Source organism: Copidosoma floridanum, unplaced genomic scaffold (assembly GCF_036245765.1).
Source record: "Copidosoma floridanum isolate Cflo_tuat_1 unplaced genomic scaffold, Cflo_Japanese_pri ptg000021l, whole genome shotgun sequence".
In the NCBI taxonomy this organism is placed as follows: domain Eukaryota; kingdom Metazoa; phylum Arthropoda; class Insecta; order Hymenoptera; family Encyrtidae; genus Copidosoma; species Copidosoma floridanum.
The window spans coordinates 21107852-21252030 of NW_028321898.1; the positions used below are offsets into that span (position 1 = coordinate 21107852).

Consider the following 144179-nt stretch of genomic DNA (forward strand, 5'->3'; position numbering starts at 1 on the left):
CAAAAAACATTCGGTTTTTGTCCCCCATTTTTATAAAAATCAGTGAGAATTTTGAGTGAGCATATTAAAAATTCAAGAGGTAAGGTACAGCTTGTATAATCTATAGATTACTATTATGATCCTAACAACGCCGGCAGCGCCAATAGTTGATGTAAAAATTTACATAATTAAGGTGGCAGTTTTTCTCAGTCTTGACACGAGACTAGTCTATGCTTTATATGCTTCGCCCGCCTTATCCCCACCCCGACCGTTTTACCAAAAAATTACCAAAAAAATATTGCATGAATGGCAGATCGATGCAAACAGCCAATATTGATTCGACGGGTTTTTATAATACGACGTAACCTCAAAATATTTAAAAATACGCCATATCTTCAAAAGGAAGCAAGATAGACCAAAAATAATGATTTATACAAGTGTCTCAAAGGAGCAAAAAACATTACGGCGCACAAAAAGAGAGGCGTCAAGTTATGTAGTAACATTACCTTAATGATTTTCCGGGGTCACGTATGCACGTAACTTATAAATATCAAAAAAATAAGCCACATCTTAAAGAGAAGCAAGATAGACCAAAAATAACGATTTTTACGAATTATCTAAAGGGAAACGACATATTGCAGTGCACAATATCCGCCCAAAAACGTCATTAAGTAACAAAAAATATTCCTAAAAAACGTCTTTGGGTGAACATTACATGTGCTTGGTAGAGAAACCTTGTCAAATTTTTCTTGAGAAATTGTATCTGCTAAGAAAATTAAAGCTGCTTAAATGTAATACACAAGTGGTGAAAAAAGTTCCTGCAGGTTATAACTATAGTAGGTATGTATATATATACATGTAGCTGCTAATGATCAATAAAGATATATGTGCACTGGCTTGCCTTAAGACGTAAGTCTAGGGTGCACGTTGACAGAATCGATTTGAATGGTTTTCTAAGCCCACCGAGAGTACCACAGGTAAGTGAGGTAAGTTGAACTTGGGTGGGTTGCTGGTATGTCATATTTTTTGTTTTTATAAAATGTTCTTATTGTTTTGTAAATAAAATTTACAAAAACAAAAAATATGACACAATACATAAAATGTACTTATTGTTTTGTAAATAAAATTTACAAAAACAAAAAATATGACACACCAGCAACCCACACCCAAGTTCAACTTACCTCACTTACCTGTGGTACGCTCGGTGGACTTAGAAAATCATTCAAACCGATTCTGTCAACGTGCACCCTAGACTTACGTCTTAGTTTTCATTACAGTTTTATTAAAAGCCAATTCGTTGCCTTATTTGCGTTTTTCCAAATCCTCTCTTTTGTGTATCTCAACTTATGAAGGGTAAAAATCTAGTGCATGATAAAGTCATTAACTTTTATGTTAACAGGTTAATGTATTCCTAAACAAATTTTGAAACACTTTTTAAAATATGTATTATATTATTATCAATGTTTTTTATTTGCGCTTCTTTTATCACGGGAGTCCACAATATGTTGGAAAAAAAGTTGGTTGAAAAAATAATTTTATATAGTAGTTCTACCTCAAATACCGTCCACAACAAAAATTTAAAGCGATTCCACTACAAAGTTTTTGGGTCAAAAGATTTACGTTATTTTGTATAAGTCAATTTTAGTCAAGTCTGCTTCTGGTACGTGCAGCTAAGCTGTCTGCATATTTAAAGTGTTCCAACTCAGATTAAATGAACAGGATTAAGCCTTATGCATTAAAAAAAAATTTCGTTCCATTGAGTGCCTCCGTTGAAATGTTATAGCTGTTAGAGGAACAATAAAAATCGCTAAAATGAGATTTCGTAGATTTTTGTCAATAATTCATATTTTTTTTTTTTAATCCTCATAACTTTTAATTGGTGGGACCAAATTCAACAAATTTTTTTTTTTAATTAATACAGCTTTTTTTTAGCAGTTATTTGAGTCAATTGTGGACCACCTAAAACAGTCACCTTCGCTACTAGTGTTGGAAGTAGAATGGATATTCATCGATGTATCTCTCGAAAAAAGTCTAATTGGACCAAACACCGAGACATGAGTTTCATGTTTTATCCCCACATACTGGAAAAAAAAGTTTTGTGAAGTTTCGATGCAGGAAAGCTAGAAAAAGAGACACTTTTACCATTGAGGGGTATGGAAGTGACATTTTGAGCTTTGGAGTATTATTGCAATTCGTAGACTTAATATAAACGATTTTTCGCTTACCAAACATCTATAGTCAATAAATAGTACAAAAATAGTAGTTTTCCTACGAGTTTGAAAAGTCTTTGTTTGCTAACCGAGAGATTTGCGGCCCGAGCCGAAGATGAAGGACGTAACGAGGTTCGTAAAGGATACTTTTCGAACGAGTATCGGAAAGCTGCTTTTTTGCCCAAGGAAGCACCAGCCTCCCAAAACCACCCGAGGGCGTAAAAATAATTTTACTTACCTGCATGCATGAATAACAGTGTGGTGGGTCTAGGAAGAAGGGGGGAGGAAATTTTCATGCCCACGAAAATTGAAAATTAAAATATGTATCAATTAATAGTACATTACTTCACTTGAGTGCAAAGTCTCACTTTGCGCCCGTTAAATACTTTGGGCCCATGGGCAGAAAAGTACTTAGCACCCTAGGGCCCAAAGTAGTCGAAGGGCGTAAAGTTCGCACAAAGGTTCCAAGGCTTGCGCTCGAGTGGCGTATACTTAATGTTTTTCTTCTTAAGGGTACAAAGTGAGATTTAATTACAGCATGTTAAACTTGAAGTATAGTATATGATACTCATACGTATATAATTTTCTTTGTGTATTTTAATTAAGAAAAACTGAAAGTAGTGATTGATGCATACTAGTGGTCAAAGTTAACGGAAATGAGTGCCAGTCGATCACACTATTGTGTGATACGAGTTTGATCACACGGTACGAGTTACTGGTGCCAACATCGAGTACGAGTCTATCACATGAGTACGGAAAAACCTCCGCACGGGTTACGTACAAAATTTTGTCGTAATACGTGCGATAAAAATTGGTATACATTTTGAAGTAACTAATTTAAAAAATGCGTTGAAGGCTTGTACCCTTTGTATTATTCATATATACATACAATGTATACTTCGTAAATAATGAGTGTAATGAACGTTTTTCTATCATTTAAAGTTGCATGTATTCAAATTGAGGTGGTAAATGCATGATTCGCAACAAAGGTTGTGTAGGGTCCAGGGGCAGCAGCAGTTGGTGGGGGACTAGGGGGCGAAGCCCACCAACTACAAAACAAATGAAGTGATCGTTCCAAAAAAAAAAAATCATTTTTATTTTTTAAAAACTATCATCAAAATAAAAAATTATTTTTTTGCAAATTCATGAGACAGTATAAAGTATATGATTTTATACAATCATCATTTTGAATAACTAAAACTGTTATATTTCACTTGAGTGATGCATCAAATCTGCTAGTTGAACTGTCGCATTACATTACATTACAAGTACACTGATTTAAATTTACCATAGTTTAAAAAGTAAAAAACAGAGTCTACGAGTTATTTTTATTAGATTTCACATTTTTGTGTGTGTATACATGATTCACTAGTTATTGCTTGTTTAAAATTGTTGTAGTTAAAAAAAAAAAAATAAAAATTCGGTCTATCATAAATCCTTTGTCACACTCGTAAAATTAATATTCTTCGCACACATTTCATAAAATCAATGTGGAAATGGTATGTACATTACGTGACTAGAATACAAAGTACAAACATGAGCGCCCGAAGATGCCCGAATCACGTACAATGTTTTTCGAAATCCGAGGGCGCAAAGTGCAATTTTGCGCGCGTGGGCACACTTTGCGACCAGTGAATTTTTTTGAGCCCTAGAAAAGCATTATAAAAAAATTCGATTTTCCTTACAAAAATATGGAAAACACCTGTTAGTTACACAGTGCTAGGAAAAAAGCTATTGACACTAATTTTATTTATTTTACTTTTTCTTCATCGCAAAAAAATAATTTAATAATAAAAATAATGTCTGTGCTTACAAAATTGTGATCACTTTGCGTTCGGAGGCCAGAAAAGTACTTTGCGCTTTTCGGCCCCAAAGTAATTCCTAGGGCGCAAAGCGGCAGTTGCACTTTAGGCCCATGGTAAGAAAAAGTACTTTGGGCCCTCACATTGCACTCGATAGAGAGAAAAGAGATTGAGATTTTTTACAGCATTGACTTGTGCGTTTGTCTTGTTATGATGTGGGACTAGAAAAGTAACCACTAAAAGGTGTTACGAAATGCAACAGTGTGATTTTCAAAGCGATTCTGGCTACAACCGACATTTCAGTTTAAATGATGGGTCATTTGGTATTTGATGAAAACTATTGCTTGTAAATTAAAAATTATTAATATAAATCATGGCATAAATGTAACGTACGACTTCCATCAATTGACAATGTAGTTTAGCATTTTCAACATAACTTCATGTGATTAGAATATTCAGTTTAAGTTTCATGTAGTGACATACATGTAGCCCTGGACACGAAGTGGGCCACTTACGGCAGAATCACCCACATTTATATTATTTTTCAAAATAAAATTTTTCATTTGAAACCAATTATGCATCCAACATATTCCTTTTTTTGTACACGTAATAAAAAACGGCAGTTGAATATACAATGGCAATTTTATAATATGTCTACAATTTTTATCAGATAAGTTTTTTAATAAAAAGTTTTTAAATATATTTTTGAATCATTGTTTTTTAAAACTTACACAAAGAAATAACGTAATTAATCCAACTTTGCTAAAAATAAAGCTGGAAGAATAACTTTATTAGAAAAAAAACGTTTAAATCATTATGCAGCATCAAACTGTTATCTTAAATTATTTTTAATGAAACCGTAATATCCTAAAATATAAACACAGCATGTCATATACGAATATCAAATAATGTTGTTATAATTAATATGGTTACTGTCACTTTTTTGTTTTCTTTTCAGAGCGTGTAAGTTACTCTACAATGCGTAATTTTAACATTAATTTGAATAAATATTTTAGTTTTGCATCTTGATAAACCAATTCTTTAGTTTTGCATTTTGATAAACCAATTTGTATAATCGTATAATAGTTTTATATTGATAAACTAAGAGATATATTAGGCATTTACGGATCACATATTGTGCTCACTATTCGATATTTTATCAATCTTACTAGTGCGTTTTTAATGCGAAAACAACAATAAAAATAACCAAATAAAACTTAGAAATAACAATATTAGATTTTTTTTGGATGACCTAGAAAAAAAAATTTTTTTAAATAAAGCCTTCGATTTTTTAAGCCATATTACAGTATATTGTATTAGAATATTTATAAAAATAATAATAAAATAACGTATTTAAGGTAAAATTTACATCGATGGGAGAAAACTTTTTGAATTTTGCGGCTTTAATTCCGCGTTTCTTTCTCCCCCACTTGGTCCGGTCCGTATTCCGATTCCAGTCTATCAAAGTCAGCTGATCAATTTCTTTACTGTCTGCTCTGCTGCTGGTGGTCGTCGTGCTACTGGTCGTGCCCCCGAAAATGTCGGGAAAGGATAAACTTCCGATTTTCCCCTCTCGGGGGTGAGTATCAACAAATTTAACTTCCCCAAATTTACGTAATTTTCTTCTAAATATTGCGACACCATAGTAGAATATTAATTTTCCATCCTGCGTGTTAACATTGGTTTGCTTTGTAAATATGGGTGTAACCCCTACTACCTAAAAAATTGCGTATAATTCAACTTCGTCCCGTGACTTTGATTTTTCAAGCTTGTACACTGTGTACGAGACTGTTTTTATTTCACTTGGTTACTTAAGATGACAGAATTATGCTTTGTACAACATATTTCTGTCCTATTTTGGTGATTGTTTGTATCCTTGAAGCTTGTAGCTTAATTCCCAACGTAGTAAATATTTACTAGGCGCATCACGTCAAATTACAATTTTTGTTTGCAGAGCTCAAATGTTGATGAAATCTCGGTTAGCTGGAGCACAAAAGGGACATGGCCTTCTCAAGAAGAAAGCTGATGCTCTGCAAATGCGTTTCAGAATGATCTTGGGAAAGATTATTGAGGTATATCGATATGTTTACTTACTTAGTACATAATTTTTGTACTAATATAGGATATGGTGATTATATAGTTAGTTATTAAAATAAAGGGTATGTTATTTCATATGTAATTTTTTTCAGACAAAAACTCTTATGGGAGAAGTAATGAAAGAAGCAGCTTTTTCCTTGGCAGAAGCTAAATTTACTACTGGCGACTTTAACCAAGTGGTACTCCAAAATGTAACCAAGGCACAAATCAAGATTCGTTCAAAGAAAGACAATGTAGCTGGTGTCAACCTGCCTGTGTTTGAATCATATCAGGATGGTACGGATACATATGAGCTGGCTGGTTTGGCTAGAGGTGGACAGCAGCTAACTAAACTGAAAAAGAATTATCAGAAAGCTGTGACACTTTTGGTCGAATTGGCCTCACTGCAAACTAGTTTTGTCACTTTGGATGAAGTTATTAAAATCACAAATCGTCGTGTTAATGCTATTGAGCACGTTATCATTCCGAGAATCGAAAGAACCCTGGCTTATATTATTTCTGAGCTTGACGAGCTTGAGCGAGAAGAGTTTTACCGTTTGAAGAAGATTCAGGATAAGAAAAAATTGACCAAAGCCAAGGTATGTTGATTTAAGTTGAAATTTACTTGTTTCCCGTAAAAAAGGGCTGTTTTTCTAAAAATCAACTACTATTTGCAGAAAGAAGCTCAAAAAGCAGCAATGATAGCAGCAGGAAATGATGAGATCAGAGAAGTAGCTAATATGCTCGATGAAGGTGATGATGATATACTATTTTAAACGTTAAATAAAATAATATAGATTGTTCGAAATGCAAAAAAACATTTCCATATAAAATAAATCAAGTTTAAATTTATGTACAATATTTGACACAATGAGTCTCTGATACAGGTTATGCAAGGCTCCCAGCTAATCTCAATCACAGACTCATTGTTTATTTCAATTTCTAACAATCAGTATATTTAATAATTTTTTCTTAATAAATATTGTACACATATTATTGTTATTATTTTACTTTATGTATGCAGTATATAATTTTTAATGAATGTCACGAGAACGAATTGTAACGTAAATAATCATGAATTTTGTAAATTTATTATTGTTGTTATTATTAAACAAAAAGCAAAAAAATAAGATACGTTGAGATAATACCTATTTTTCTCTTTCACAAACTCTATTAATGTAATGATATGTATGTCTAAGTATTATAAGATTGGCGCAAAAAGTTATTAGAAAATATTTTAAGATTTGATTGCTAAATGTATTAAAATTATCTGTAAAGTAAACAAAATTACATTTGATATCGTTCGTTTTATTTCCACATCAATATAGCAAATAATTGCCGTTACCTTAATACTTGAAAACCAGCTCTTACAATATAAAAAATATAAATACTTTTAGTAATAAATTTTTTCCTTATTTTTGGCTTCATACTATTGGCAAATTAAAAAATTACATTTCTGCAACAAAACAGCGTGCTATGAATACAATAGATGTAGGTAATTCTGCCGTGAGTGATTCGCTTCGTGTCCAGGGTTCATGGTATTACATGAAACTTAAACTGGATATTCTAATCACATGACGTTATATTAAAAGTGTTGAAAGAAAATATAGTCAAAATGTCACTTCCGTAGTTCTACATCCTATCCTCATCTCAATATCGCGCCTAAAAAATAAGCTAAGCTTTTCTGCCATGTCCTTGTACACTTATATTGTCAATGTATAGACGGCGTATGTAATAGTTATGCCATGATAATATTAATTTTTTAATCTACAAGCAATAATTTTCATCAAATCAATAAATACCAAATGACCCATCATTTAAACTGAAATGTCGGTTATAGCCAAAATCGCTTTGAAAATCACACTGTTGCATTTCGTAACACATTTTAGTGGTCACTTTTCTAGTCTCACACCATAACAAGACAAACGCACAAGTCAATGCTGTAAAAAATCTCAATCTCTTTAAATGATACGTTAATTTAATTTTCAATTTTCGAGGGTACAAAAATTTTGGTCACTTCACTTTCATAAGGATTTTTCAAGGCATGAGCCACTTAAGACAGAATATCCTATATATAGTACATGAGATATTTCACGAAAAAAAATATTTTTTAAAAGAATGAATTTGGAAGATTTCGTTATTATTTTTTCAGGTGCATATTCTATGGTTATGAATCTGTTTATATTAAAAAAAAACCCATGGGAATGCAGGGGCAGCGAAGCGGCTGTATGGTGTTGGGGAAAAGGGGTTGTCACCACCTAAGCGCAAGTCGGGTGATAAATTCCCCACTCATAATTTCTTAATTATAACTTAATTCAGTTACTTAAAATTAAAGTATTACAAAAAAGTGAAAACATTTTTAGTCAAATTAATGAACTGATAGAAATTTTGAAAACTGTAACGGCCGGTCGGCTATTGCATGATCGTTTTTGCAGCCAGTTTGAGCTTTTATTTTAAGGTGATCTTGAAAATAAAAGGTGCCAGGTATAATTTTTCTACGGCACGTTCTTATTTGTTCAACGAAAAAATTTTATAATTGTTTATGTTTTCTGCCTTAAATACAAATAAAAATACTTACAGCTTACTAAGTATATTTTTAGCCCTCTAATTTAGATCAAGAGGATGAATCACAACAACAACTGAACAACATATCATGTCAACCGCCAGAGAGCACCAGGGCAAGTTGCTACTCTAGTAGGAGTCTCTAGTAGAGATTTTGAATTCGGTTTGTTTACATCGTTTCATAACATAACCATTTGTGACTTGTAAACAGCTCATTAATAATGCCAAAAAAGTGCAGCGTTCCACAATGTAAAAATATCGTGAAATTTAAATTTCCAAAAAATGTTTGTACCCGTTTGAAGTGGTTAACGGCAATAGGAAGAGAAGCTTTTGTTCCTAAAACAAAAGACGGCATTTGTATAAATCATTTTTCCCCCGAAAGTATCATTACAGAAAGTTACAGAGGTTTGTCACATTCATGAAAAAAAGTCACTTATTTTTACTAGTTTTTGTGTTATGATTCTTAATGATTTTGACAGTATAACATTCCTTCATCCGTCGATGAATGATTAAGATTTTTTTTATTTACAGGAGGATACAAGTTGACACACATTCAGTTGAAACGGGGTACTGTTCCAACAATAATTGATCTGAAATCATCAACAAAAGACAGTGGTGGATGTGATATATCTGACAAGAGCGTTATTTATAATGATACACATTTACAAGACAAAAGTTGTACCAAAGATGTTGTTTTTCCAGCGTTACTTGATGATCGTGAATGTAGAGATAATACTAACGCTACTACAACAGATGTAAAAGTGTATAAAAAAGAAATTGATGAAAACAGTACTTATGAAATTTTTGAAGAAAATGACTACAAAACCAGTAATGATCAGATTCAGGACGAAGAAAACTTTATTGTGAAAGTGAATAAGCCCAGGTACGACATAGATGACTTCAAAGATCCTAGTACTTCCAAATCATTTTTGCATTTTTTTGGTCTGGAAAATCATGAAAAATTTATGAACGTGTTTAACTCTCTGCAACCAGCTTTGTTTAATCTGAAGCTTGAACCACATTTAGTACATGGACTGAGTGAACGTAACCAGCTGTTTTTAGTGCTTTGGAAGTTGAGACTGTACGCAGCTGACATTGAATTGGCAAATCACTTCAATATAAGTGAACAATCTGTACAAAAAATATTTATATCATGGATTTTATTCATGTCAAAAACATGGAGAATGATTGATACCTGGCCTAGCCAACAGATGATTGATTTTTACATGCCAGAAACTTTCAAAAAAAATGTTCCTAAAGTGAGAGTAACCTTAGATGCAACAGAAATTAAAACTGAGGCACCTAGTCAGCCAATTCATGAACAGTCATCGTTGATTACCTATAAAAATGCAAATACCTTTAAGATAATAGGAGGTACGACTCCGGGGGGAATGATTTCTCATTCTTCTTCAGCCTGCAGTGGATCAACTGATGACCAACAGACTGTAGACAGAATGAGAATTATTGATAAATTTAAAAAAAAAGATGAAATTTTACCTAATAAGAGGATAGTGGTACGGGACATTTTCGCTCCTTATGGTGTCAAAATTTTAACTCCTATACCTTTGGTCTCAGTACCACATGAAAAAGTGGTAATGGACTGTAAACTCTCAAGACCTAGAGTGTGTGTTGAACGAGTTATTGGATTGTTAAAGACTTTTACGATTCTTTCGAAAAAACTGAATATACATCATCAACAAATTGCATCTGAAATAGTTGGAGTGTGTGTAGTGTTGACTAATTTTAAAGAAAGTATTATGTAAATTGTTCTATTTTTAGCATATAAAATTTATGTGGTTTTTTATATGTTCATTAACAAATTTTTACAATTTATTAGTAAGTGTGATTATTTAAACGTATTTCATACCTAATTAATTTCCACTACGCAAATTTAATGTCGTTACTTATTGATAATAATCATGCATTATCATTTGAATTGTTTAAAGTACTAAGATACATTAAAAACTTTTTATCTGGTCAACACAGCAAAATACTCTGCTCTTCTTAAGTACAACTCTTAAACAAAAATAGGTTTTTAAGATTCATTCTTAAAGGATTAATATTAAATCAACGTTTAAAATATAAACCTTATTCTCTTAGGTACCAAGCACAGTACTCTTTAACACACAAAATACTCGTCTATAATTTTTGATAAAGACATTTTTCTGAAATTGCTTTCTTCATGTAATTTTCTTTTAAAAAATCCAATTTTTCTAGCATTTTTGAAATAAATAATTTATTTCTATATCAATAGGAATTCTGTGCAGTGCCTTTAAAAAGTAAAAACAATGAAGTCACAGTATTTTTTTTTATCCCTGTACTTGATAGTAGCGCTTCACAATAGCAAAACAAACCAATATTAAAGAAAATATCGTATTGTTCTTGAAAAAACAAATCTTGTTTTGTTATTAAGTCAGAGATCTTGTATTGGTTTGTATTGTCTTAAAATATTAATCTCACAATACGCAGCTCATTTATTTACTAAGAACACTTTTGTTAATACAACTGCTGTATTTAATTTCGCTTCTTATTTGTAATGAATTTGTAATGAAACGCTTGCTTTGTTTACGTTTTATAATATCTGTGGACTTACACGAAATAAGAAAAAGACTCTGGCATATGGGTCGTTTCCCAAAAACTGCGATATTCCATGAAGCCTACGTTTAAAAAAACTATTTGTAAACGGTGCAAACCAATTTCCCTTAATAACGTTTTCAACATGAAGTCAAAAAAATTTTTTTTTGCGTGGTCGTAATATTGAATGAACAGGCAAAAAAGTCATTACCGTAATACTAAGAATTAAAAAATATCATTTTTAGCAGCTTATGGTGCCTAGGTGTTGATTTTTCAATTTTTTTACTCTACTATCTGAGCATGATCTATGCAAGTGGGCTATGATAAGTAATTTAAACAACTTTTTTTTAATTTTTCATGATCACAGAATACTGCCCTTTCCGTGATATCTGCATTATTTACAGAGATGTAGTGATTTAAAGTTTTGAATATATTTACCTCTAATATTTCAATTTCAGGGAATATCCATTGGTTATTTTAGGCTCTGGATGATATAACAGAGCTAGTCTTGAGGATTTTGAACTCTTATAAAGGGATAAAGTCAAAACGCCAACCGGAGGGCATCAGAGAAGGTACTGTCGGATCGTAGGTATTCCCAATTAATAAAAAGGGAAGAACACCTAAATCATGAATGATTTAAATCTGTATCTGTCCTAAGAATAAAGAAAACTTGCTCCGTTAATGTGCAATCTCAAGCTATACTTATATAAATATTCTGTGATCATTAAAATTTATGAATAATTTTGCCGTAATTACTGATTAACGCCCACTCAAATCAATAAAATATCACTCAGAGTCTAATATCCTGAATACTAGCTTATTATACTCATGTCTGAAAGTTTTTCATTGTTTTAATTCGTGTATATTTAAACACATATAAAAATAATCTTTTCCAAATAAAAAAATCTTTTATTTTTCATTTGTTATACACAATCATTTAAAAGTTCAAATTAAGACATTAGTAGTTCAATAATTTTTACATGAATAAGTAAAAAAGGTTCCACTGAAATATTTATCACTAGAGCACAGTTTAACTACCCCATACATGATGGTCTGTATATCAAACATTTGAATTTTTTTAAATCTACGTTTTTTGTCTTTGATACATTTGTTCTAAAATTGGAACTTAAAATTGTGCTGTGGTAAAATAATTTTCTGGTCAATTTAAAACAATTGCCATTATTTGAAGCTCTGTAATGACGTCTTAGAGATAAACGCACAGTGCAAAAATTGCATCTTTTTTTTTTAACTTATAGCTTTAGAATTAAAGTTTTTGCTTTGAAATATCATTTTAAAAAGCTGTATGCTATTAAATGATTTTTTAGCTTCTTCAAAACAAATTTTTATATTTTAAAGGTCCGCAAAACATTTTTTTAGTCATGTCTATGAAGCTGTTCTACAAATACTGATTTTTTTTTGCACACAAACACATAAGATACAACTAAGATAACAATGAACAAATCGATTAGTTGGATTTCCATTGACAAACAAAATTTACAATTCTTTATTAAATATGGAAACTTGATTGCACGTAATGCGTAATTCTCGGACGTAACTCATTTTGAAATGACAATTTGTTTCAATCTTCACACATCCATTTAGCCATGGTTACATTTTTTGCTTTGATGAAAATAAAAGATACTTTCATCTAGTAGTCCAGCTTAAAAAATTAAACAATAAAATCATAATTATTTAAAAAATCGTACATTAAATGACAATGTGTAACTAAAAGATCTTTTCAACTTAATTTGACGAATCTTTTTCAAAAATTTCATAGCACTGATCAATGATTATGTTAGATAACTACATTATAATATAAAACCAGTTATTTAAAAGCGTATTTTGAGGAATCTATAAAAATTTCAATTTAGAAAAGTGTTTCCAGTATAATAAAAATCGTGAATGAAATTTTGTTTCGTGAGTAAAATTAAAAATCGGTCACTTTAACAAGTAAAAATTAGCACTAAAAAGAAGGTATTGACCTTAATGAATCCAATAAAATAAAATTAAAAGTAGAAATAAAACTTTATTTTATCTAAAACTTGATGCTGCTTTTGTAGTGCTTGATCTTAAAATTCAATATATTGGGTCTAAAAATAAGGATTGTTTGTAATACTTTGTTGCACTAAGCAGTGTGTAATGCATACACATAAACTATAACTACGCTGACATTTTAAAAATCAAAATGATGAACTAAGTGCATTGGTTGAGCTTGTCTTTGCTTCTTATTTTTCAAGTAGCATTGATCTTATAAACTATAGATTTTTGAAGCAACTATAATCGACTGTAATTTTAATAAATTAGAATGTACATAAACGTTAAAAATGGTTTGTCGATTCTAGGAACTTTTCTGAAGGTTTTTTTTTTTTTGAATGTTGTGAATCTACAACACTAAAACTTGTTTACATGTTCTCCAAATTTTAAGAGGTAGTAATAGATCCGTCATATTGTCAAGCTCTTGAATGGATCCTTTTACTTATTCAGTAAGATTCAAACCTTATTATTTACTTATCTTACTGTCTAATTGTTTAATTTTGCATCAAATCATTGATTTCAATGTCTATATTTTCAAACGTAGGCTTGAAAAGTTTATACTAATTTCCAGGAAAACGTAAGTGAGCTAAGCAAGCTCAGTAAGGCAAGGATCTGCTCCAAAAGTTGTATCGTTTGTTTGTTGAGATTGGGTTATTGGTAACTGATATTTTCGTTCAGCTATCTTATGTTAGTGACACCATCATGAATTTTTCTGCATTAGAGTGAACATCATTTTTTGCACTTTTTGTTTATTTATTGAATGTATGAGGAACAAAACCATAAATTGAATAAAATTGTTTATCTAATGATAACTTTCTCGTACATATCTTTAAAATTATTCGTACAAAAACGCAATTTGAAGCAAGCCGGGCCACCTAAGGTGAGTTACTGGATTGGATTAAATGTGTAGAAACATATAGTAATTATTATTATTATTATTTTTTTTTTATTATTTAGGCGTTTATGTCAAGAGAAATGCTAGTTTCAACACCCATAATCATTTCTTTAAAAAAAATTTGTACAATATTTCTTTTCTAACTGAGCGAATGAAAAATTTTTTTATCAAACGCGGAAAACTTTATCTTTTTTTAATAAGTTTTAACTTGCTCGTATAGTCCGGAAAATTTACTATTATTTTATTTATTTACCGACCCCCATAAGTTCTTGTGCATTTCGGTTGGTCCATAGTAACTCTACTTATCTGGAGGCGATATAAAAGAGAAAAAAAGTCGAAGAAGCAACAATTATGAGAAAAATAAAAAAAATTACAATAACTGACTTAATCTCACATAGTAATATGCGTCAACTTGATAAAGAGACAGAGGTGTAAGACATCGAAAAAATATGCATATACTGCAAGATTAAGTATCTTTTTATCATTAGAAAGCTTCTAAATATATACAAAATTTAATAAATCTCTTATTAGGATATGTAAAAACTGTTATAATTATTTTTATGGTTCTTGTTAAAGGGCATTAAAAATTGTATTGATTATCTTAATATTTGAGGTATTTAGGTTAGGTTTGAGGTATGTTGTTGAATACGCAAAACTCCTTAACGTACTTTAAAACAAATAGAATCAAACGTCAACTTGATTTAATTGTACTCTTCTGAGGTTGGCTTATCAATGTTGTTCATGAATCTACATACTTCTACATGGGGATGATCCTTCAAGGGATGGCTAAAGAAATCTAGGGCTTTTGTTAACCTCCAAAAATCGTGCGTAATACTATTTGTCGACATACCCTCGTCGAATATTTGTTTTGAAGTAGGAAGGAGGGCAGACATGAAGCACTTTCAGCGGGGGTATACAGAAAAATGTTCTACCATATTTATATGAGTCTGTAAGGGTCAGTTACTAGAGAAATTTGGCCAAATCCTTTATCAGAAAAGGAGTCACTCCCAATTAATATTACTCCATAGTCAATTACCTACTATGAACCTAAATCAACGGAAGATACAGCTTTCGAAGCATACCCCTGACTTTTACAAAGTTGTAAAATGAGGAAAAGTCATAGTAATAATAATAGTAAAGTATTAAAAAAAAAAAAAAAAAAAAAATGATTATAATAATAAGGATTACTGTCGTAAAATGATGAAAACGGAACCGATTTTTATTTTACATAGATGTCGGTGACCAGAAATTCATTTCTCTTAGTTCGGAAGGTTGTGCCTGCAGTATTTGACTGGTAGTACTGTCGATGCTGCCCGATTTATCATCTTTGCTAATGTAAGTGAGATTCTGAGAGGATATTGATTTCTTGCGGCTGAGAGCACGTGGCGGGATCTGTTCAGGTGTTGTCAATTCGTCCTCCTCTTCGATCTTTGTAACGACGAGCTCGCGTGATTGTCCAAGTATGCTGCCCAGCAACCAGCCGTTCTTTTGACGTTCGCCATCCGGCACAAATGCGCCCGTGAAAAATCGGTTGCCGTAGCCTCGACGCCGTGCTTTTGGTGAGCTGTCGGGTGTTATGTTTGGCGAGGTCAGTGGAGTCGCGGGCAGCGATTTGCTTACCTTCCTGGTTTGTTCCTTTTCCTAAAAATACAAAACAAATTTTTTTGTTTTTCAGGACAATATTAGTGAAATAAATTTAAGTATATTTTGTGTAGGAGAAGGTGAGCGCATGGGTGTCTACAGCACAACCTAAACTTTAACTTTTATTAATTGCATGGACATGATCAACAGGTAATATGACAGAAAAAGGGAGATTTAGTTAGTGGAAGACTTAATTTTAAAAAAAAGTAAAATGGGAAAAGAATTTTATAAGCAGAATTAACTTTTCCTTCCATTAGCAATTTTAATTGTAAAATCGTAAGCAAGCAAAAACAGAGGTTAATCTCATGATGTTGCCAACTCTTTTATACACAACAAATACGAACTGCTTAATCAAAATAGTAACTTCCATGAAACTAACTGCTTTACATGTCCCGCTATTTTGAGAGCGAAGAAGCTTAATCAGCGTACGTTAACAATAGTATCGCTTAAATGAAATTTTATATCCACCCCCTAAGCACTTCGTGGGCTAACCCCCAGAGTTATATTAAACGTTTATTTTTCTAAATTTCTCAAGTATCGAGGCTAATTAATATAAGTTTTAACTTTTTTTTAAACAAAATTTTTTTATTTTTACTTTAATCTACAATACAAACCATTTTTTTTACAGCTCAAATTTACATACTTTTAAGTTTCCCCACTACAAACAAACACGTCGTTAGCCTAGACCTATATAATCACGTGATCACTCATCATTAGAGCGGGTAAGACAACGATATCATATTTATGTTGTCTCCCTTGAACTCGTCATAAAATATCACGTGGCTTACCAGAAAATGATAAATTAAAGAGTTAGTATGCCTTTATACCTACATCATCAATATATTTTACAATAATATCTATCAAAAAGAGTTTTTGTTTACTAATAACCATTTTACTGAACTAATGAATTATTCAGTTGATTTCATTTGACTCACAGGGCTCATTTATTATTGATGTATTGCAAGAACAAAATTACAAACTTTTTTAATTCTCCAGATATGCTTATTTATGATGCATATTACCTTATCTCAGGTTTTAGTAGAATCGGAAAAGGAACATTAAATATTTAAAAAAAAGCCAGCTCCTTAACTAACGTTGCACCATTTATTATTTAATACTTAACAGTTAATATTTAATATTTCAACATTTCAACTTGGCCTCAATATTATATACTATTCTTAGTTACTAATTATGTTTACACATTGTACATTTTTTTAAGTTGCTCGTTGTTTACTATCTTTTATAATTTCAATTTAGTTTTCTATTCTATAATTATGTTACTACACTATTTAATTTGTTATGAGCTGCACTCGGCAACACACTTTGTTAATTCATTTTAATTGGGCCCAAGGCACGTTAATTCTATAAATAAATAAATAAATAAAATATGCCTCAATATAGGGGTATGACTATATTCTTCGTGTTAAAAAATCTAGATACAAATGCAAAATATTCCAAAAACTGTATGGCTGAGCTTTTTGGAATTAGGTAGATAGTTTTACAATGTGTTATGCTCAAATGTAATGGAACATCTTCACTTTTGGGAGCTAAGGTGGCTTGGGTGTTTGGTGCCGTACCAAGCGAAGGGCCCTTCAAGGTTCTATGGATTATGAAAAATATTCTTTGTTCATCGTCATGATAATTGAATATTTAAATTACATATTCAAATTCCAGAGTTTTTTTGGCCTCAAAAGTTATAAAATATCGATAAAAAAAATAAAAACTCATCATTTTCATTCGTGCATGCGCAGAAGATGATACATCACTTTTCTCTTAATTTTAAAAGTGGTTTACATATAATTTCCACAATTTTAAAAGATATCTTATAAAAAAAAGGTACAAATACTATTTTTATTTGTAAAGGTTTGTCATTTACTTTTAGAGTAATAGTTGTTTTAGTAATTAATCGCATAATACTGCGTGTTAAATTGGTGGAATTTCAGTAGTGAATTTCTGAAAAATGAAGTGATCGACTCTAGTATTTTTTTATCGCAAATTAATTAGGCACACTTTATTTACATAAGTTCATAATTTTAGAAATTTTTATAATTCCAGTAAAAACCCGCAAGCCACCATAACTATGAATTTTTATGTATTTCCCAATCACACCTTTTTATAAAAATTTTCACGTAATTTATATCAATTTATGGAAGGAAATGTGCTATCTTAAGATAAATTCGAACATATTAACAAGAATGCATGAATAAAATTTAAAAGAACTCTAAGAGGATGGGGCGTAAATAGTGTGATCGAATTAGCTGAAATTTCGGTAATTTTTCATGAAATTTAGACTAGCGCGAAAAAAATATGCTGCAAAGAATTCAATAATGCCAATCGGTTGTAATAAAATCGAACAAAAAATATTTTCCGCTAAGGCTTAAAAAAAAAAAAAATGTCAAAAATGGTAAAACGCGGTTTTTAGCGTCGGAAACGAGCAATAAGTTATTTTACTTTAACCAAAATTTCTAGTGTTATTTATAATTCGAAATTTCACTTGTTACTTTCTACTAGTTACAGATGGCGGTGGGTATCCACAGGGCTTACAAAGGGTCAATGGCGATATGTATATATTACGAAAGCCAATAAACATATTTAAATACCTAGAGACATAGGGTTAGGAATAGTGTGGTCGATGCGGGAGCTTCTTCTGATTGGCTCTGCCATATTTGGGACAAGCAAGTACACAATCTTAATCAACCAATCACTGACTCGTAATCTCACGTCTGTGAGCTTCATAAGTTTGAATGATATACATCGACATGAGTAGTGTAAGTAATGAACATAGATATACAGTTTCTAAAAAAAGTCCTGAACATGGGGGCCCATCTGCCACACTATTCCTTGACCCTTTGTAACAGGGCTACTCTCATAGCCACATTTCAAATGTAACAATTTGTATAGGGATAAGACAATCATTGCCATAGATAGATGGCTATAGTATGAGAACCACGTGATGGCTCTGTGGGTTAGCATGTTGCTTCAGATTTTTATAAAATAATAATAACCCAATAACTCAACGTTTCTCCTACTGTTCAACCTCATCGATATAGTTTCTCGCGAGTTACTGTACTGCGTGGCTAAATACACTATGGGTGTCAAAATAGCCATTTCTAAGCCAATGTGATCATGAACATAAAAAAAGTTTCCTCTACTATAGCATATACGACGACAGAACAACCTCGAACGTATAAAATATAACCAGAATATCAAAAATTATTTATAAAACTTTGAACAGAAATATTATTAGAACAGTATTTTTGTTTATAAAAATGGAAGCGTAATCGCTTTCAACGATAACAATGTGTATTTTATCATGTGGGCTTTTTACCTGAACATATGATTCGATGGAACTCTGCTGTTGCTGCTGTGCGATGTCAGATGAAAAGGATGAGTTGTTAGCAATATTAGACTTGCCAAACATTATCTGACTAGCCACAGTAACGATGGAACGGCCGGTAGCTTCTGATGTTTTGTCATTATTGAACTCATTAATCGGCTTATTGATTTTTGTATTATTCGCAATTACAAACTTTGGTTCGTTAACTGAAAATAAATCAATAAAAATTTATTTATAAAATATACTACTTTTAATAAAATGAAAATGACTATCACATAAAAAAATCATAATTTTGATAGTTGATTATTTACTTTTGGTAGCTGTTCCATAAGATGACAAAGATTGCTGGAAAGAGGGCTGCTTGTTAAGCAGGTCGTTTGAGTTGCTGCTGCTGCTGGTATCAGTTATAACAGAGGAAGCAGTGTCACGCTTGCCCGCTAAAAATTCGCTAATAGACCGGAAACCCTCTTTGTTGATGTCTGCTGAGGAGCTTGAGGCCGGTTTTGGATAGCGTATCAGAAAGAAGGTATCATCCGCTGGTGGACTGAACGCACTGTCAGAGTAATCAAACCTAAAACATAAAACAAGTATTATAATTAGTTTTATTTCATCACGTAAGATACATGGGTCATGAACTTTTTTTTAAATAGATTTTGATGAAAATGAAGTATGTTGCAATTTATGAAGTGATACCCGTTCCGCATAATTCTAGACCATTCTTAAGTCTCGTATACGACTTTGAACTTAAAAAAAATCGATTTAGAACTTAAACATATTTTGTATACAAAATACAATTATTTAATTTTAAAGTCGGTTTTTTTTAAAAGGTTATGCATGGGCTCTCAGATTTTGTTGGAAAAAATTAAGTTTTTTATAAAAAACTAATACGATATAGCTAAATGTTTCTAAAATATTTTATCAAAATTTTAAAAAGATCTCGTGTTTAGTAGTCAAGATATTTGTAATTAAAAAGAAAATAAAAGCATATAATGCACCTGTAATTTTTCTTGTACCTAGAGACCTGATAGTTTGCAGTGAAAAGTGCCAATTTAAATAAAGCCAAGTAGATATGCAGTAAATAGAAAAATAGTATTACATTTCAAATGAGAAAATTATTTTTATTCATTTAGTTTTTTTAATTCAGAGAAGTAGAAGGTTACAACATGAATTAATTATTAGCATGGATATATATATATACATGTTCGTGAACGTGCCCATGTGTGTAAAGCAGTGTAGTCAACTCTTTCTAGTCAAAATCAGGCAAGAATTCTCGCATGTAAACAAATGGCTTAGGTACATGCGCATAGCTGCTTGTGATTGGCTGAACGAAACAGCAGGAGGGGATCGTCGTTCTTTTTCTAGCCTGCCAATGTGCCAAGTATGCCAATCACAAGCAGCTATATGCATGTATATAATATATGCTCTAAGTCTTTTGTTTAGATGTAAGAATTTTGACTCGCTAGGAGCGAGTATACATTACTTGCTCACAGAGGAGAAACCACGTTGAATCGTTTAGAAATGACTATGTTTGGAAAAAAAATAATAATAAATTTAATTTGTCAAGATCTATACTATGAAAAAGATTTATACAATACAAAAGGGAATTATTGTTTGCGTTAAAAATTTTATTTTAATGAAGTCAAACTTCTGTAAGCACGCCTACCACTTTCTAATTTGATGTAGGAGTGGATGAAAAACGGCTGTTGCGGAGATATAAATGCGTCATGCTGTAATGGAAGATTTTTCTTAAACTCCTATCCTACAGTGTAGAGGAGCGGGTCACAGCACAGAAAGAAACATTGAAATAATCTCGACCAATGTGAGCCTGAATAAAAAGTTGACACAGCACGCTGTGTCATGCATGGCCGCTCTATATAGTAGAATGACACTAGCGCGATTAGCCAGGCAAGAGCTGTATTGGCAATATAATTCACATAAATCTATAGATTTTCCGATGTTTACTTTACATCAAAACAACACAAGTGAAATGGCTTAATTTCCATGCATCCATCATTTGCACACAGTACACTGCACTTGGTCTTCTTTCCATCTCGTCGACTTTCACTATTTTGTATAGGCAAGCTAACGTTATCAATTCTTTGCTGTATGTCGTACAACTCTCTTTTATAGATAAATTAGGTCTTTTTCGTAAGTTTTTTTTTTTTTTTTTTTTTTCTTCTTCTTTAGTTTGCACGCGTTATTTATCTCAACTAATGGGACAATAGGAGCTAGAGTATAATGTTACACGATACAGTAATGCTCTTAGAAGATCGTTCTTTTTATTCAGCTAATGGAATACTATCTACGGTTAGTACTACGAAATTGTGTAATTTGAATTAGCGGTGTTAAGTGACAAGTAGCGCCGCCCTGATGGATTGAAAACTGAACCAATTCTACTACGAAGTATATAGTTTTTTTATTTTTCTTTATTATAGTGCCTTACATCCGGCTCTTACAAAGGGCACTACTGAGGGCACTTAGCACTTGTGAGAAGGAAGGGACGAGGGATGGGAAGCCTCCCATTACTGGGAGGGGGGTAGGGGAAAATTAGGAAATTATGCTGCGAGGAGGTTGCCTAAACCCTCCTCAAGGAGCATCGCGTGGTGAAAAAGCACATGTGAAAATACACAGAGGTACTTGCCCGAAAAAGTCGCACTGCCCGGGAATCGAACCACAGTCTCCCGCGTGCCAATCTACGACCTAGCCGACTGAGCCACCGCGCGCTCACTAAATGTATAGTTCAAACTGTAGACGCACGAATGGAGTCAAAACATGAATTAAGTATTTCATAAGTTTATTCAATTTATTCAATTACGTAGGTGAAGGATCCCGTAAATTCGTTGAAGGACAAAATGTAGCAAATGCAAAACATCTTTTATTTCACCATAAAATTACAAACGTCGTAAAAAAAAGTGGTCTGTTTATGTTTGAAATCGAATAACTGGTTTGGAAAACGATATGAGCTGGAGATTAAAATAAGCTCTATAAGCTTTGAGAAAGAAGTTAATAATTATATTATTGTAGCTGTTCTTGCCCAACTGGTTCTGGAGGAAGCTGTAAGCATATTGTAGGTGTTTTAGTACATTTTTAAGGTATATAGGTTATAAAATGTGAACAATATCTGACTCTGAAGGACCTTAATTTTTACATAAGAAATATCATACATTATAATCAAATTACTTCAAAAGTGGTTGTCTTTTCTGAAATGTTTCCTTTGCCAACCAATGTTGAAGTAGTGACTTTTTTGGTTATGTTATAAGCCTTGATCTAATTATCTTCGAATATACTATTATTATTCGGTATAGTATGAAAAAATTTCATTTAAACTTAAACTATTATCACAGCTAGACACACTACAAGGAAAGCGCTGGGGCTTTTGCTTATTCATTTTAAGACGAAAAAAATTGGTGCTTTTGTTTACTACTGTTCGTCACCAATACCATTTGAACTACATACTTAGTAGAATTGGTTCAACTTCCAACCAGCAGAGGACGGCACTACTTGTCGCTTAACACCGCGATAGACTGGCATACGTAAAAAAATACAAAGCCAATAAACTAACTTAAACTTAAAACCGCGAATAGACTGGACGCGTCTGCAGTATTTATACCACCTTACAGATATACGCAGTAAAATTTTTTTTTGTAAATTTACCAGCGATCTGTAAAAATTCACTATATGAAACCGTGTACAATTACCACTGATTAAGTAACATTACAAAAATTTAGTAAATTTTGCAAAATTTTAATAATTTTACTACATTTATTATTGGAAATAAATGTGACCCATATTAAGTGTAGTTAATTTACATGTGACGTTGTAATACATTTTACAAGCGACGTAGTAATTTAAAATACCTTGCAATAGTAAGCTTACGTTTAGTGTTATAAAAGAACTAGCGTACTTAGTAGTCGTGACTCGTGAGTTCCATAATCGCGCATTCCACTATTCCACACGAGAATAAAGCAGAGAGTGAAAGACGTCGTCGAAGGCAAATACACCATAGTTCATTTCTTATTTTCCAGTGTAAAACTTCTTTCAATGGTTCACTAGTGAGTTCACTATAAGCCAAATCTATGTTTAAAGTCAATTATTAATTTTATGGGGGCGCTAAGTAATTTTCTTTTTGTACTATCAGATATGGGTTTTAATGAACTGGTGTTTTTCAAAATGAGGTTATGGATGTTTCATAAAGCTAAATGAACTTTTGACAATGAATGAACATTGATAATAAATAAAACCGATATCTGATTATTGAATTGATTCAATACTAATGGATTTACGCTGTGTCTATTCGCACCAAATCCACGTAATTACGTGGATATGAGGTTAGGATTTTCGACTTTATCAAGCACTTTGAGAACTGAAGTTCAGGCACGTACATTGAAGTTGACACACGTATTTACGTGGATTTAAATAAAAAAAGAATTAATATACGTAAGACTGCGGATACGTTGTTACGTACGTCCTTTACAAAAACGCACACACCTACAACATACGCGTAAGCTTATAGTTACGTTGACGTATAATTGTGTATATATATACACGCATGCTGGTTCAAGTTCAAAGTTCCGTAAAACCTTACTTACACGTAAACTTACAGATACGTATCCTTAAGGCCACGTATGCCTACAGATAAGCCAAGGGACACGTATACTTATACATACGTATCCTTAGAGACACATATGCCTACAGATAAGCCAAGGGATGCGTTAGCTTATGGAAACGTATCCTTAGAGACACGAATGCCTACAGATAAGCCAAGGGACACGTGTACTTACAGATATGTATGTTTATAGTTACGTTATTTTGTTGTCACGTGCTTCTGCATTTTAGATTTGAAAAATTGATTTTTCATGGAATAATGATGCATTGTTTGGGAGTAAGTGTAACAAGAACTTAGTGGAGATTATGTTATTACTTTATTCACTTTGCTGACATTTTTTTGTTTTTTTGGTTTGTATGTGTTGGCACAACGTTTCTTGAACGAAACGCGACAGTCAAGGGCTCCTCTGACTTTTCCAATTATTTTAGGAGCTTTAGGAGTTGTAACATTTTTTAAATTAATATTCTGGTCATCTTCTAATCGATGTTCTAGATGTAAGTCTTTGAATGATTCTTTGAGTAATGTAGTTGTTGTAGTATTTTTGAAAGCAGTATCATTAGAACCAGCAGTTATTTGTATGTTTTGATTATCTTTTAGTAAGTTGATAAGTTTATCCAACATGTTAACGTTTTTTCTATACCTATTATCATTCTGAACAGATATTAAATCAATTATTTCATCGGTTTTCAATTTTATTTCTCTTCTTTTATCATTTATACTCAATTTTTTTGGTAATTTTAGTTTTTGAATATTGTTCTTGTATGAACTGCTTAGAAGTTCATTAGTTACGATATAGGTATAATCTTTTTCGTTGTTAACAGATTCTGTATCCCACCATCGCTGGTGACACAAGAGCTTCTCATAAAGTGGTTCATTGAAAAGTTTACACGCCAAAAATATATGACGATAAGACAACTCCATACTCCAATGATCCATACATTGGCACATAAGTATAAGGCGTTGCGATATTGACAGTATTTTTTATATTAAAATAACATTCTCTATGATTATAATCAATCTTGAAAAAAGATACGTATTCCAACTTGATTGACTGATCCTCAACTTTTAAAAATGCATAATTAGTAAGCAATTTTTTATACTTTAATTTTATTTCGTCTAATTTTGTTCCATTTAAGGAATTTACGTCCTCTTTTAATTTTCTTTGTATGTCCGAATAAGTAGCTTCATTTAAACGATGTTTGCTCCATTCAAAGAAATCGATGATGAATTGACAAAGTGAATTGCATTTATTTAGAAAACCTTTTAGTTTACTATTTAAACATCCAATTCTATTGTTTGTCAAGTTTCCTAAATTGGATTTGAATATACTGTACTTTGTCCATTCTTTTTTAATCAGTGCCCAATTTTTATCAAAATAATTTAAAATAACAAATGGCGATTTTTGTTTTAGTTCATTATAATAATATAAATATTCAGTTTCACTGTTACTTTTTACTAATTTTTCAATAATCCTTAACGCTTATTCACTTTCCTGAATAGTTATTTTCATTTTGTTAGTGCAGATTTACCTAGAGAACGTTCGTAAAGTGTGAAACTGACATATAAATAAATCAGCATTTACGAAGGTCTTTTTTATTACATTTCGTTCGGTAAGATCTTTGTCAGTCATAAAGTTTTTTGACAAGATTCTAAATTCGATTTGTAAAAGGACTGGATAAACCACTTCATAACGGGTTTTGTTTCATTGCGGAGAATACCGACAATTTGTGTACGTCCATTGTTATCCTCGATCGCTATTAACATTAAAGTATACTTTTTCTTAAAGATCTTGTATGAATAGGTGTTGCTCCACGGTCTTCCTCCTCAACATATAAATAACAATGTTAACATGGCAGTATATTTATTTATGCACTCGATAGCAGCCATAAACCTGGAATCTTATATTCCTGCAAGTACTTCATCAGATTATTTAAACATGGGTACACTTTAAAAATATTTAAAACTCTGGGGTTGTAACAACTGGGCCAAACACGTCAACCGATCTGTTCAGCTCAAAAATTGGAAAGTTAAAAATAAAACACGATGCTTGCACAGAATCGGTCCGATTCGTGTGTGTGTATGTATGGAAGCCACATGAATACATGATGGCATTGATGGCTCTGTGATGTCTTAAATTGATTTTAATGATTCGCCGCTATTCAATTTAAATTTAAAGTTATTTTAAAATTGCACTACATTTTTTGTAATCATCACCTTTATATTATAAATTTTCATCAAGTAAACACCAATTAAATTGATTACCTGTACTAAAATAAAACGTACTATTACATATACGTTTGTACAGCACAAGAGTCTCGGGGCACTCAGAGTTGTTAGACCGAACATACCTAAATATTGCCGGCAGTACCGACGCTTCCGACTTCCGGCAGTTCCGACACTATTATAATTTGCGAGAAACACAGATCACGTCTTTTTTTTGCGATCGATGCTTTATACGTGCTCTTCTTATTCAGTGCTCTACAACTCACAACATTCGCCACACACGTGCTGATAACCTTATAAGGTACATTATTATACATATTAACGTCTAATAAAAAGTTTTTCTTATAAATCTGATAAGGTAATTACTTAAGTTTTTTGTTATAACTTTTTTGTTGTAGCTTCTGTTCAAAATGGCAAGTGCTACAGAGGCTATGTTTTATGAAGGCTAAAGTTTTAAGGAACGTGAAGATTTCTTGAAAGCCTTAGACAATTACCAAGAAGCAACTCAGCATCAGTTGTCGAGATTTGATTCTCGAATTAATGGTGGAGAAAATTCTGAGTTTCCTTATAAATACGAAGTGTATCAATGTCGCAAATCTGGAAAGTTTATCAGCAAAGGAAATGGCCAGAAAACAAAACTGTGAGTACTAGAATAAGGTATTTTTGTCAAACATACATTATGTGCCTAACCAATAGTCATTTTTGGCTTCCACTTTTCATAATACCATGTAATATGTGACACATGCTCCATTTTCCCTTCCTTGATAAATAATATTACACTCGGTGTTGGAAAGTACATACTCCTAGAAAAGTTCTTGAAACTATTTCAGTCAAGTATCAAAAGTTAGTTACTAATTAAATTGTTTTTCTTACCCGTGTATAAGGTAAAGGTACCTATTTTGAGCCACCGGCCATATTATGGGCCACCTATACGTTAATCGTCAAAAATAAAGGATTTAAGTCACTTTTATTGTCTTGAAAATCAGTGGACCTGAAAATTCAAGTCTCACACTTTAAAATGACTTATTTACTAGTATATTTTTGAAAAGTTTTTTATCATAAAAAAAAGATGAATCTCGTATCTATAAAGTTGGGGCATATAACAGGCGTTGTGGGACAGTAAGTGCATCATAGGCTCTCGACCACGTTCATTAAACTGCAATTTATTAAATAACAAGAAATTTGTAGGTAATGTTATGATAACGTTGCAAGTAGCTTGAAGCTTGTAGATTCACGTGATAATCTTAGTTTTTCAAAAATTAAAAATCAAATTTTTTGAATAAAATAGTGGCCTAACTTATGGACGATATCATTTCTTTTTGTATATATAACGGGCCGGTACTAGCAAGGTGGCCCACACATTTTCACGGTCCATCAAAGCATGTCCATATTATGGGCCATGGATAATAAGCAACTTTATCATTGTTTTAAGCAATTCACCAATAGTATTTTTGTTTTTTAATATTTTGTACACATTTATGAAGCTGAAGAAGACATTTACATACCTCAGAACACGAATAACTTGTCAAAATCAAGAAATAAGTTAACCTAAAACGACGATAAAATTGAATCTTTGTTTACTTTCAGTATACTTATATACCAATGCTGACGGGCCAATGTGGTGGTCCATAATATGGACTCATGTAAAATCCTATAAAATATATATTATGTGCCACAAGAATACATAAAAACTTTAAGCCAAGTAAAGTAATCCTGTTGGGTGAAAATAAATTGAAATATATCTTACTTAAAAGCATTTGTTAATTTAAATATCACAAGGAATAAAAAATAAGTGTGATTTATTTGTGTGTAATAACTTTTAAAAGTGGCCCATAATGTGGACAAAGATTATGGGCCAGAGTGACATAAATAAATTAGAGGCCCATAATACATACAAAAAGAATGTCGACATTTTCTGAATTTCAATCTTTTCAACACTCTTTTTCACAATTATTACTATTGGTACACATTTGATAAGTCTAGCGCTTCAAGAAGGTATCGGAAGTATTAAAAGAAAACGTATTATTATTTTACAATGACCATGATTCCAAAAAGGTAGTGAGTAAGTGGCTCATAATAGGTAACTTTACTTTACTATTGACTGTTTTTATTACGTAATTCTTTAATACTATCAAATACTCTTTAATTTTAATTGGTCCAATAAGGGAAATTTCAGACTTTCGTTTACTGGGTTAGAATGAGGTTTCTGAGAATACTGCATGGTATACATAGAAAGAGACAGGGTCCGTAAAAAAAAGTTACCCGACTACAAGTGTAGTCGCTTCCAAAACAAAGTACAAAGCTGCATATCAGGTATTCATCAAATGGATGATAAAAAAGGCACCAATTCGTTTTCTGAAACAGTACTTCTGGCTTATTTCAATGATTTAAGCAAATCTTATGCACCTCCCTCTTTATGGTCGAAATTTTCAATGCTCCGACCAATAATTCATGCAGAAAAAGATGTTGACATAAGCAAATATCACAAGCTAAAAAGTTTTATAAAGAAATTAAACACTGGATATAAATCCAAAAAAGCACGAATGAGTTGAAGAAGTTCCTGTTTCAAGCTCCAGACAAAGATTTTCTTGGTATCAAGGTGATAACTGCTCTTTTATTTAATACTAAAATAGGTATTTTTAAAGATTATTTACTAACTAACTTTAAAAATACAGGTAGCTCTGATACTGGGCCTCACAGGTGCTTGTCGAAGACAAGAGCTCCATGATCTACGTATGAGTGACGTCCAAGATAAAGAATCACATCTAATAATTACACTATCCAAAACGAAAACTCACATAGTTCGTACTTTCACGGTGAATGAACCATTCCGTACAATAATTGTAAATTATATAAATTTGAGACCCAAGTCAGATAAGTTTGTTCCTGACAATCTGTTTTTAAAATATCTGAATGGAAAATGCACCAGACAGGTTGTCGGTAAAAATGGACTCGGTGACTACACCGGCAAAATTGCTAAATGGTTAGATTTACCTCAACCTGAATTGTACACTTCTCATAGCCTTCGAAGAACTTCAACGACTCTGTTAGCGGATGCTGGAGCAAATAAGGTAGAAATTAAACGCCATGGAGGATGGAAATCAACAAAAGTAGCTGAAGGCTACATAGTTGATTCTATAAACAACAAACGAAAACTGTGTGACAAAATTGTATCCGATATTGTTGAAATAAAAGACAACAATCAGCCTACATCATCAAAACAAGTGAAACTAAGTGATTCCAGTATAGTTCCTCAAATAGTCAACATCACTGACTCAGCTGAAACGTCATGAAAAGACACGCCTAAAAGTATTAATATGGATGAGATTTCTTGTGACTCTTTTACTGCAGCAGCCATCAAAAATGTAACAATAAATATAAATTCCTCTAATTCTAGCTCAAATACAGCTACCTCTAAACCTTTTCATTTAAACATAACATTTTAATGTTAATACTTTTAAAGGGGTTGATATTTTTTTAAATTTGTTATTATAATATTAATTATCAAATGTTGATCTACTTAAAAATTTTATTTGATGTTATTTACCTGATTTAATTGTAAATAATTAATTTAAAAACTAATTTAAAAGTTAAAAAAACATTTTGTACCTGATGTAATTGTAAATTGTGAACAATTAGTTAAAAAATTAGTTCAATGTGTAAAAAGTGAACATTTTGTAATAAATAAAAACATTTTTATAAAAAATCACTTGTTTATTTTTTAAAAAGGAAAAAAATCAATTAAATTATAATTTGAGGTTTATAAACTAATTTTTGTATTATACGTGTAGAGTTAATAACCTCACTTTGCACCCTTAAGGAGAAAAATAATATACGCTACTCGAGCGCAAGCCTTTGCACCCTTGGGCGAACTTTGCGCCCTTCGACTACTTTAGGCCCTAGGGCGCAAAGTACTTTTCTGCCCACGGGCCCAAAGTAGTCGGCGGGCGTAAAGTGACACTTTGCGCTCTAGTGGCGTAATGTACTATTCCTACTTATTTAAAAATCTGAAGTAGGATCTTTAAAGATTTCAGAGATTGCTGTGAGGGTACAATGAAAAGCTGATCTCTCACGTAATGGATTCTTTATTTGTCGATTTTGACGCTGCTGTACCAATCTCGATAAATTTTCTGCGTCAGTTTCTTGACGCCTAAGTAAAATTGTATTTATTAGATACATTTGAAGTTTTTCTTCCAATTCACCCTCTTGCGACTTTTGGCATGCTTAAAATTTTTGTGACCCCTAAAGGCTGTTTTCTGTCAACTTTGTTAAGTTCTAATATATTTGTTGGCAAGGTAGTTCGACGTCCGATGGCCCTAAAAAAGACCGGTGAGCTTATTAAGTAAACTCTTTCTTGACTTCAGTTAACAGCAATTGTGACTGCCTGGATACCTCAGGGTTCTCTGGCCTGCTGTTGAAGACCCAGACTGATCGGAAGAAAAATTACAAAGTCCGAAGCTTTGGGGCTCGTTGTAGTGCTCTTTTCCAACGTCTCCCGGTATAACGTCGAAGACGTTGGTGTCTAAAGCACCTTTTTTATTTGCAGATTCAGTTGTTTTGGTGATCTTAGATGGGGAGATTGGTTAGTGATACTTGTCCAGTGGAGGCTATATATCCCGTTGGCTCAAGTTTTTTTTCCTTCATGGCTGTTATAGGTTTGCCCAGCGCAGACCTTGGAGAGGATCAGTGATTCCTGGTTGAATGCTGAGAGTCGAGAGGGTAATACATACGGGGTCGTCGGTTACCGGGTTTTCCAGCCTTGCAAAGAACAACTCCGCAGATGACGTCTGCTAGTGAATAGCTGACTTGGTTTAATAGTGCCCGTCTTTAGTTAATATAGTTTTTTAGTCGACAAATCGCTTCCGGAAATGGTAGTAAAAATGTATTTGTTGGCAAGGTAGTTCACACTTAGGTGGCCCCTAAAAAGAACCGATGAAATTGATGGTTAAGTAGGGAACGTAAATACTTATAATGGCCCTAAAAAGCGCCAGTGGTAAAACTTCCAGGCTATTCTTTATTATTATTCCTGATGATGAAGAGCTGGGTACAGGTAGCTTGATTTTTACCCTGGGAGTCTCGATGTACGGAGACTGTGATGGAGGGAGATACGCCGCTGACCAAAGAATATCTCGTCTTAGGTCTTCAGGTCGTCCTTCAGATAACCAACCGCTCATCGTTAGATGGGAACATGTGGGTAAGCGCGTTGGGGACGCGACGACTAAGAAGGTAGCCGTTGTGGCTGCCCGTGCCCCTCAGAGCTGTTCTTCCTGGCTTATATTTGTAGCCAAAAATTCTCTGACTGCACCAGGCGGGATGGTAGGACTGCCACACAACTGGCTAGATATTTTTCCTGGTATTATGCCAGAGACGTCATCGGTTGGAATGAATTTTTTTTTTATTGCACTCGTTGAGATTCTGGGTGAATGAAAACCTAGGTCCCTTCCCTTTTACGGAAGAGTGTCGTCCGTAACCGGGATATCCAGCTGCAAGACCATCAGCAACATTCTCCATGCAGCTTGTTGAACTGCCGAAGCATGATTGCATCAGTCATCGAAACGCTCCGGCTTATTATAACCACACTTATTTAATTCTGTTGCAGGTAGCCTCGATTTTATGTCGACGCCACCTAGTGGATTTTACTGAACTAAAGTGAAAAGCTGGCGTATTTTTGCAACACTTTGAGCTCATTTATTGCTATTGTTATTAAATTTTTTAAGATAAAAACTATACTTAAACCATCTAGGAAGTATCTTGAATCAGTGTGCAAAATTTCAGCAAAATCGGTTCAGTAGTTTTCGCGGTTAGCGATTACAATGGTTTTAGCGACTTTGCTTTATATATTAGTAAGATAAGATTAGTAGTAAGATTTTCAGGATGAACAATTAATGGCTGAGGAACTCAAAGTTCTTGTTCCTTAAATTGAAATCCGTGAAAAACTTTTTGAGGAAAATACAGCAGTAGACGATGTGACTACCGCTACTAACAAAGATACGGTAATTTTTGAATGAATTATTTATTTATTTACAACTATAATTTAAATTACAAAATAATAACTAATATGTTTATCCACAATAAAATTAAAAAGTTTTTGTTCACACAACGAATTTTTGAGCAAAAATGTTTCTACGTCATAAAATTAAATAGATGAAGTTTATGTAAAAATTATTTGAAATATCAGTTTTATTTATTTTCCTGTATATTAGATACAATATTTACTACAAGATGTAATTTGTAATTATGAAAAATTGATAAAGTGATCATTCTAATCGATTAATGTTTAGATGCAAAGAGATGACAAGCATGATGAGATTCACGTTTTGAGTGAGTCTATTGAAAAACAGTTATTAGTAGACGATTTTCCTTTGGACGAAGAACGCCACGATCCAATAGAAATTTTAAAAACAGTACTAACTGAGAATGGTAAAGCAGCTTCCGTGGAAGAATTGAATGAAGTCAATGAAGCCAATGGTATCGTCAGAAGTAAACAATCTTCTTCTCCGAAGAAAGGATCCACATCAACTCCAGAAGAAAATTTCTCAGATGTCGTGAGTGGTGTGTCCAGTGTTGCAAGTGGTGCAATAAAAAAAATTAACAATACTAAAGCAAAGGAACGTGGTCGACCTAGAGGACGCTGTACTAAAGCCATTGGATTAGTAATAAAAAAAAAGTTCAAATGTTTTCGCTGAAAAAACATTTCATCAGAAGCTCATAAACCATTATGCAATGGCTAGGGATTCCAAAAGAAGGGATTGAAGTAATTTCGAATGGAGATGGAGTCATACATAATTGTATGATTAAACAGTTAATTTCATCAGATACATTCTTAAACGAACAGTTGGATCTCTAACAATTTTGTCAATATTTTAAGCTAGAATGTTTAGAAGCATCCGCGTTGTATCCTCCCAAATTATGGGCATCTGCGAACATTACCACAGAACGAACTACAAATACATGCGAGTCATTTCACTCGCATTTTAATGACATGTTTTACAACGAACATCCAAATATTTTTCTCTTTTCCGATACTTTACTAGAGCTACAAGAGGAAAATATAATTAAAGTTCGAAATTCTGATCGTCCTGAACGTCGTACAGCTAGTACGAGCGAGATTCTTCCCTACGCTTGATTAGCATTAGCAAGAGAAGAATATAATAAAGGAAAAATGGATTTGTTCACTTTTGTGAAGAGTGTTTCTCCTTATTACAGAAGTAATGTGTAATGTTGACAGTGAGCAAATACATTTATCGACGTATAACATTTATTTTGTTGTGAACATATACGTATACATATTTGACAAATGACATGTAACTATATTACAGTATTAAAAGTATTTTTTAAAAGTAAATTGTAGCTAGTTATAAAAGTGTGGGTACCCAAATAAATAGATGATTTTATTTTGAATGTTTACTTACATTATTACACACCAAATTCATCTAGATACTTTCATCTTTTGGTGGGCTCAAGTGCATAGCGCCCATCCACGTAATTACGTGGATTTAGTGCGAATAGACAGTGTGGATTTTAAATAAATATGTTGTACATATAGTGCATAACGTTATTGTTTTAGTATTCAAAAATTACAGGTCACCTCGTAAATTTACAAGCGATATTGTAAAGTACCCATTCCGTTTGTAAAAATAACATTCAAACGCCTTTCTCTTCGTATTACAAGCCACATAGTTAACTTACAGAGCATATTGTAATATTACTAATTTTTTTTTAATTAACTACAATTAATATGGGTCGAAATTATTCCCAATAATAAATGTTGTAAATTTACAAAAAAATTTTTTACTGTGGAAATATATGGAGCAACATGGTTGAGTTATGTTGGAAATTATTCCAATAAGTATTGAGAACCTTCTGTATTTGGAGAGGTCAACAACTGTTTTAAGAAAGTCAACCAAGTATCGGTAAAATAAAATTTGTTCTAGTTTCATAAGTTACAAAACCCATTTTTACTTTTTTATTACTTGTCCATGTGAGTAAGATCGCATGTGTAAGCATTGTTTCTACGGAGCAGCAGGCAAGAATGTCTCATAGACACTAAGTGTTAAGTAAAGGAAAAAATTGTTTTGTAACTTATCTACACACCATGGACTTCGTTTTACAGGTTACGTTAGAAACTTTTTTTTTAAGTCAGACTTTTTTTAAATCAACAGCTCAGCTCAGCGCTTTTTTATGGTTCATTTCAAACCTATTTTTAAAACTTCCTTAAAGTTTTTAAGCAAATTATGAGAAAAATAGGAAACGATAAAGCATATTTCGATTAGCATAACCTATACGACCGACGCTCTCTTAACGTTATATTATGATTTGCAAAATATAGCTATGGCTTTGAGACATCATTTTTTAAATATAAGTACTTATGTCAAAGTCTCAAAAAGATTTTTTTCTCATTGACTAAAAGTTCAGTCCTTGAAGTTAGTCGCATTTGAGCGTAAAAATTTTCTTTCCCTTCTATCGACGCCTCCGACGAAGAAAGATACTTGACGTCACGTTACAATGATAATGTAAGATCGCAGCAGATTAGTAGAACACACAAATAAATAAGTATAGTGTGCTCTATTACAAACATAAAATATTTCTCTGAAATATTGAATACTTAAAAATCTCTGTTCATTTAGTTGGGTAAGTATACTTTTAATGGAAATGTCAGTGCTGCCATGACGAAACTTGATAAAAAAAAATTATTCCCGAGCTGGCTGCTTCTTTAACCCGAATCTAAGTTGACTGTTTTTTTAACCCAAATTGGAGTTGGCTTCTTTTTCACTAATTTTCTGAGTTGATTCTGTCTTTTACCGAGCCATCGATATGTATACTTCGATATAACATCTGTTTTCTTTAGAGGAAAATTAAAAAAAATTAATTTACAGCACTTAAATTGGTGATACACTTTAATCATGCTCATTTTAAAGGTCGATTTTTTATAAGAAAAAAAAATTATGTTAATATCAATATGATTATCATTTATTAGATATGTTTGCGAGAATAACATTTTTTATTCATCGAGATATATCATATCCCATGAAAAAAAATCATGTAAAGCCATAAAAGCCGACCACGAAAATGTATGCCTGTGTTTCTTTTAATATCTTTTGATTAAGTCCGTCAACACGTATATTTCTAGATAGCGGTATGTTTGGAATTGCACAAGCTTGATTGTGTCAGTTTTTTTACTTAATTATGTTGAGTAAATAAATAACTAGGCTACAACTTTCAGTAAAAAATGCTTAGTTGCCATAAGAGCACATGTTTCGAATTTAATTTTCATTCATCATTTTCTTGCGTTTATATTCGTCAGGCTACTCTAAAATTTTAAGGGGTAGTGTATTGTAACTCAATAAATGATTCCTTAAGATTTCATGCCATTCTGTTCATAATAATTTCACGAAAGAACTACATTAAGTGCGGTGTGATAACTTTACCAATGACCTCTCTAAATGTTATGTAAATTCGTAAAACTTTTATGAATCCAGCAATTGTATCGTATCGTTACACGAAATTCATACATTAAGCGTGTTTTTTTCGTGCTCAATCTTAAATGTACATACACATTTTCAACATGGCACGTACACTTTCAAAGCTGGAGTCCTAAAAATATCAACGAGAAAAATTAAGAACTCAACTTATTTAAAGAAGGTTGAAGGTTGAAGGTTTTTATTTATGACCTTAGGGTAAAACCCCATCTGGCCTATCAGGATTGTACAAATGTTAACGAAAAGCATGATGCAGTAAAAAATCGCTCAACTTATTTAAAGAGAGAGAGAGAGATATAGAGAGGGAGAAAGAGAGAGAAAGAAAGAGGGAGGCAAGGTTAACTGCTTCGAAATTCAAATTACAGTTCGCGCAAACAATTACTGGTTTACCTAAGCAAACCAGTTGATACCTGCTTTTTCAATTTAATCCACTCAGCTGGGTTGTTATTCAAGACGGATACAGTTTAAAAACTAGCTAGAGCTGGTTCCCTGGTTATTATTATGACCTTTTTTTATTTTGAGGAATGAAACGTAAACGCAAAAGCGTAAAACACCAAAGAATACAAATACGATACATATTTGTAACTATTAAACAAAGAACGCATAATAACAATGAAAATTATGTTTGATCAAAAAACTCAAATTTATCCAGAACAATTTATCAGCAACAAATGATAACTACATACTCCATAACCCTTTTGAGAGCACTTGCTAATGAACTTGCAGCACGACTTCTTTTCACGATAAATATAATAAAGCAAGCGTGTGTATGGATAACCATTTGCATGATCCCATTCTGCAGTCGTCGACAACGATTATCAGCAATGCTTTTGCGCAATTCTTTGGACATATCAATGCACACACCTATATTAATACATATGGTGATTCGAAGTTGAATTCCAGCCCGTGATTTTCTATTCACATTTTAATACACGACGACGCATACTCATTGGAAAAAATTTTTATACGGAAAAAGTAAGGGCAATTTTTTTCCACAAGCATATAGTTGCTAACTGTACGAATAGGCAAAGTTGATGCAGTAAATCAATCTTCAAGCAAATTGATGTTCATAAGCGTATTTTTACGAACCCTAGACGTAGTATCATCTAAAGTAATATTAAAAATGTGTACAACACTTTTATCACACATATATATGCTTCAATGGATAGTTCGAAGTGGAAACTGTTGCCACATGTATATAAACGCTTTTTGCAAACAAAAAAAATCATAGATAAATGAATTAAAATTAAAAAGAGAGAACTAACGGCTAGTCGTATTTTACTGTTATTCACTGATAAATTTTATTTTCTTCAAAAGAAATAAAAAAAGCCACTGTCAGTAAATTAGCACAAAGCTTTCTCAAGATCTTCTCTCCCCTTTTTGTGTCGAAAAATACGAGAAAAAATATTCTATACTTCAGTTACAATAACCCAATTTATTAAGTTCAGTATTTAGTAGTATTTATTCTTATTTTTAATTATAAGATTTTTATTCTACGAAAATTTTTTGGTTGATAAAAAATAGATATTAAACAAAGTAAACAGTAAAGTAGATAATAAACAAACAATGAACCTCGCAATGAACGAATATTGATTTTCTGGTTTCCAGTTAAAATGATATTTTTATTCTTGAGTTGTTTTATGGAGCTACCCAGCTACACTTTTAACTGGTTGAAAATAAAATTATACTGAAACTTAGTTTGTCTACTGCTCATGATTTAATGTTGATATTTTTTATCAGTGTAAAAAAGATACAATGGAATAAAAAACAGTTTTATGAAAGTGAAAATATTGTTTTCAAACTATTAATGAAGTAAAAAATCTATACTTTTATTTTCAGGTTGCACTACACTAAAAAATAAACAATCAATCAACAAATAATTAGTAATAATTAAAATCTCTGGACAGGTTTCCGAGATACAAGTGAAATAAAAAAAAAAATCTTTTATCTTTAATAAAAAAGACAAAAACCGAAAGTGCCTACTAGAATGATACATAATAAAAAAAAGCTGTTTTTATTACACGCTTGTAACACCCGTGCGCGCGCACATTTACATTGTGAGAGATACATGTTTTTGGAACGATGTATTTTTATCTTAAATACTATGAGAAACATCTTTGGTAGATTTCTAAGAAAAAACTTTATTTTTTACTGATACGAAAGTACGAAACTTCCTTCATCTGAAAGCAAAAGTGTTGGAAGTACGATTTTAATACACAAACTAATTCACGAGTATATCTATAAAAAAAAAAAAAAAAAAAAAACAGCAAAGAGTTTATCACCGCCGTAGTGAAGCAGAATAGCGATAAGCTTATCAAAAATATGTTTAATCAATTGGTCGATACAGTCTAGCGGCTTTTGATGACAAAACACATCATCATTTAGAAATCATTACGGCATATTAAAGGCATATACACATTACATATATTTTCAGCACGATTTGAATGTCATTTTAATCACGATAAAACATGATCAAGTTTGTACTAAGAAAATATTCAAAACAGACAAAATGTAACACAAAACAAGTAGATACAAAAAACTTTTAAATTAAAAAAATTCCAAGCATCATTTGCATTAAAGAAAGTTGTTTGTAAAAAAATAAATATGCAGTATATGGTACGTACCTATACCCACGAGCATAACGTGAAAAAAAAAGTTTTGGAGGCTCGTCAACTCCAGCAACCAATGATAATAAAATAAAAGCTTATCTTCTTTCATTCCAGTTCTTAGCTACGCCTTAAAAATTTCCGCTGATATCATGTAGAACATACACATTTACGTGTATATCTGGCACTCACATTCATCACATACACACTTTTAACTCGCACCCACAATCCCACAAAGACGAGCTATACAAACGTATACAAACATACACGTTCAATGGAGTGGGTTAATGAAAAATAATCTCACCAACAGATACTCATTTTCGTAACTATATATCAAACAAATATTCAGTTGCAAGTTATACACTTAATGTGAATCAATAATATTGCATGCTAATACTTTTACAATTACCGAGTTGTGCTACTTTTTGTAAAGAGCGTTAATAAATTCCTTATATACATATATATTGAGTAATTGTAGAACGTTTACTCTCGATTTAATTACTGAAATCGTTCAAGGAAAGATTTGTTCAACATGCTTCATTAAAGAAAGGTCTAGCGCCCATTTAGTTTGTTACAATTTTTTTAAAACATCGTACAGGTGTTAATAATATTGAAATGCATCACTGAGCAAGATTTCAGACAAGTTGAACAGATATATTTCGAAAAAGTGATGATTAAAATTGTACTTTTATATGAAATAAGTTGTTCAGTGATAAAGCTGAGTAACTAAAGGTTGTGACCTTCAATCAACGCATCATAATCGGAAAAATTTTTAAATCACATAACTACAGTCACCACAAAAACTGCATTAACGTTCAGTTAATAAATTAGTTATTCTATTGCTAAATCTTCAGAATATCTGTATGTTTCGAACAACCTTAAATTATATATTTAATGCTATTTTCAATTAATTTTTTCAGCTAGTCTTAGCTGACTTAAGGTGGTTCTTCACGATGGTGTCGTATCAAAGCGACACGGGACCGTGTGGTTTTCTAATTTTCGATTAGCGTATTATTTGCAACATAAAATATGTTGTACTGGCACTTGACTATAATATCATTGCATTTACATACAAATAAACGTGCTAATAAAGTCAGAGTAAGAGTTATGAAAAAAATTTTTTTTGACGCAAGGTTCTGAAAATGGCATGTACGCTCCTACTCAAGCAGACGTTGCCGCCGATTTTCGCATGATCGACAACTGATCACGTTTACGATTAAATATCGTATACTATTTCCCTGATTAGCCCATACTTTTGTTATATTATTAGAAAGCTGAAAAGTTCTTCTTTCACTAAAAACTTTTTCTATTAGGATCTTAAGTCTACTTTACGAGATATTACATGATATCGTAGTATGGAAAAGTAACCTACATAAGAATACATGTTAAAAGTGCATTTTTTGACTGACTTGTTTTCAAAAATTTGACTGATAAAGGGACTTGAAATTTTAAGAGAAGATGTCTTATAACTTTAATAACAATCCCTCCAAGTTTCTCTGTAAGTTTAAGTAAATGGGTTAGGTGAAGAACCATCTTAAGAGTTTCGCTGGAACCTCCTTAAAAACAATTGAACGTTTATCTCACAAGCCTTGTTTTAGTTCTAGAAGTAATTTTTTTCAAAAAAATTTAATTGCTGGTTTGATAACCCAGTGGCAAAATCGCACGACAGAGATTTTTTTTTAAAACTAGTAGGTTATTTCAAATATCATCAAAAATAATGTATTAAAATTTTGGACCATTTGCTAAGCCGTTTAGTGAATGACTTGATTTTTATATGATTTTTCATGCTTTTAGTATACCTACATAGCGATAAAGTTATTCTCAAATTCTTAGACTTTATCGAATTTGAATAAAATATCTTGTATTAGTATTTTTATTATTCTTTGAAAATATTTTACTTATAATTAATGTTAGTAAACAATAATTACTGTGGAATTTATTGATCATCTGTTAAATTATATAGGTTGAGAACCACAGTCAAGGGACTTAAGGACGTTCGGTAGTGTTAGCGGGGGGAAACATTTGCGCGGTGAGGGGAAACCAGCGATGAATGAAGATTTGGCAACGTCGTACGGGTCTTAAATGTGTGAGTGTTCATGTACACGCATCAGGTGTCTCTGCACACTCTACACTCTTTTCCGTAAAAGATGTTCTTGCGAAAATTCAAAGAATTTCTGATGAAAAAATGTATTCGCCAACTTTTTCCCCCATGTCGTCTATCATTCCCAAAACAGTGATTAAAAATCTAAGTCAAAATAAAGTAGATTTTAATATTATTGTTGATAAATTTATGGAAGGTAATGATGGTTTAAGATCGTTTCTAATAAATGGGCAAAGCCCTTTAATCAAAAGAGCTACCAGTGTAAATAAAATACTTGAATTTTTAAATGACTTGACAAGTCTCATACAGCATGGGATGTCAGATAAGTAGGATGATTTCTAAGATGAGTGATTCAAACTATGAGCATGTGATTTTGTAATGTGCAAAAAAATTGTATCTTAAGAAGAAATAATAAATTTGAATTTAAAAAAAAAAAATAAATAGCGTGTTATTAACATTTATTGTTTTTTATGGGAAGGGGTGGGCGTTCTGTACATACACTCACGCACACACGTAAGCTTGTATTTTATGCGTGAATGCATAAATATCTACAATAATATTGAGATATTTACTGATCAACATCCTGGAACATTTTGAATTTCCCGCCACTTGCGACGTTGCCGTTGCGTTTCGGTCGAGCTTTTATTTAATTTTTTATTTATAAACGAATCAGACGATCGTCGCAAAACTTGGTATACATCAAATTAATAACATTATCTGTAACATATAAAAAAATTGGCCAAATTCACTGGCCCAATTTGCTTAAAACTGTGATTTAGTCAGTTCTCCCATAAGCGATAGTGTTAAAATGACTTAACTTTGAAATTCAATATCTCGAAAACGAAACAGAGGAACCTCTTTAAATTTTGACTGCTTTATTGTAACAACAATAAAAACGTCTGGTCAAAATTTCAGAAAAATTCGTTGGAAAATTCAATCACTACCGAACGTCCTTAATAGCACCGACATGATGGTCAAGACAAAATTTATGCATTTTTTTTCTTCTACTAAACCACGAAAAATTCCACGAGATCAATACTTTTTTGCGTACTTAATAACGGTTGTCACATACAACATGTAGAGTAACAAGCTCTAGACCCTAAATCCGTATTATGATTTCTAAATTTATCTAATGATACGCACAGACAAAGAATATAGAAATATGACACCGATACGTGTGCACGAAGAGCCCGAATTATGTAATACAGCTATATTATTAAAAATTTAAGTATGTTATACAAACTAAGTACAAGATTTCGTTAAAACCTCAAACGCTTTTAATGATGCTATAGTTATTCGCGGTTAAATTTGATTTTGAATAAAGTTATGAGTGTCACAACCATTTATTTGTAGAACTGACGGAACTATTCAAAGTGTCTCTTCATACACATGGCAACGTGGAGCTTTCAAGAGCACACGTTTAAAAATACTTTAAGCGAGTTCTTGCGAGAAAATTTTCGTAACCAAAAAGCTGCTTTGCAGTGAGTTTAGTGCGGGGACGAAATATCAGGCTTCCCACGATTGCCCGAATCGTTAAACGTAATATGAAGCAAAAGTTATTTCACCAGCGATCAATTGTAGGTCGGTCCAATAAAGTGGGTTTCATGTCTTCTCGGGCGATATTAAAGAATGTAAAAATGGAAAATTGCACGGGCAAGTCGTGCGAGCGTTTTTATGCAGAAACGATTGTATTTTGACGTCGTAATACCGATATTGTATTTAGATGAGGTACAAAAAAATGCATGTGCGTAAATTATTCGTGGAATATACCGTAATGGCAAAAATCAATTAGTATTCGCATAGCTTATATTGTTGAAGCGATAGCTCCCAGACGTTTGTCGTGTTTTTCCTCGTATTAAATTTATATTTATGTAATGTTTGGTGTGTACGTGAGTGCATCCAAGTTGTGGTGGTATACGCGCGATTTGAGCTTTAATCAAAGAAAGACGTACGCGAGACAGACTGGCTGATGTAATCTTTTAAATTTGAGATCAGTGAGCGTATACGAGCGATTCCACAAAAAAAAAAAAAAAAAAAAAAAAATCTTTATGGATGATTAAAAAAAAAGTTTTAGTTTGGTTTTTCAATAACTAATCATTTTCATTGTAGTTGAATTTTTTTAATGTCATGAGTGAAAAAACCCTCGGAAAGATCCAATTACCTTCAACAGCTTATGCAACACGCTTTTCTTGGCCAAGTTTAATAGCACATGACGCAAATAGGCGTGTATTATCGATAAACGGACGATCTGAGGCTTCTCACTTTCAGCCGTGCAATCGAGGGGCTGTCCACGGGATTCAAAGATTCAAGAAATAATAACGATTCAATTAGGATTTGAATCTTGAATCACAAAAAAAATTTAATTTAATTAAATAACCTTTTGAGCAATCAAGCATCGGCGATAAGAAACCCAATAGTTTATCAGTATATTTATTAACAATATCTGCCTTGGTGAGTAAGCAGCGGTCATTAAAAACCCAACTGTTTTTTTGGAAATTAGATATTAAAATAATCTTTGAGGCGAGTAAGCATAGGCAATTAGAAACCCAACTGTTTACTTGACAATTAATTAAAAAAATAATCTTTGAGGCGAGTAAGCATCGGCGATTAGAAACCCAACTGTTTTTCACTAGATTTATTAATAAAATAATCTTTTAAACGAGTAAGCATCGGCGATTAGAAACCCAATTGTTTTCCACTTATTAATAAAATAATCTTTTAAAAGAGTAAGCATCGGCGATAAGAAACCCAACTGTTTTTCGCTAGATTTATCAATAAAATTATCTTTTAAACGAGTGAGCGTCGGCGATTTGAACTTCAACTGTTTACTTGACAATTAATTAAAAAAATAGTCTTTGAGGCGAGTAAGCATCGGCGATTAGAACGTCAACTCTTTATTAGGGAATTAAATAAAAAAATAATCTTTGAGGCGAGTAGGCATCAATGATTGAAAATCCAACTAATAATCACTGGATTTATTAATAAAATAATCTTTTAAAAGACTAAGCGTCGGCGATTAGAAACCCAATTGTTTTCCACTGGATTTATTGATAGAATAATCTTTCAAAAGAGTAAGCATCGGCAATAAGAAACCCAACTGTTTTTCACTAGATTTATTAATAAATTTATATTTTAAACGAGTGAGCGTCGGCGATTTGAACTTCAACTGTTTACTTGACAATTAATTAAAAAAATAATCTTTGAGGCGAGTAAGCATTGGCGATTAGAAACCCAACTGTTTACTTGACAATTAATTAAAAAAATAATCTTTGAGGCGAGTAAGCATCGGCGATTAGAAACCCAACTGTTTTTCACTGGATTTATTAATAAAATAATCTTTTAAACAAGTAAGCGTCGGCGATTAGAACGTCAACTGTTTATTTGGGAATTAAATTTAAAAAAAATCTTTGAGGCGAGTAGGCTTTAGGGATCAGAAACCTAACTGGTTTTTAGGGAATTTATTTACAAAATTAATCTCTTAGGAGATTTCTGAATAAATATACTAAACAACTGTATGATTCCTTGTCGCCGATGCTCACTAGCGTAAAAGCTTATTTTACTAATAAATTCACAAAAAATATGTTGGGCTCCGTATCACCACCGCTTGCTCGCCCAAAGGCAGATGTTGTTAAATAATCCACTGGAAACCCATTTAGTGTCTTATCCCTGATGCTCAATTGTTTGAAAGATTATTTTATTGATGAATCCACTAAAAACTACTAGGATTTTACTCGCCGATGTTCACTCGCCAAAGAGATTATTTTATCAAAAACTGTTGGGTTTCGTATCACCGATGCTTACTCGCTTAAAAAATTATTGTAATAATAAATCCACTAATAAATTGTTGAGTTTCTATTCACCGATGCTTACTTGCCTAAGACATTATTCTATTGATAAATCCACAAAAAATCTCTGAGGATTCTAATCGCCGATGGTTACTCGTCAAAAAGATTATTTTATTAATAAAATCACCCAAAATCTGTTGGGTTTCTCATGACTGATGCTTACTCGCCTAAAGGCAGATATTACTGACAAATCTACTGAAAACTTGTTGGGTTCCAATAATCGCACGTGCTTATTCGCCCAAGAAATTATTTTTTTAATAAATCCAGTAAAAAATAGTTGGTATTCTATTCACCAATGCTATCTATTCACCTACTATCAATGTTGCTTAGTTGTAATTTAACTTGGATATTTAATAAAATTACTCGTAATGCCTGAATCTTTAGTACGGCTTCGAGTAACAGTTCGAGTGAATGGGGTCTTTATCTGTAGTCTGATAGATTCAAGATTCAAATTACCATTAAATGATGGTTGAATCGCAATTGAATTGCATTTGAATACCTTTTGAATCTTTTTTAAATCGCCAATGAAACTTTTTCAAAGACAGCCGTTGTTTAAACGTAAATCTCTGAACCTCAATTTTTAGATTCAAAATATTTTACCGCTCACATCGGTATATGCATTGGAATGCAGTAGTAAAAAAAACTTTATTTGGCCGGTTTGATATGAAAGTCTATTTTTAAATTCATTGACATTTATTGATCACGCCAAATAAAAATGACACATTAACAGTTATAAATGAGAAGTTTCATCGAAAAAAAGCATATTGCCTACTGTCAATGTTGCTTAGTTGTAATTTAACTTGGATATTTAAAAAAATTACTAGTAATGCCTGAATCTTTAGTACCATTCGAGTAACAGTTCGAGTGAATGGGGCCTTTATCTGTAGTCTGATAGATTCAAGATTCAAATTACCATTAAATGATGGTTGAATCGCAATTGAATTGCATTTGAATACCTTTTGAATCTTTTTTAAATCGCCAATGAAACTTTTTCAAAGACAGCCGTTGTTTAAACGTGAATCTCTGAACCTCAATTTTTAGATTCAAAATATTTTACCGCTCACGTCGGTATATGCATTGGAATGCAGTAGTAAAAAAAACTTTATTTGGCCGATTTGATATGAAAGTCTATTTTTAAATTCATTGACATTTATTGATCACGCCAAATAAAAATGACACATTAACAGTTATAAATGAGAAGTTTCATCGAAAAAAAGCATATTGCCTACTGTCAATGTTGCTTAGTTGTAATTTAACTTGGATATTTAAAAAAATTACTAGTAATGCCTGAATCTTTAGTACCATTCGAGTAACAGTTCGAGTGAATGGGGCCTTTATCTGTAGTCTGATAGATTCAAGATTCAAATTACCATTAAATGATGGTTGAATCGCAATTGAATTGCATTTGAATACCTTTTGAATCTTTTTTAAATCGCCAATGAAACTTTTTCAAAGACAGCCGTTGTTTAAACGTAAATCTCTGAACCTCAATTTTTAGATTCAAAATATTTTACCGCTCACGTCGGTATGTGCATTGGAATGCAGTAGTAAAAAAAACTTTATTTGGCCGGTTTGATATGAAAGTCTATTTTTAAATTCATTGACATTTACTGATCACGCCAAATAAAAATGACACATTAACAGTTATAAATGAGAAGTTTCATCGAAAAAAAGCATATTGCCTACTGTCAATGTTGCTTAGTTGTAATTTAACTTGGATATTTAAAAAAATTACTAGTAATGCCTGAATCTTTAGTACCATTCGAGTAACAGTTCGAGTGAATGGGGCCTTTATCTGTAGTCTGATAGATTCAAGATTCAAATTACCATTAAATGATGGTTAAATCGCAATTGAATTGCATTTGAATACCTTTTGAATCTTTTTTAAATCGCCAATGAAACTTTTTCAAAGACAGCCGTTGTTTAAACGTAAATCTCTGAACCTCAATTTTTAGATTCAAAATATTTTACCGCTCACATCGGTATATGCATTGGAATGCAGTAGTAAAAAAAACTTTATTTGGCTGATTTGATATGAAAGTCTATTTTTAAATTCATTGACATTTATTGATCACGCCAAATAAAAATGACACATTAACAGTTATAAATGAGAAGTTTCATCGAAAAAAAGCATATTGCCTACTATCGATGTTGTTTAGTTGTAATTTAACTTGGATATTTAATAAAATTACTCGTAATGCCTGAATCTTTAGTACGGCTTCGAGTAACAGTTCGAGTGAATGGGGCCTTTATATGTAGTCTGATAGATTCAAGATTCAAATTACCATTAAATGATGGTTGAATCGCAATTGAATTGCATTTGAATACCTTTTGAATCTTTTTTAAATCGCCAATGAAACTTTTTCAAAGACAGCCGTTGTTTAAACGTAAATCTCTAAACCTCAATTTTTAGATTCAAAATATTTTACCGCTCACGTCGGTATATGCATTGGAATGCAGTAGTAAAAAAAACTTCATTTGGCTGATTTGATATGAAAGTCTATTTTTAAATTCATTGACATTTATTGATCACGCCAAATAAAAATGACACATTAACAGTTACAAATGAGAAGTTTCATCGAAAAAAAGCATATTGCCTACTATCAACGTTGCTTAGTTGTAATTTAACTTGGATATTTAATAAAATTACTAGTAATGCCTGAATCTTTAGTACCATTCGAGTAACAGTTCGAGTGAATGGGGCCTTTATCTGTAGTCTGATAGATTCAAGATTCAAATCTCCATTGAATGGTGGTTGAATCGCAATTGAATTTCATTTGAATACCTTTTGAATCTTTTTTAAATCGCCAATGAATTTTTTTTAAAGACAGCCGTTGTTTAAATGTAAATGTTTGCATTTTTTTTAGACTAGAAAAATCTTGTAGAAAAATGCTGGTAAATGTATGTGTATAACACGCTGAGAAAAAAAGATTATTTCGATGAGCCGTGATTAGATTCATATGAATGTTCAGTTTTATTGAAAACAAGAATTATTTGATCATTTCATGAAATGAAGGGAACTGAATTGATGTAAAAATCAAGGTAAATATGGTTTCTTTATTAAGGTAGCTCCCTTGTCTACTGCTCTAGTCAAGTAGGTGAGTTTCACTTGTGTATATATACGTATATACGTACATCAGTGTTCGTATTCTGCTACAGTCATTTATAACCATGAAGCTGATTTTTACATCTTCCTTGGCAAATATCTTTGAAAAATGCCTCATTACCAGCATTTTACATGACAGGATTGAGAAGAACAGGGATTTTTCTACAAGTACATCATAATTTGTCTGCTCAGATTTTTTATTGTGTGTTGGGAAATGCCTGTAAAGCTGATATTTTTATGCTCTGCCATTTGAGCTCGTGTTAAAATATTCAACTTTAAGCTAAAATATCTCGAGATTTGGCTCCACTTGTGGTATAAACAAGGACACCATTGGATTCAGTGGATTAAAATCTATTGAATGAAACATACTTCATTCCGTAGGATTTCGCAAGGGAGCTATCTTAATTAGTATTTTTACACCTGTCGATGTTTGTGTCATGTGATATACGTTCTAATTGAACTATATTTATCAATATTATTCATCACAGTAATAACAATAACAAACGTGTGTACATTAATAATTGAGATGAAAGTACTCCGATATAACCAACCATGTGTTATTTTAAATAAGTAATGGTGCCTATTACAAAGGCATACAAAACAAACTTGTATAATATATATGATGTGGGATCCAATTATTATCAAAACGATGTTTAAACATCAATATCTTGAAAAGTTTCTAATACAATTATACCATTTTATTATATATCGTAGGTCAATTTCACATTAATTTTATTAGAGATTCAAAAATGATACAAGATTCAACAGAGATTCAAATAAAGATTCAAATCTTTTGAATCCCGTGGACAGCCCCTCGCGTGCAATACATGATTTTTCATGCCCCACAGTGACTGGGAATATTCGCGGTAACTTTTCTCAGCAGTTAACCACATGAGATGTTATAAAATTAGTAGTAAGTTAAAATAAATTTTACGTTAAATTTTTTAAATAAATAAATTATATGACAACATGGATTTACAAGTGATTTAGGCTAAATTTCAAGTCCAAAAGTTGTCAAACTGTGGCAAAATTTTATTAATCGCTTGGAGTTTTCGTAGCCGATATTTTTATCTTCATCATTCTCATTCGATAGCCTAATTGATAAGAGTTATCGGATGTTTTGTTTAAATTCAAGAGAATTCTTAATTTTATTTTTAATTTTTGACTAGCAGCTACTGAAGAAGCTACAATGAAACGGTATCAAACTTAAAATAAAAAAAATATTATTTAAAAATTTGCGGCATTTCTTCCCGGGTGTGTAATTATAATTTCCTTTCCTTTCCTAGCAAACATGATAATTGTGTTAAAATACTTTTCTATGAGTAAAGAATGCGAGTTTTCACCTGAGAGGAATGTTGCAATTTCATCTCTGAGATCAGGGGAAGAAACATTGTCTTTCAGTGGGGGGTATGATAAAAAATAATTAACAAAACTATGTTACACTGATTTTTGTGAGTGACAACGATTTTCAAAAACTTGTTAAAATTTTTTCGGTACCATAAGGCCGGTGATTTACTGTAGAATTATTCGTGTACACACGTACATACATGTACAAATTTACGCAATTTTACTGCTCCGCAGCAATAATTTCCTGCTTTTATTGTATAAGGTTTTACAGACACTGCTACCTATTTGTGTATATGTTCGTGGGCGCGTGCGTATGAGCGTTGGAGGGAGTAATATATTTTTATCTCACATCTTTTTTTAAAACCTTTTTTTTATTTCCCATCTTTTCCAGGGGCACGCGAGTCTTTTATGCAAGCCGTAGGTAACCTCAGATGACACGACACTCTATATGTTTTTCGAAAAGAAGCTGTTCGACTTCCGGATATCCGAAATAATCCAGCTATTACTCTAAAATCGCAAGGTCAATTATTTTGCATACTATAACCGTGAATCCATCGAAGTATTTCATTTTTGTTGAAGAAAAAAAAAACAAACAAAAAATGTATTGTATGCCTGGCGGACACTGGAAGTATTTTGCACTAAATGATTCAGGTTTTTTAAACAAAGCAGTTACATTATACTTAAGTGTCGTTATTTTCGATAAATTTTCATCATTTAATTTATTTTGCTTGTTATCTCGGGTATCATAACCGGCCTCGATAAAACAAAAAGTGGTGTTGTTGAACGGGATAAGAGAGGCACGGAAATCTCAGCACTTTTCTTGGTATTATTAAAACAACGATTTATTTTTCGAGTTCGAAATAAATATTGCTCAAGAGTTTTGTCACGTTTTTTTATTTTTTCGTAACTTTTTTATCTCAAAAATCTCGGATTACCGTTTCGGGAGGGTCATGAACCGTGAAAAAAATTGGTAGCACAAAAATTTGCAATCAATTTTTTTTACGGGTTTTTTTTTCAAGTGCAAAACAAATAAAAATTTGTTTCGAGCGATTATAACAGAAAAAAATTGATTAAAAAAAATGAGCGGCTGAGTTTACACAAAACTTTCCGGTCTTGCATGCAAATCACAATCAACTACCAGGCGTCAAAGAGAGAAGTATAGTTTAAATTATAGAATTTCATTTTAATATACATTCTAAGCTGTAATACGTAGTTAATACAAGTCTTCGACTTAGAATTTTTTCCGTGAATATAATAAAAAATGTATGTATTGTGAAATGATTGTTTGATTATATTCAGACGATTTTTGTTATCGAAAGTGTTAGGATGCAATTAACACGAAGGTGTACAATACAAAACAGTGTATTTTTAAGAGATTTAAAACACTGTTTTCAAAATTTTCTCCATAAATGCCTTATAAGAAAGTTTGATGTTATAACACGACTTTTTTTTTAATTTTATGAATTGTACAACGTTTATGTTCAACACATTGTTAGAAGTTTTAATTTTTTGCTGTTAAGAATGGGTGTTTTTACTGCTTTCTTACGTATAATGATTTATTATAAAGCCCCTGTATGCTGCAATAAAATGTATTTTTGAATGAATTGCGATTCATGAGGATCAACAATTTTATCTTCCAACTCGGGCCTTTAAAATGTGTCAAAAGTTGTATTGCTTTTTTTTCTCTACAGAGCACTTCAGTAAAAATGTTCGAGATTAGTTTCCTTTGGTGAATCCTGTCCAAATTATCAGTTTAGATTCTGTACACTCAAATACCCTCTGAATTTCAGTTCAAATCGGATAATAATTATTTGAAATAGTCAAAATTCTTTGTACGTCAAAAACAGACATTTATGAAAAATTACATTGTACCTCTAGAGTATTCTTATGTGTTTGTCCTTAATGAAGGAAGTAATTGGAGTGAGTCATTTCGCAATATCGACTCGTAATGGCGGTGAAAGTTGGAGTCGGCTTTAACAACGTTAAAGTTATATGTATACATGAGCTATTTTTGTATGTATATGCTGGCTAGATGCTTTTGTCGATACTTTTGTCTTCTCTCAAATGTGGCATTGTATACCAGTGCACGTTCGTCTCATTTATGTATACATATGAATGCAGTACATGGAAAGTTCCACGGAAAATGCGTAATTACAAGACTCAAATAAAGTGATTTTTCTGAAAAACGTCTTCAAGAGATAATTTATTGAATTATTTGGGTCTTACAGTCATACTGAGAATATGAAAAATTACGAACGCACACAACAAATGATACATCATACTTTTTCAGAGTTTTAACAGTTAAACACGGGAAAAATTTCCTAGAAAATATAGTTTACTAATAATCTTACCCGATTCCAGCTGTTACCATAAAAACTTAATCAAAATATGTCAAAAACTTATTTGTACTTGATATTTTTAAGATGTGATTTTAAATATTTATTTTAAATATACCTTTTTTCCACTCCGTTGACCAACATGTACATTAAAATTAGACTTAGGCGAACTTGGAAGAAATAAAAATTCGAGCAAGAAAATATCAAGACATGTGTTAAAAGGTTTATCGTACGCCAAGACTCTAGTTTTTGTTTTGAAAAGAGAAATATCTTATATCGCGCCAAAAAAGTAGGTATATATGTATATAAAAAAAAAAAAAAAAAAAACGCAGCCCAATATTATACTACCAACAAATTCGTGTGCATATCGATTATTGACATACGTAAGACAGTTAATCCTTACTACAGCTAATTTATTTATGAAGTAATTTAAGGTACATACCTGGTTTCGGATTTTCCTTTCATCCACTGGGGTAAAAATGTAGCTTCTCCAATGGACCGGTCAGTCGGACGTGTGGATCCCATTTTGGTCAAACTTTTGTTTATGTAACTTTTGCCTGATCGTTCTTTTATTTAGTAAATACCGTTTTAAGTTCAATTTTTCAACTCAATGATTGACACAGACAAGTTTATAAATTTCTTATGACTGAACAGTACTTTAAACAGAATTTATTGATAAATAAATCAGTTGAAGATCGTTGAAAGTTAATAACGATGATGGTAAAGATGATGCAGGATGATACTGTACACTTGAATAATTGTCTCCTGGGCTTTAATACTAAACGTATGTAGTTCCTAGGAGTAAGACCCAGTCACCATTCTAAGGATCTGTAATCAACAAAACAAAGACAATATTTTGAAACAAAAGGGTAACTTGTGTTTTAAATGTAATTTATTACAAAGCAGTGTTTAGTAAAACACATGGCCAACTCATACTGGAAATTTCCTATGTACTACACAGTTACATCATAGCTACTGATAGTACAAAAACTGTACTTTTCATCCTGCTCTCTATCTAATCACGAATTAAACTAGACACACTCATCAACTACAGTATTGATGATAACAAATCTCGTATTAGTAAATAAAATAACTCAAATGAAAAATCAATCAGCCATTTATACTAATAGTTATGACTGTTTTGACATTACCCTTAAACTACTTCATCCAAGTTTCAATCATCACTGGGTGCAAAAAAATGCACTCGCAAATGCAGCTAAGCAATGTAAATCCACTTCTCCCATCCATCACTGCAGTTTCTTTCCTTACATAATTCGAATTTCCTTGTTCATTAAGCAAGAGACAAGAGCTTGTACTTTATTTATATTTCTGTCAGTGAGAGCCAGGGTGCTTCGGAAGAATCATATGTTAACAATCAGCTGTTCGATGGATATACATTACAACTTTGAGTGTCATAACATACCTTTTCTTTTCGTTACGCAAGATTTTAAAGAATTAAAGGTACACAAACTTAAAATTATCAAAAAAAATCTCACAAAATATCACACAACGCTATTAAGCAACTTTCTTACAATGAGTGCAACAAAGACAGAGAGAAAATATATGTATGACTTATCCATACATTGTGAACACGACACTACACAATTCTATGAAAGCTATTCTGCTTAATACAATAGGTAATTGTATGCCTATACATACCTATGTGTACCATATATATAATACATCATAAGCGCAAATCGGAGCAGACCAAAATATGGCGGATCAGATATAAGAGGGAAAGCAAACTTAGATTTAATACGTTAATGCTGTTCTTTGGTACAGACGCATACTCAATAGCATAAGTATGTTTTATTATTAAAAGAGTAAGTAGTCATCCCTGGTGGCGTTTACGTTTTGAAATCACTCAACAAAAACACAATAACTAAGTATACGTATGGTACTCACCCGACTCTTTCTGTTGTTTGTGGAATTTTTCAACACCGACCCCATAGTTCACCAGCTGAGACTCGAGTTGTGTTCTTCTTTCGCTTTTATTGTTTTACGTACTTATACGCCAACAAAGAAAGCAATGAAGCTAACGTTTAAGCTGCCCCGTATATGAGCAGAGGTGCCAGAAATTAGTAGTTACAAGTTTACAACTGCAGAACTGCAGGGTACGAAATGTACGTGTATGCGCATGTGACATGCGACGATGCGACTGAACACTGAACTATGAACGTAAATACTATACGAATCTACGAATACGATGCGTTTGGACGGTGGGCGCAGTTAACTCACAAGTGGCGCTGTACTGGTGGATGCAATTGGAACCAAAACCTGTCATAACGTCATAAGGTACCTGTCCAAACTTTTAGCGGGGCAAGAGCAAAAATGAATGAGAATATTAATTTGTGATTTATTTGAGTACTTAATATGTTTGTGCCTTTTAATTAAATCCAGCGACTTATTTGGTACTCCCCAGTCCCCACACGACATAAAATCAAGTATTGAATTGAAAAATGATGAAAAAGTATTTGACTGTTGGTAATTGCAATAAGCATATAGTTGCAGCACTAATATATTTAACAACGTACTCATTATCTCTGGTGGTAATGCAGGCATGAAAACTGTTTAGAACAACATGTACTGGTGATGTTACAAAAAAAATGGGGAAAACAAAATGTACAAAAGAGATGTACTTAAAAACCATGTATCAAACAATTCCTATAAATAATTTTTGCCATGGTGAGGAGAAAGAGTCGAAATATAAATAAAGTTCCCGATTTCCCTTCAGGATTAGTTGATGCTCTACAGTATATATTTCAAAGTCTAATGGAATGCTGACATAGAGATCTATGAATGTAGTATAATGCGATTTTCAGTGCATCACGCGTTTTTTTTTACATTTCGAATTATTGATAGGTTTTAGTTACAATTGTACCCAATATCAGTAGGGCGCTACCTTTCAGTTCAGAGAAAATAATTAAGAAAATTTGCAAATTTTACCAAAAGGAGCTAGTACTACTATATCCATAGACATATAAGAAATATAGACTACTCGTAATTATTATTGTAGCGCCACTGCCCTAGGTTAATTTCCATATAATAGTACAATAGTAGTGAGTTTCAAAAACGGTGAGAGAAGGCTCATGACAGTCAGCGCCACTAGCTTTTCTACATGTTTACACGTTGTGGCGTGATTCCAAAGTTTTGAGGGAATTCTAAGCCTTAAGGCTCTTAAGGGCAGTTCGGAGAAAATTGTAGTTTCCTACCTTATCGGTAAGGTTACTTTAGGTGTTTTCCGCAATCGTCATACCATGCAGCAAGTAATTTAAGGTTGCGCTTTACGTTACCGTCAGGTCGGTAAGTCAACTACCTTGAATTAAACTGGCGCTCTATTCCGTAATCTTGCCAGTTAAAACAACAGACGACGTGAAAGTCGAGAAAAAAGTGAAGATTTCATCGCTGTTGACTGTCGTCTGCTGTTTTAACTGGCCAGATTACGGAACAGAGCGCCAGTTTAATTCAAGGTAGTTGACTTACTGACCTGACGGTAACGTAGAGCGCAACCTTAAATTACTTGCTGGTGACGATTGCGAAAACACCCTTTAACTGCATAGCTTTATAACATTATTTATTAAGCAGCTAGCTATATTTTATGGAAAAAAATCGAAGGTGGGTATCTGTCTCTCTCGCACATTACCGAAGGAGACAGATATCCACGTTCGATGTTGTGTCTCCTTCTACTAGTGCTTCATCAGCGCCGTATATAAGAACGAGCAGTCTATGTTTCTTGTATGTCTATGCTTATATCTCTCTATGGCTAATAGCCATATATGGCTATGGCGCTATGGTTGCATACATATATACACACTTTGCCGTCAGCTATAACAAGCACGTGGTTTTCAATATTTGCGTGGTAGTTGGGTTGGAAGTTTTTGTTTGGCCAATAAGTGTAAAAAAATGCCTAAAATCAGGAAAGTGCATAGAAAAAAAAAATTCCGAGCAAACGTTAATCGTAAAAGACTCCGGAACAAATTGAGGAAACTTCCAACTATCGAATGGTAAGGAGTTATACTAATTTCATTCGACACATTTATTTGTATCTGTACTTATCACGATAATTGTTGATTCCAAAAATTTTAGTAAAGAAATCAAGGAGGCATGGTCGGAGAAGTCGTCCATTGCCACAAATTTAACTCAAATGGGCCTAGCCTATGATCCTAACAAAGTCTTGCAAATTCCAAACATAAAAAAACACATGTTACAGTCTGTAACGCAGAACAAAATTGATGGAACCGAAGAAAGTGATGGGCTAACATCTAGGAAGAAAATCAGAAAAGTAGTGCCGAGAAAGGCACATGTTGCTAAAATTTTGGAGGAAGAAGCTAATTGGCCAAGGGCCAGGCTTTTTCGTCTACCTAACAACGAAGTTCAGTTTGCTACATACATGATGGACAAATACGGAGACGATTACGAGGTATGTAATAATGTTTATAAAATTGTTTTTTAATGACAAACCATAAAGTTGATTGTTTTTACTCAGGCAATGGCAAGGGATCATAGGAATTACTATCAGTTAACATCATGTCAAATAAGGCGGAAGATTGAAAAGTTTAAGAGTATCCCTGAACAGTATGCCAAGTATTTAGTTGAGAAAGGAGAAATTGTTTTGGATGATCCAACTCCACTAAAAGAAATCAAACCCCAAGATATTTTAGTGGAGCCAGTAAAAAGTACATCAAAATCAAAGAAATCGAGGAGGAAGAAACAGGCTAATTTACTTGAAGCTGCAAGAGAAGACGAAAACAACGACGAAGTCGATTTCACTACAGTCCAAACACTCAATGACGATGATGAAGTTCTTAATTCAAAAGAGGTACAATCTAATGGAGAAAAGAAACTGAAGTTGTTTTCAGATGATGAAAATATACCAGATGAAAGTGATGGTGAAGTTACTGATGATAATGGCAATTGTTCTGATAGTGATGAAAATACCGATATGGATGAGGGTGGTGATGAAGGTGATATGGTAGTCAATATTACAAGAAACAAGTCAAAATCCAAAAGTCACGCATCAAACAGCTTACTAACGAAAATGAGTACTAAAAATATTTCGAAGGATAAAACAAAAAAAATAACCGGACAACTTAAAACACAATTAATTTCTCGAAAAACCAGTATGAAAAAACAGAAATCTAAGAAATTTAAACTTAAATAAGATAAAAATTGTACAAATAATTTTTTTGTATTTTAGTTTTATTTTATGGGATTATAAAATTACAAGATTTATAAAAATATAAGTTGTACTTTTCTTCCCCCAACTTGTGTAAAATTGTATTGAAAGTCTGCCGAAATCTATGTGATTCGGTGACTTGAATTTTTTACTTATTTATATTTACTGACTAGAATATAACTTTTCAGCTTCCTTAGCTAGATCGGTGATTTTGTTCGAAGCTTTAATACAATATTTTTCTATATAATTTCTGCTGTTTGATTCAGTCTCATCTAAAAAATATCTGTAAAGTAAATCTTGGCTTAGTCACCAATTTATTGTCAATTGCTTGTAAGATTTAACAGTTTTTTTTCACCTGTAATTAATCATAATTCCACAGCTTTGTGCCATTCCTCGTGGCGAAGGATCTGCCATCCAATTCAGTCTCCACATTACAGCTCCATTACGTAAATGGAAATTAGCTGAAAATTTCAGCAAGAAAAGTTACCTTTGGACTTATACTGACATGAAGTTTATTAGATACTCACCCACATTATTCAATGCGTAGTTTCGCCGTTTTTCTTGGTACAAGTACCACGCACAAGATCTTAACAACGGTTCTTTTAGAGAAGCTGCCAACTTTGTGTCATTTACCCAAAGAGAAGTATTAAATGCCTTTTTCAAGTCTAGGTACAAATTATTCATACAACGTATCTGACTGTTATTCAAATCAGCTGTTATGGTTTCTTGCTCCGTTTTTGTGAATACTTGGTTTATGTCTCTTTTCATTCTATCTAGAAGCCATACTCTGAAATTCGGTATAGGCGACAAGGTTGAAAATTTTTCTATTCCTGGAAACTCTGCAGTTATATGCTTTGCCACTTCTTTTATTAAATAATTTCCCAATTCAATCCCCTTCAAATTAAAATGGTGGGTGAATTTCTTACTTCAGAAATTTTATGCATTAAAATATTTACTTGCAAGCCAATTTGGGTAGAAGCTATTGAATAGAAAATAGCAGCTTTAATTTTGGACTTATCTTCGTCCACCCTCTCTTGATTGCTTAGAACTCTGCCAACAATCCGATTTTCTGCTTCTTGGATTCCTTTGACAGAATCTGAAAGCCATTAATTTCTATTTATGAAAATTGTATGTCTTATTTCAGTAAAAAGTGGTAAATCAGTTGCACACCAGGAATTGTATCGCTTAGTGCTGTATGTAATACAACTAAAGGTTCCCTCGGCATAGAAGGATGAGTGAAAATAAAACATCTCCTATATGGCCCGACACGTCTCTTGAGGTCAGTCCAGTTTTTCACAGGGTGAATGGCTTCGTAATCAGAAACCTGCAAAAATTGCAAAATCAAATACTTAGCTGTGGAGCAAAAAAAATTTTTCAAGTAGGTATTACTTTTTGTAGAATATCACAGGGCGTCTGCCAAGTAACTCTTTCAGCTTTCATAAAGCCAACTGAAAACCATAAGTATAACAAATCTTTCAGAGTACCATCCATTACACTAAGATTGATAATATCACTGGAGTCTCTGGAAGACTGACTTAGGAGATCCTAAAAATATTGTTTTTGATTAATATATCATATTTTTTTCAAACTATTCTTGAAGATCGAGTTTATATACCAGAACATTTGCTCTGAAATCAACCAAGAACTTGACACCGCTCTCCAATCTCCCAATGAGTGCAAATAACCAGTGATAAGGGGCTAAAAGTGCTTCCTTCAAAGCTTTTTCTCTTGAGATCAGCTGGCTTGGATCGTTTGGCTAAAATACTTTTCAATTAGACAAGCTCAGTTTAATGTAATCATGACCGAGTTTTAGTAAAATTTCGTTGACAAAAAACCTTAGTGCACGCAATTCTTTTTGCAATTTCACATATTTTTTCATGATTAATGGTGTATTTTCTGGCAAGTAGTAGCAAGAATTTTGATCGGTCATCCGTGTTGAGTGCGTTATATCTTTTACAAAGTGAATCTATTTTCGACTGTAAAAAAACCAAACGATTGAAAATACCCTACACCTTTGTAAAAAATCAAAAGTGTTTATACTTGCCTCGATTATCCAACTGCTGTAGTTACTTTTTCTCAAATCAATGATATTTGCAAGTTCTTCGTTAATTTGATTTTCATTCTTTTGTGCACCGGCATTGTCTTCAAATCTTGCAATTACATTGCTGTGAAAGAGATGCAAAGTTGGATGACATCTCAGTAATTTTGGCTGTTGCAGCAGAATTGAAACCAATAGCTTCATTTTCTAAAGGCGCGGAAAATCTTGTCACTTCTTCATGTACACACATGTGTATACCTGTAACATTATTATTTGCAGATGTACAATACACTATCACTTAGCAAACACCTCTCACTTTAGAAATATTCGAGATTAATTTTTAACATAATGAATAACATAATTTTCCATATACATAAATAATTTCAATGATACAGCTGATTTTTATCACCCATACAACTGACACAGTAGTTTTTTCGCATTTTTGAGTAAAGACTATTTATCAAACACTTAATAAAAAGTTAAGTAATTTGACTGACCAGCAGGACGGAAATAAATTATTTTAAAGCACAAGTGTATGGCGAGAGAATAAAATAATAAGTTGAATATCTCACCTCAGTTATTACCTAAAGTAAGTATATGTATATATATATATACTTATATAGTTAAAGGCCACGATTACTCGTGCACGCTGCGCAGAAAGAAAGAGCTGCGGATTGGATAAAAAAAAAAAGTTCCCCACTACCACATTACGGAAAAAATCGGCTTTTAGTTGGTTTTCCCAAATGAAATTTTTTATTTGTTCTCGAATTGATAAATAATTAATTCTCTATTATTGGAGGCAAATTGGACATTGATCGCGTGTCTTACACTTTAAATAACTTTCCAAAATTCATACAATTTGTAATTAAAATTGATAAGTATTTCTTCGAGTGCAGTTTTGTTGCACTCGTGGTACTTGCATTTTTTCAAGTAGTAAACATTTATTTGTATGAAGTTTTTTCAGCACCTTGTTTATTTTATGGATACCATAATACTTTTTGATAATAAAATTGATTAGAAGCTAGAAAACAATGTAAATACGAATTTTTTAAAATCTGCTGACAATTTCGCATGAAAAATCAGCTCTGCTCCTTTCGTACTCCATATTCTGGCTGCCAAAAACTGGCCAGAATTTGTGCTCAGTCAGTTACAATTATTGCTATAGGTATATTTTGCAAAGAATGCAGGATATCTGTGTTGAACGCTTTAATAACACGATACATATAATATATACCACCAGAAGTCATGATTTTGTCTTTTATCAAACGATGGATTTTATTATAGTGTTTTGTAACGTTCACACAAGTAACATGTATAGCAGTATTAGCATATGTTTTTACGCATCAATTGTATGAGGAAATCTACGAAAAATATCCCGTTTTTATTCCCCATTTCAATTAAAAAAATTTTTTAAGCCACACCCTTGAAACCGGGCTCATATCACTCGTAGTGTGGTGTACTATGAGGAAAAAATTTTTAACACGAGGTTCATAGTGAGGGTGACACCTTTTTTCCGCGATTTACATGTTAATACTATATATATACATATGTGATAGCTACATATATAATTTCAACATGTAAATCGCGGAAAAAGGGTGTCACCCTCACTAAACCTACGAGTAAAATGAACCCTGTCTCAAAGGTGTGCCACAAAAAAGGTTCCTTTTTTATTAAAATGGGGGACAAAAACGGGATATTTTTTGTGGATTTCCTCATATACATTAGTTGTTACTTGGAAATTGGCTATTTTGAAAATGAATAGCCCTTTAAAAGGTTGGCGGAAAAAGCCTACCTTTCAATTATTACTCCATGTGCAAAAGAAACGGTGATATCATTGTCACGCGTCTTCACATCATTAGTTTACAAATCATTAACGATTACCACCGATTGCAATCGCACGTAATGAATAATGCGTTTGGTCGAGGAGAAGCTTGAAAACGGTTTTTACTATCTACTAGTACACCTGTGGCGTCTCACGTCTCACATCTCTCGCGCTTCAGGCTCTACTCGCCAGGTGGCCAAGCCCCTAATAGTTCGCTCCCGTCAAGCGGCGAAATTCCCACACGATTACTATATAAGCGCGATCGAGATAACCTAAGCCCACACCCCTTCTGTGTCTAAGGCAGAGGGAGCACGTCATCAGCCTTACTGATGAGTCCTGGCGTGCTCTCGGGACGAAACTCTTTTTTTCTCTCTATAGACGACGTCTATACGATCTCTATACACCTAGCAGAAATCATATTAGCTAAAAGTTTTTTTGCAATATCAACGAGCAAATTTGCTTTATTTTACTAACACGTGCTAAATTACTGGCAACATTTTCAAAAATCATCCTTTAGTTGGATTGTCTTTTGACCAGTAAAAGTCAGACCTATATTTTCCACGAGATTTTTCACGGAAAGCAATATACGTACCTGTAGCTGTTGTTGCAGGGGCGGCGGAAGACCTGTTAGCGCGGGAAGCAGTGGCCGTACCCAGAGATGAGTAGAGAGATTGCTAACGCCAATGCTACGGCGTGAGACAACTTTTTTCCACTGATCGGGGCGACCCGCCGCGGCCAGCCGTCGAACCAAGGCGCACATTTTTCGAGAGTGCGAGACTCGTATCGAAGAGCGTGCGCCTACAAGAAGAGAAGTGGATTCGCGTGGAAATGAGCATATAGGCGCACATTTTGGCGACACGTATAGAAGTAATAGAAGGGGTATACCGAATGTGTGCCTACGAGGAGAGGAGTGGAAATGTTGACTATAGCTATATATCTGAGCGCACAGCCAAAGCAAGCGACGACATGAGTTTTTCTCTTTTGACTGCAACCGAGTATATGCTATATATATTTAACTGACTCTTACTCTCTCGCTCTTGCTTGAATGATATCTATCAATCTTACATTCGATTAAATCGTGAAACTAAATGCTCATATAATTATATGGACAGAATTTGATAACATTTTTTTTTTCCGTACGTTAATACTTAATTTAAAATCTAGTATTATTTTGAAAAAATGATCAGCTTAATTTTTTTAAGGATAACAGTTCAGCTATAACCACTGGTTAATTATTTTTCCTCATCATAATTGTTATGAACTGTAGGACAAGCCCCGGAGGTTATCGATGAACATATGTGACTTTAAGATCTCCTACCCTCGAAGTTTCGATAGCTAAGGTAGGAAGGGCTTATGCCACTACTATTCTCGTTTTGCTATCTGAGGATCGATTCCAACTGTCGGCAAATTTTTTTTTTTAACGTGATTCATCATTCTAGTTTATTTTCTTTTTATTTATGTTTTATTTATGTTTTATAAATAATATTAACAAACCCTTTTTTCCCTATACATCGAAATACATTTTTTTAATACTAATTATATTAAATAATTTCATAAGCTGATACTTATCGTTAGCATGGCCATTTCGGAATTTCATAATAACAAAATAATTTCTTAGGATATGAGTATAATTCTTACATTTAAAACTCCAAAGAAAGTAAGAGAAAAAAAATCCTTATACATAACTTTCATTAATTTTTATTTTTTTTTTTCCAAGAAATGATTAAGCTGTTCTGATCGATCTTTTTATCTATCTATACAATAATCATAATCTTCGGAGGCACAAGAAAACTTACATAAAACTCCCTAAACATTTATTTTCCGTCTTTTGTTGTAAAAAAATTTTAGGTATAGCAGCTATACTTATTGTGTTGATTAAATATGTAATTTCAATTTCAATTACATAATGTTGGTTCTAGACCAAACTTTTAATTAGCGTATGTAAGTATCAAAACTTAATACCTTTGAAAATCATGCAACAAAAATCTGAACAGTAATGAAAAACAGATCTTATATATCAAGTTAACTGTTACGTTACTTAAAATTTTTACCTGGTAGTTACAACCACTTGTCACTTACATTATGAATTTCAAAAAAGTAAAAGTTTAACCTTGAACATAATTTTCGATAATTTATAAGAATTTTTATGAAATTCCGAAATGGCCATGCTAACGATAAGTATCAGCTTATGAAATTATTTAATATAATTAGTATTAAAAAAATGTATTTCGATGTATAGGGAAAAAAGGGTTTGTTAATATTATTTATAAAACATAAATAAAACATAAATAAAAAGAAAATAAACTAGAATGATGAATCACGTTAAAAAAAAAAATTTGCCGACAGTTGGAATCGATCCTCAGATAGCAAAACGAGAATAGTAGTGGCATAAGCCCTTCCTACCTTAGCTATCGAAACTTCGAGGGTAGGAGATCTTAAAGTCACATATGTTCATCGATAACCTCCGGGGCTTGTCCTACAGTTCATAACAATTATGATGAGGAAAAATAATTAACCAGTGGTTATAGCTGAACTGTTATCCTTAAAAAAATTAAGCTGATCATTTTTTCAAAATAATACTAGATTTTAAATTAAGTATTAACGTACGGAAAAAAAAAAATGTTTTGATATCAAATTCTGTCCATATAATTATATGAGCATTTAGTTTCACGATTTAATCGAATGTAAGATTGATAGATATCATTCAAGCAAGAGCGAGAGAGTAAGAGTCAGTTAAATATATATAGCATATACTCGGTTGCAGTCAAAAGAGAAAAACTCATGTCGTCGCTTGCTTTGGCTGTGCGCTCAGATATATAGCTATAGTCAACATTTCCACTCCTCTCCTCGTAGGCACACATTCGGTATACCCCTTCTATTACTTCTATACGTGTCGCCAAAATGTGCGCCTATATGCTCATTTCCACGCGAATCCACTTCTCTTCTTGTAGGCGCACGCTCTTCGATACGAGTCTCGCACTCTCGAAAAATGTGCGCCTTGGTTCGACGGCTGGCCGCGGCGGGTCGCCCCGATCAGTGGAAAAAAGTTGTCTCACGCCGTAGCATTGGCGTTAGCAATCTCTCTACTCATCTCTGCCGTACCATATAACTTTTTTTCGCCTCGGGGGCCAGTGTTTATAACATAGGCCAATGTACAGAAAAATAGTTACATGGTACGGTCCCTGTGGGTCGCCGGATTTTGGCTTCTGAACTAACCTTCTGTATTTGGTTCAATTCAAACTGCATTAATTATGGAACAATCGATAGAATGCGAACGCACCCACAGTATCCATACATGTATAGAGATCGAAGAGGTCGTCTATAAGAGAGAAAAAGGTGTTTCGTCCCGAGAGCACGCCCAGGACTCATCAGTAAGGCTGATGATGTGCTCCCTGCCTTAGACACAGAAGGGGCGTGGGCTTAGACTTTTTTTTTTTTTTTTTTTTTTTTTTGATGGAACGAGGAGGGGAAATCTTCCTAGACGAACCAGAAGAACTGGAACAGTGTTGGATTCGCCAAGCGTGTCTGGCGCCTACCAACTAAAACCAAACCTCCTCGAAGGGCTCAAACCGTGAAGGCTTATGCTCCTAGAAACAAAAGAATAAGAGAGAGAGAGGGAGAGGGAAAAAATAGAGAGTATACGACGAAGATCGGTGGCCACCTCACAGTCAAAGGGATGAAAGGAGGGGCTCTCGCGCTTAATAGCGAAGCAAGAATTTAGGGCCATAAGGCGGTGTGCAAGATTTTTGTAGAAATGTGTAGGTGGGAGTGAGTGTATGTGTGAGCACACTTTGTTTGGTGTAGATGGTGGTGTGCTTGTGTTGGTATGTGATTGTGTTGTATAGGGGATGAGGGGCCGTTTGTGAATGGCTGGGGGGAGTTAGGGCTCCAGAAGGGAGCAAGGGCGTCTGATTAAATCTAGATGCCAGGGGGAGTAGTTTGCAATCGCGGAAATAGTGGGATTAGGATGCTCCGAGATGGACGTTCGGAGCCTTGCGGCGAGGATAGGTGCTGCCTGTATTGGTGGAATAACGTTAAACTCCCTGATGATTTGGGAGTTCCTAATGAACCAGGGAATATCCATGACCGCCCTAAGCATTTTCATGAAAGGGCCTTGGATAACCTTAAGACGAGATTCACCTGCTGCTCCCCATACTGGGATGGCATATGTGAGGATGCTTTTGATGATGGCGTTGAATGCACGAAGTTTCGTTTTATGGGATATTATTTTGTTGTTGAAAAAGGGTTTTAATTGTATAAAGGCTCCGTAGGCCTTGCTGCGAGTATATTTAATATGGCGAACCCAGGTCATTTTGCGGTCCAGGATGACTCCTAGGTATTTGGCAGAGTGGCTCCAGTTTATCGCGACTCCGTTGAGTTTTACAAATGTGTGGTTTTTTGGGGTTCTCCGTGAGAAGAGTACCGCGACGGTTTTTCGGTCATTGATTACCTGTCTCCAGAAGTGGTACCATTCGTAAAGAGTGTGGATATGTTTGTTTAGGAGGATTGTGGTGTTTTCCACTGTTTTGGTGGTGCGACAAATAGCTACATCGTCGGCATATGCAAAGGTGTGTATGCCTTCATGCTGTGGTAAGTCGTAACAAAAGACGTTAAACAGGGTTGGGGATAGCTTAGAGCCCTGAGGGACTACGGCTGTGATGGGGTGGTTGTTGGAGAAGGAGTCACCTACCCTTACTCGGAGTGATCTGTTGGTGAGGAAGGATTTTATTATGCCGACGAGATAGTGAGGGAAATTAAGGTGGATGAGTTTGTATAGCAGACCTTCGTGCCAGACCCTGTCAAAGGCCTGTTGAACATCGAGGAAAGCCATAGCTGTGTGGAGTCTGAGATTGTAGCTGTCGCTCAGGTGTTCGGCGACTCTCATGAGCTGATGAGCAGCCGAATGCCTGGCTCTGAAACCGTGCTGGATGTTGGGTAGGATGTTGTTGTCTTCTATGTGTTTGTTAAGGCGGGTGAGGATAACACTTTCGACCGTCTTGCTTATTGCTGGCAATAAGCTGATGGGTCTATAGCTGGTGGGGGAGCTAAGTGGTTTCCCTGGCTTTGGTAGGCAGATAACTGTAGCTTCCTTCCAAGCTGCGGGGAAGTAGCGGAGTCGCATTGCGGCGTTAGCAATATTGCATATTGCCACTGTGTGTTTACGGGGAAGTATTTTAAGTACGTTGTTTGTGCTGCCGTCCTTTCCCGGGGCTTTGCGATTTTTTTGGGAGCGTAGGATAAGACTGATCTCTGCTGGTGAAGTGGGAGAAAATTCATTTTCATGGAGTGAGTATTGGTGGACTTCGCGGTTAATGTTGGAGTGTTCTTTCTCTAAGTCCTCGGGGCTCGGGTTCGGGGAGCACTGGTTTTCAAGGGAAGAGGCGAGTATTTCGGCTTTTTCGGAGTCAAGGGAGAATTTAGAAGTTCCTTGTTGGAGGGGTGGGAGAATGGGACGCTTGTTGCGGAGTTTTTTAATGACTATCCAGGCACTGTTAGGGTGTTGTTCAGCCTCTGCAATAAAGTTGTTGAAACTTTGGTTGCGGAGGTCGGAGACTTTGGAGGATACTTTATTTTGGAGTCGGTTAAGTAAGGTTTTTAGGTCGGGGTCCCTGGTGCGCTGCCATGTTCGGCGAATTCTCTTTTTTACCTTAATTAGGTTCTTGAGGTTTTGCGGGAGGTTTAGTTTAGTGGGAGATGCAATTGAGGTGATGGTGGCTTTTTGGGTGCAGGAGTTAATGTCTTTGGTCAGTTCATCAACTGCCGTGTCTAGTTCGGCGTGAGATCTGATCGGTTTGATTTTGTAGGGAGAGGATTCCAGGTTGTATTGTAGGAGAAGCCAGTCAATGCGGCTTGTGGTAACAGGTGTCAAATGGGGCGTACTGGGGATAACTAGGTAGACAGGATTGTGGTTACACGGGAGGTCTGGGGAGGTCCAAGGATCATTTAGGATGGTTACTCCTTTGGAAAGGAAAATGTCAAGGATGTCTGGGTCCTGAAGGGGGGAGCTGGGGTAGTGGGTGGGTTCCGGTGGGACGTCGATGCTGATATTGAGATTATGTAATTGTTTGAGGAGAGCGTGGCCTTTGGGATTGTCGTGTGCGCAGCCCCAGGCTTGGTGCTTTGCATTCAAGTCACCAGCCACAACGGTGGGGGTATTACAATTGAAGAGGTGCCTCAGACATGAAAGTTTAAGGTCCTCTTTGGGTGGAGAGTAGAGAGTGATGATTCTGATTGAGGATGAAGGAGAGGTGTACACTTCGATGCCAACTGCTTCGCTGTTAGCTGTGTCCGTGTTGATGGCTCGGTGATGAATTCCTTTGCGGATGAGGATCGCCACACCGCCACCTAGGGAGTTAGGTCTGTCTCGCCTATAAACTGTGTAATTGGGAAGAAAAAGGGACTTGTTTGGGTCGAGTTTAGTTTCGGTTATACATGCTATGTCGATGTGTTTTTCCTGTAATAGGTGTAAAAGTTCGGTGGATTTGTTTGAAACGCTATTTGCGTTCCAATTAAGAAGGGTTAGATTGTTATTGGGTGTATTATACATAAAGTGAGTTAATAATGGCGGAGGTAAGTTGGGCAGTGAATTGAGCGACTGCAGCCTGGATTGTGGTTTGGAGTGCGTTTGTGGTGGAAGCTTTGGTGGGTGGGTTGTTTGTCCCTTTTTGTTGTGTGGATTGAGTGTTAGGGTTAGAAGCTACTGCGTTAGCATAAGAGAATGCAGGTCGAGTGTTTGAGGAATGGTGTGGATTCTGTTTCGCAGAGGTGGATTGTGTTGTGTTGGTACCCTTTGTTTGGGAGGAAGTGGATTTTTGTGGAGTTTTAGTGCATCCTCTATAAGTTGCGCGGTGAGTGCCTTTGCAATTCACGCAGCGAGGGGTGGCTTATTTATCGTCCTTTTTGGGGCATGCGGGGGTGGCGTGGTCGAGTCCGCAAAAGGAGCAGACGAAAGGGGCGCGGCAGTATTTAGCCGTATGAAAAAATTTCATACAGCGTCGGCATTGCGGGATCTCTGCGGATTTACGCTTGGGTTCGACCTTAACACTAAGGCCTCCAAGCGAGCGGAGGTCGAAGATGGATTTTGCTTGGGGAGAGGAAGAGTCTAGGTGTACAACAACCAGAGGCCAGATTTTGTCGGCTTTACGCATGCGGAAGACGCTCTTTACTGAGGGGATTTTTGTGCGGAGTTCGTCCAAGATGTCGGGCTCAGAAGCTGCTTCATTGACACCACGAATTACAACGATGAGATCGCGGTCTTGTTTGAGCTGGTGTGTGGTGTACTCTATTTCGGCTTTATCTAACATTTTTGTTGTCGTGCGGAAGCCGTCAACCGTCTCCATGTACAGTCTTATGCCATCTGTGGTGTTGACGGCTCTGCGTAGGGCAATGTCGTTTTCGGTTAGGGCTTTGTGGATTTTTGAGAAGCGTTTTTTGTCGCGAACTACTATGGGGGGAGGGCTTGGGCCCGGTTTGGCATTCTCTTCTTCTTCGGAGGAGTCTGAGTCAGAAGATTCAGAGGCTATATCAGCGATGTCGTCGGGATCTTTTGTTGGGGTTACGGTTCTCTTTCGCTTGACGGACGGTTTTTGGGGGGCCTGGGAGGGTTGTCCGTTAACGGAGTGTTGATCCACGGGCTTAGCAGAAGGTACGGTGGCGGGTTTAGCAGCTAGAGACATGTTCGCTTGAGCGAGAGCGGTCTCGGTTTGTGACAGCCGTGATTCTAATTCAAGAATCTTACCTTGGAGAGTTTTGATGACGTTGATCAGTGCTGCAGGAGACAGGTTGCTGGCGTCATGTTGGCTTGTGTCCATGTTGAACGTGTCAGAATCGGGATGCATCCTAGGAGGTAGGCGGCGTATGTTGTCCAGCTCTGGGTTGCAGGTGAGTGAAGGGGCTAGCGAGGGGCAGTCAAGTTTGACCGCGACCGTAGGCCGCGGTTACAGAAGGAGTTAACTGTTTGCCGACGCGATCGCGGGGGGGGGGGGGCTAAACAATCTAATAAAATAAGCAATACGTCACTACGACGTTAATTTAATAGCCCTGAGAAGGGCTGAACTCAGGAGAGTGTCTCAACTGTTAATAGCAAGTGCGTAGCGGACGTGCGCATGAAATACGTGCGTTCGGTACGACGTGCGAAGAGCGACTGTGTGTGGGCTTAGACTATCTCGATCGCGCTTATATAGTAATCGTGCGGGAATTTCGCCACTTGACGGGAGCGAACTATGAGGGTCTTGGCCACCTGGCGAGTGGAGCCTGAAGTGCGAGAGCTGTGAGACGCCACATCACTCCCCGCCTAGTCACGACGATGGTGTAACCGGGAGGAAGTGACGATATGGGCTCTGTTCGGAAATGATACGTTGGTTAAGTTTTTTGTTGGTACCTACCCCCACCCCAACTTAACTAACCGACCGTGTGTTCGCACATGTATAAACAATAGTTAATCAGCTGATCATGTTTTGGCGCACTTTGAGCGCTTTCAAGTCCTCTCTTTAACCACAAAAGCGCTTAAAGAGGTCGTCTATAAGAGAGAAAAAGGTGTTTCGTCCCGAGAGCACGCCAGGACTCATCAGTAAGGCTGATGACGTGCTCCCTGCCCTAGACACAGAAGGGGTGTGGGCTTAGGCTATCTCGATCGCGCTTATATAGTAATCGTGCGGGAATTTCGCCACTTGACGGGAGCGAACTATGAGGGTCTTGGCCACCTGGCGAGTGGAGCCTGAAGCGCGAGAGATGTGAGACGCCACACATGTACATAAGGGCTTATTGTCAAAGGTAAGGTTATTCTGTACACGCACATCGCACAAGTCGTTAAGTACTGTATTTTATTGAACTACCATTAAACTGTCTTCGATTAATTATTTCGTCATAGTCAAAGTATATTTTTTAGATTACATACATGGTACCTCTTCCGTAAGTTTATCAGTTAACAATTGGGTTGGAGGGCTGGATCAAGTGTATTTAAGGGATAACTGCAACAAAGGGGTCTTTCATGTGTACTCTGCGAAAGCTCAAAATCGTCATTGGCTGTAATGTATGCTTCATCAGATCCCACCTACCATGCGATTGCTGGGGCAGTCAGCGGCTGCTTGACAAGATTTATCTGTCAACCCTTGGATGTTGTCAAAATAAGATTTCAGGTAAAAGCTGATTCCGTTTCTCTTACAAGTACTTAAGTTTTATAGAATTTTTTTTATTAATCAAACACAATATTCATTGAAAGTATTTTTTACTCATAGCTACAAGTGGAGCCAATAAAAAAAGGTACTACCAGCAAATATCAATCAATGTTACAGACATTTAGGCTCATTTCAAAAGAGGAAAGCATCTATGCACTTTGGAAAGGCCATGTTCCAGCCCAATTGTTATCTATTATTTTTGGTACCAGCCAGGTATGAATGAAAATGTGATTACATTAATCATTTGGGTGATATTTTTGTCAAGTTTGTTATTTATAATTTCAGTTTTATACATACACAATTGTAAATCAATATTTAGAAACTTATAGTCTCCTGAAGGAAAAGGAAAAAACAGTTCATTTTATTAGTGGAGCTACAGCTGGCTGTTGTGCTACCATGATTACTTTTCCCCTGGACATTATAAGAACCAGACTGATTGCGCAATCATCTCAGAATATAGCCTACATGGGAACTCTACATTCATGCAAGCAAGTATTTCTATTATTTGAAGCTTTGGTCCTATTTTATTTGAGAATCAAGCAAATGTGTAAATAGTACTTATTAAATTCATATCATTTATTCTAGGACAATATATAAAACTGAATCTTTCAAGGGTTTCTTTCGAGGCTTGTTACCTTCATTACTTCAAATTGCACCTCATGTTGGTCTGCAATTCGAAACGTATGAAATTATAAAAGACTTCAAGTTTTTGCCACACAACGAGGATGTTGTAAATATTTTAATGTATAATAAAATGTTGAAAACGAAAAAAAACATATAGAAAAAATTAATTTTTAAATCGTGGTTTCCAGCATCATCACAAGCAGGTGGGAATTGTAAACAGCCTGGTAGCTGGTTGCATAGCTGGCCTGGTGGCGAAAACTATTGTCTACCCTCTTGACTTGGCTAGAAAACGACTGCAGATACAAGGATTTGAGCACGGAAGAAAAGGTTTTGGTGGATTCTTTTACTGCACAGGTCTGAAGAATTGTCTTTCCCTGACAATACAAAAAGAAGGAATATCTGGCTTATTCAAAGGCTTAGGACCTAGTCAGTTTAAAGCGGCTTTAACCACTGCATTTCATTTTACTTTTTATGAACAAGCTTTAAACGTAATTCAAAATGTTGCTGGCACAAAATAAATCATCAATGCTTGTGTCAATTAAGTTGATAAGTAATAACTATGTTAAGCCTGTAAAAATATTATAATCATACTAGCTGATGGCGACTTTGTTCATAAAAAATGAAGTATTTTTATACATTTTTTCCTGAATACCCCACTGATTATTTCAATACGTTCTCATGTATTTGCAAAGCATACAGACCATTTACATCTGTATTGGAGATGCATCTGTATTACACTTTTGAAAGGTTAATTCAAATATCTTGTCAAACGATGCATCGGTTGCAATTTCTAAAAATAAATTATTTTGATATACAAAAACGAGTAAGCACTAGTTCTTTTACTTATTATGAAGCACGTATTGTAAGAAATTAATTAAATGACATGTTTACAATTTTCACACTTTTTTGAATGAATTCTAACAAAAATAATACAAATTTGTGGATAGCTACATGTACTTAGGTATATCATAAATCATATGAGTTGCAGAAGTTATATATAGAGCAATTATAGTACATGATGTGGCAATCCAATGTTTTTTGCTTCTTTCATAATAAATGTAGTTATTTTATGGTGGGCACAAAGTGCAACTGCCGCTTTCATAACGTTTAATGAGTGTTATTGTTATTATATTTTTATTATTAGGTATACTCATTGGATTTTGGAATGGTAATAGTAATATATGTCGCGCGCATGGAGTAGGTGTGCGGATATGGAATCCGTACGCGTCCGTACGGCGTAGTGTACGGAACCCTTAGCCCATGAAAGTGAGAGAGAGTAGGTCTTTTCCCGGTCCGTGCACCGTCTCTATTCAATATAGATAGATCTTCACCGAAAAAAAAAAAAAAAGTTAAAAGTTAGCAAGTATTTTTGAATTTTGGAAATTTCCATTTTTTTTCTGTTTTAGTGTTATACCATACGGATATCCGTATGGTAAAGCCTGTCAAGACCATATCGTGTTTCACGAAACAAAGTACCAATTTTCAACTATTTTTCCCATGTAGAAAATTTATAGAAATTTTCGTTATTTGTATAATCATAAACGTAATTACTGATAGCTTTATCATTCCGAAATCCTTTGTGTAATACCATATGCAATTCCAAGTAATGTGATATGTATATTTACATGTGAAATTACACTTTGCCTTTGTATTTATTGTGAAAATGTTTTACACAAAAAAGTTGTATTTCAATGAGATCCACAGCTTTTACATTCAATATTATAATCCAAAATACAAAACGAATACGTTAAATAGGAAAAAACTATGTTTTTGTGGTTTTTGGGAACAGAACGTTTGGGATGAAAATATTAAATACGAAAAAACTTTACTTCAATTATATCTACAACTTTGTCTTTCACAGCAAACCTTGAAAACATCACGTAACAAAGTTATAGCCGAAAAACTGTTTTTTTCTTTTTTTCTTTTTTTTTTTTTTTCACTGAAAGTACCATCTTAAAATGACTTCCATTTTTTTTTGAAACAGCAAACCTTACCGATTTCAAACCATTACGTAAGACATAAAAGACGAAGCTATTTGTCAAATTTCGGCCCAATCCGACAAAAGCTGCATGAGATAGTCAAAAAACTTGATTATACATTATACGCCCATACATACATACACCCCTGTCACCCCTGACACTTAGGCGCATGATCGCAATTTTTTTTTTTATCAAAACTTTTTTTACACAAAAACAGTAAGTTTCTCAACAATTATATATTATGAATGAGAGTCGTGGACCTTCATAAATAGATATACTTTTTCACAGCGTCAGAGAGCCCAAAACAGTTAAAAAAACAAGGGGTTACAATAAAATAATAGTCTAAAAAGTTTTGGGAACATATCCTAGGATATTTATAGAGTATTTAGGAACTTTAGCATCATGGAAATTGTTGGTTTTTCATATCGTTTTTCATGGATGAAAGTAGCAATTTTCGCATTTTTTGAACTTGAATAATTAATATCTCGGAAAGTATTAACTTTAGAAAAGTATATATACACGTTGATAGCGTCGTCTGCAAGCTTTCGCGACCAAGATGCACTAAATGCTTACCGTGGTGACTTATATCATTTTGCCTATCCCCTAAACCACCTACCTCTATAGTGAAGAGATTACGTAATAAAACAAATTCATAACTATACATAAAAATCTCTAGTAATGTGATACACACATATTTGTAGGTATGTAAAGATATGAAGATAAATATACATGAACAGGTATGCAAAAGCTAAAGCGTTGGTAAAAAATCTTTGATGTAATCTTAAAAACTATAAACACAATAGTACTAGAGTAATAAAAATCCAATAAATGGATAATAAACAACTTAAACAAATAGCAAATTTGTTTTTGATGGATTTTATTTGCGTCATTTTCAACAGTTTGCATACTGTAAGAAGTTGGCTCTAACAATAGTTTTTTTAAAACATTTTTTTAAAATAGGGTCCAAAAATCTGTTATGAGCTCTTGATATATAAACCCTAAAACTGTAAATTTACTTAAGATCTCAATTTTTGACATATGCGTACCTAAACACTGTGGAAGTACGTTGCAGTGTACAACAACGGGCAGAATATATATTTAAACGGGTATCCCTACACACTGAAGCTTGAACAAATTTTTTGACGCCATAATTTATAATTACAATTTTTTGACGTGATTTAGTTTTTTATAACTCGGATTTATATATGCATTACCTCTTATTAATAAAATATCATAATTATCAATGTTTGTACATGTAGGTTGCAATGGTAATAAACCCCAGCTTCATCCCAACGTTACTGAATTAGAAATAAATGAAGGAGAAGTCTTGGAAATAAAATGCACAAGTAATGAATATGTGAAATTCTATTATCCAGATCCTCAGTACCTGCTACGTGTAGGTTGAATAGATTCCATGCACAATAATTTTTTCAAACTATTATGTTCTCAAATAAATGCCAGTATTTTTTATATATAATCAATAGATAAAGATGTCTGATTACAAAATTTACCCAAACCAAATAAGCAGAGATAAAACGTTTTTGAGGAAATCAACTATCGTTCAAGACTCTGGCTGGTATGGTTGCGCTAATGTTGAAAAGAAAATCTCATACGCGTCAATTAAGGACTTGAATGATCTAAGTACCAGTTGAATGTATGTTTATGTTAAATGTAAGAATTTAGGCATTAACGTATTTTAAAATGAATTTTTTAACACCATAATTTCACGTAATACTACACAACTGCTGAAAAATGCATGTGTAATAATTCAGTGTATTTTTCACGCAGCCGAAAAAAAATGCTTTTATCCAAACAAACTGGTATGCACTATTGCTACCTATTGGATGTTTACCTTATTTTGCTATTATTCCATGTCGAACGACGTCTCCCCGAATCAACGTGAGGCTAACATCAAGTGATGCTGTAATATTAACTATTCCTTAAAACTTTCGTACAAAAAAATTAAATCCTAAATTAATGTTTTATTTTACATCAGGCCTTGCAGGAAATTGTAAATACGAATGCTTTTTTCCATTCTAAAATTGGTTTTGTGCTAAAGAATTTCAGTTTCTATAGTCCTGAAAAAGGATTTCCCAGTTTAACTTGTAAAGCTTGTGATGGTGATATTACGACCAAGATAATGACATTTCCTGGAAGCTATTATGACAGTTGCATGAGTAAATCAACTGTAAAAATAGAAGGACGGCAGACAGTTTTGGTGGGCTTTCCATTGACTTTTACCTGTACAGTTCAAATCTACGTAGAAAGTTCTAACATTATGTCCTGGAAAACTCCACAAAATTCGGTAAGAGAATTTTCACTTGTGTATGCACGATTCTTGCAGCCATTCATACAGTAATTAAAAGTGTGTATATAATACCATATTCAAATGCTTTTGAAAACAATTTAATAAGTATAAGGATTAGTCCTCCAAATTAATTTTAGACCAGATGCAAGTAGCAAAAAATGATGACGTCGATTCCGTAACATAAAAACTTATCATACGAAATGTGACTTACGCGGACGAGGGTAATTACACTTGCCAAGTAAGATCTTAGTTTAAGGAACATCGTAGTAAAAACATATTTATAAAAGTACACGGTAAGTTTTATGAATCACTAAACTTTAAAATTTTTTACAAATATGAAAGAAAAACTTAAGTTTGTTAAACGTATCTTTTGTTACAGATCAAAATCCTTACATTTCCCTAACATCTAATAACAGAGACAAAACTTATAGCGTTGGTCATGTAGTGTTGCTTACAGTTAACATTGATGCTTATCCACCACCAACTATCTCGTGGTAATAGTTGCACTTTAATACAGTTATAAATGTGTATCAAAAAATCAATCATTCATGAAAACTTTTAGTATTAAAGATAAAATTTTTTAGGCTTACATTAAACGGTACCGAAATTGTTTTTGGAAAAAATATCCGTTTGCCTCAATCCAAACGACAGTATCCGAAGTATCCAGAGAGTAAATTAATAATATCTAATGTTCAGTTGAAAGATGAGGGAATTTATACTTTCCGAGCAAACAATACAAATGTAATAAAGCTCTTGAATTTTTCAGTGAAAGTTTACGGTAATTTTATTAAAATTCTTACTGCCATACCCTTTAATGGAAAAACATTATACTTGCAAAGCCCATTCTTTATGTAAATAAAAAATTTGTTTCCGTTTGCAGAAAAGCCTCGTGTTATATATTAAATCAAGCAAAACTCAAGTCCTTTTACAGTCTTAACGAAAGTGCAACGTTTGCTTGCCAAGCCACTGGCCATCCTGCACCAAATATATCATGGTTTTACACAATGTGCCCAGATTATTCTATGTATAATTGTAAAACAGTAGAAATGGAGGTTTGCTTTGTTTATATATATATACATATGTATGAGTGCATGAAAAAATTGAAAAAAGTGAATTAATGTAAATTTAAAACTAATCTCACATTCTAAGGGTGAACAGAGTAGGAATGCGACGTATTCAGAGTTAAAAGTAAGCATGGAGTCGTTTGGAAGAATTATTCGCAAGGCTTGCCATGCCTACGATTGCGACTCGAAGAAATACAATATTGAAATTACCGGTTCAAAGAATTTTTTAACTTTCTGAAGTCTATTTTTATTTTATAGAAAATTTTTCAGATTATTCTTTCACATCTCTTTTTCCAGATGCAGTCGACGATGCGCCTTACGGAATTATAGGTCCAGAAGAAGCATACAATGGTGAAAATATTACTCTTATCTGAGCTGCTGTTAAACATGACCATCTATCTGTAGCTTGGTTAGATGACCACTTCCAAGAGATAACTAATTCTGGTAAGTTTCAAATTACTTCCTCTTTAAAAAATTGAGTTTCTGCAAAATGTTCTGCTTGACCATAAAATTAACACTATTTTAATTGGATTTCAGCAAAAGAGCATGTTACTTCAAAGAGGACTAAATTTACTATTCGTAAAGAACTTGTGATCTATAATATAAGTCAATCAGATGAGAAAGACTATCACTGCAGTGTTATGTCTGATACAAAGTCAACCAAAATTATAAGTTACCATGTCAATTTTAAATGTAATTAGATTTTAAATGTTACCTAAATACGTAACTTTACAAATTATAATTAAAAAAATAATATCAGTAAAAATAATGGAAATTTGAATAATAATAAAAACAATTATTATCATTGTTCCTTTTTTTATCTTATATGAACAAATGACATTTTTTGAAAATTATATTACAACTCACAGTTAAATCGTGCTTATCTTTGCAGTGTGGAAGGAGCCTTATTTCATAAGAGATAATATGAATTCTACCAGTGCAATCGTATTAACAACAGATGCTCGAAATATTATTCATTTATTTTGTTTTGTCGGAGAATCACCAAAACCGAACATTACATGGTACAAGGATGATGCACTTTTGAATCTTTCGGAAGATCGATTGAGCCTTGTATTTAATGATCAAAAATTAATTATAAGATATCCAGTGGAAGATGATAGCGGTAATTATTCCTGTCGTGCTGAAAACCGATTCGGGAAAATCGAAAAATATCGAAAAGTCGACGTAACAGGTAAACAAATCAGAACATGTGTTTATTTGTAAATTCTTTGTTTTAAATAAAACAATCCTTTTATACTAAATTATTTCGTCAAAATGTATTAAATACACGTTAATATCCAATTTCATCTCAAAATTGAATTTAACATAAACCATTTTACATAAAAAATTGAAGGCGGAAAGACGCTAATGCTGTGTAAATCTCTGTTTAAGAGAATTATAATTAAATTACTTTACAATACTTGATAATGTGTATTAAAGAGCCAGGCTTGTTTATCTATTACTTCGAAATACAACTTGAACCTACTTTTTTTTGTTAAATAATATAACAATAATATAAAATCAATAAATTATTTCATAACATATGTCATTAAAAGTATTTATAATATGTATATTTTTTAGCTTTAGTGTACATCTTCACTTTATATTTTATGCAATGTTTTGTGTTTAGTATAACTCAATCATTTTAACATTTTTATGTCACTGTAGTTTATGCATCATTTCCAATTATTTAAAATATCTGAAACAATTTGTTACCTCTTACATGTGTTTTCAATATCATTAAGTATATTTTCCAGGCTAACTTAATACTGGAAGAAAAATATCGAACGTTTTATTAATAACTACGTAATTATCAACTTATTTTCTCATCTTGATGATAAGATCATTTTGTACCAATCTGAGTTAATCGCACTGAATTCGATACTTTTGTTTTAATAGCATCATATTTTATTAATATTTTATAAAATCTCACCAAGTTTACATAAGTTTTAGAAAATAGTGTTATCACATTCGAGTATACTATCAAATGATGGTCATATTTGTAGGTATATCGTAGATATAGTTTGTTCGTAAACATTCGAAAATATTTCAAATACATTGCGACGTATAGAAAGATTTGCAAGAGAACCAGTTTTATGATTAATTAATTTGATTCATAGAGTTTGAACGAAGATATTTTGTTATTGCTGTTTGTTATAATTCTTGAAAATATCATCTACTTGTATTTTCAAATCCTTAGCAAGAAAGATATTTTGTCTAAGGTGATTTAGTAAACGTTTAATAGTTGCTAAATTATTTGTACGAAAAGCTGTATTGGCTGCAGGAGCACGTCTAGAAATATTATGAAGGCCCTCTATGGACTTGCAGACCATGAAATTCCTAATTCTTGTTTATCATACACGATTATACAATTGACCATAAAAATTACTTTTACTGATATTTTTTTTTTTCTTATATTTTCACTGAAGGTTTTCATTAACCCCTTCATTCAGGAGAAAAAAACATTTTTTCTGGCTTTACTAATTACGCCACTAAGATGAGCAAAAGTACATAAGCTGCGGTTTTAAGTCTACAAAAAAGGCCTACAGAGCTATTTACACTGTGAGAAAATGTGCCTTAAATACTTATTACATTCACACAATACAATTACACCTTCAAATTGAAAGATGTGTGTCGTGCGCATAAAACAGTGATATATCCAAAGCATTGGGACGCAGACAATCATTGCAATAATGAAAAAACATTACGTTTATCAACTTTTCTTCATATTTTAATAAGATTTTACGAAAAAAATTATATCAGGACGTGCATTTTATAGAATCAGTATCAATAATCGTTCATTCACAACATAAACAAGGCCTCGAGAACTTTTGGATTAACAAAACTTTGAACTTGACTTCCATTTATAAACAAGGAAACTGAGCACATCGAGAAAAATTGATTAAAGATGTATTTATTCTTAATAAATACTTGGCAAATTGTTGGGTATCGAATCAAATTGTAGACAGCACTAGAAAAACCTATAAAATTATACCAAAGTTTGTTTATATCTAATTTACATCCAAGTTATACATTATAGAATCACTCAAATTTAATACAATATCATGCTCAACTGCTGGGAGAACAAGCCAAGTTTAAGACCATCATGCACAAAACTATCAAAAACTATTGGTAAGCTTTTAGATAAAAGTTCGAGAATGCACTTTGAGAAACTGTACCAAGAGTACGAGAACATTGATAAGGAAGCGGACTTAAAAAGAAAAAATGATTATTCAACAAATATGTCCTCACAAGATAAGGTAGCACTTGCCCTGCCTCAACAGAACTATAAAAATCATTTGCTGCAGGTTTAAAACCCTATTTACTTGTGTATGAACAATAATGACAGGATTTTAACCGGCACACCGGAGAAGTTTGATAACTGTTTATGACAAAATCTTACATGTACGTTTTAAAAAGTTATTTTTAAAAAACTGTATAAAAATCCTATAATAAACTGAAATGATATCGTTAATAAGGTGGAATGCCACTTCCAAGAAAAATGGTATCCGATCCACAGTTAATTTTAATATGTTATTTCTTAGACTACATTAAAATAAAAGAAAATAGCATTAGCAGATCAATAAGTGAAAGTGTTTAGAGTTATAAAAAGATTACAACTTTATAATTCCAATTTTGTTTAACTATTCCTAGACTTATGAACAATTTTATAACTAACTGAAGTTTAAAATAAAAGTTTGTGCAGTATAGTTTTATTTAAAAGTATCTGATTTTTTCTATCTATATTTTTGGTTTGTTAGTATATATCAGTTCCCTCCGGTGAATTTGGAAATTCAAAGTGATCAGTGATCCGTTGGGGGCGAAATGTGAGAAAATAAATAAATACAAGTAAAGTGTATTTAAATTTTCTTGCGTTGATTTATTAATGCGCAACGTTTCGCTGACAATATGCGTCAGCCTCATCAGGCTACAAAATTGAAATTAAAAACACACAATGAGTGATCTGGAAGGCTCAAACACAAAAATACAATAAATTTTTACGTCAATTGTTACCGCAGGTACGCGAGAATTCGTAAGTTTGGTTGACTTACTCGTCACCTGTCTTACTATCGACTGACAATAAATTACAACAACAAGCCAGCGCTTATATAGGCGGAGCCGCAAAGGTAGACGGTGTTACGTCGGCGCAACGTATTATTTGAGCCTAAGCTTTCACTCAATAGCTCGGGATTCACACTGGGCGCGTAGGTGGGACGCGGGGTTAAAAGGGTAATTCAGCTTAAAGACGCGTTACTCAAAAAGGGGTACAATTGCTTTTACGCGACTAAGACTGACTGCTGTGCAATATTTCGATGCACTTGCTCGCGGTTTTCTTTTGTCAAGAGCGGTGTATACCTCGTTCACGATCTAAAAACAGTTAACACCGTCACGAGTAAGGATATCGTATGTAATTTCACCTTGACACACTAATATCACGGTAGGCATTTGCCTTAACCCGATCGTTCGTTGTTATTCTGATAGTATTATTACCACGGAGGGCAACGGATTGTCCCTGGCTAATTGTCTATTACTGGTGACCGAAGGGTGTCAATACTGTGGCGAGTAATGGCGTTCGCGAAAAACACTTTATACTGGAGATTAATTTGCTATTACCGGTGACCGAAGGGTGCCAATACTGTGGAGAGTAGTGGCGTTCGCGAAAAACACTTTATACTTCCCGGTGATCCACGGGTACGAATACGGCGTTCGTGCAAACAAAAACCTTTATACTTCCTGGTGATCCACGGGTACCAATACTATAGCGAGTAATGGCGTTCGCGCAAACAAAAACACTTTATACTTCCCGGTGATCCGCGGGTATTAATATGGCGTTTGCGCAAACGAAAACACTTTACACTTCCCGGTGATCCACGGGTACCAATACTAGGGCGAGTAATGGTATTCGCGCAAAAGGAAACACTTGGTCAACAGAAAGAATATGATATGTGGTCACTTACTTTTATTTAAACGTGAAAGTTGCTATACAGACGTTGAACCAGCGTGGATGTAAGTCGCTCTCGAAGAAGATCAAGTCGCAGTAGAGACGGACTCTGGCAACCAGTTGATCGTTTGAGGGTAGTAGCGAAATTCGACTGTGTCCTCACTTCGCAGAAGACTGGGTTGTAGCAGAGTCGGGCTCTCACTACTCAGTCTACTTCGAAGGGTATCGTCGAATTTCGCGTGCCGAACTGAATTGCTTTACCTCGCTTCGCAGTAGACTGGGTTGTAGCAGAGGCGGACTCTTACTACTCAGTCCTCTTTGAAGGGCTATCTTCGAGCCGAGTCGAGTCGAGTCAAACTCTGAACTACGAACTGCAAACTGATTTTCCTCTGGGCCTACGGGCCTTTTTATTGCGAGAAGCGGACCTCGGTCACGCGCTGGCTCAAAAACGCAGGAAAACTTGCCGGGGGAAAATTTTGAAGAAAAGACAATAGCCGAAAATCTAATTGGCTAGAACTGCTCTAGTTTAGCCACTCAGAAATTAGCACATCCCACATCCGGCTTGTTCTCCTCTGTGCGTCAAGAGAAGGGAAGGTGATTCACTTACTCATGCCCTTCCTTTCTCTTTTACATCAAAAGTTGACAGAATTTCAATATGTTTTAATCTTAACATTACGACCAGGTATTGTTAATATTTACTAATGCTACACATTGGTTGTTCGTTCAGCTAAGTTCATTGCAAAAAGAGCTGTGAAAATCGCTTAACAATTCGGTTGATGCTAGGGTGAACAAACGATTGGTGAGTTGTTAGTTAATACTACTACTTAAGCGCCAAAACGGTGGCTGCGGCCGTACTAACTTATAATTAGCGGTGGTATTTATAATAATAGTAATAACAATAATAATAATAATAATAATAATAATAATAACAATAATAATAATCATAATAATGATAATAAGAATAGCAGTTGTTAGAATACTAGTGCTTTGCTTGATGTGAGTTAACATAATTTGTTTTACCGGTAGTTTGAATGTTTATAATGTTACGAAAATAATGCGGAATTTTGGTATAATTTTAGTAAACATATTTTTCTGCTGCTAGTAGTTGGAGAGGGAGTCGTCTCGTGGTACATTGGGGAATCAGGACTCTGTTACCCCTATTGGAGGCAGGCATACGGACTCTCTCTCCGAGTCAAGAAAAAGGGAAGGGTTATTTTCCGTTTTTCCTTTACATTCGGGAAAAGGTGTTAGCAATCAACTAGATTACAAATTAGACTATTTCAGTATGTTTATGAAATTATTAATTCGATGAAAAAAATGGTTACTCTGTAAATTATGAGTTTGCTAACTTGAATGGTAAAAATCGGATAGTTCTTTGAAGGTTACTAAAGTTGTGTACCAAATTTGTTATAGTTAATATGTAATGTAGTTGTTTGCTAGTGGTGTAGTACGTAATGGTTGTTTGTGATGATTCTGGCTTGTAATAATATTTTCGCTTATTTCTATGCATTAATTCTAAGCTATCCTAATGTTCAACCTTATGTTTATCTAACATTATATCTGAATTTAATATTTTAGTTTAACTGTTCCCAGTTGAACTTTTGTATCGATGGTTGTAGAAAAATATTTTATTTTGCATTTCCGGTCAGCGTGGGCCAGCGTGCATGTAAGTGAGTCATGCATGGTCGTAGTACCTTAGCTACGAGCATTCTTGTAGGTGATTCACCTCTTTGCAGATTCACATTGGCCCCCGCGTTTTGTATTTTAAAATTGGCACGGAAAGATTTGAAGCAAGAGGAAAAAAATTAATGTGGATACACCGATGTTACAACGGTAAAGGGCGATGAACTCGATCGGGACATTTAAACTTTCGTAGTAAAGGAAGGTATGCTCTATTAAAGGAAAGCACATCCTCCTTTCTATTGATGTTGTGTTTGTCGAGTTTTATATAAAGCATTTCGAAAATAATTCTTTTTTTGTAATTGGATTCTTTGTCAAGGATTTTGAAGTTATCCCAATCGAATTCATGGTCAAAATTGATTTGGTGTGCACAAACAACGGAATCAGAGTTTTTACTTTTCATATGTTCACTAATGCGGACCTTCGCCGCTCGCTTTGTTTCACCCACATATGACGCAGGACAATTTTTACAATAAAACTTATATACTACATTTGTCTGTTTATGTTCATTCGTTGTATCTTTTCCTAAGCGGACGATATGCTGCAGTTTATTGTTGATAAGAGGGTAAGTGTGAATATTGTAGGGTTTTAACATGGTTGAAATTTTTTCAAAATTATTGTCAATGTATGGTATGCCAATTTTGCAGAGAGGGTAGGTGTTTGTAGTGCTTCTGTTATGATTACTATATTTGTGTCTTTTTAATCTGACCTTTATGTTTTCATCAATAAAGTTAAAAGGGTAATTGTTTTTTATCAACAGGTTTTTCACCCTAGCAATATTCACACCGTAAAAACGTGTACTGGCAAGTAAGATCGCTCTTTCAACTAATTTAAAAACAATATTTCTCTTATAGCTAACTGGATGACCAGAAAAATAATTTAAGATTCGTCCGGAAGAAGTAGGTTTTTTAAACCAGTCAAAATTAAAATAATTAGAATTTCTTATTATCGTCAAGTCTAAAAAGTTGAGTTTCTTGTCAATCTCCATTTCATATGTAAATTGTAGTTTGGGATGATATACATTAAAAATGTTTAAAATTTGGTCAATATGGTCAACATTAATAAAAAGTAATACATCATCTACGTAACGAAAATAAAAAGATGGAATAATATTATAGTTATTTTTTTTTTAAGATGGAGAGAAAATCATTTTCCAGGTCGTCCATTACATGGTCAGCAAACAAAGGTGAAATAGGAGAACCAATTGGCGTGCCGAAAATTTGTTGATAAAAAATGTTGTCAAAAGTAAAAAAAGTATTATTGAACAAAAATTCTGTACATTGTCGAATTTCATCAACCGGGATTCGACATTTATTCATTATGGTCACAATACGTCGATCGATGCTCCGTAGTACCAACTCTAGAGGAATATTAGTAAATAGGGAGCTGACATCTAAAGACATTAGTCTATAACTAGTAGTGGGTTTTATATTTTTTAGTTTGTTTTTCAATTCAAAGCTATTATTAATGTGTGATATTGGAACGTTGACTGACTTCTTGAGTTCATCGTAAATTACTTTTGCTAGAAAATATGTAGGGCTATTGATAAGAGAGACGATAGGACGTAAGGGGCATCGACCTTGTGAATTTTCGGCAAGCCATAACATTTAGCTAGAGTTGTATCTGTGAGCGACAAAGCGTTGGGATGGTATGTTCTAGAAAGGAAGCCGTTAGAGTTGAGATTCTTTAAAATATTAGAGGTTCTCTTTTGTAGAGAGTTTAATGGGTTTTTTGAAATAATTTTATACATCGATTTATCAAACAGTAAATTATGCATTCTTTCCGTATAGTCACTTTTTTTGAGACAAACCGTAACGTTGCCTTTGTCAGCAGAGGTGAAAAATATACCGGGATTTTTGTTTAGAAAATTTTTTGTGGATTTTAAATTTTTTGCATATTGGCGGTCCTTTCTAGAAATAGCTGGCTTTTGTTTACAAGCATTAACTTAATATTGCGATAATTTGTGACGGATTTCGGTCTTTACTCGATCGTTCGTATGGAGGTGTGAGAGACCAACTTCTAGGTTTTTGATAATACATAAAAAATCGCGTTCATGAAAAGTTGATGGGAGATTGAAATTCAGTCCAAGAGATGCAATTTCGGCGACATCTTTAGGAATGGCTATATTCGTTAAATTGTGTATTGAATCATTATTACTGGTTGTGGTGTTTGTTTTCTGTGTAGAGTTTGTTTTCAGAAGATTTCTACTCAAATGCAGGTACGCGAGGGTATTTCCTAACCACATGAAACACCTCTACAATAAGTGTTCAAGTGTCAATTTCCGTTGCAAACCGATACATGCCAATTTCAACAAAAGTACCGTACATTTTTGTCAGAAACTTCTGAACTTCGAAATTAGCGACATTAACACACATATTAGATTTTTGCAAAACTCAATTTCCTGTTTAAAAGATCACATCGCGTCATTAAAATTAGACTACAATATTCGTGAACGACATTATGAATTTGTCAACATCAAACAAAATACCATCTACAAAAGATCTAATCATACGTTACATGAAAAATTTAAAAAAATCCAACTGAAGCGGGCCAAACTCAAATCGTTTTAAAAATAGGTAATGTCAGCCTGCGCGCACAAACTGCAGATGGAGCGGCTGCATCTAAAAAGCTTGCCCTACAAAGTTAGCGTTTTTTTCACATCAGGGCTATCGAGTGGGACGTCTAGGTATGTGGACCCGCCGCAGACGGTGTCTAGGTGGTGCTCCCCAGGAAGTGAAGTTTAATTCACGTCTGGGCTATCGAATGGGAAGTCTAGGTATGTGGACCCACCGCAGATGTTGTCTAGGAGTTACTCCCCAGGAATTAAAGCTTTTTTCAAGTCTGGGCTATCTAGTGCGACGTCTAGGTATGTAGACTCGCCGCAGACTGTGTCTAGGTGGTGCTCCCCAGAAAGTGAAGTTTATTTCACACCCAAGCTATCGAGTGCGATGTCTAGGTACATTTACCGACCGAAGGTGACATCTGGGGGTGCTCCCCAGGAAGTGAAGCTTTTTTCACGTCTGGGCTATCGAGTGCGACTTCTAGGTATGTGCACTCTCCGCAGACGGTGTCTAGGCAGTGCTTCCCAGGAAGTGAAGCTTTTTTCACGTCTGGGCTATCGAGTGGGACGTCTAGGTATGTGGACCAGCCGCAGACGGTGTCTAGGTGGTGCTCCCCAGGAAGTGAAGTTTATTTCACGTCTGGGCTATCAAATGGGAAGTCTAGGTATGTGGACCCACCGCAGATGTTCTCTAGGAGTTACTCCCCAGGAATTAAAGCTTTTTTCAAGTCTGGGCTATCTAGTGCGATGTCTACGTATGTGGACTCGCCGCAGACTGTGTCTAGGTGGTGCTCCCCAGGAAGTGAAGTTTATTTCACACCCGAGCTATCGAGTGCGATGTCTAGGTACATTTACCGACCGAAGGTGACATCTGGGGGTGCTCCCCAGGAAGTGAAGCTTTTTTCACGTCTGGGCTATTGAGTGCGACGTCTAGGTATGTGGACTCTCCGCAGACGGTGTCTAGGCGGTGCTTCCCAGGAAGTGAAGCTTTTTTTATGTTTGGGCTATCGAGTGCGACGTCTAGGTATGTGAACTCGCCACAGACGGTGTCTAGGCGGTGCTTTTCATGAAGTTAAGCTTATTTCATACCCAAGCTATTGAGTGCAATGTCTAGGTACATTTACCGACCGGAGGTGACATCTGGGGGTGCTCCCGAGGAAGTGAAGCCTTTTTCACGTCTGGGCTATCGAGTGCGACGTCTAGGTATGTGGACTCTCCGCAGACGGTGTCTAGGCAGTGCTACCTAGGAAGTGAAGCTTTTTTCACGTCTAGGCTATCGAGTGGGACGTCTAGGTATCTGGACCAGCCGCAGACGGTGTCTAGGTGGTGCTTCCCAGGAAGTGAAGTTTATTTCACGTCTGGGCTATCAAATGGGAAGTCTAGGTATGTGGACCCACCGCAGATGTTCTCTAGGAGTTACTCCCCAGGAATTAAAGCTTTTTTCAAGTCTGGGCTATCTAGTGCGATGTCTACGTATGTGGACTCGCCGCAGACTGTGTCTAGGTGGTGCTCCCCAGGAAGTGAAGTTTATTTCACATCCGAGCTATCGAGTGCGATGTCTAGGTACATTTACCGACCGAAGGTGACATCTGGGGGTGCTCCCCAGGAAGTGAAGCTTTTTTCACGTCTGGGCTATTGAGTGCGATGTCTAGGTATGTGGACTCTCCGCAGACGGTGTCTAGGCGGTGCTTCCCAGGAAGTGAAGCTTTTTTTATGTTTGGGCTATCGAGTGCGACGTCTAGGTATGTGAACTCGCCACAGACGGTGTCTAGGCGGTGCTTTTCATGAAGTTAAGCTTATTTCATACCCAAGCTATTGAGTGCAATGTCTAGGTACATTTACCGACCGGAGGTGACATCTGGGGGTGCTCCCGAGGAAGTGAAGCCTTTTTCACGTCTGGGCTATCGAGTGCGACGTCTAGGTATGTGGACTCTCCGCAGACGGTGTCTAGGCAGTGCTACCTAGGAAGTGAAGCTTTTTTCACGTCTAGGCTATCGAGTGGGACGTCTAGGTATCTGGACCCGCCGCAGACGGTGTCTAGGTGGTGCTCCCCAGGAAGTGAAGTTTATTTCACGTCTGGGCTATCGAATGGGAAGTCTAGGTATGTGGACCCACCGCAGATGTTGTCTAGGAGTTACTCCCCAGGAATTAAAGCTTTTTTCAAGTCTGGGCTATCTAGTGTGACGTCTAGGTATGTGGACTCGCCGCAGGCTGTGTCTAGGTGGTGCTCCCCAGGAAGTGAAGTTTATTTCACACCCGAGCTATCGAGTGCGATGTCTTGGTACATTTACCGACCGAAGGTGACATCTGGGGGTGCTCCCCAGGAAGTGAAGCTTTTTTCACGTCTGGGCTATCGAGTGCGACTTCTAGGTATGTGGACTCTCCGCAGACGGTGACTAGGCAGTGCTTCCCCGGAAGTGAAGCTTTTTTCATGTTTGGGCTATCGAGTGCGACGTCTAGGTATGTGGACCCGCCGCAGACGGTGTCTAGGCGGTGCTTTCCAGGAAGTTAAGCTTATTTTATACCCAAGCTATCGAGTGCAATGTCTAGGTACATTTACCGACTAGAGGTGACATCTAGAGGTGCTCCCAAGGAAGTGAAGCTTTTTTTACGTCTGGGCTATCGAGTGGGACGTCTATGTATGTGGACCTGCTGCTGACAGTGTCTAGGAGGTACTCCTCAGGAAGTGAAGCTTATTTCAAACCCGAGCTATCGAGTGCGACGTCTAGGTACATTTAACAACCGAAGGTGACATCTGGGGGTGCTCCCCACGAAGTGAAGCTTTTTTCACGTCTGGGCTATCGAGTGGGAAGTCTAGGTATTTAGACCTGCTGCAGACGTTGTCTACGAGGTACTCCCCAGGAAGTGAAGCTTTATTTACACGTAGGCTATCGAATGTGACGTCTAGGTATGTGGACCCACCGCAGATGTTGTCTAGGAATTACTCTCTAGGAAGTAAAGCTTTTTTCAAGTCTGGGCTATTGAGTGCGATGTCTAGGTATGTGGACCCACCGCAGACGGTGTCTAGGAGGTACTCCCCAGGACGTGAAGCTTATTTCACACCCAAGCTATCCAGTGTGATATCTAGGTACATTTACCGACCGAAGGTTACATCTGGGAGTGCCTCCCAGAAAGTAAAGCTTTTTTTAGGTCTAGGCTATCGAGTGCAAGGTCTGGGTATGTGGACCTACCGCAGACGGTGTCTAGGAGGTACTCTCTAGGAAGTGAAGCTTTTTTCACACCTCGGCTATCGAGGGCGATGTCTAGGTATATATATACTTACCACAGGTGGCGTGTAGAAAGTACTCGTTAGGACGTGAAGCTTTTTTTTCGTCTTGGCTATCGAGTGTGACGCCTGGGTACACATATACTGACCGAAGTTGGTATCCAGGAGGTACTCTCAATACAAAAACATACACACTTATTTTTCTAGCAAAACTATAAGGCACTCTAAACTCTTCTCTTTTGTTATATTTGTTTGAAATATCATACTTATGGATGCCAGAGATTTTCGTAGTTTATAATATTATAAATTTTTTACCCAAATAAAACGATACACAACCAGTATTTACAAATTCTATATAAACAAGTATATCCTAGCGGGCAAACTTAGTGAATTCTCTTCATTTTATTCGCTGATTTTTTCCTTGTCTTGAACTCCTGTGCTCACTTTCCAATGCTCCCTTTTCTTATTTGCTGTTGAAAAAAAAATTTTTTTTTTAAATATATAATAGTTTAAACACATATTTGTTAGGGAAATCTAGTTTATATCTATTACCACATCTATAGTATTAATATATTATAATTAGTGTATTCAAACCTTTTGGTATGATTTGTTCCTCCTGTAATTCGTTTTCGCTCTCTACTTGATCAAGTTTTGTGACGTTTCTGTTACCATTGTTGTCATTGTTTGAATCTGAATAATAAAATAAATGCAATATTTTACGCTTAAACATATGTATTTTTCCAGTAGTAGTATTAGTTGTTTTTTATGTCAAAGTATAAATTGAAAATTTTTTAAAAACAAGTGGCTCAATTTATGGAGAAAAAAAAATTATTATCCAAAGTATAATTGTCATTTATTTTGCCTGAGGAAAAAGTATAATCATATTCATGAGTAAAAAATTTTTTTGAATCCTCATTATTACCACTATAACATTAGCTTTTAGATGTTTTTTTAAATTATCTTTATTTATACTATAATAGTTACATTTTAGAAATAATTGTGTTATCTCAAACGTAGAACCACATGATCTTCAATATTTTTTCACCATATGTACATATAAAACACAAATTGTATTAGACGAACTAATTTTTAGACACGTCATAATATTTTCATCAATTTTCAGAGTATCAGACATGTATTAAAATACATCTAAGTGTATATTTTTTAACGATCTACAACTTAACTATTCACAACTTTGTGGTATAATTTCAAATTGTTTTTTATCGACCAAGACTTTTCTTTACCGCTGTTGTTATATGTTAATTGCCTTTAGTCTACAACATCATGATTGTAATTTCAAAATTTAAGGATACAGACAAAAAATGATAAATTTGTGTTGTCCAATATTTTCTTTAAATTTTTAAGTATATAGATCGTCACGAAGATATAAATAAGAATATAAAAAATTTTTTTTTGGTTTTTAAGATATAGCCAAGGAACTGACATTTTTAACTTGAAAAATACCATCTTTTGTACTAAAAGTGAACGAAATTACTTTTTTTTTTGATAAACAAAAGTGGTCAAAAGTATAATTTTTTTAAGATATATATATTTTTCTCGAATGTGTATGGACCTATAATGTTTACTGATAAAGTTTAATGCATAAAACTAATTATTATTTCTCAGAGTTATGCCATCGTAGGGCTGGTAACATTTTCTCTTTCGACAAAACTTTTAAAAAAAGTCTGGTTGTGGTATGAAAATAAAGCTAAAAACTAAATTTTGTTTCAATCGGATGTAAATATTTCGAGATACTCCATTTATTACACGCCTTCGTAAGTGGCGGTTACACTTTTTGCTCTGACAAAAATATAAGGTACGTCTGAGAAGCAGTCATGTTTAAAAATAAAAATTTGCATTTAATACAAAATCTTTAAATATATTGAACTTTTATCATCAATCAAATTGTAAATGATTTCTATTGGTATTTTTCAGTATGAATATTTTAGAACGAAATTCTTTATGTCACGTGCTTGGGGGGCTGGAATTTTAAAAACGACTGATTTCGATGAAACGGAAGTTGCTTTCTGGAATTTATTTTCGCATCTAATTACGCAGGAAATAATTTTTTTTTTTATTCATTTACATGGCTTAGGTTTGTTTTTAACCATAAAAAAAATTTTATTGTGAATCCGTATTAACTCACTATTTATTAATTTGCTTGGATTATAAATTATGTTAATAAATAAATAATTTATTAAATAAACTAAATTATTTATTTTCATGTTTTTTTTTTCTAAAACGTTGATTTATTTTAGCAGAAAAGTAATTCTGTAAATGAATTGATATTTATTTATTATTAATTATCAATTTTAAAATAAATTAATAATTGTGAATACACAATCTTTTTATGTTTTTTAAAATTTTTCATAAATGTTTTAACTAAACATTTTTCTTGAACTCTTTGAATGTATAAATTTATAAATTATTTAGTTGTCGATTTGTTCTTCCATAAGCATTATAAATATTAGTATAATGTTTATGTCCTGATAAACATTAATAAATAATTTATTTAATACTTATTTTTGTTAGTTTCATTTTTTTTATAAATTTTTAATAATTAATACATTTTTAGAATAAGTACTGCATTTATATAGTTTAGTCAAACAAAAACTTGAAAAACGAATAAAAAAAAAAAAAAAAAAATAACTAGTTCAGTACTCACGATGCTTAAACTTCATTATGTCGTGCATAAATAGAGTACTCACGAAGTTCAACCATCATGAGTACTGAACTAATTTTTTTATTTATTTTTTTTCATTTTTCAAGTTTTTGTTGTACTGAGCTATATGAATGCAGTACTTATTCTTATAGAGCTTCGTTCTTCCTATGGGTCTCGTGACCCCCTTGTTACCTGAGAAATTGTGTTTCTTTATTTTATGATGTTATTCGACACACATCTCATGTTTAATTATTTTTTGGCACTCATCTCATGTTTAAAGGACTTCGGTCTTACCGTGGGTCCCATGACCTATTTATACCCCCTGGTTTGTTTTAAAAAATTTTTTTTATTTTATTTAAATTTTCTTATACATGATTATTTTATGGTATATTTCACCTTCTTTTTTAATATCCACATTAACATCATTTTGCATGTAACTTTCATCGTCAGATGAGAGACCCCAATTTTCTTCGTCAGATTCATCGCCTTCATAATTTAATTCGCTGTCACAAAAAGTTTCAAATACATTTGCGCACAACGTTACAATTTCATTAGGTGTTCTTTCACCTTTCTTCAATAATTTCCAGTAATTCTCAATCTTTTCATAAGCTACTTTAAATTTACTGTTAGAACTGCACTTTGGTTCTGTATCTAATTCTAGGGAACGTAGGTCAATCCATGCACTCTTAATTATATTTATCAGCATTCCTTAAAAAATATTTTCGTTAGCGCAAGACAAGAAAATATGTATATTTATTACATTAAGTTAATATGATTAAAATAATAATAAATACATTAACTTCTTAACTAATATTCAGGTATTTATTTTAATTGTGACTGTATAAAAGATTTAATAAGCTAACTTATTTTATATGAGATTATTTTAATTAAATCATGAATTAATACTAGAACCCAGAACCCCACTACTTAGTACTTAAGCTTTTAGTCGACTGACATTCGATCATGTCCATAATTAAAGTAAGACGACGAGCGCATACCGACCCTCTGCATCTCTTTTTAGCTACGATAGAGTATGGTGAGAGAAATAAAGAGGATCTATGTGAAAGGTTGTGAAGATTTCTAAAGTGCAAGAGAAACACCATGCACGTGCTTTTACATGTGTTGGCTTCGTTGCGATAGTTAAAGAAAATGGTTGGTGCTGCATGTCATTATAACGCATGCTCTTATAGTAAAGGGGTCTCATTTAACCTGACAGCTATATGAACTATACTGTAGTCTTCAAAAAATTAATTTTTTTTTCTATTTTTCTAAATATTTTACATTACATTACATAAAATTTTTTACGAAACAATGAACTTCAATAAAAATAAGAATTTTCTGTGTGTGTATGTGTTGGTATGTGTTTTAGTAAATTCACAAAATATATCTCGAATCTATACCTTGTTTTTTTATCCAATTTGTTTTAGTAATTTACGTTTGAGATAAATAATATTTTATTCACAACGTCATATAGTATGTGGGAAAATCGTAAGTATATATTTCAGTCGAGAGAACTTTTTTTTTAAATATATTATATACAAGTATGTAATATAATGATTGTAAATTACGGAAAACAGTGTCACCTCCATCAAACCTCGTGTTAGCGATTTTTCCCACATAGTACATAACATTGCGAACAAAATGAGCCTTGTCTTGAGGGAGTGCCTTGTTGAATAAATGCGGAATAAATTATGGATATTTTTGTACATTTATTTTGAACTATTTTATGTAAAAAAAAAGATAATAAGATCTTCTTTTCATATTTTTAAATAAGTTTTTCTCAAATATCAAGTGGGTGGGATGTTTTAATAACATGAACTACAGAGTATTTGGGTATTCGTGTGGTGATTGATGTATATATATATATGGGTCATTCTACCGAAAACGGCATATTTTATGTCTCAGTCGATTACAACGCCGTATAGGGAGATATCGATCTGGAAACTGTAGTAATTATTCAAGGGAGGCTTGTTGCTGAAGGTGCAACAGAATTCAGATCATGAAAAAGTATTCCTTTAGTTGAGATGCAAAAAAGGGGCTAAATTTGCGTTACGGGCTCATGTCTCATTTGAAAATTTGCAGTTTCGACGACGCCTGGAAGCAAAATATGGAGTTGTGAGTTTTTTTACGGCATGGGATCTTAAAGCTACTATCGCAAACAAAATTTTCACGCATTTTCTAGAACCAAAACAAATTGTATTTAAGACTTTGATGGTGTTGACGTTTCAGAACCGAAATCTCAAAAATTTAACATTTGAACGAAAAATGCTCTCACAAATTTTTTCCGAATTTTTCCATTCTAATGAGCCAGTGCTACAGGCTCGCGACTTTAAAGATTCTGTCTCCCCAAAATAAAAACTAAGAGCCCGTAACGTTAAGGAATATCATTTAACTTTAAGAGAAGTTGGATCATCGACTTGGAAGGTGGCGGATTAAAATTTAGCTGTTTTATATATAAGTGCAGTGACGACGTTTAATGTGCGTTTGGTGCGTCACAATTTCGATTTTTCAGCGAATTTATAACGCTCGTAACGCTCCTTTTTTTTTGCTAAGAGCCCGTATCGCTATCCCGTAACGATTCAAAACGCATTGTATCTTCGTTAAATGTTATATTATCGATTCGGATAATGACTTGTACAAATGTTTATTTTAAGTAAAAATCAATGTAAGAATAAAGTCACTTTAGCATTGACAGCGCCGTCATTTCGATTATAATGAAATTTTATATGAGCCCGTTACGCTCCTATTTTTCAAAATAAAAGAAAGTCATGAACATTTTTTTTCGTGCAGATCCAGCAGGGTCCAAAAAATTTAACTTTTTATGGTCACGGACAATATGAAAAAAATATTTTAACAATTTAAAATCAATTTTAAGCATTTGTCCATTTCGACCCTTATATGCCAGTTTTCGTAGAATGACCCATATGTATAATATGTCATTCCACAAGATTATCTAAGATTTTGGTTTAGCATGGATTATTTTTAATATTTTTATTATAACTGTCAACAATTTTACTATCATACTAAAAGTCTTATCAATAAAAGGAGAAAAGAAAAGGTGATTATGGACGTTTTGTGCTTAAAAAAATTGGCAGCAGTTGTTTCTTACTAGTGAATTTCATCGCTGTAGGTTTTTTGCCAATCAACAGTGTTATGATCCGATGATAGCTTTCCAAAAAATTATTGGTTAAGAATTTTAGTCCATAAACACTAAATCCTAAAATAGATTTTCCATTTTTACATACTTTTACTCAATACTACGTAAAGCAAATAACTTAGCTTTTAAACCAACCAGCAGGTTTTACTTTGATGATCCACTCTTGCTCGAAATAACTAATAAAGGCGTCAAAATAATCACCGTAATTTAGCCGACAATCTTCAACTAGGTAATCGAAAGCATCTTTTATTAATTCATGTGGTAAGAAAGCAAGTGCCATAAATCTTCTTAGCATTTCATGCTTGGATTTGTTATTTTGTTTGTTTTTGCGGACTGCTGCCTTTTTTTCGTATTGCATTTTTGAACACAGCCTGACAAGATGAAACAGTTTTAGTTGAGTTCATATGTACATTATTTTTAAAATTTATTGCCATAATTTCTTATAAGCAGTGTAAAACTAGGTTAATAAAGTTTATACATATTGAATTCGTGGAGAAAATATGCAGAAGTATGCACTGGAATGCCAGTTATTCGCTGTGTGCAAATCGTTGGAGGGGGTAAAAAAGAACGACAGCAGTGCCCATGGTGAGAGAAAATTGCAGACTTGCCAGATATTTGAGGACTAAATGAACTATTTATCGTACATTATTGAGTTTTTCAATCATTTTAAGTTGTCACACACAGTGATAACGTTAACTATTATGGATGTAAGCTTTAGTTTTATTGGAAAGAAATTAAAATTGATAGTTCAATATTTAAGAAAGAGTTAATAAAACAAAGCCAGTGAAAACTATATTTACGGCCACAAACGTCTTACTTGCGTCACTTTATGAGTCAGCTCAGTTCGTTCTGCTTCGAGCCTACAAAACAAAGGTAATGTTACCATATTTAGTTTTAGTGTCGTCTTTACTTTGTTAATATGGATGTTGGTATTATTCTTTTCTTCTGCACTTTACGCTATGTGTAACTAGAATAATATTAGTTATTGAGATTCTCATAGTTTTTACGCCTAAAATCATATATAGTCAGTAATCTTGAGATATCTTTGGCTGAGAACACATTAAACCACAAATCGTCCGGCAAGTCTATGCTATTATGGCATCAGATGGTGCCAATACACTTGCACACAGCAAATAGCTTACTTTTTTTTAAATAATCAGCAGTATATTGAAACACAAAAACCATACGCTGATATTAAATACATCTATGGATGTAGTATAAAATCAGTAACATTGTGTGTTTACAATCGAATCCTCTATTATTACTCATCTATATTGCAGCTCCGATTTTTCTGTAGGAATTCTCTATCCATCTACTTATACATCCACTACTTTATACGAGAAAATAGCTGTTTCGAGTTAATAAAAATAATATCACCAAGTAATCAAATATAGAACAACGTGATCAATAAGGTAGGAATCTTTGATAAATTCCTGACTGTTAAGTTTGATTACATCTTATATACTTACCATGTAAAATAGGATGTGCCCATTGCCATGTAAATTGATTGATTCTCAAAAAAACTGAGATGATTTTTCACAATGTCATTAACATGAACCTATAATTTAAAAAGAGAACCTGAATGACAAGGCTACTGGAGCAGTGGCTATACCAAAAACAAATAAAAATAATTATTAATAACAATAGCATTACAGAATATAAATACCAATATTAAATAGCAATTAAATGTATCATTATATTTAAACTTCTAAAATTAATTATTATATTAAAAAATAGTAGTATATATAATGATATTTACTACCTTAATTAATGACTTTAAAGAAGTAGAGCGCACGGAATCGTATTATTTAAGGAGCCCCAAAGGAATACTTATTTCAATAATAACAGGATGCAATAATTAATGACAGTGAGAACATTATAGTGATTCAAGAGGTATAAAATATGTTTTCAAACATTAATTTTTCAATATTTTGTCTCATGAATATATATATATACCAAACAATAGCTTATTACGTAAAAAGTGCGGACAAAACGGTTTCCCATCTAAGTAAAGACAAACTCGTAATAGTGGCCAGAGTTGCCGACACGAGTGTGGGAATCGTCCTACATAAGTTGCGACAAGGACTCTTCGTAATAGTGCGTGGAAAATATTTCCTGCACTGTTTTCTGTACGGAAAATCTTTCCTACACTGTTGTCAGCAAATACATCTCACATACAGTGCGAAAAAGTCAACTTACTGCACTAAAAACAGTGCATCAATAGAAGTTTTCCTACTTTGGCCATTTTTTTTAACCTTAGGACGTTTGCTTCACCTTTAGTAGAAAAATAGAGTTAGCACCTACTGTGCTTTCAACCAGGGCATCCAACCTGCTTCGCACGTATCTTGGGCCCTACTACTACTTCCGAACATCGTTTCTTTTTCTGAGGGCGTAAAATCTTACTTTATGCCTGTGGTCACACTTTGCGCCGACGAGCGGGTATAAACATTCCGGCCCTGCTGGGCACAAAGTTCATTCCCGCCATAGGGCGTAAAGTGTGCCAACTGGCACAAAGTTACACTTTCCGTCCATGATGTAAAAAATATCGTTGTAACCTTGAATACAAACATACAACAACTACACCCTTTAGGCACGCGAGTTGTACTTTGCGCTCATGGTAAGAAATATAATGGAATTAGCTGGAACTAGCTTTTATCTATGTTACTTAAAAATATCACTGGCTTAACTGTTAAACTACGAAAAACTTTAATAATCATATACACCCTGTAAAACTCTTTGCATTGAATTTTAAAATTTATGTCTGCGAGAAACTAAACTTCCTGTGGCATGACAAGTAAAAATCGCGTGCAGCGTGCAAACAGATTTGAAAATGGTATTTTAAAATCCAGTTCTGGCCAAACAATAGGGCATTTTTTTTGGCCACAGCTCTTACTGCCGTAAGTCAATACACCTATAGATAACAATCTGAAGTTTTGGTGTATAAAAGCCACATCATCTTAAGGCGCATCTCCTAAGAACCATTTGCAGCGAGTATACATACTTAGACATTCCAAAGACAGACGTGAAAAAACTATTCTTTATTTCACCAGCTAAATCCTAAGCTTCATCTGCGATTGGTCCACAGACATTATACTCAATAGCCCAGAAGTAAAAAAAAAAATTTACTTCATAAAGAACACCTCTCAGTCACCACCTGCGGTTAGTATAAATACCTAGACATCGCACTCGATAGCCCAGACGTGAAATAAACTTCACTTCCTGGAGAGCACCACCTAGACACCGTCTGCGGCGGGTTCACATACCTAGACGTCCCACTCGATAGCCCAGACGTGAAATAAACTTCACTTCCTGGGGAGCAACTCCAGATATTACCTCCAGTCGGTAAATGTACCTAGACATTTCACTCGATAGCTTGGGTATGCAATAAGCTTCACTTCCTGGAAAGCACCGCCTAGACACCGTCTGCGGCAAGTCCACATACCTAGACGTCGCACTAGATAGCCCAGACTTGAAAAAAGCTTTAATTCCTGGGGAGTAACTCCTAGACAACATCTGCGGTGGGTCCACATACCTAGACTTCCCATTCGATAGCCCAGACGTGAAATAAACTTCACTTCCTGGGGAGCACCTCCTAGACAACGTCTGCGGCGGGTGCACATACCTAGACGTCCCACTCGATAGCCCAGACGTGAAAAAAGCTTCACTTCCTGGGGAGCACTGCCTAGACACCGTCTGCGGAGAGTCCACATACCTAGACGTCGCACTCGATAGCCCAGACGTGAAAAAAGCTTCACTTCCTGGGGAGCACCCCCAGATGTCACCTTCGGTCGGTAAATGTACCTAGACATCGCACTCGATAGCTCGGGTGTGGAATAAACTTCACTTCTTGGGGAGCACTGTCTAGACACCGTCTGCGGAGAGGCCACATACCTAGACGTCGCACTAGATAGCCCAGACTTGAAAAAAGCTTTAATTCCTGGGGAGTAACTCCTAGACAACATCTGCGGTGGGTCCACATACCTAGACTTCCCATTCGATAGCCCAGACGTGAAATAAACTTCACTTCCTGGGGAGCACCACCTAGACATTGTCTGCGGCGGGTCCACATACCTAGACGTCTTACTCGATAGCCCAAACGTGAAATAAATTTTACTTCCTGGGGAGCAATACCCAGACACCGTCTGCGGCGAGTCCACATACCTAGACGTCGCACTAGATAGCCCCGATGTGAAAAAAACGCTAACTTTGTAGGGCAAGCTTTTTAGATGCAGCCGCGCCATCTGCAGTTTGTGCGCGCAGGCTGACATTACCTATTTTTAACACGATTTGAGTTTGGCCCACTTTAGTTGGCTGCATTGCGTATGCTTTTGTTTGTTTGGCTCAATGTCCGAGTTTTCGGCTGAACGTCCGATTCGGCTTATTACCCTAGGCTCGAAACTGGCTTATATTTGTATGCTCTGAATGCGGATACAGAGATGAGTAGAGAGATTGCTAACGCCAATGCTACGGCGTGAGACAACTTTTTGCCACTGATCGGGGCGACCTGCCGCGGCCAGCCGTCGAACCAAGGCGCACATTTTTCGAGAGTGCGAGTCTCGTTCTCGACATCGAACAGGTCAAGTGTCCTCTCCGTCTCTTTCTAGCCAAGCGCTATGATTGGTTTGGGTTGCTGTCATAGTGCCATAAGTTAGTGCCTCTTGAGCATCAGCCAATCGCAGCGCTCGGGTAAAAAAGGAGACAGAAATCTTAGGTGATGTGATCATTCTACTTTCATAAATATGTGTCTATGAGCTTACAAACTAGTAGTTTTCCATTTTTTATGTATCCCGAGCATTGTTAGGGCATTCGCGTAGAGAATATTTTTAGGCCAGACCAGATGCAAGTTGACATTAGCGCCTCCCTGCGTGTAAATATTGAGTCATCGCTATGTGAAAAAATAACAGGATCCGTACCATATAACTTTTTTTAGCTTTGCGTTTGCGGGCCTATGTTATAACATAGGCCGATGTACAGAAAAATAGTTATATGGTACGGCCCCAGAGAATGGCATTTGACATCTCAAATAAGCTCTTATTTTTAGATGAAAACTAATTTAATGTTAATAATTTATTGAAGAATTCTCATTTATGCTTCAATTTACGAGTTATCGGACGGTCATATTGTAGATACACGTTGATCGAAAAATGGAAAATAATTTTTTATGATCATTTACAGCATGTTTTTAACAAAAATAAAAATTTTATCTTAAAATAATATGGATGAGAATTTTTCTACAAACTACTTACACAACAATAAAATTTTCATTTAAGAACTAATCATTATTCAATCAGCATTTTCATCCTACATCATTATCCAACCACGAAGAATAAATATTTAGCCAAAGGGTGACGCTGATGTTGACTTGCACCAAGCCTATGGACCGTAATGAATTTCACGCTCAAAAACTCGAGTAAGTATCAGTATCGATATATCGATGTACATTAACACGTACGCAGGGATGGGTATTCTACAAAATTTGTAGTATTCTACATTAGATTCGTAAGAAATAGTCAAAACGTAGAAAAATGTAGAAAACCTAGAAAATCGGACCATCTTACACTTACTCACAGTAGGCTGAATTTAGGTATTAAGGTTCTGTTATACGTCGAAAACTCCATGTCGAATACTATGTAGAAAAGCCTCAAATTTCTCTACAGTATCTTACGTGTTCTTACGTGTAGAAAACTTACCTTTTCTACAACCGCTTTTCTACCTGGGGTGGTATTCCGTAACTTTTTTTTACCTGTACTTATGTGTTATAACATAGGCTGATGTACAGCAAACTAGTTACGGAATACCACTCCTGGCCATCCCTGCACGTACGGTGCCTACGGGGCCAAGTGTAGAGTTGCACTTCGTCGATTGACATAGTTAAACAGGGGTCTGATCGTAACCCTTCGCTATCTCGCAAATTGCTGTGAGTTGAACGATTAATCAGTAACATAATAACCTAACCTGTGAATTTAACAGTGGAGTTTGTTAAATATACAAGACGTATAATCAGACAACTCGCAGCGATTTGTGAGATGTCAAAAAGAGTCGCGATCAGACCCCAGCATTGGCCATGGCAAGTTCATGCAGGGATGACCATTTAAGACTCGCCGTTCTATATATATATACATATATATGTATATATGCGCGTGTAAATACAAAAATTCGTGTGGATAAGTATTTACGCAAATATCTATGTATAGGTGTATTTTCAAACACATACGCATATGTATATAAATAACATGTTTACATTTACATTGTTTACTTAAATGTGCGTGTACAGGTATTTTTTTTATAGTACTTTATGTCCGGCTCTGTTTCTACAGGTACTTTTATAAATCCTTAGAAATTGAGAATGGAATAAGAACAGGATAAGCTGGGGGAAAAATCGGTGTATTGTCTGAGTCATTATCGGGTGTCTACCACAAAGATATTATAATATCTTGATGTTGCTACGTATATGTTCAAAACACCAGGACTACACAGTCGGGCTGTCGGCCTGATATTTTCAAAAAAGTATTTTTAATACATAAGGCCACGATGACATGCGGCGGAAATAGCCAGCGGAACTTCACAGCGTCAGAGATAGATGTTCCCTCACTACCAGTTTTATTTGTTACGGCATGCGTTTTTTCGCTGTGGAAAGTGGGTATCGTGTACATGGAGCGTAACAAACCAGAACGTAACGCGGAAGCTGACTAAATAATATAACTTTTTTCTTAGATTATTATTAAAATTTTCAGATGTCTTAGAATGTTTATAGCTATGATAGTGATGTTTCTGTCGTAATTTATCACATTAATAATTTATATCAATTGCATAACATGAAACGTTTGCCGCTAGTAAGCTATCCCGCGTTTAAATGCTGTTAAGACGCGGCCTTTCTGTTTTGCTTCATGTGCACGATGCACATTCCACAGCGGAAAAATGCAATGGCGAAATAGGCCAAGAGCTGAGGCCCAAGGGTGGTTGAAATTTTTAACCAACCGCCATTCTCACCAGGATTGAGAAACCCCATGATTCGTGGAGATCCAAAATATTTTTGTCATATTTCATTCTGGTGAAGAGTTATGTTGTAAATAGTGCTGTGTAATTGATTTTATAAACTAGCCGCAAATTTGACCAATGAAAAAAAAATAAAAAGTTGTAGTAGAAAATGCCATTTGCGTCAAAATTGAAATTTATCTTCTGCTCGAAAATCGACCATAGAATCATTTTTGTAAGGTCGAATTTCAAGTAAAAGATAAATTCTAATCTTGCCAATTATGGTGTCATATGAGGGAAATTTTTATTTTCTATCTGTTGGATTAGGTTGCGGCTGGTTTAAAAAATCGACCACATGTCACTACTTCAATTACCACATAACACTCTTTACTAGAATGAAATATGAGAAAAATATTTCGGATCTTTACGAATCATGAGGTTTCTTAATTCTGGTGAGAGTGGCAGCTGGTTAACATTTTCGATCACCCTCGGGCCTTGGCTCTTGATCTATAACAAATAAAATTGGTAGTCAGGAAACTTTTGTCTCGGACGCTGCGATGTTCCGCTAGCTATTTCCTACGCATGTAAATGCGGCCTTATTCTGCTTATTTCGCTTATTCCTCGCTCTTATCGAATTTAGGTGTAAAGGCTCATATACTTAATATATACATGGAGGAAGCATTGTATGCTCCGACCGCGAGACGAGATGAGAGAGACAAAAGACAAATAGCAGTACATCCTGTCTCTCTCTTACATGCCTCTGATTGGTTCAGTGCTCTCAGATGTGACTGGCAAACTTGCGGGAAATTCAAATTGGCTATATGGAGCAAGACGCAAAACCCCAGATAACTCGACAACATTTCATACACCACAACTTGATAAATTAATCCTAAGCTATTTAACCCAATAACCCAACGCGCCTAAAGACAGTATCACAAGCTTTACTAATTAATAAAATACAATAAACAATAACGCAAGCGCCAATCCCCACACAACCCGGGGCGCTTACTGGCCGCTTTGATAATTAATTGAATAAATAAAATAACACAAGCGCCAATCACCACACAACCCGGAGCGCTTACTGACCGCTTTGTTTTTTAAAATAATAAATAAAATAACACAAGCGCCAATCACCACACAACCCGGGGCGCTTACTGGCCGCTTTGATAATTAATTGAATAAATAAAATAACACAAGCGCCAATCACCACACAACCCGGGGCGCTTACTGGCCGCTTTACTTTTTAATATAATGATTAAAATAACACAAGCGCCAATCACCACACAACCCGGGGCGCTTACTGGCCGCTTTGATAATAAATTGAATAAATAAAATAACACAAGCGCCAATCACCACACAACCCGGGGCGCTTACTGGCCGCTTTGATAATTAATTGAATAAATAAAATAACACAAGCGCCAATCACCACACAACCTGGAGCGCTTACTGACCGCTTTGATAATTAATTGAATAAATGAAATAACACAAGCGCCAATCACCACACAACCTGGAGCGCTTACTGACCGCTTTGTTTTTTAAAATATTAAATAAAATAATACAAGCGCCAATCACCACACAACCTGGAGCGCTTACTGACCGCTTTGTTTTTAAAAATAATAAATAAAATAACACAAGCGCCAATCACCACACAACCCGGGGCGCGTACTGGTTGCATTGTTTGTTTGAAGAAAGCATCAAATGATAAAAAAAGTTTTACGCAACTAGAAAGTGCTCTTTATAGTTTTGTGATGGGCATTCGTGTTATTACTTTATAAATTTTATTACTTTTCAAAATCATCATCTAGCGCTCTGGAATGTGTGGTGATTGGCGCTTGTGTTATTTTATTTATTCAATTAATTATCAAAGCGGCCAGTAAGCGCCCCGGGTTGTGTGGTGATTGGCGCTTGTATTATTTTATTTATTATTTTAAAAAACAAAGCGGTCAGTAAGCGCTCCGGGTTGTGTGGTGATTGGCGCTTGTGTTATTTTATTCATTCAATTAATTATCAAAGCGGCCAGTAAGCGCCCCGGGTTGTGTGGTGATTGGCGCTTGTGTTATTTTATTTATTATTTTAAAAAACAAAGCGGTCAGTAAGCGCTCCGGGTTGCGTGGTGATTAGCGCTTGTGTTATTTTATTCATTCGATTAATTATCAAAGCGGCCAGTAAGCGCCCCGGGTTGTGTGGTGATTGGCGCTTGTGTTATTTTATTTATTATTTTAAAAAACAAAGCGGTCAGTAAGCGCTCCGGGTTGTGTGGTGATTGGCGCTTGTGTTATTTTATTTATTATTTTAAAAAACAAAGCGGTCAGTAAGCGCTCCAGGTTGTGTGGTGATTGGCGCTTGTGTTATTTTATTTATTATTTTAAAAAACAAAGCGGTCAGTAAGCGCCCCGGGTTGTGTGGTGATTGGCGCTTGTGTTATTTTATTTATTCAATTAATTATCAAAGCGGCCAGTAAGCGCCCCGGGTTGTGTGGTGATTGGCGCTTGTGTTATTTTATTTATTCAATTAATTATCAAAGCGGCCAGTAAGCGCCCCGGGTTGTGTGGTGATTGGCGCTTGTGTTATTTTATTTATTATTTTAAAAAACAAAGCGGTCAGTAAGCGCTCTGGGTTGTGTGGTGATTGGCGCTTGTGTTATTTTATTCATTTAATTAATTATCAAAGCGGCCAGTAAGCGCCCCGGGTTGTGTGGTGATTGGCGCTTGTGTTATTTTATTTATTATTTTAAAAAACAAAGCGGTCAGTAAGCGCTCCGGGTTGTGTGGTGATTGGCGCTTGTGTTATTTTATTCATTCAATTAATTATCAAAGCGGCCAGTAAGCGCCCCGGGTTGTGTGGTGATTGACGCTTGTGTTATTTTATTTATTATTTTAAAAAACAAAGCGGTCAGTAAGCGCTCCGGTTTGTGTGGTGATTGGCGCTTGTGTTATTTTATTTATTCAATTAAGTATCAAAGCGGCCAGTAAGCGCCCCGGGTTGTGTGGTGATTGGCGCTTGTGTTATTTTATTTATTATTTTAAAAAACAAAGCGGTCAGTAAGCGCTCCGGGTTGTGTGGTGATTGGCGCTTGTGTTATTTTATTTATTTAATTAATTATCAAAGCGGCCAGTAAGCGCCCCGGGTTGTGTGGTGATTGGCGCTTGTGTTATTTTATTCATTCAATTAATTATCAAAGCGGCCAGTAAGCGCCCCGGGTTGTGTGGTGATTGGCGCTTGTGTTATTTTATTTATTATTTTAAAAAACAAAGCGGTCAGTAAGCGCTCCGGGTTGTGTGGTGATTGGCGCTTGTGTTATTTTATTTATTCAATTAATTATCAAAGCGGCCAGTAAGCGCCCCGGGTTGTGTGGGGATTGGCGCTTGCGTTATTGTTTATTGTATTTTATTAATTAGTAAAGCTTGTGATACTGTCTCTAGGCGCGTTGGGTTATTGGGTTAAATAGCTTAGGATTAATTTATCAAGTTATGGTGTATGAAATGTTGTCGAGTTATCTGGGGTTTTGCGTCTTGCTCCATATAGCCAATTTGAATTTCCCGCAAGTTTGCCAGTCACATCTGAGAGCACTGGACACCGCTGGTAGTATAGTCCGGTTTCCGGTAGCTGAAGCAATCAATAAGGAACAAATCGGAGATAGCGTCCAAACTTTGCAGATCGCTTTGTATTATGGTCTGTAAACATGGAAAAATAGTTTTGTTCAACCAAACCACGGGCTTCAATTGTTATTAAACAATTAGTAAAAATTTACCATTTTTTTTCTTAGTTTTTCTCATATAACTTTTTTTGTGGCTGTCGGATTGCAAAAATAGCTAAAGATATTTTGTTCGTTATTTAATTATCTACCAATCTGTGTAAATTAGATCATTGGAAGACTTTTTTTCGCGAAGTTATATTGCAAAAAAGTACAAAAAGCGTCGTTATAAATTGTCATTTTGAAACATCCATAACTTTCATAATGTTTGATGAAAATGCTTCAAAATTTGGTATTCGATAGCTCTTATAGAGATCTTAAAAGGCTTTTCTTGTATTATGAAAAATAACGTAAATAAACTATAATTAATTAAAAAATTCATTTGATTGTCCTGATCGTTAAAATTGAGCTAGACTGAAACTTTAAAATGGATTTTATTCAGAATACAAAGGACTTCAATATTGTAAAAAAAAAATTTTTTTTTTCAATTTTTACCCCGATTTTTTACAAAATTTAATTTTGCAATATTAACAAATTAACATTACTCGATCATTTTCTATTGTGGAGAAGTAGAACTAGTTCCATCTAATAGTGTATATTTTTACACAAATTTACAAAAAAAAATTTTTACGATATGATGTTTTTAACTATAGTTATTAACAGTTTAGTGTTTTTTGCAATTGTTTAATTTCTATCTAAAAAAAAATATTTTAGTATCTACATAGCATCCGTTGTTGTTATATATGACTTACAGATTTTTTAACAAATAATTGACAGTTAGAAAAAATTACTTATTTATACAGTTTTACGTGCGATAACGGCCTGTGTACGGCGGATTGCATATTTCAGGCGTTTCCATACCAGTTCGAAAAATCATATTATTTGATCTTTTACTTTTATTATTGTTTTGTAATAACTAAAAATACATAAACATACATTTTTATACAAAATTTATTATGTGAATGCAAGAAAATACGATGTACATGATATTTGTTGCATAAATTTTTTATAAAATACTATTTCTTATATTTTACGTTTTTTTGTTACTGGTGTGTGATCACTATCACTCTCGGTGTCATCTTCTATTTCGGCGAACAAGATGTCATCAGAATCGTCTTCTAATACTAATTCACTCATCTGAATTTGAATTTGCTCATGCTCTACGTTCTGAGTACTGTATATGTCGTTATCATCTTCATCTTCACTAAGAGACACTATTCTGTCTTCCATGTTAGCACAATTTTTACCTTCACAGTAAAATGCTTTTCCTTATTATATAGTATTAGAAGACGATTCTGATGACATCTTGTTCGCCGAAATAGAAGATGACACCGAGAGTGATAGTGATCACACACCAGTAACAAAAAAACGTAAAATATAAGAAATAGTATTTTATAAAAAATTTATGCAACAAATATCATGTACATCGTATTTTCTTGCATTCACATAATAAATTTTGTATAAAAATGTATGTTTATGTATTTTTAGTTATTACAAAACAATAATAAAAGTAAAAGATCAAATAATATGATTTTTCGAACTGGTATGGAAACGCCTGAAATATGCAATCCGCCGTACACAGGCCGTTATCGCACGTAAAACTGTATAAATAAGTAATTTTTTCTAACTGTCAATTATTTGTTAAAAAATCTGTAAGTCATATATAACAACAACGGATGCTATGTAGATACTAAAATATTTTTTTTTAGATAGAAATTAAACAATTGCAAAAAACACTAAACTGTTAATAACTATAGTTAAAAACATCATATCGTAAAAATTTTTTTTTGTAAATTTGTGTAAAAATATACACTATTAGATGGAACTAGTTCTACTTCTCCACAATAGAAAATGATCGAGTAATGTTAATTTGTTAATATTGCAAAATTAAATTTTGTAAAAAATCGGGGTAAAAATTGAAAAAAAAAATTTTTTTTTTACAATATTGAAGTCCTTTGTATTCTGAATAAAATCCATTTTAAAGTTTCAGTCTAGCTCAATTTTAACGATCAGGACAATCAAATGAATTTTTTAATTAATTATAGTTTATTTACGTTATTTTTCATAATACAAGAAGAGCCTTGAGCATGGCTTAAGATCTCTATAAGAGCTATCGAATACCAAATTTTGAAGCATTTTCATCAAACATTATAAGAGTTATGGATGTTTCAAAATGACAATTTATAACGACGATTTTTGCACTTTTTTGCAATATAACTTCGCGAAAAAAAGTCTTCCAATGATCTAATTTACACAGATTGGTAGATAATTAAATAACGAACAAAATATCTTTAGCTATTTTTGCAATCCGACAGCCACAAAAAAAGTTATATGAGAAAAATTAAGAAAAAAAATGGTAAATTTTTACTAATTGTTTAATAACAATTAAAGCCCGTGGTTTGGTTGGACAAAACTATTTTTCCATGTTTACAGACCATAATACAAAGCGATCTGCAAAGTTTGGACGCTATCTCCGATTTGTTCCTTATTGATTGCTTCAGCTACCGGACTACTCGTACAACAGAGCTACAGAGCGCCAGTAAATTAAAGGTATATATAGTTGACTTTCCGATCTGACGGTAATGTAGAGCGCAACTTACCGAAAATTACTTGCTCTGGTAACGATTGCGGAAAACACCTCATCACACGCATGATGCACGTAGTATATTATACCACGTGTGATTGTCTTCCCCTGTGTGATAATGATTTGACAACAAATAGATAGACGGACAGCTCAACATACCGCTATCTCTTTTGCACTTGGTATAACGCTCGCCGCTCTCGCCGCCCTCGCTGGTGAAGTATTTATAAACAATAAAACATATTTAATAAAGTAATGCATTAGAAATACCTAACTGGTAAAATGTTGAAGGAAAGCTATGACTGAATGCATTTTATTTTTTTTTACTAAAAAAATATTATTCAGTAGTGTGCGCAAATATCACGTTGTATACTAAAATAATAAAGGTATTGGATACATATACTTTTCGTCTTTACCGCCACTAATATGGTAGTCGAGCGTTGTGTAACAAATCCAGCTATTTGTTGTCACATCATTATCAACACATTATCAGGATAAGCTTTAATGATGTGACGACAAATAGATGAACGACAACTTATACACTTGTCGTCCATCTATTTGTTGTCAAGTCATTATCACACATTGTCAGAGTAAGCACAAGCACACATAATATAATAGTATATCGCGTGAAGTTGTGAAGAAAGTTATAGCATTCAGTTTTCATCAGCTTAAGTATAACGTTCGTTAGCAGTGTGATTCTACGTGGCAGTAAATCGTAATTGTTGAGTCGTGATCAAAGTTTAGAACTGTTTTTTTATCAACTAGTAAATTTGCCTTTTTTTTTATTAACACTCGTAAAATTTTTCAATAACATTTGCAAAACACGTTTGTGTAACTGTATTTCCGTCGCTTATTTCAAATTAGCCCTATTTCATTTTCGCGGGAAGCGACGTTTGTACCCTCGAAACTTGTTTAAAAATATTGACATTGACAAGTTATAAGGTTTTTTTGTGGTATAGAAATGAATCAACTTATAGAAACCAGCTGCGAGGTAAGTCGACTTCCATTCAAATGTTCGAGCATATTCCGGAAAAAACCGGCCGCATGATTTTTAATTTGAGAAGTAAAAGAAAGAAGCATTTTCTATCAGTTTTGAGGTAAAGAAATATTTACATATTGCAAAATAGATTAATTTTCGAACGCAACTTTATGTAGCTGTAGCTACTAGCTAATACCATGATGTAAAAATACGCGGTGCGGCGTACCGACGTCTCATTTTCGTGCCGTTTTGCGCCTTCCATTGCGACGCCATATTTGAGGGAGACGTGGCTATATACTACAGCGGCGAAGAGCCTGTACAATGAAACGAAGCCGCTTAAGTTGAAACTAAAACTTATCCCATGCATCTCACCTCGAATTGAGATATATATATTTATATATTTGTACATATATACGTAAACTGATCATCGTTTACCTGTTTGTTCAGTTTTTTATGTGCAAATATTGCCGAATTGGGTGTTTGGTCACTAAAACAACTGGAATGAAAGTATTGAAGCAAAAAATATACATTGTTTCACGAGTTTCTTGATGCTAATATATGTTTTATATTTTAAAAACTTTTGAAATCCGCAGACAGACATGGCGGCGCGGTGGAAGCCATGATGTAAGAAATATAATGTGTGGCGTTGCACATCCATTTTGATTCGCACCGCCATGTCTGTCTGCGAATTTCAATAGCTTTTAAAATATAAAGCGTATTAACATCAAGAAACTCCTGAAACAATATATATTTTTTATTTCAATATTTTCAATCCAGTTGTTTCAGTGACCAAACACCCAATTTGGCAATATTTGCACAGAAAAAACTAATTAAACAGGTAAACGATGATCAGTTTACGTATATATACACAAATATATAAATATATATATCTCAATTCGAGGTGAGATGCGTGCATGGGATAAGTTTTAGTTTCAACTTTAGCGGCTTCGTTTCATTGTACAGGCTCTTCGCCGCTGTAGTAGTCACATCTCCCTCCAATATGGCGTCGTGTTGAAAGGCGCAGAACGGCACGAAAATGAGACTTTGGAACGCCACACCTTATATTCTTACATCATGGTGGAAGCATTGATCAATCAAAATGGATGCGCAACGCCGCGCGGGCCGCACCTTGTATTTTTACATCGTGGCTAATACCATGTGTTTTTATATATATATACATGTACTCACACTGACATCGAATAGAAAGATGTTAAAGGAAATGGATGATTGTGTTCGCAATTTTGGATCCATAATAGGTCCATTTGGTATAAAGTACTGGATGATGACATCACATGAATACGTGAAACGCATATACCCGTTACATCTATATATGTGTTTATAGTAACATCGAATAGAAAGATGTTAAAGGAAATGGATGATTGTGTTCTCAGTTTTGGATACATATTGGATCCATTTGGTATAAAGCACTGCTGCACTGGACAGTGGTGGGTTTCCGACGCAACTCGGAGGTTAATTCTGACTCAGACTTGTTCAGATTGATTTAAAGTTAGATGAGAAAGGTTTATAATCAGATGTTAAACGAACGACGAATAGTTGTCTTTTATTTCGAAGTCATGATTAATCTCACTTAAGTCAGGCCTCATATTTATTTAAAAAAAAAAATGCATGATACTTCTTCTTTCGTCAATTAATTGCATTGATAAAAGTTGATTATACAAATATCACCACATATCGCTTTAATATTTCCGATTAGTTCACAATAGTTTTACTCGTTTAACCATACCGTTCTATGGATAACTTATTGCACTTACAATAAATAATTTATCCTACTAATTTTTTTAGGAACGAAAGGATTGACAGACAGTCGACAAGGAAAGAACTTAAATTTTTTCCGGACTGTCCTTAAACACTTGTATACACTAAATTATTTTCCAGTTAAAATTTACTTGTTTGTTTGTTTTATTTATATCTGAACGATAATTATATCAATAGAACTATCTTGTAGACACATACTCACCTATGAATATATCTGTACTTGGTTTGGTTCTCAACTTCGAATTCAAAATCTTGTGATAGGATTCAAGTTTATTATTGGTTCTATCTACCATATTAAATATGCTAAATACTTCCGGAGTAACTTTAACCATCCATTCATTTCGAAAGTAAACATCCCAAAATCTTTTCCGTTTGGCTAATTTCTTCTGATCATTTTTAAAACTTTTTTTTATAAGTTTTCTTATTATTTTAAATGCTTTTTCAGCTTTATCAGCTGGAAAAAGTGGTATTAACAAAATTTTCTTCATAATTTCATAGCCAATATTATTGTTCTCCTTATTATTTTGTCTCAAATATATCCTATATTTTTTTGACTTAGCTTTTCGTATTACAGCCTAAAATAAAAATATGCTAAATTTCAATAGTTTAACTTGCATATATGTAAAATTCATGAAAAATAGTGATCAGGAATTAAAAAATTTTAAAATTATATAAGACGTAATCGATTTTTTTTTACAATATTTATTACACTGGACATGATTGGTAGGTTAAAACTTATTTATAATAATATATTACTTGGCAGTTTAAACATTGAAGAGTTAAAAACTTATTAATAATTAAAAATAAATTACGAATATTAAAAAGATTTAGGAATTTAATGTATCTATGCAATTTAACACTTAAAACTGTAAAAATGATAAGTTATGAGTTTTGTCAATTTTTTATTTGCTTACAACTTCTACTACCGATCTAGTTATGAATGGTTAAAAACAGCATCAACAAGTTTCGAATGGCTTAGAGCTTTTTTCCAACCAATTATAACATTTGTTAATGCGTGAGTGCAAGAGAAATGGTATACATTCAAAACATAAATAATGTATATAAATTATTTAATTATGATTGATGATTAGAATTTTTTTTTTTTTTTTTTTTTTTTTTATGTGTGAGGATATCGTTGTTACACGGATGCTATTAGGCATTGTGTGATTATTTTTTAATTTCTTTTTTAACTTGGCATTTTTCAATGTTTTTTGATATTATAAATCTAATTATTTTTCACAAGGCTCATGATGTCGTTAGTCAGAATGCGTGATTTTTCCAAAAATCGAACGATATATATACTACATTTTTGCGCTTTATAAATGTATGGTCATATTTTTTAACCTACTAAGTTTCTTTCTCTATGTTAGCAAGCCTGTAATGGGGCACTTTCCAAAGATATTTGCCGAGAAAGACGTAAAAATTGGCTTCATGGTTATAAATGACAGACGGTATCAGAATACCAACGCTGATGTACGTAAATGGGTCATTCTTTTAAAAACCGAGCACTTTTTGACCAACACATCTCAGAATTGGCTGAATTTTTTTTTTCCAGACTCTACTTTTAGCAAAAAACATAAAAGTTCGAGGTTTTTTTTTTTTACGTATTTTAGATAATATAAGCGGTCGAAAATTCGATGAAAGCGAGTTTTTAACTTGAAGACTAATTTTCAAAAATTCATAATTCCGGTTCTATTGGAGCTGAAGATTTAATTTTTTTTTATTATAAATTACTATGTTAACTTAATATTCAACATTATGAAAAAAAGAGTATTAATAATATTTATTTATAATGTGAAACTAGACAACTTTAAACCCATTCGGTAATTTTTTCAACAGATTCTTATGTTGAATAATTGAACAATAATGCATTTTCGGTAGTAAAGAGAGAAGAGCCATTTTTGGGTGAGGTAACAGAAATTTTAAAATAAAATATGATTGGAAGATTGCTCTGCCCTGTGAGAGCAATAAATCTTTTCTAACAGAATTTTTTTTTCAACGTAAATCTTTCAATACAAATATATACATACGATTTGCGAACGCGTCCATAGATAATTATATAGATTTAAGGTGGCTCATCATGCTTGTCCTATCCATTTGTGTGACATTATAGACTATCACACTTGAAAATATTGAGTAGCAGGCTCAATATATATACCTACATAGATACGAATCCGCTTGTTTACGTACTGAGGTTAGCCCCGAGTTTCGGACTTTCTTAGAAAAAAGATTAATCAAACAACCTGCTCCTAGTTTTTTTGTAACATATGGCTCGACTTTTAGCCAAAAAAAGCTAAAAATTTGGGTGAAATAATAAAAATGCCTTATAAGACTAACTCTAGAATTTAAAATTTGAATGCATTTTTTCGACTTTGGTCGGCAACATGCTTTGAAATTCAAATAGTAGATCCGTTGAGTAATACTTTACCATAAATTTTAATTTAGGTGCAATAGCTGCTCAACTTTCATAAAGGTAATAATTCACCTCAAGAATTAACATTATAAAATATGGTGATAAAAAATAGCTTCTTTACCGAATTATATTTCTTGCTCATAATGGTTAAAATTTGGTGCACTCCATTAATATTTGGACTCGTCTTAAATGTAGCGTCTACAAATATACTATTTTCTTCATTAAACTTATTCAAAAAATCCTTGTCATAGAGAATAACGTGGTATCCATGAGATGAAGAGTTTAACAACTCTGCAGAGAGGGAAGTTTTATTGCCTTTTTTATCAATAAACTTTAAGAGCGATGGATTTTCCTGCATCTGCTTGCCGAATTCTTTAATTGAATCGTAGCGCTTGCAAATAGATGTATGTTTCACTTTATGTTGGGCTCGCTGCATAGTTATATGAACATTTTCATAAGCAAAGTATTTGTCTAATCCATCGAGCCTATGAAGTATTAGATTTATAAATAATTAAACAAATAAATCAATATGTGTCTGTGTGTCTGTCTATGCAAATGTATATGGGTCATTAAACAAAAATTGATAAATACGAATTGATAGATGCGATACTTTCACGCCCTAGTTGAGATTTTTTAACTTAAACATTAAGAATTTTAAATTATTTTTTTCAAGTTGTTTGTCATAACAACGGATAAACCTGTGTGTACACTAATGTACATGGGACTTTTTGCGTAAAATATCATATGCTATATAGTTTTAATGTTCAATAAACTAAATATTATTTAAATTAAATACTTTAGATAATGACAGTTTTTTTCAAACATCATATGATATGATACAGTATTGCAAATACCATGATATCTCATTTGCTGCTCTTATTTTAATACCATGATTTACAAAATAAATGCATACCTCCATTTTCTTTATAATTCTTATACCAAACGATCTAGCTAAGGAACTAAAAAGAAAAAATTAAAAAAGCTTTCATTTTGTTTTGTAAACATCTAAAAAGTTCAGCATTAAAATTTATGACTTCTCGAGTATAGTTAGCTTGATACATTTATCGACTGATAACGGTATTTTGTACTTGGAAATATTGGCGGAAATTCTGTCTGTGAAAATTTTGTCCATGAACCAATACTTATTCTATAAAGTATATATGTGGCGCCTTCGACCATCGTCAAGGCACACACAGGCGGTCGACGCAAGCAGCAGCTGAAGCCACGCGAGGTCTTCGCGCTGTCCACGCCGAGCGGCGCTGCCGCCGCCTTCTCTAGCCACCAAGCAGCTACCTAGTGTGGCGCGAGACCAGTCCGAGCTCGACCCTCGCATGAGCCGCATTCGCGCACGCTCACGCTCGCAGCCTCCGCTGCCGTCACAGCTCTCGACACTTCGCCGTACCATTTCACCTGTTTTCTTTGTATGCTAATAAAGCGCCATTTATACCATACACGTGAGTGAGCATCATTAAGCGCCTTCCCTCGCCTTCAACTTCCTCGAGCGCCGGGACACGCTCAGCCGATTCCAACAGTGGTGACCCCGCCTGAAAAAGTTTCGAGGTGAGCTAAACAATCGCGTTTTTTTTCTTCGCCATCTTTTCTTTTTTCGGCGAGCAAGGCGACTCATTTCGCTCACGCCTTGCAGTGCGCGTGCTTTGTCCGGCCCGCCGCCATTTTTTTTTAGCAAAAGCCCGCGCGCTCGCTTGCGTTCGTGGAACACGGCCATCGTCAACTCGGGCGACGCTACGAGCCACGCGCTAACGTGCCCGCACTCTCTCTCTCGCTCTCGTGGACCGTTTTAAAAAAAAAAAGACAAGGACAAAGTCAGAGTGAGAGGTTGTGTGACAGTGCTGTGCAGTGCAGTTTCTTTTTCCACTCGTCTCGCCGTCGGCACTTGCCATGGTCAACAACGACAATGGTGTAAGTCCCCCCGGCGACAATCCTACTGGAGGCGCGAGCCCCACGGGTGATGACACTAACCCCGTGATGTCGGTCGCACCTCTTCGCCTCCCGCCTTTCTGGAAGGCCAACCCGACCGTGTGGTTTATCCGGATCGAGGCGGCCTTCAACAACCACAGGATCCGCGCGGACTCAAGCAAATTCGACTACGTCGTCGCTGCCTTGGATGACGCCACAGTGCAGGAAATCGCCGACGTCCTCATGGCACCCCCAACTGAGGGCAAGTACGATTTCCTTAAGGCCGAAATTCTGAAGCGCATGACAGACACGGCCGATCAGCGTCTCCGCAAGCTGCTCACGCAGCTCGAGCTAGGCGACCAGAAGCCGTCACAGCTCCTGCGTCGCATGAAAGCTCTTGCGGGCACCGCGGTCACCGACGATGCCATCAGGATCCGGTGGTTCGACCTCCTGCCGCCGTCCGTGGCACGCTCCCTCCGGGTCGTCAAATCAACCCCGCTGGAGGAACTGGCGTCTCTGGCCGACGAGCTGATCCAGGACTACCCGCACGTCGCCGCGGTTCACCCTCAAGCGACCAAGCTTCAGACGGCTGGTCAGTCTTCTGCGCCGACCGTGGAGTCCCTGGCCAAGGAGATGGCGTCGCTGCGTCAGTCCATCGCGCAGCTCCTCAACATCGCTAAGCGACAACCGGAAGGACAGCAACGTGGCCGTTCAACCACGCAGTCGCAAGGCGGCCCCCGGAGCAGGTCAAACACGCCAAACCGAGACCCCAACGACCCGTGGTGCTGGTACCATCGCACCCTGGGGAAAAACGCTCGCAACTGCAGGCCACCCTGCAACTTCACCCCGTCGAACCAGGGAAACGAGTAGTGCCGCCTTCGTATCAGGCGGCGGAAGTCGGCGCTACTCCCCCTGCAGAAAATCGCCTCCATGTGTCCGACAAAACTTCCACAATAAGGTTTCTCGTCGACTCCGGATCAGTCGTTTCTCTGCTCCCAGCTTCCCTATTCAAGAAGCCACCAGCTCGCGACTCTCTTACGCTCACCGCTGCTAACGCCTCGGCGATCTCCACGTATGGCACACACCGTGCCGAGGTCAACCTAGGCCTGCGCCGAGCATTCGTCTGGTCCTTCATCGTCGCCGACGTCCAGACGGCCATTCTGGGAGCGGATTTCCTCACGCACTTCAGCCTGCTGATCGACCTCAAAGGAAAGCAGCTCCTCGACGCCACGACCGGGCTTTCCAACAAGGGTTTTGCGGCCCTCACAACCGGCCACAGCGTCTCCGTCGTCCAGCAGGTCGAGATTCCGACAGGACTCCTCTGTCAACGCTACCAAGACCTCGTGCGGGAGTTCAACGACCTAACGCTGGTTGACGGATCGGCAGCAGACCTGCCCGATCTCCCAGTGCTTCACCGCATTCACACGAACGGCCCCCCGGTCTTCGAGCGCCCTCGGAGACTCATCGGCCCTCGTCTCGACGCCGCCAAGGACGAGTTCAGCCGTCTCATGGCCCAGGGCATCATCCGGCCCTCTTCCAGCCAGTGGGCAAGCCCGATCCACCTGGTTCCGAAGCCCGACGGTTCCTGGCGCGTCACCGGCGATTACAGGCGACTGAACAGCTGCACGACGCCCGACCGCTACCCACTCCCGATCGTCGAGGACCTTCTCCAGGAGCTGCAGGGATCGGTATTCTCGGTAATTGACTTAAAAAAAGCCTTTTACCAGATCCCCATCGCCGAAGAAGACATCCCGAAGACCGCAGTGACGACTCCCTTTGGACTCTTCGAGTTCACTCGTTCTTCTCTTGGTCAACGCAACGCCGCCCAGTCTCTCCAGAGGACGATGGACCATCTTCTCCGGGACCTGCCCTTTGCTAGGGCCTACCTAGACGATATCATCGTCGCCTCCGAGGACAACGAGTCACACCTGGTGCACCTCCGTCGCCTCTTCGAGTCCCTGCGCTCTGCTGGGCTCCGCATCAACCCAGACAAGTGTGTCTTGGGGCAGACCGAGGTCACCTATCTCGGCTGGACGGTATCCAGCCATGGCTTCAAACCTCCGCCGCTCAAGGTCGAGGCCATCAAAGAGTTTCCGCGCCCGCAGACCTCCACCGAGCTGCGTCGGTACATGGGACTCTTCAACTATTACCGCCGCTGTGTCCCTGGGGCAGCCAACATCTTAGCGCCACTCAACGACCTTCTCCAGGGCCTGCCGCCCAGGAAAAAGAAGGTTGAGTTGACCTGGACGCTGGATGCAGAAGCTGCGTTTGCTCGCAGTAAGCAAGCCATCGCTGATGCCACGACAACGACGTTCCTGCGACCCGACGCTCCGCTGGCCCTTCGCACGGACGCTTCCGACACGGCAATCGGAGCAGTCCTCGAGCAGCAGGACTCCAAGGGCACATGGGCTCCCCTTGCTTTCTTTTCTAGAAAGCTCGACAACACCGAGAAACGCTACAGCACCTACGATCGAGAGCTTCTGGCCATCTACGCAGCCCTGAAAAACCTGCAGCGAATCCTCGAAGGCAGGTCCTTCACGATCTTCACCGACCATAAGCCCTTGGTCTTCGCAGCGGCGCAGCGCTCGGACAAGGCCTCGCCCAGGCAAGCCCGTCAGCTAGATTTCATACTCCAGTTCAACACGAGTCTAGTCCACGTGAAGGGCGACGATAACGTGGTGGCCGACGCTCTCTCACGCGTCGCCACCATCTCCATGCCTGCCCAACTCAGCGCGAAGATCATCGCCGAAGCTCAGGCCGAGGACCAGGAAGCCGAACATGTCTCTACTCCCTCGAGTCTCAACCTGCAGACCCTCTCGATCGACGACTGCTCCGTCCTCTGCGACACGTCCATGGGAGTCGTCCGGCCTTATCTCCCACGGGCTCTTCGACGCACAGCATTCGAGCTTCTCCATGGTCTCGCTCACCCGAGCGTAAAGGCCACGACCCGTCTTGTCGCTTCCAAGTATGTCTGGCCAGGCATGCGTAAGGAAGTTAGCCGTTGGGCGCGCACATGCGAGCCCTGCCAGCGGTCCAAGATCCACCGGCACAACAGGTCCGCCCTAGGCTCCTTTGAGGTTCCCGAGGAGCGCTTCCAGCATCTCCACATCGACATCATCAAGCTGCCTCCGTGTCAGGGTTATACCTACTGCCTGACCATCATCGACCGGTTCACCCGATGGCCAGAAGCCATCCCCCTGCCCGACCAACAGGCATCAACCATCGCCAAGGCTCTCGTCGACAGGTGGGTTAGCCTCTACGGCACGCCACTCACGATAACAACGGACCAGGGCGCCCAGTTCGAGTCCGCCCTGTTCTCGGAGCTCACAAAGCTCCTCGGCGCCAAAAGGGTGCACACCACGCCATACCACCCACAGTCCAACGGCATGGTGGAACGGACCCACCGCACCATCAAGGCCGCCCTCATGTGCGACCCCGGGACCCCATGGCCTGACCGACTACCGTTGGTCCTTCTGGGGCTCCGAACCGCCTACAAGGAGGACCTGCAAGCCTCTCCGGCCGAGATGCTCTACGGCACTACGCTCAGAGTGCCCGGGGACTTCTTCGCTACGGAGAGCCAGCCCGTCGCAAGCCCTGCCACCTTCGTAGAAGGTCTCCGCCGACTCGCCCAGTCCATCAAGGCTGCGCCGGCTTTGAGACACGCAGCTGAGAACACCCCGTTCTTCTTCAAGGACTTGCGGACGTGCTCCCACGTTTTTAAGAGGGTTGACGCCATCCGCAAGCCCCTCCAGCCTCCGTACACGGGCCCTCACCGGGTCATTCGCCGGGTCGATGACAAGACCTACGTCATTAACGTCAACGGCTCTCATCGCACGGTCTCCACGGACGCCCTAAAGCCGGCCTACGTCGAGGCCACTGACTCTTCCTCCTTAGGGAGCCAGCCGACCAACCCTCCCAACGCGCCTCCTGCGGACTCTTCGCCGGCACCAAAGCCCCCCGCGGCGACTCCTGGGACAGCCCCCAAAGACGCCTCCCCTAAGAAGAAGGTATCATTCGGCCCGTTACCCACGGACCTCTCTGGGGAGGGAGTGGTTGTGGCGCCTTCGACCATCGTCAAGGCACACACAGGCGGTCGACGCAAGCAGCAGCTGAAGCCACGCGAGGTCTTCGCGCTGTCCACGCCGAGCGGCGCTGCCGCCGCCTTCTCTAGCCACCAAGCAGCTACCTAGTGTGGCGCGAGACCAGTCCGAGCTCGACCCTCGCATGAGCCGCATTCGCGCACGCTCACGCTCGCAGCCTCCGCTGCCGTCACAGCTCTCGACACTTCGCCGTACCATTTCACCTGTTTTCTTTGTATGCTAATAAAGCGCCATTTATACCATACACGTGAGTGAGCATCATTAAGCGCCTTCCCTCGCCTTCAACTTCCTCGAGCGCCGGGACACGCTCAGCCGATTCCAACATATATACTCACCCCGATAGCATTGTGATAGCATGACCGCGACTGTGGAGCACGGCCTGGAGCACACGTGAAAGCACCGTGATGTCCACCTGTCGTAATTTCTGAGCGCACACTGCAAGCATGGTGTGGAAAGTGCATGTCATGCTATCAGACTGCATGGATTGTGTGTATACCAGGGCTGTTGCATACGCTCATGCAAGGTGGTATGCATGCAGTGCCCATTACCCCTAACCTCTTCTATATACTTTTATCATTATTTTAATTTATAATAATAAGAATTTTATTACAAACAATTTATTTATTTTTATTTTAATTATTTTAAATTTATTTTAAGTGCCCCTCGATAATGGATACTTGGATAAGGTTTGTGTTTGGAGATAAAAAGTCGACGTTATTCTCTATGGGTAGTAAGACGTCATTGGCAGTGATACCGCAGAAGTTTGCCATTTGTAGAGGAGTTTTTGTGAGCTAAAGTCGAGCTGTGATGCTGTGTATTAGGAGTGAGGTTTTAGGTGGGAAATGTTGTGGACGTGAATTTTGATTGTCCATTTGGGCAAATAAGGGCGTCTTTATGTTGTTGTTTTAATTGGGTTAGCTTTCGAGAAGTTGTAAAAGGAGGCCTGGTGGGTGAGCTGCTTTTCTTTGGGCGTGTTAATATCTTTTTAGGAGTATTCGAAGCGTTGGAGCACTTTTGCTGTGAAGTTCATCAGTTGCTTTGATAAGATCTTGCATATTGTCTCCCCCTCCTCTAGTCCAGGGAAATCGGAGAATCTTGATCTCTTGTTTCTGCTATTTAGGTCATTGTAATCATGTCAGGCTTCTTCGACTGTAACAGATTTTTTAACTACGTATGTTAATAGTATGCCTTGCTTGTAATTCTGTTAGTGTTTTTTCTTCTCTTAGTTTTTTCGGTAGGATCGTGATAGTTTTACCTTCGAAAAGTAACACTGGTGCAAAACCGGTAACTGTATGTTCTGTTTAATTGCATTTCTTTACGCATTCATGTGCTATGGTTGTCCATGGCTGCTTTCCTTGTTTTTCATTTATCTTACACCTTATTTTATTTTTTTTTTACCCAGTTTACCTTGATAGTTCTTAGGCCAAGTCGCCGGGGCTACCCGCTCACCACCTATGTGTAGGGATGTATTGCCGCACCCATTTTCCAACCCTTTTACTGATGTTACACCTAATCCATGGGCACAGTGTGAGTATCTTCGGTGAGACACCTTGCCAGTTAATCTGACACTCTTTGCACCAACGTTGCATCGGGTCTACTCGCCACTGTGTAGCCTTTCCCCGGGGAGGACTCCATATTTCAGGACGTTCACTCCTCACCGGTGAAGCCGGCGACCTCTGCCGAAGCATCGGATCCAGGTTATTTAGCATCCCCGGAGAAGTCTCATGTTTCAGGGACCACTCCTCGTCGGTTAGGCCGGCGATCCCTGCCTGGTGCATCGGATCCGCTAATCCCTACCTCCTATCACTGTTTTGCATTCACTTAGGCCCGAAAACCTGTGGGGCAAGGAAAAAACTCTGGAATTGCTCTGAAGGAAAATTCCATAGAAAATCCCGCCCCAAAAAACAGCCGGGGTTACATAGGAACTTTTCCGAGCTGGGGGTCGTGCAGCTAGGTATCCCGGCTATCCGAAAACGCTGTTCTCTAATGGACAAGTGACTTACGTTGAACTCTATCCCGATCTAATAAATGCTAACGTCTCTGGTGACATACCAGGAGACGTGTTTAGCTAGAGCACAATCTGCTTCTAGCATTTGGGGTTTCATGGCCACTCTTCCAACCGCCCTGGGGTTACCAGAGAAGATTTTGCTACAACAGCAAGCCAGGGAAAACTCTAGAGGGAATCTAACATGGAGAAACATTTGCAGTCTCTTGTTTTTATTATTAGATCTTGAATCAATGGGAATGCTTGCGATTGAGGTATAACTATTATATTTAGTTCTCGAAAGTCCATACATAATCTAGATTTTTTTCCATCGTCTGTTTAAATGCTAAAGTTACTGAGGCAGCAAAAGGATTAAGATTCTCCTATTAACTAGTATTTTAATAACATTGAGATTTGTTTTTTTATTTCCTTTTTATCTTCAATCGTGCACCTATATAAGGACTTTTACTGCAATATTTATCTACAGTAATAACTCTATGCGAGCTTCGTGTTCTTTAACTGAGCCAACATCATATTTATCTTTTGCAAAAATTGATTTATATTTATCTTGTGAATTCATAAATTTTAGTTTTTTGATGGAAGTTTAGAGCATGTAGTAAGATTTCAAACTTATTTGTGTCTATGTTTTTATTAAAATTTATTTTTTTAGTATAAATACATTCAGAATTTTTTTCTTTTTCCTTCTTTCATAATATTTGTAAATTTTCATTTTGGATTAATTTAAATTCTTTCATCATATTTAATCCGATTAAGAAATCAAACTTGATTTCCTCACTTTCTACTACGAACATATCAAATTGACTTTTCTATATAATAAATTTTTACTCTTATATTTATCATTCCATTCGCTTTCGTTGCACCATTAATCGCCATCAAATTAGCTTTTTCTGTTTTAAGTTTATCATTTTCGTTTTTTAATTTTATCAATTTATAATTTATTAAGGATACATTTGATTCTTAATCATAAATCCCGATTACTTCTACTGAATTGTTTATAAGTAATTTGATGTTAATCAATGGTGGAACTACAAGTTTTTTTGAACTGCGCATCATTTAATTCGACTTCTAACTGAGAGTTGTTTATTAAATTAATTTTATTCTTTTCCTCTTTTTCATCGTCAGCTGAAATTTCTTTTGATTTAAACCAACAATTTGATTCGAGAGTGAAATCGAGTGCCTTTATTTAATTTTTCGCATATTTTATATGTACTGTAAAATTTCTTTTTTTCTGAAGTTTTCTTTCTAACTAAATATTAATTTTTATGGATTTCTCTGTAAAGGTCCTCGACTTCTTTTAAACTTTCTCTATTGTTTTGTTGTTACCATACGCATCAAACCAAAACCCCATAAGCAATTCCAAGTGGAATTCCAAATGTATTATAAGTGTGTTTATAGGTGGAGTTACAAATACACAACGTTGCATCCGAAAATTGATTAACTAATTTATTTATTTTGCAATTATGTAAATATTTCCTCACTTCAAGCCTTATAGGGAATGCTGATACAACACAACTTCTCTCTTTTACTTGAAACATTTATAAAGTTAAAAATCGTACGGCCAGATAGTAAACCTGAGCCCGAGTAGGTCCTTAATATCATTCAACCTTTCTCGTAGATTCGCAAAACTATAAGCCTTAAGCTACCTTTATGGGAGTCGTCGGATTTTCAAGTTCCGGATGAGACTGTACAAAACAACTCCTGGAATGAGCCACGCTCCGAACAAAGATCAGGTGGCTTTTTAAACAGCGACTGCAGCTATGCCTGGATAAGCTGCGACAAAAGTTTATTTGTAGTGAATGTCACGTCTGGTGAGTACGTAACATCATGGACCTTCACATATAAGATAACCACTGTGTCAGCCTTTCCTGCTCGTCCAGGAAGTTTGCCCTTACTTCTGGTGGGGCTTGATAGCAATGCTATTAGAATTCAAGATTCCGTTGGGCAATTGTGTGTTTTTGATTGTTGCATTTCCAAAATTTTATGTACTATTCTAGTGAGTATAATTTGTTTTTAGTGCCATGTACTAGTTTTATCTCATAGTAGATGGTTTTTGCTTTAATGAGATACTAATTATTTTTAAAGGTACCAGCTGGTGTTGAACAGGCGTGTGTGATGTACGGTGGGGCCGACTGGGAAAATTTTAATGAAGAAAATCGAGACTTAGTTTTACCAGAAAATAGTGGATTAATCTTTGTATCACTCAGAAACTTCCAGCACTTGATAGTTGATCTTAATAGAGATTCATGGTCTAAGTCATTTTACGGTGATAAGCCTATTGTAGCCTGTTTAGAATTTGTTAATTCTTCACCTGCAGTACAACCTCCAAAAAGTAATGAAGTAGAACCTTCAGAAAGTAATGAGCTAGAACCTTCAACAAGTAATGAAGTAGAATTATTCTTTTTAGCATACAATTTGATAAATAAAGGTAAATTTGTAACTATTTTTCTCGCACATAACTGTATTGGTGATTGACAAAATAAAATGTTGTGATTTTAGAAACTGAACATTATATGAAGTTCAATAGAAAAGAATTTGAGGCTACTGCACTGTCCAACGAAAAACTATGCACTGTCTTGCAGTGCTCTTCCAAAATTGGCTGTTTGATCAGTTGTTGCTTAGGTCGTATTATGATCTGGGAGTTTAATGGATTTCTCACATGGGTGAGTCCAATTTTGGATAAGTACGCATTTATCACTCATGCAGTACTTCTTGAACCCACCGACGACCCCAAGCCCTGTTGTTTCTTATGGGCCGCTTATCAGGTAAACATCTTTTTTTTCTCCTTCAATTATGTAACTCGATATTCACAAATCAATTTTAAAATACTTGTTTTTAGGGTAGTACACCAGATTCAGTAACAGTGCTACGCATGTATATGTTAATGTTTAAAAGCAAGATAAACGATGAATTTGGTGAAAACCCGACTTTATATTTTAATTTGAAGCCAGACCCAAGTCTAAGATTTGAGATCGAACTAGCAAAAAACGAAAAAGTCCACAGTCTCAATATAATTGAACGAGTCAATCGCGACGCGTCGGATTTACGGTCCCGCCGAGGCGAGGAGTCTCTATTACTCATCGGGACTCGAAAGAGATCCCTACTTTTTGATTTGGATCGATGGTACGAAGAACAAATGCCATCTACAGTTGCTGGATGCCGAAACCCTAACAATATTTTGGCTTGTTACAAAGCACGACAAGAGAACCATTCACGAGACGAAATAATATGTTGTTCGTACAAGCCTAAGACGTTGCAAGAGTTTGCAAAAAAAGTTCCACACTCCCCAGAGGAACTTTTTTGCCCCAATTCTTTGAGTTTGGAGTGGATCGATTTATCGGAGAAAAATTTAGTGTTCTGGCTCACCCGAGGGGTGCAGTCAGAGCTACTACGAGAGATCACCACAGCTGGACCCATTGTACTAATCATGCCTAATGAAATCTACCGCAGGTGTCTCCTTGCAGGCCTTATACCTTTTGATTATGTCATCCCAGATTATAGTGTAAAAGTAGAACAAAAAGTAGCTCGAGAAATGCTGCTGTCGTTATGCCTAGATCAACGGTGTGCCAATTTCTTACTGCGCTGTGCCATAGAGTGGTCAGATGGCAGTACAGAGTATCTATACTTAAAGTTTCTGAGGTGGAGTATCCAACGTGGATCTGAAATCAAGTTGATGGCCGATCGTTTGTGCAAGCCGTTGTTTGATCAGTCGGGTGTCAATATGGACGAGTCTGAGTTGAAAACGTTACATAACTGTGTTCAGCAACTCGAATGTTTAAAGACCGTTATATCAAAATTACCCAATACTGAAATCGATTTAACTAAACATAAAAGGGCCCTTAAAAAAATAGCAGCCTATTTTCAAGTTGTGTTGTGGTTTTATGATGTCGGTCTGTTGCCGGAAATGCAAAACATCGACGAAAGCGATGACGTGCAAATTTCAGCGCTTACGAAAATTCAGTATCCAAGAAATAAGCTTGTAGAGTCTTACAAGAAAAAAAGACGAGACGCTTGTACGAAGGACAATAAGGAAAATGATGTTTTATTCATTGATCAATTGATTGCCAGAAATTGTTCACCACTCAAAGTGCAATGGAAAGAAGAGTCAGACAGTGAGTGTCCTAGTCAAGATGGTCTTTATCCTCCTCCATCGCTGCAATCTTTGCTTAGGAGTTTTTTAACTGACTGCTATTGCGAAGAAAAAAGTGACGAAGAGGAGGATAAAGATGGTCAATTACCTGAAACGTACACTAAACACTGCATCATCTTCTACTTGCTCATGGACCTGTGCATGATTCTCAAAGACTCAAATTCAGCAGTCGATCAACTTATGAAGTATCCCGCAGCTTTTAAGTTGAGTCCTAGTATTATTAAACTCATCCGAGCTTTTTGGCTTCTCGATCACGAGGATTACGATGGCTTTTTCAACATCATGACAAGCCAAATTGTTTCCAGCAATGACATCGAAGACTGGCAGCATGAACTCGCTATAAATTCACTTTTAAAAAACAATCAACACAAATTAGGTACGTTTTCAAATTTTAAAAATATGTAACATACATTCGCAAGCTGTCAATTAATTTTTTTTCATCATTTCTTTTTTAACAGCTCTAAACTATCTGCTCATTACTAAACCACCAGTGATATCGTCCGATCATCGGCGCATAATGATCGATCTGGCGGTGGAACAGGGTCATCTACTGTTAGCATTCCATGCACGACCGCCATCGGATTGCGGACCGTTACTCACGAGTTTCTTCCGCTCATGTGAAAAACATGGAAAGCTCAGAAAAATTTTGCAACTTTCCTTAAACCCGGAAGAAGAGAAAGCCTTTGACAATTATCTCAAAGAAAATTATAATGACAAAACTAGATTGATCCACCACTTGCTGACGAACCGCCACGTAGAAGCCAGCCACATTTTTTCTGTAAAAAAAAACTTTAACCCACATCAATCAATTGATGAGGAAATAAACTTTAACTCAACCGCTTGGAATTTACTAAATTTGGTTCACAAAAACGTACCCGAAATCTCAAAACGTTTTGCAAACAGCTGGAGAAAAAATACCTCGAAATCGGCCAAGGGACGACGATTTTCACCATATCCCATTATAAGTAACAACAATGAGTCACGTAGATTTCACCATAAACCAATGTCTCAATCTTGGGACATTGATGGTGATGTTTACAACTTGGCAGTAGAAAAGACACTTGAGACGTGTCGCAAGCCCGATCGAGATGGGCTTGGACCATTAAATTATACGCCTTTTCTAACTGCGCCATGCGCAACAATAAATGCTCAACCAAAATTTGTTACTCAAATAAATAACAAGAGTGATACACATTATGTTGTATACCCAAAACGGAAGATCTTCACGAGAAAGACGGCTTTAAAAATGGTAATTGAGCCTGATGATGAAATAGTCAAAAAGCGGCGAAAACTTAACAACCAATCCAGGGACTCAACATTGAATGGTTGTATACTTTATCTACATATATATATATATATATATATATATATATATATATATATATATATATATATATATATATATATATATATATATTTTTGTGAACCTCGTTTTATTATAATTTTAATGTATTCGTTCAATTGCTTGTTTTAGATTTGGATCAATCGGGATCATCTGACTGTAGGCTTAGCATGACTAAAATATGTAGCACACCACTTGTGCAACGGAAAGAGAATGAAAAAATAAACAACTTGGATACTCAAACGCCGCAATCAATCCTCAGAATTCAGTGCAAGTCTCGTGCGCCTAGTTACGATTTTACTGAGGTGAGCTAAATGTATAAGGTCAAAAATATGTAAAAGGATTTATAAGGCCGCATATGTATATAAAATGATTTAATAAATTAACTTATAAATTAATTAAAGGATAATGTGAACGATGAAGCAGATACCCCAAAAAAACATTTGGTAGCTAAGAAAGTACATGATCAACTCGAGCATACTGAAAGTGAAGACTATAAGTTTTCGTTACCCGAAATAGTTGAAGATGTTCCGGTTATCTCTGAAGGTTTGTGATCAAAAAAGACATATTTACCGTAACATTTAAGGTAGTTGTTTCCCAATGTATAGGTTAATCGTATGTATAAATATACAATAATAAGGTTATGTTCAACTATCATCCCGTATTTGTTTGCGTTATGTTAACCCACAAATGACGCATCTAGCGCATTTTTGGTAGATCTAAAACATGACAGGTATCAGTTTAAATGTAGCTCGGTAAAATAATACACATGACTTATTTAATTGGTTTTATTGATATGGGAGGCTTGTTCGTTACCCCCTATGAACTTGATATCGCCATAACTCAGAGGAAAAATGATAAACGACTGGATTGTACATGTAGTTGTAAGGCTGAGCAAGTGTAAGTATATGTAATAGGTGAACTTGTATATTCAACAAAGTACATTTAGAGGTTATTAAAATGAAAGCAAACAATAAGAAAAATTTCTTATGACATCTTTACCAACATAGGCACGAGAAGTTATCGATTGATAATGCAATTTCCACTGACATAGCACCAAAATGGGGGGAAAAAGCTAAACATAATGTGAAACATGTATACGAGCAATTCGGTATTCGGTACACTGCAATAAAAATATTGCTTCTTCGGTGTAAATTTACTGATTATTTATTTTCTGCATGTCGTCTGCTTGGCACGATTGTGATTACGATTTCCCTGGCACCACTTAATTCTAAACTTCAAAATAGTGTCAGGTTTTAGTTTTACTAAGATATGCTAAATGCGGCACTTATGGGTTAACATGACGAATTTAAAATATCAGAGAGAAATGTGAATACCTCTCCGTACGTAGGTACATAAACATATGCATCTACCTATTTGTAACTTGTGCTCATGTGACAATGTGGTGTTGCTCCTTACGTGATACTCTTGGTTTTACTGTAAAAACTATCAATATTATAAATACTGCGACGGACATTGAAAATAAAAAGACCTACTCTGGACTTGATATATTTACAATAAGAATAGTAAATTTACTACAGTAATTATAATGCCTGCCATGATGGAGTATTTTACTTTTGCAAGATACTCAATACTCAAACAACAAATAGTGTGAACACGACGGTTATTTCTATTAATGAAGTTTAAGACGAATATAAAGAAACAATTTATGCATGTTTATTTTCTGTATTGAAGTTGTAAATAATCGTTTCGTAAATATAAAATCCTACATAAACTTTACAGTCAACATGGTAATGTTACTTCGAGATTTATAAAACTGAACAATACAAGTAGTAAATTTATTATGATGAACTTAGTAAAGTTACTATGACGGGCGTTGGGAATAAAAAGACCTACGTACAACGTAGTACAATTGCAATGGTTGGTATCTACTACTCTTTAGTTGGTATTTTGACTATTACGACTGTAATTTTATGAACAATGTGGTACATATACACAAGACTTTTTTTACAGTGTATCTTCCAAAATCAAACGAAGAGCACTATTTTGATTACTATTACTTTAAAACTATGTTGTGAAAAAATCTCAAAAAAATGTATGTGTTTCTTTACTGCCTAAGATAGTTTTCAGTAGTTTTTCAATTATTTATAAATAGGTGGTAAGTTACAATTTTTTAAATAATGAGACTATGTAGTGTTTGTACCATTGCTCTAATATTAAAAGAGTGATTTTTTGACGAGGATATTATAATAACGACGTGGTTAATCGGTCTCAAATTTTTTAAACATATTTCTCGACGCTTAGATTAGTTTTGCTGAAAATTTCGTACCTTTTTAAATACTTTTGATTTAGGAAACAACTAGCTTAAGTAACTGAAAATCGAATTTTGAGAGAATGAACGCAAATTTTATTTTCAGATGTTTGTCAAACGACCACTTTCAAATTTGCACATCCAACTGGATTACAGAAGTAAGTTCCTTCAAGTAAAAAAAAAAATTTCAATGTATTAAATTTGTATGAATTTTTCAGATTTCTAACGCCAATTCGCTTCGATGGGGATGAGATAATGAGTGTCTTGGAACTAGATCATACTGGTTATGTAGAAAACCCCGTGGGAACAACTTCACGGCAACCTCAAACCTATTTTATAATGCCTTCAATATTTACAGACCGAATAAACCAAAGTACGTCATTGCCAGAGGAAATGGAAAAAATATCGGAACATGTAAAAAAAACATCCGATGTTCCAAACATATTCATCGAAAAAGTCTCATCATCGTCTGATGTTGAAGAACCTGAGGAAGATAGCAACATGTCGACTTTACCAAACAACCCACTTATGGAGCCGACGGATGATTGTAAGGAAGAGTATTTTAGCAAATCCACTCTTACAAAACGAACTCGAGGACGACCCAAAAAAGTAATTGAATTTTCAGAGTCATCAAAATCAACTACAACAATACGCACGAGGAGAGCTGGATCTTCTACCAAGGATGTAGCCCCTACAGTGAAACCCACTAGGAAAACTAGAGCTGCATCTGTTGCTAAAGAAAATGTTGATTTGAAAACTGACGAAATGGCTGAAGAACAACAAGTATTTACAGTGCGGTCGTCGAGAGCATCTAAATTTAAAAAAAATACTTCGATAGTTGCTGACAAACGCTCAAAGGCCGGATGGATATCCAAGGATGACGAACAAATCACATCTACTGAATCGGTACCTGCCAACGATGATCTGCCAATGTCTCACACTCAAAGTAGAATAGCTGAGTCCGTAGACAATGATAAAAAAGGATTGTCAAAAATAAGACCAACCAGAGCCAGGACCGTATCGAAAAATGAACAACAATCAACCACCACTAGAAAAAAAAGAGCAGGTGCGGTAGTCCAGGAAAATGATCAGGCTACACCCACAGCGAAAGAAGATAATAAACGATGTTTGAGGAAGACGCGAGCCTCGTCACTGGCAAAGGAAACCAGTAACAATATCATCAACTTGAGTAACCCACCAGCCAGGGCAGAAATTATACGAGCAATCCAGACTACGAGACCTTCCAGTTCAGAGCCCACAATTCGCAGGCGTAAGTGCTCTGTCCAGTCAGAACCGGGAGACATCGAAAAAATTTTAATTGACACAAGAACTGTAAAGTCAAAGAGTAAAGCGGAAAAAAGGAATACGACAGGTCGAGGTCGCAGAGCGACTAGCGTCGATTCAATCGTGAGTGTGCCTGAAGGTAGGCGTGTAATACGCAGTTTACTCACTAAAACGATCATCAAGGAAGTCATCCCCGAAGAGCCAATATCCATGAAACAAACAAGAAAGAGAAAATATGCTTTTTCTGTTACTGGTAATGAAGCTAAGAAAGTACGTGATCAACTCGAGTATACTGAAAGTAAAGACTATGGATTTTCGTTACCCGAAACAGTTGAAGATGTTCCGGTTATCTCTGAAGGTTTGTGATCAAAAAAGATATATTTACCGCAACATTCAAAGTGAATAAGAATCAAATTTTGAGGAAATGAAACTTTTATTTTCAGATGTTTGTCAAACGACCACTTTCAAATTTGCACATCCGACTGGATTACAGAATTAAGTTCCTTCAAGTAAAAAAAAAAAGAATGTTCGATGTGTAAAATTCATATGAATTTTACAGATTTCTAACGCCCATTCGCATCGATGGGGTTGAAACAACGAGTATCTTAGAGGTAGTTGATACTGGCGATGTAAAAAAACTTTGGGCCAAAATTCAACCGCGAAGCTGTTTTATAATGCCTAAAAAAGCAAAAAACAAAGAACAATGATGTGTCAATTAAATGTTTTTCATTTAATCTGTTGATATTTTGTCGTTTTTCGTTTTTTTTTATTTTTTTCCAAACGAGAAAGCAGATTGTAATATACTTTTGTAAATAATTGATTAATACATCATCATAGTTTTATAAAGGTTTGAGTCTAGTAATTTTTAAGCAAGTCCTAAATTCCCTTTCATACATACCTCATAGATCATATCAAGCAAAAAAAACATGTTAAGATCATGGAATTTAATACATATCAATCAATTGTCGTCACATGTTAAATAAATTTTTTTGACACTCAACATTCAAAGCCACTGATAATACCAGTACTTTACTTTTTTCAGGCCACAAAATACGATATTTAGTATTATTGGAATTAAGCATCCCTTGAACGCTACTTTTCAAATTCGGTATAAGAAAATAAAAATAACGTCAGCATTTCAGATCTTATCAATTAGTTCATGTAGAAATTTACCATACAATTTTATCAAAAAAGGCATATGCTACAGATTCTTTTGTCTCTTTCGTTGTTTTTTTGAACATGAAGTCTATGAAATCCGAAATAGTCATCCCATGTAATATAAATAGACAGTCACAAGAAAATAAAACAATAGCTATTGTATTAAAATTTCTCGTACTTATCGTTTTATTTTTCATCTACAATTTATGTGATAAATTAGGCAAATTCGTTATACATATCAGTTGGCGTGCAAAATAAATAACGTTTAATCGTCGATTCGACATTTTGACTAGAATGGCACAAATGTAAAACGCTCAATATATACGTGTGTATATGTATATATCAAACAATGAGAATAGTTATAAAAGCGGTTGTATAAAAAAACAAGGTCAATTACCTCCATAAGCTGAGAGAAATAACTTAAAAATACTGCAACAGGTGGAAAACAGGGAGGGATCGAACACGTTATTTATGTACAACATAAGTAGATAGTGGGAACTACCCTAATATCCAAATTAAAAAAAAAAAAAAAAAAAAAAAAAAAAAAAAACAGTTGCTCGGAATAAAAATAAGAATCAGTAGCGCGCGTAGCGACCGTAGTAGTTGGCTGCACGGCCACCCTCGATGGGATTGCAGGAGAAGAGTGCGTCCCCTCGGTAACCCTCGGCGCACCTGAAAAGTAAGTGATAATTTTTTGTTTTATCAATTCATCGATACCCACGTATTGAATAATTTACATAAATTTTATCACTCTTAATGTATTTTTTTTATACCTCCTTGATACTTGGCGTGTATTTCTTTTAGTATGATTAATAATACTTACTGGCACACTGCAATGTGTCTTCTAGGTGTACAATTGGCATTTAAACCGCACTCATGGCCCGTGCACGGGTTCTGACAGGCAAAGTTGATGCACGCCTGATTGTCCGGGCACTCGTTGTTGGACAAGCACTCGCCCCTCTTACAACTGATAACATAATATGTCATACATCACTTAAATCAGATCAAATTGCATACAATGCAATATATATACACACGTGTACCTGATTAGCGCGTTTCCAACATAGCCGTGGGGACACCTGCACACCGGGCGCTTCTTACCCGTGTTGTCATGGCCCGGTCGGCACTCGGCGTTGGCACCGCATGGATTCCCGCTGCACAGGTCCTCTGCAAGTCAATGAACATTGTAGCCCCAAAGAGTTATTGTTGTTATCGGGGGAATTTTGCATAATGTACGCGCTAATATTAATTTAATACACGTATGTATGTATATATTATACAATCGGTGAAGGGCCGACAGAAAACGAAGGGGTCGCCAGTTTTGTCCTTGGGACAACTGCAGACGGGCGTTACGTCGCGGAGCTCGCAATTGGCGTTGGTGCCGCAGGTGCCCTCGCAAGGATCGACGCATTTCTGATAGAGGCAGGCAGGCTTGCCGGCAGGACAGTCGGAGTGCTGGGTGCACTCGGGCTGGCAGGATATGAGCGGGTTACCCAGCCAATTCTGCAAGAATGAGAAAAAAAATTTCAATGGTTATGTATTTTACGTATGTAATGTATATGTGGTTTAAAAGATGTGTATGATGATGATGACCTTGGGACAGGCGCAGTTGGCTCGGTGGTTGATGACGTTGCACTCGGCGCTCTCGGCGCATACGGAGGCGCACGGGCTCTCGCAGCGAAAGTCCTTCGAGCAGTGCTGGTGCTGGGGACAGTCAAAGTCGGACTCGCACTCGTGACGGCAGCCTTCGAGAGGACGCCCTCGGTATCCCGACAAACAAGAGCACACCGCCACGCCGTTCTTGACTTCGCACTTGGTGTTGGCCCCACAAGGATTTGGGCTCTTGCACGGCGCCTCTGTTTGGGATATCATCATGAAATTTACTTTTACGCCAGGGAGTAAATGTATGTAGTTGTTCATAACATTGAGAAAAAAAGAAAAAAAAAAGAAAAAATGTACTTGCCAGGGTCGTAGACGCAATTGTGCAGAGGATTGCCCGTGTGACCTGGAGGACAGTTGCACACCGGTATGTGGTTGACCGTCTGGCAGAGCGCGTTTGTGCCGCAGGCGTAGGTACACGGATCGATGCATCGGTTCCCACTGCAGGTGCGGCTTCCAATGCAATCCTCGTTTACTGCAATTTCGGGGACAAAACAGATATATTATTTCTTTTATTTGCAGGATTTTTAATTCCCATTGATTCCCGTTAAAAATTTTTAAATTATATTTTAGTATTGGTAATTTAAAAAACATATACGCGCTCGGTTAATGATTGTTGATCAAAGTGACCATGCACACCCTTTATTGAATTGCACTATTTTTCTTTTTAACTCGCATTTATTTTATTTTCAGAAAAGAAACGAGTTAATCGGTATAGTAGTTGTTCGAATCATAATAGAAGAAGATAAAAAAAATAAAATAAATTGTGAGAACTAGTCAATAACGCGATCCAGAAATGTGTGATGAAAAGATTACGAAATAAGGCTCGATGAGGAACCAAAAAAAGGGGCTACGTGACCTTGCGCGTTCGCCGTGCGTAATAATATAATCGTTTGCCATGCAATTATGGTATATACAAGTGAGCTTGATACTCCACTTGTATGTACTATATTTCCGTAAATATATATACACGCGCACACCTTTTTATGGTGACGTAAGTGCTCGATGATAGATTAGGCATTGCCAATTAAGTATGTTGCAGGTATACGAAACGTAAAAACTGACATTGTGGCTGATGATGATGATGATGATTATAATAATAATAAATACTTACTGATGCATTCGACACGCTCGCACCTCGTAAGAGGATCGCCATCGTACAGATTCAAACACGAACAAACCGGCCGGCCCTCGCTCATCGTACACCTGGCGTGCTGGCCGCATGTGTGGCTATCACAACTGGTTGCTGTGTGTTTGTTGAAAACCATGTATGTTCATTTTTTTTTCTTTGCAATTTTTGTTCCCAACCCACGACATATTTCGCTTCAATTACAGAAAAAAATTTCACTTTCGTAAAAATGGTAAAAAACGTCTTTCCCCACCTTATAATTATTAGAAAATGGCTCGAAACCATAAAAAAATTTAAAGATTCAAATTGGGGTGGAGCACCACTTCTGCGTAATTACCGCATTTTCTAATTTTAAAATAGCAACAATTTTTTAAATTTATTTTAAGAGAAAAATATTTTTTCCTTATAACCGGCCAAGAGATTTCAAACCATTTCTATGATCCTCGAAAAAAAATTCCCCTTTTTCCGGGATTAGCGCAACGAAATACTTAGTGTGTCCCAAGTCTTGGAAAATTGTTTCTCATTGATTCAAGGTTGATAAATAAATCGGAGGTATAACAAAGGTGCACTTCATAAATAAATTTAAGTCATCGAGTAAAAACCTGTATCAAATGTATACCTCCACGTGCAAAAAATGAACCTTGTATGGGTGTACACAAGTATAGTTTGAAACCAGTTGACCTTCGCCATAGAATGATAATACGTCAGAGGCCCATATATTTATACAAATAATATTACTTCGTCGTTGAAATATCTCAAAAACGAATCGGCTTGCGGGTTTTTTTATTTTATTTTCGATCTTTAAATATTATCTTCGCTCTTCTACGCGTATAGGGATACACTTTACTCGTAAGATTGTTTTTATTTTATCAGTTAATGCTATAGTATACATCAAAGAAAATTTTTTAACGACTGTTCCAATGAACAGATGTAAAAAATAAAATAAAATAAAATTCAGAGTTGCCGGAAAAACACAAGGTATAATGATAAAATCGATTTAAAGCTTCTCCCACTAGTATTTCTGAATTGCTTCGTGTAAGAAAAACCTCCAGTCTTTGTTCGCATACGCGGCGAATAATCGTTTCCTGTAACTTTGAGACTTACTCTGCCAAGTACGCTGTAACAGACGAAAATAGGCATTTAAAGGTTGCGAGTTTGAAGGGGCAACGTTACTGTGTACCTCAGAGATAAAACACATGTAATTTGGCTAACGTATGATGCAATGATTGAATGCGGTCGTGTGGGGAGGAGCAAACAGTGAATATACGACGGGGGTGTCGATTTGCCTTCTTTGTGGAGTCATCGAGGCGACTTGTTTAGGCGCGAGAAGCTCGCGGCCGTCAAGCCACCGTTTGTTATCACAGACCTCGATAGGAGCGAGAAGTTCCGGTTGTACTGAAGGTCGAAACTAGCGTGCACAGATGCAGGTCTGGGGCCGTTCAGGCTGAAAAGTAGTCTCGATGACACGAAGAATTAAGCCGTGATGTTTCCTTTGATATCAATTGGTACAGTTTTTGAATTTGGCGGTTTGCTCCTTCACTATCGACGTACAGTGCCCTAACGTCGAAGCTCGCGTGAAACAGGCGAAATGCGGGGTATGGAACTGCGGTAGAACGGAGGGGAGGAACGAGCGCGGCGGCGCAAGGGGCGCGACGCTCGCTCGCTGTGGCGAGCGGCAGATGTTCTCGGGCTGCGAGCGAATAAGGTGCGTATGGCGCCTGCAAGGCTTTGTACTAAACAAATGAATATATTTCCTTTGTAAATCAATTTGTGTGTTTTTAATTTTTTCTCCTGGTGATTCCTGCTTCCAGCTCGTTCCATCGTCAACATACGCGATTGAATAAGGGGTATCATAAAAATTCTTCGCTCCACTTGCTTATATATACAGTGCACACCTATTATTGCGTAATAATTAAAATGATGGACAATTACCTCGAGCACCCGATTGCTTGGGTCTTTTGCGCATCAACAGAACATCAAAAATAATAACCGCGAAAAATAAGTAATTATTTAACCGATCTATATCAATTATCGTTTGAGCGAAGATTTCAATCGCACGAGTTTCAATAGCTGAATTTTCGTGAAAAAAAATTAATTTCCTTATTTACTCAATAGTTGAATGTATAGTGTTGGGGAAAATAAAAACAACAACAAGGGCACTTACCTCCACTGAGTACCTTCGAGCCGTAAAATACGTTGCTTGCCCATGGGCAGCATCGCCACCGCCGAAGTGGCACACAGCGCGACCAGCAGAACTGTAGTCTGCATTAGCTTCATTTTGCTAGCTGTAGACCTTTTCAAAAAGCGGAGAAAAGAAAGTTGTATCGTTTATCGGTTTAAAATATCGGTTTAAAATATCGGTTTTGAAAATTGAGAGATCAATAATTTATATTTTGAAGGCTCGCAATGGAAAAAGCGAATTATCGTTTTCCGCGAGGCAAACAAGATTGATCAAGTATGTACCCAGGAAAAAAAAGGTTCGGAAGCTCACTTGAAGCCGACGACTGATTTGAATGAAAAATCGGCAAGGTAAGTGTATACACAGATGTAACGATCGAAGAGCGGAGAGTACGTATAAAAGAGTACTTATACGCGACGGTTAAACGATCCGCGCTTGGCTGGACCGCGAGGCGAACTGACTCTGAAATCGTCAAAAGCAAGTCACTATATAATCCCATGGCTACAACGTTTAAGTTAAAAGCGATGTGTGTATATATATATATATATGCACATGTGAGTACACCGATGGAATCCATGGCCAGTAAGCGCCCCGGGTTTTGCGGGGATTGGCGCTTGTGTTATTTTATTTATTTAATTAATAAACAAAGCGGCCAGTAAGCGCCCCGGGTTGTGTGGGGATTGGCGCTTGTGTTATTTTATTTATTCAATTAATAAACAAAGCGGCCAGTAAGCGCCCCGGGTTGTGTGGTGATTAGCGCTTGTGTTATTTTATTTATTCAATTAATAAACAAAGCGGCCAGTAAGCGCCCCGGGTTGTGTGGGGATTGGCGCTTGTGTTATTTTATTTATTCAATTAATAAACAAAGCGGCCAGTAAGCGCCCCGGGTTATGTGGTGATTGGCGCTTATGTTATTTTATTTATTCAATTAATAAACAAAGCGGCCAGTAAGCGCCCCGGGTTGTGTGGGGATTGGCGCTTGTGTTATTTTATTTATTCAATTAAATACAAAGCGGCCAGTAAGTGCTCCGAGTTGTGTGGGGATTAGCGCTTGTGTTATTTTATTTATCATTTTAATTATCAAAGCGGCCAGTAAGTGCTCCGGGTTGTGTGGGGATTGGCGCTTGTGTTATTTTATTTATTCAATTAATAAACAAAGCGGCCAGTAAGCGCCCCGGGTTATGTGGTGATTGGCGCTTGTGTTATTTTATTTATTCAATTAATAAACAAAGCGGCCAGTAAGCGCCCCGGGTTGTGTGGGGATTGGCGCTTGTGTTATTTTATTTATTCAATTAAATACAAAGCGGCCAGTAAGTGCTCCGAGTTGTGTGGGGATTAGCGCTTGTGTTATTTTATTTATCATTTTAATTATCAAAGCGGCCAGTAAGTGCTCCGGGTTGTGTGGGGATTGGCGCTTGTGTTATTTTATTTATTCAATTAATAAACAAAGCGGCCAGTAAGCGCCCCGGGTTGTGTGGGGATTGGCGCTTGTGTTATTTTATTTATTCAATTAATAAACAAAGCGGCTAGTAAGCGCCCCGGGTTGTGCGGGGATTGGCGCTTGCGTTATTGTTTAATGTATTTTATTAATTAATAAAGCTTGTGATACTGCTTTTAGGCGCGTTGGGTTATTGGGTTAAATAGCTTAGGATTAATTTATCAAGTTATGGTGTAGGAAATGTTGTCGAGTTATCTGGGGTTTTGCGTCTTGCTCCATATAGCCAATTTGAATTTCCCGCAAGTTTGCCAGTCACATTTGAGAGCACTGGATTGGTTGGCCCCATTCCGTATATATAGGTATAGTCGTACCCACGAGTGGCGGTCGTGGGGGAACAGAGCAGATATATGTAACCTAAGCTCTGATAGTCTGATGAAAAAGAACTTATACATTACCAGAGAATATAGAATATATCCTTATTAAGTATAGAAGGCCAAAGCGGAATTCCGAGCAATACACACTAAAACAATAATCTTCCATTACAACATAATTATAACAACAAAATTTGAATAAAAATTTCCAATTTTAATAAAAGCCCTCATACCTGGTTAAACAGTTCATGTATGGCTAATGACTCAATTAGAATGTTTGTCTTCGATAGCTGAGCGGTCAAGAATGCTGCCTTAGCTTTTGCGCTCTGGGCTGCGGATCTGACCTATGCTTTTTTTTTCAGGTATACATTTTTATAATACTTGTTTTATTACGTTTCGTTTGTTTATAATTTTTATATATTTTTATAAATAAATTTATTTTATAAGATTTCACACTTTAATAATATGATTTAAAAAACTACTCTTGGCTAATGCCAGTAAAATACTAATGCAAAAATGTGTGAATACTTTTTGTATATTATTATTATTACAAGTGTAAATATTATTTGTTTAATTATTTACTGCATTGTCCGATACGGATTTATTGGGGTTCTAATATCTAATATGCCCTTTATCCTGCATGTATCCTATCCTAATGAAAAATACTGCCACCTTCCCGTCGGTTTCCATTGGGTAATGTCAATAAAAAATAAATTATACGACGTATTGTAATAGTAAAATATTGAATTTATGCTCGCATTAGTATTTTATTGGCATTAGCCAAGAGTAGTTTTTTAAATCTTATTATTAAAGTGTGAAATCTTATAAAATAAATTTATTTATAAAAATGTATAAAAATTATAAACAAACGAAACGTAATAAAACAAGTATTATAAAAATGTATACCTGAAAAAAAAGCATAGGTCAGATCCGCAGCCCAGAGCGCGAAATCTAAGGCAGCATTCTTGACCGCTCAGCTATTGAAGACAAACATTCTAATTGAGTCATTAGCCATACATGAACTGTTTAACTAGGTATGAGGGCTTTTATTAAAATTGGAAATTTTTATTCAAATTTTGTTGTTATAATTATGTTGTAATGGAAGATTATTGTTTTAGTGTGTATTGCTCGGAATTCCGCTTTGGCCTTCTATACTTAATGAGGATATATTCTATATTCTCTGGTAATGTATAAGTTCTTTTTCATCAGACTATCAGAGCTTAGGTTACATATATCTGCTCTGTTCCCCCACGACCGCCACTCGTGGATACGACTATACCTATATATACGGAAGGGGGCCAACCAATCAGAGGCATGTAAGAGAGAGACAGGATGTACTGCTATTTGTCTTTTGTCTCTCTCATCTCGTCTCGCGGTCGGAGCATACAATGCTTCCTCCATGTATTATTTTACTGTATGAGTCATGGAGGGCGCCACTTTCCTCATATTGACGGTAGGTATAAATGGAAAAATATTTTTTTGATTTCTGGCGTATTTTTTTATTCACCCATAAGTATTATGAATCAGTATTAATATTGATCTATTTTTAATAGTGTATTATCAACAGAATTTTCCTCATGCATAGTTGTAATTAAAATCAAGCCAGAAATAAAAACCAATGTTTTCAACTTGTAGCTATCTTCATCATATAGCTTTTCTACGTAAAAAAATGTTTAGCCAAATTGTTAGTATACAAAATTTATTGTAAGATTGTACGCCTATTTTAACGCAGATAAACATACAAGTAAAATTATAGTGTAAAAAAAATTAAATATATGCTACTTTTGTTCTACAGACTTACTTACCATTTTTAAATTTAGTGTATGTATCAAGATACTCAACATTTATAGAAAGTTTTTTTTAGATACTCTAACAACTACGTTTTAAGCAGTGGCAAATATAAGTTGATAAGTTATTCGCCATAAATAAAGGTAATACTTAATAGCACATTGTAACACTTACACTGTTTTTATGTAAAATAATTATTTCTTAATATTCAAGGGTATTTATCATCAATTTTTAAACTCATTACAGGGAGATAGGTAAGTTGGTAAGTATACATCTATTTATAAACTTTTTATTTTTTATATTCTTGATTGTCATCTTGTTAAGAACAACTCAACCAGTCTGCGCTACGCGACTCTATTAGTCTGCTAAGAGCGACTCAACTAGTCTGCGATACGCGACTCTACTAATTTAACTTATTTCGTCTGCGTTACGTGTCTTGATTTGTCTGCTAAAAGCTACTCTCATAGATTGCGATAAGGGACTTAATCAGTCTACTACAAATTATCGCACTAATTTGCAATACGGAACTTCGTATTTGATTACTCAAAAGTAATTAACATTATAAATTTGAGTCGAAATTAAGGAAATTCAAAGTATATTTTTTACATATTAAGCCTTAGTCATGGATATATTTGATATTGAAGATTTTAGTGAAGACAGACAAAAAATTGTTGAAAAGTTTTGCTTGGAAGATGACATAATTGATTATTTCAACAAATTATTAGCATTGCATACAGAGTATAGGCCATTTTTTACATGGGAAATACAGCTGAATCTATTATCAGAAGTGCCGAAGACTAAGAAGCGTATTCAGATTTTATATTCATCACCAGAAAGTGGCGATCCTAATGATATTGGGCATTGGGTAACATCTTACTATGATACTGAGTGTGTATACATATTCGACTCCTTAAACAGTAAGGAACTACATAAAGACTTTGAAAAAGTTCTAAGAATTATTCATCCATATTGCTTTCACGAAAATAAACATATTAGTTTTCCTGACGTTCAAAGTCAATTAAACACAATAGATTGTGATGTTTTTGCTATAAGATTTGCAATTTTATTATACTGTGGACTGAAGCCACATAAACTAACATATAAATTAGACAGTATGCGATCTCACCTAACACAAATGCTCGTCAATAAAATAATAGAACATTATCCTCGGATATCACTCCTATATCTATGACAGAACAGCCCAGAGCATTGTATGACAGAAATAATATATTGAACAATAAATGTCTTGGTGATTTACATATTGATTATTTCAACCAAATCTTACATACTGTTTCATGGTACAAGCCCTGCTCTACATTATATTTACAAGACACATCAAAAATAGTTGCTGTTGAAAAAAATATTCGACACATACAAATTTTATTTAAACGAGGAGAACCGATTGGCCACTGGATATGTACTTTTTATGACACTCAGACTTTATATGTATATGATTCATTGAATACAAAAGTACTTCATAAAGATTTTATTGACTTTTTGATAAAACTACATCCATATTGTTTCCAAGAGCCTCTAACTCCTACTGTGTTTCCTATAGTTTAGATGCAAACAAATGGAAGTGATTGTGCAGTATTTGCTATTGCTTTCAGTACATCCCTTTTATTTGGATACAAACCCAATGAGATTAAATATAAAAAAGATGAAATGCGTCAACACTTGCTTACAATGTTTGACAAAGGTTTGATAATAAATTTTCCGTGTTACAATGCCCATCCAAATCGATTGAATAGTTCACAATTCGATGTAAGTTTTTCCAACGAAAAAAAATGCACTAATAATAAATCAAACGTGGTTGTTGGTTCGAAAGACCTTCATACAAATAAAAAAAGTTTACAGAACCGCAGAAATTTATTGCAAGCTACCTATTATCACAATAATAAATCAAAAATTTTACAAGCACGAAGACAAAAACGAAAGCTGAAGAAATGCAAAAATGTTAATAACAAGTCCTCTTCAGCGGATACTTTAAATTTTAATAAACGAATTAATACAAACATAAAAAGCACTACAACAAAGACTTTAATTGATTCTCAATGCATGCAACAAACAACGATAAATAATTCACACCTGTAGTTTAATAAAAGAAAGTTCAATGAAAACGTATTTAATAGTTATGCCTGTCAAAATAAAAAAATCAAGTCAAGTAAACAATATAAATCGAGTGAAGATCCAATAGAAATTGATATGGAACAAAATAAGGATTCGACAAATACAATATCGACTTCATATGAGGAAAAATCCTCTTTTAGATCGACTTCGTACGAGGACAAATCCTCTTTTAGAATTAATAAAATAAAACAAAAGAACGAAAATAAAAAATACTACAAAGCTTATAGGACTAAAGTTTTAAAACAAACAAAGAGTTATAAGTCACGTAATAAACAAAAAAATAAAGAAATTTCGCAAAGGTATTATTTATGTAACCGCAATAAAATATTGTCTATGAAAAAAAAATATTACAAAAACAATAAAACAAAACTTATAGAAAGAAGTAAAATTGATACAGCAAAAATAATAGTTAAAAAGTACATTAATAAGAAAAAAAGTACTATAGCCTACTTCAAGACAAAGAAACATATGTTAAGAATATTATGTTAAAGTTGACATGTTCTTTATCAGTAGATTCTCGTATGGAAGCTGAAGGTATAGTTTCATCTGCCATTTATGTTTCAGACAATTACATTATGGAATCAAAGAGGTTGTTAAACAATCTGCGAAAAAAAGTTGAATTATCTTTAACTCGTTTAGGTGATATATCGATTGAAAACAATAAGCAATGTGCATTGACAGCTTTATGTGGTATACCCAAACATACTTCTTCTTCGGAACAATATTTTTCAGATATTACTTATGTTTTTTATAATGGTTTTATTGATAAAGTTATTATAAATTAGAGGGGTCAATCTACAAATATATTACAAATTACTGAAGAAAATAGTAAAACAAAAACGTGGATATGTGATAATTATTGCAAGACGGTCGATGTTGATGTTTTAAAGGAAATCGAACATTTATTTTTAGAAATTCTGAATATCAACTTTCAGAGTGCACATAAATTTTTATCAAGAATTGATTTCTGCTCAGCTTTAGTATACGATCCTAATAAAATTGGTCATCCTCACGCCTGTTATGTTAATCCTTTATTATGTACTTCAAAATTCTTGAAAATACAAGTTTTATCTTCACACTATCCTCACTTGCGAACTATTAAACGGTTAATCTATGAATTAAAACGATTACAAAATATAATCAGTAATATACATGTAGCACTCCAGAATGCGGATATTGAATTTCTGAATAATATTGCTCAACAATCTAAACGTTTGGGTATTCCTATGATAAGTCATAAGAATGTTCTAGAAGCAAGTATAAATGAGTCAGAACTAAGAGAAAAGTTTCTTATTGGTATTAAGAAGTACACAGCGATTGTTACAGATCCACCATCGGTCCCCTGTGTATCATGTGAAAGATTGTTTTGTAACAGAGATGTTCAATCATTTGATGATATTACCCCCAATATTGTGTTTGAATTACTGCTTAGTTCAAAATACACTATTCTACAACAAATAAAAGAATCCCACGAAGCTACAACACTTTCTGAAAGTTTCATTTGTAGGACTTGCTTCTCAAAAGTAAAAAATGACATTATGCCATCAAACTGCTTTTTGAATAATCTTTTTTTTAAAGAAGTTCCTGAAGAAATTCAAAGTCTTAATATGTTGGAAAAAATTTTGATACAAAGAGCAAAAGCTTTTCAGACTATAAAAAAAATGGACACTGTTATGAATAAGAAGTTACCTCATTACGTTAAACTCGAAAAAGTTGTTGGTACAACATTTCACCTACCATTACCTATCGAAGAAACTTTGAAAAAGTTATGCCCTGATACTGATCCACTTAATATTCATCATGAATTATTTATTTTAGTTCGAACTTACCCATCAAAGGCCAAAAAAATTTGGCAAGATTATGTTGATGTAAATAAAATATTCAGAGCTTTGTGCTGGTTAAAAAAAAATAATCCTATTTATAAAAACATTAGACTTCCATCTACTCCAAATAAACTATTCGATAATATTAATTTGGAAGTTGAGTGCGGAGAAACCTCTGATAATTCAGTTAAGGATAATCAAAATTTTGATACAAAAATGTAACCACTGCTAACTCAAAAATCTCAGTCTGATCCATACTATGAACACTATACAATATATCCTTTACATGATAAAAAGAAAAATGAATCTGACGCTACTTTATATCAAATGTTGCAGGTTAATGCAACTGCGTTGGATAACAGGGCTTAAGATTTAGACTTGAAATGTTTTCCAGATTTATATCCATACGGGCAATGGGATCAATATACTGAAAGAAATCAAAAATTGAGAGATTTTGATTACATCAAAAGTCGATTATCATCTAAACATTCACAATTTAGATTAAACCATCAATATCTTTTTCATTCACTATTTAATAATACTATGAGACAGATAAAAGCTGGAATATTTCATACTCTTAATATAGTCGATCCACGTTACAATCACTCTGCAAAAGATTTTTTACAAATGTTGAACGATAAAAAAATTGATGCTAATCTTGACACAATATTTTATCGTTTGCCTGGTACTGAACCTTATTGGAAAAAAGTTTGTAATGATTTACATTGTATGATGCGTGAGTACGGACCTGCCACTTTTTTTGTGACCTTAAGTCCTGGAGAATGGATGTGGTCGGAATTGGCAGAATACATAAATAAAGTAAATGAGTGGAACGATAACCGATCAATCAGTCTATTGATAGCAGCTGATCCTGTGTCAACAGCAAGATATTTTGAAAATAAGTTTAAAACTGTGCTGGCTTGTATAACATTATCGTTAAACCCTATAGGTAAAATTACTCACTATTATTATGTACGGGAATATCAAGGTAGAGGTTTACCTCACTATCACTGTTTGTTTTGGATTAAAGATGCTCCAATTTATGGTAAAAATTCTAATGAAGAGGTACAAGATTTTATTCTGAAATATATTACATGTCATACGCCCGATAAAATTCTTTCACCAGAACTTCATCGACGTGTCCTCGCGTATCAGAAACATAAACACAATAGTTACTGTATGCGCAAAAAAAAACGAAAACTGCATTCAAAAGTGCCTGTTGGTTTGGATTTCCGCTGCCAGTAACTGATAAACTTATTTTAAGAGACGTATCTGTTGCTATTGCCAATAGAAATAAGTTGAAAAATAAAAGTAGATTTTATGATTTACCACGTACTGAAGATGAACAATTCGTTACTGACTATATGCTCGCTCTTCTATTAATTTGGGAAGGAAATAACGATGCTCAGTTTATTGGAGAATCGTCTTATTTATTAACCAAGTATGTTTGCAAATACGGAACGAAAGGTGAAAAAAGTAACTTAGATTTTTCAGATATTAAATCAAACAAGTCATTATACAGTATGCTTTGGTCATTTTCTTTGCGTGCTTTGCATTACAGAGAATGTGAAGCAATTGAAGCAGCTGATACACTTTTAGGACATTCTTTACATGCTACTGATCGTGATACACTGATTAAATGGTTAAACGTTAATATGATACGCAATCGAAAAATAAAACCATTTAATGTAATTAAAAATCTTCCAGAAGAGTCAACCGATATATTTTATGAATCATTAATTAACAATCATTATATCAATAGACCTAAGGAATTGGAATCTCTATGTTTGTATGACTTTGCCAGGCACTTTGATATATCGAAAGAAAAACCAAAACTCAAAATTGA

General features: G+C 35.3%; 7 protein-coding genes and 1 pseudogene across 14 annotated transcripts; 5 read left to right on the forward strand and 3 right to left on the reverse strand.

Annotated features, from left to right (window-relative positions):
- Positions 1-5471: 5471 nt before the first annotated feature.
- Vha36-1 (V-type proton ATPase subunit Vha36-1) lies at positions 5472-7363 on the forward strand. Its single transcript, XM_014361138.2, has 4 exons — positions 5472-5570; positions 5946-6063; positions 6181-6666; positions 6745-7363. Exons 1-4 carry the CDS (start codon positions 5530-5532, stop codon positions 6841-6843), a joined length of 744 nt encoding a protein of 247 aa, XP_014216624.1. The 5' UTR covers positions 5472-5529; the 3' UTR covers positions 6844-7363.
- A 1338-nt stretch (positions 7364-8701) lies between these two features.
- On the forward strand, positions 8702-10392 carry LOC106645289 (uncharacterized). Its single transcript, XM_014361127.2, has 2 exons — positions 8702-9034; positions 9161-10392. Exons 1-2 carry the CDS (start codon positions 8851-8853, stop codon positions 10390-10392), a joined length of 1416 nt encoding a protein of 471 aa, XP_014216613.2. The 5' UTR covers positions 8702-8850.
- Positions 10393-12091: 1699 nt separating this feature from the next.
- On the reverse strand, positions 12092-52928 carry LOC106645305 (uncharacterized). 2 transcript variants are annotated; one of them, XM_014361149.2, is made up of 5 exons: positions 52665-52928; positions 51202-51587; positions 19422-19681; positions 19102-19316; positions 12092-15773 (listed from the first exon to the last, which is right to left on the reverse strand). In XM_014361149.2, exons 2-5 carry the CDS (start codon positions 51282-51284, stop codon positions 15357-15359), a joined length of 975 nt encoding a protein of 324 aa, XP_014216635.2. In that variant the 5' UTR covers positions 51285-51587; positions 52665-52928; the 3' UTR covers positions 12092-15356. The 2 variants fall into 2 exon arrangements, with proteins under 2 accessions (XP_014216635.2, XP_014216636.2); XM_014361150.2 differs by lacking the exons at positions 51202-51587; positions 52665-52928 and adding an exon at positions 21045-21194.
- A 1656-nt stretch (positions 52929-54584) lies between these two features.
- Positions 54585-55946, forward strand: LOC106645288 (uncharacterized). The gene is made up of 3 exons (XM_014361126.2): positions 54585-54763; positions 54846-55179; positions 55246-55946. Exons 1-3 carry the CDS (start codon positions 54663-54665, stop codon positions 55918-55920), a joined length of 1110 nt encoding a protein of 369 aa, XP_014216612.2. The 5' UTR covers positions 54585-54662; the 3' UTR covers positions 55921-55946.
- A 64-nt stretch (positions 55947-56010) lies between these two features.
- On the reverse strand, positions 56011-58386 carry LOC106645299 (malonyl-CoA decarboxylase, mitochondrial). Of its 3 annotated transcripts, none has more exons than XM_014361140.2 (10): positions 58347-58386; positions 57980-58231; positions 57771-57911; positions 57551-57691; positions 57325-57480; positions 57106-57259; positions 56892-57031; positions 56463-56829; positions 56291-56396; positions 56011-56218 (listed from the first exon to the last, which is right to left on the reverse strand). In XM_014361140.2, exons 2-10 carry the CDS (start codon positions 58175-58177, stop codon positions 56098-56100), a joined length of 1524 nt encoding a protein of 507 aa, XP_014216626.2. In that variant the 5' UTR covers positions 58178-58231; positions 58347-58386; the 3' UTR covers positions 56011-56097. The 3 variants fall into 3 exon arrangements, with proteins under 3 accessions (XP_014216626.2, XP_089450297.1, XP_089450298.1); XM_089594171.1 differs by having other exon boundaries at positions 56152-56207; XM_089594172.1 differs by lacking the exon at positions 56011-56218 and having other exon boundaries at positions 56302-56396; positions 56467-56829.
- A 10104-nt stretch (positions 58387-68490) lies between these two features.
- On the forward strand, positions 68491-70418 carry LOC106643672 (mitochondrial thiamine pyrophosphate carrier). Of its 5 annotated transcripts, none has more exons than XM_014358899.2 (6): positions 68491-68567; positions 68683-68932; positions 69032-69184; positions 69257-69459; positions 69557-69701; positions 69784-70418. In XM_014358899.2, the coding sequence occupies exons 2-6, from the start codon at positions 68825-68827 to the stop codon at positions 70111-70113; spliced, it is 939 nt and encodes a 312-aa protein (XP_014214385.1). In that variant the 5' UTR covers positions 68491-68567; positions 68683-68824; the 3' UTR covers positions 70114-70418. The 5 variants fall into 5 exon arrangements, with proteins under 5 accessions (XP_014214385.1, XP_089450454.1, XP_089450452.1 ...); XM_089594328.1 differs by having other exon boundaries at positions 68505-68567; positions 68665-68932; XM_089594326.1 differs by lacking the exon at positions 68491-68567 and adding an exon at positions 68573-68607.
- A 36942-nt stretch (positions 70419-107360) lies between these two features.
- Positions 107361-129247, forward strand: LOC149374177 (protein ELYS-like). Its single transcript, XM_089594783.1, has 12 exons — positions 107361-107414; positions 121229-121606; positions 121696-122038; positions 122110-122375; positions 122450-124136; positions 124219-125085; positions 125235-125407; positions 125507-125648; positions 127481-127532; positions 127593-127657; positions 127733-129016; positions 129102-129247. Exons 1-12 carry the CDS (start codon positions 107385-107387, stop codon positions 129155-129157), a joined length of 5343 nt encoding a protein of 1780 aa, XP_089450909.1. The 5' UTR covers positions 107361-107384; the 3' UTR covers positions 129158-129247.
- Positions 129248-130374: 1127 nt separating this feature from the next.
- LOC149374178 (uncharacterized) lies at positions 130375-134885 on the reverse strand (annotated as a pseudogene).
- Positions 134886-144179: the final 9294 nt, after the last annotated feature.

Coding starts and splice junctions, on each gene's coding strand:
- Vha36-1 (XM_014361138.2), top strand. CDS start 5,530: ATGTCGGGAAAGGATAAACTTCCGATTTTCCCCTCTCGGGG. Junction 5,571..5,945: donor CCGATTTTCCCCTCTCGGGG/GTGAGTATCAAC, acceptor TTTTGTTTGCAG/AGCTCAAATGTTGATGAAAT. Junction 6,667..6,744: donor AAAAATTGACCAAAGCCAAG/GTATGTTGATTT, acceptor TACTATTTGCAG/AAAGAAGCTCAAAAAGCAGC.
- LOC106645289 (XM_014361127.2), top strand. CDS start 8,851: ATGCCAAAAAAGTGCAGCGTTCCACAATGTAAAAATATCGTGAAATTT. Junction 9,035..9,160: donor CATTACAGAAAGTTACAGAG/GTTTGTCACATT, acceptor TTTTATTTACAG/GAGGATACAAGTTGACACAC.
- LOC106645305 (XM_014361149.2), bottom strand. CDS start 51,284: ATGGGATCCACACGTCCGACTGACCGGTCCATTGGAGAAGCTACATTT. Junction 19,682..51,201: donor AAAGGAAAATCCGAAACCAG/GTATGTACCTTA, acceptor TTTATGTTTTAG/GTTTGATTACTCTGACAGTG. Junction 15,774..19,101: donor CCATCGAATCATATGTTCAG/GTAAAAAGCCCA, acceptor TTGTATTTTTAG/GAAAAGGAACAAACCAGGAA.
- LOC106645288 (XM_014361126.2), top strand. CDS start 54,663: ATGCCTAAAATCAGGAAAGTGCATAGAAAAAAAAAATTCCGAGCAAAC. Junction 54,764..54,845: donor AAACTTCCAACTATCGAATG/GTAAGGAGTTAT, acceptor CAAAAATTTTAG/TAAAGAAATCAAGGAGGCAT. Junction 55,180..55,245: donor AATACGGAGACGATTACGAG/GTATGTAATAAT, acceptor GTTTTTACTCAG/GCAATGGCAAGGGATCATAG.
- LOC106645299 (XM_014361140.2), bottom strand. CDS start 58,177: ATGAAGCTATTGGTTTCAATTCTGCTGCAACAGCCAAAATTACTGAGA. Junction 57,692..57,770: donor AAAGAATTGCGTGCACTAAG/GTTTTTTGTCAA, acceptor AAAGTATTTTAG/CCAAACGATCCAAGCCAGCT. Junction 57,032..57,105: donor ACTAAGCGATACAATTCCTG/GTGTGCAACTGA, acceptor AATGGCTTTCAG/ATTCTGTCAAAGGAATCCAA.
- LOC106643672 (XM_014358899.2), top strand. CDS start 68,825: ATGTATGCTTCATCAGATCCCACCTACCATGCGATTGCTGGGGCAGTC. Junction 68,933..69,031: donor TTGTCAAAATAAGATTTCAG/GTAAAAGCTGAT, acceptor TTTTACTCATAG/CTACAAGTGGAGCCAATAAA. Junction 69,702..69,783: donor TGCCACACAACGAGGATGTT/GTAAATATTTTA, acceptor CGTGGTTTCCAG/CATCATCACAAGCAGGTGGG.
- LOC149374177 (XM_089594783.1), top strand. CDS start 107,385: ATGAATCAACTTATAGAAACCAGCTGCGAG. Junction 121,607..121,695: donor AAATTTTATGTACTATTCTA/GTGAGTATAATT, acceptor TTATTTTTAAAG/GTACCAGCTGGTGTTGAACA. Junction 125,408..125,506: donor CTAGTTACGATTTTACTGAG/GTGAGCTAAATG, acceptor AATTAATTAAAG/GATAATGTGAACGATGAAGC.